The 142,130-nt window shown below is 46.7% G+C and overlaps 4 protein-coding genes and 1 long non-coding RNA gene across 13 annotated transcripts in view; 1 reads left to right on the forward strand and 4 right to left on the reverse strand.

Annotated features, from left to right (window-relative positions):
• The window catches only part of MARCKSL1 (MARCKS like 1), a 4,011-nt gene extending 475 nt beyond the window's left edge, over window positions 1-3,536 (reverse strand). The window contains exons 1-2 of the mRNA XM_083625335.1: window positions 3,132-3,536; window positions 1-1,089 (exon numbers count right to left, since the gene is read on the reverse strand). The exon at window positions 1-1,089 is cut by the window's left edge and continues 475 nt beyond it. Coding sequence (XP_083481461.1) covers window positions 430-1,089; window positions 3,132-3,224 — 753 coding nt within the window. The 5' untranslated portion in view covers window positions 3,225-3,536 and the 3' untranslated portion in view covers window positions 1-429. The remainder of the gene's footprint in view (window positions 1,090-3,131) is intronic.
• Window positions 3,537-15,981: 12,445 nt separating this feature from the next.
• LOC310767900 lies at window positions 15,982-48,248 on the forward strand. 2 transcript variants are annotated; one of them, XR_014551110.1, is made up of 3 exons: window positions 15,982-16,040; window positions 45,625-47,343; window positions 48,092-48,248. It is a non-coding gene; the product is annotated as an uncharacterized lncRNA (long non-coding RNA). The 2 variants fall into 2 exon arrangements; XR_014551111.1 differs by lacking the exon at window positions 15,982-16,040 and adding an exon at window positions 43,213-43,934.
• A 4,716-nt stretch (window positions 48,249-52,964) lies between these two features.
• Window positions 52,965-73,765, reverse strand: LOC310767864 (uncharacterized protein). Its single transcript, XM_083625404.1, has 4 exons — window positions 73,636-73,765; window positions 70,008-70,262; window positions 62,225-62,332; window positions 52,965-53,156 (listed from the first exon to the last, which is right to left on the reverse strand). Exons 1-3 carry the CDS (start codon window positions 73,683-73,685, stop codon window positions 62,266-62,268), a joined length of 372 nt encoding a protein of 123 aa, XP_083481530.1. The 5' UTR covers window positions 73,686-73,765; the 3' UTR covers window positions 52,965-53,156; window positions 62,225-62,265.
• Window positions 73,766-102,933: 29,168 nt separating this feature from the next.
• On the reverse strand, window positions 102,934-116,607 carry TMEM39B (transmembrane protein 39B). 5 transcript variants are annotated; one of them, XM_083625254.1, is made up of 9 exons: window positions 115,842-116,607; window positions 111,316-111,436; window positions 109,600-109,819; window positions 108,750-108,833; window positions 107,624-107,778; window positions 107,175-107,511; window positions 106,265-106,452; window positions 105,127-105,247; window positions 102,934-103,443 (listed from the first exon to the last, which is right to left on the reverse strand). In XM_083625254.1, exons 1-9 carry the CDS (start codon window positions 115,843-115,845, stop codon window positions 103,207-103,209), a joined length of 1,467 nt encoding a protein of 488 aa, XP_083481380.1. In that variant the 5' UTR covers window positions 115,846-116,607; the 3' UTR covers window positions 102,934-103,206. The 5 variants fall into 5 exon arrangements, with proteins under 5 accessions (XP_083481380.1, XP_083481379.1, XP_083481377.1 ...); XM_083625253.1 differs by having other exon boundaries at window positions 111,316-111,548; window positions 115,842-116,606; XM_083625251.1 differs by having other exon boundaries at window positions 108,741-108,833; window positions 111,316-111,548; window positions 115,842-116,605.
• Window positions 116,608-119,025: 2,418 nt separating this feature from the next.
• Window positions 119,026-142,130, reverse strand: part of KHDRBS1 (KH RNA binding domain containing, signal transduction associated 1) — a 24,977-nt gene continuing 1,872 nt past the window's right edge. Inside the window, exons 2-12 of one of the 4 annotated variants that reach the window (XM_083625284.1) lie at window positions 135,074-135,198; window positions 133,942-134,058; window positions 132,180-132,326; window positions 130,329-130,462; window positions 130,161-130,190; window positions 128,835-129,048; window positions 127,151-127,218; window positions 126,416-126,474; window positions 121,360-124,662; window positions 120,146-120,227; window positions 119,026-119,426 (exon numbers count right to left, since the gene is read on the reverse strand). In XM_083625284.1, the coding sequence (XP_083481410.1) occupies window positions 124,565-124,662; window positions 126,416-126,474; window positions 127,151-127,218; window positions 128,835-129,048; window positions 130,161-130,190; window positions 130,329-130,462; window positions 132,180-132,326; window positions 133,942-134,058; window positions 135,074-135,198 (992 nt within the window). In that variant the 3' untranslated portion in view covers window positions 119,026-119,426; window positions 120,146-120,227; window positions 121,360-124,564. Of the gene's footprint in view, window positions 120,228-121,359; window positions 124,663-126,415; window positions 126,475-127,150; window positions 127,219-128,834; window positions 129,049-130,160; window positions 130,191-130,328; window positions 130,463-132,179; window positions 132,327-133,941; window positions 134,059-135,073; window positions 135,199-142,130 lie in introns of all 4 variants that reach the window. The other 3 variants (XM_083625282.1, XM_083625283.1, XM_083625285.1) reach the window with 3 other exon arrangements.

The raw sequence follows: 142,130 nt of genomic DNA on the forward strand, positions 1-142,130 counted from the left end.
CTTTGAGGATTAGTAGAAACAGAAGATCAGAGAGAGACCAGAACCCGGTGTTAATATCTGGAGTCTCATTAAACTGAGCAAATTTCCAGTTGCATCCAGGAACAGTATTTCCTCCATAAGAGTTTCAGAAGGATCTTAAGAACGCCTACTCCTGAGTGGTAGCGGTGGCTGTGCTGGGCACCAAGGATCCAAGTTGGTTTTTTGCTTAACTGTGTTGGATGAAGAGTGAGAAAAGGGGGGGGGGACACTGGAGTGAAAGCTTGTCAGTTCTACGCCGAGAGACTTGTGTTTGTGGCATTGTGTGTGGTGTGTGTGTGTTGTGTGAACAAGGCAGCAGTTCCAAAGGGGTTACTGGGGATGAGAAGGATGGCACAAATAAGTCTCTTTTTTTCTTTTTTTTTAAGTTAGGTGGACATCGTTAAGCTGCCTCTACTCTTCCTTCTGCTCAGCAGGTGCAGGACTGGGCTCCGCCTCTGCTGGTTTTGAGGTCTCTCCTGGCTTCATGTCCTCCTGGCTCTCGCTGGGTGGCGGCTGCTGCTGCTGCTTCTCCTCCTCCTCCTCCTCTGGTCCTTCACTTGCCACTTCTCTCTTGCTCTCCGCTTCCTGCTGGCCCTCAGGGGCAGCCGCCGTAGCAGCCGGCTCAACTGGGGCGGCCGGCTTCTCTTCGGGGCTCTCCTCTTTGGTGGCGGCCTCCTGCTCCGACTCCCCTGCAGCACACGCCAGGTTCTCCTCCCCCTTGGCCTCCGCCTTGCCTTGCTCCTCGCTGGGGGAGGACACGGCTGAAGCGTCTCCGGCTTCCTTCTTGGTCTTCCGGAAGGAGATGCCGCTCAGCTTGAAGGACTTCTTAAAAGAGAACTTCTTCTTCTTCTTGGGGGTCTCTTTGGGAGCTGCGGCCGAATCCGTGGCCCCGTCTGCTGGCTTGGCTTCGGCCCCTTCGGTGACGGGGGCCGGCTCAATGGCATCACCGCTGCCCGCTTCTAGCTTGGCTTCCTCCTTGACCGGCTCCGCGGATCCGTTGCCGTTGAGTGGAGTGGCTTCTCCATCAGCTTTGGGAGACACGTCCCCGTTGATCTTCACGTGGCCGTTCTCCTGATGGGAGAAGAGAGAACTCGCTGTTTTTACAGGTCTCAAGCCAGGTTTCAAAAGGCATTTTATTCAAGGAAGCTAAACCACTAAACTTCAATGAGAATTGCAGGAAAACCAACCAACCACCACCGCAGTACTGCCAGGCAAGGCAATCCTAAGGTGACACAGCCCCCCTCCCACTTTTTGGCTTTTCTTGCACATGTTTCAGGGACACACCCAAGTTGCAGGTAACCAGAGTGCCCCTGATGCAGAGAATGTAGGACAGAGCCTTGTAGGACAGAGTAAGCCCTATTAGGTCACCCATTACAGGAGACCCCCAAAATACTAGTCGCTGAAGGAGAGCAGGAGAGGGGGATTGTGCTGCTTGTGGGCTTCCTACAAGCCACAGTGGTTGCTGTCAAGGTGGGACCCTTGCCTGATCCAGGAGGGGCTCTTCTATTCTTACCGGCAAGAATAAAAATGCTTTGGATCTGTCTGCTAAAAGCCTAGTGGTCTCTGCTGTTGGCATGCCCAAAAGCAGCCTTCTATAAACTGAATTCCGTTCCTCTGCAGCCCCCCTCCAGCAATTTCTCCATAAACACGGGGTAGGGTACATTTCAAGGTGTCCCCCCCCCATGCTCTCTACGATTTGTTAGGATCCAGCCGCCTATTTGAATGGCAGTGCAGAGAAGCAGGAGGGGGGGCACAGAATAGAAAGAACCCCATTCTACGCTACCACAAGGTGGCGCCCGCGCTCCAACAGCTTCTCGGGGCGCCCCGTGCGCGGTTGCAGAGGAGGGTGGGGGGAAGAGACGAGCGCCCGCGGGAAGCTCGCCTCGACGCAGGCAGCCAAACGCGCTCAGGGCGGCGGACGGACTACGAATCGGGAATTCCCACCCCATTCGGGAAATTGGCCCGTTGCAGTTTTGCTTTCCAGGCATGTTGTTATAAAAAGCCCCTTGGATATCTCCCTCTGACGGTGTTTGGGGAGAGACCGAGGGGCGCGTCGGCGAAGCCCATTTCGGGGCTCGCCCGCGCCCCACGATTGCACAGAGCAGTTCCTACCCCCTCGTAGAAAAAGGCTCCTCTGTGCACGTTCTACTCCAAAATCTGGGTCCCACTCGAGTCCAAAGGTGGGGCGGCGACGCCTTTTTCCAGATTTCAGCTTTGCACTAAGAGCGCGCGAGCACGTCTATGTGCACCCTAGTCCGGCCTTTATTTTGCAAAATGCAAAAAAGGCTAGCAACCGCTTTGCTTTGCAAAATGCATACAGATTCACCGCTTTTTTTTTACACCCCCCCCAAATATGGCACGTGCTAAGCACCATATATTAAGCAAGCGATCTTCTCTGCTCTGCACCCCACCCCTGCTACAAAATGAAGCTCCTCATCGGCGAGGGGTTTTCTGCCCCTCGATCCGAGTTATGCGGCGCGGCACAGCGCAGCCCCCTCCCCTCCCCCTGCCGCGGGTCGAGCCAGCCGGGTCCTTCCTTTGTTTCCTCTGCAAACAGCCCAGCCGCAGCCGAGCGAGCGAAGGAGGGAGGAGGGGAGGGTCTCCGCTCCTTTCGCCGAGGAGGGAGCGCCGAACAAAGGCGGACCACGGCGCCACTGTCTCCAACGGATTGGGGGGGGGGAGAAAGCGCAAAGAGGGGCGCTGCTACGCGGATCAGAACAGAGCTATATATATATATATTTAAATCTCCTTTTAAGCGAGGCGGTCGCAACTGAGCCCATTCAACGAGCGTGGCGGTTCAACGAGTTAAAGGCTGCTCGGAAATTCAAAACGCGCGTCCGGGGAAAGCGCACGGCAGCCAGCGCGAAAATAGAAGCGTCCACGAGAACGTGGCGCGGGCGGCCGTTCCTTCGAAGCCCAAAATCCGGATCGGTGCGATTGGGGAATGGGGGCGCAGGGAAGAGATCGAGGGTGACTATCTCTTCCCCTCTCCCCCGAGTTTCAGCCTAGACAATGGCATGGCGCGCGGGGGGGGGGATCTCTAAGGAGGCTGTTGGCCCCGTCCAGGGCGCGTAAGCTGAGGATCCAGCGCAGGGGCGAGGAAGGAGACCCACCTGGCCGTTGGCCTTGGAGGGCGAGGCGTCCGCGGCGGCGGCATCCTGGGCCATCACGTCCCCCTTGGCGGCTTTCGAGCTGTGGCTCCCCATGGCTGCTGCGGAGCGAGGCGAGTCACACCCGAAGACGGCTCCGAAGTAACAATAATCCCAGGACGGAAGGGCGGGCGCTGGGCAGGAGCCCCGGGCGCGCCTTTGGCCAAGGCTCCCCCCGAGAGGAAAGAGCGCCCCCGGGAGGAGGAGGAGGAGGAGGAGGAGCTGGGATCGGGTCCGACGGCTGCGGCGCACCCCCCTCGCTGTGCCCACTCCGGCTGTGCGCGACGAGCCACCACCTCCACCGCCCGCCTCGTCGAAGCTGCGCTGCTTGAACTGCCGAGGCTGCGCCAAAGCGGCGGCTAATAAGAGCGCCCGGGCGGGGGGAGGCGGGGCCGGGCCTTTAAACCCCCGCCCAATGGGAGGCAGAGCCAGGCCTGGGGAGGGGTCTCTCCCGCCGGTGGGGAAGCGCTGGCGAGCGGCAGGGAGTGGCACGGCTGGGCAAGGGGGGACCCTGGCCTGGGGGAGCGTAAGCCAAAGGGGATCGCCGCCAGGGGAGGTGGGGACGGCCGTCTGGCACGTGGAGGGCGGTGGTCGGGGTGGGGCAGGCGGGGAGTTTTTACTGGCCAGCCTCTGGATGTTGGATGGATGTCTTGGTAACCTTGGGAGTCGTGGCGAATAAGAGTGCGCCTGAGCGAGTGCAGAGCGCACCTCGCTCCTCACAGCAGGTGGACAAGAAGTGCTCTCCAGGTGTTTCTGAACTGCAGCTAGGGCTGGTGGGAATGATTGCAGCCTGAAACGTCTGGATGCTTCTGGATCGCCTGAGCTGGAGGAGTCAGTTCCAAAGGGCTGCACTGGATCACTGCTGCTGCTCTGTCCCTTGGGTTTTGGCTCCGTCTAAAATGAAGCCAAAAGCCCATTGAGTACAGCATTGTATCCCCACAGCGGCTGCAGGACAAGAGTGCAGGAGCAGCACTTCCCACTTGTGATGTCCAGCAACTGGGGTATTCAGAGGCCAGTAAAGTTGGCCATCCAACCTCTGCTAAAAAGCCTCCAAGGAAGAAGAGTCCACCTCCCTCTGGAGAATCCCTCTGGAGCAGAAGGAAACGAGCTTGGTCCACCTTCCACATGACAGCCCGATAGATATTTGAAGATGGCTCTCATATCGCCTCTCACTCTTCTCTTTTCCAGGATTAACATACTCATTTCCCTCATCTGTTCCTCATAAAGCTTGGTTTCCAAGACGCTTTATGTTCTTGGTCACCCTTTGCACACGTTCTAGTTTGTCAATATCCTCCTTAAATTGTGGTGCCCAGAACTGTGGGAGATATTTATATTATTATTTATTTATACATACCCCACCTTTCTCCCTGACAGGACTCAAGGTGCTTACAGATAAAAACAAGAATTGCTAAAAACATAGAAAAATCAAATAATGAAAAAACAACAAAACACTGATAGAATTAAAAACTATATACATATGCAAAATAGGTTTAAACCATACAAATAGTTGAAAACAGCATGGCACCAGCCCTTTAACTAAAGCAGTCAATTCCCCAAAACCTGTTGGAACAACAAAGTTTTCACCTGCTGGCAGAAGGACAACAAGGAGGGAGGTGGCCTATTTTTTCTAGGAAGGGAGTTCCAAAGTCCGGCAGCAGAAACTGAGAAGGCCCTCTCCCGTGTCCCTACCAAGAGAAGGGCCTCCCCTGAAGATCTCAAAACCTGGACAGGTTTGGATGAGGGAGTGTAGTCTTTCCGATAGCTTGGACCTAAACTGTGTAGGGCTTTATAAGCCATAACCAGCACTTTGAATTGTGCCCAGAAACAGACCCGTAGCCAGTGGAGCTGCTCTATTAAGAGAGTCCTATACTTCCCATAACTAGCCCCAGGCAACAATATGGCTGCAGCTAATTGAGTTGAAGTTTCTGAGTTCATTTCGAAGGCAGCCTTGTGTAGCGCGTGCTACAGTAATCCAAGCAGGATGTAGCTAAGGCATGTCTCACTGTGGCCAAATCAGACATCTCAAGGAACGGGGGCAGCTGGGGCACTAGCTTTAATTGTGCAAATGCACTGCTGGCCACCACAGGGACCCGGGCATCCATGCTCAGGGCTGAGTCCAGGAACATCCCCAAACTGCAAGGCTGTGTTTTCAGAGGAAGCGGTACCGCATCCAGCGCAAGCTGAATCCCTGTTCCCTCTGTCTTGTCTGCGTTAAGTTTCAATCTGTTCAGCCTCATCCAGTCCATTCCTGAGGATAGACACCGGTTTAGAACCGAGATGGCTTCCTTGAATTTTCACAGAAAGGAAAAATAGAACTGAGTGTCATCAGTGTACTGGTGGCATCCAACCCTGAAACTCCAGACAGCCTCTCCCAGTGGTTTCATGTAAACGTTAAACAGCATGGGGGACAGAACCAAACCCTGAGGGACCCCACGGGCCAATGGCTAAGGCATTGAACAGGAGCCCCCCAGCATCACCACCTGGGTTCAGCGCTCCAGGAAGGAACAGAGCCACTGTAGAACAATGGTTCTAAGTCCCATCTCAGCAAGGTGACCACAGCAGAACCAATAGGGACACCCCCCCCGTCCAGTTCTCAGCGTAAGTCATTCACCGAGGCGACCCAAGTCGTCTCTGGGTTCATCATAGGAGCCAACTCCTAGGGGCCGAGGGGTCTTCAGCCCCCCAATAAAATTTTTGAAGGGGCAGGGGGGCCTCAAGTTGAAGGGCTTTCCCATTCAAATGGTGTGCATGCACTGTGTCATGCGATTGATTATGCAGGGCAGCGCTTAACCTCAATATTTTATTCAAGTTAGCACCCCTGGGGCTCATCTTGTCCCACTGCTTTCCCCTGGTTGTGGGGGGCAGGGAGAGAACCACTCTTTAGCACTCACATGGCAATTCAGGTTTTCGATTTACATCTGGAAGAACTCGTGGGTTTTCCCTGGGAAAGGAGCGGGGTAAGGGGAGAACCGCTCAGACCCCTGTTTTCTAGGCACGGGACATGCAGAAGTGTGGATGATCCCTCAGTCCCATAGCCAGGCCTGAAACCTAATTGAAATGGGTCGAGATAATCAGTCTCCTCTGGAAACCCCGGGGCTGAGATGTTTCATGCAGTTTTGGGCTTAAGTGAGTCCCATGGTGAGTGGTCATTGCAGCACAGTAAGACAGGCCATCTTCAGGGGCCCATTTCATCAGGTGTCCCTGGCTTCCCACACTCTGAAGTTCAATGGGAGGGGGGATGTCTGTGAAAAGCTCTTCCCCATCAAGTGTTACCTGGCAGCAGCCTAAATGTGCCTTTCATCTTTACATTTATACCCTGCCTTTCTTTCCAGGATCTCAGGGCAGCGGACATTGCTTTCCTCTATTTTATCTTTGCAACCACCCTGTGAAAGAGACAATTGCACAATGGACTCCCTCAGAAGGTGACAAACTCTCCTTTAAGCAGGATTTTAAGCAGAGATTGGATGGCCATCTGTCATGGATGCTTTAGTTGAGATTCCTGTATTGCAGGGGGTTGGACTAGATGACCCTTGGGTCCCTTCCAACTCTACAATTCTAAGATGAAAATGAAAGAGCTGGGTGTCACCTGAAAACATGGAAGATGGTGCCACATGCTAAAGTTGCACGAGGTGACCTTTTCCAACTCTGCAATTCTGTGATTCTATGATTCTATATCAATTTATGGATGTAAGAACATCTATTCCAGTATCCTGTTCTCACAGTAGCCACCCAGATGCCCCACATGTGGAGCCCAGAAGCAGGTCCTGAGTCTAACAGTCCCCTCCCCTCCTGTGGTATGTTAATGGTGCCGAGAGTTGTTAGGAGACCCCTATTCCTCTCCCAGAGCTACATTCATTATTCACAGAGAGCTATGAGGACTCTAGCTCTGTGCTACAATTCTCAGTACCCTTAACAAGCTACCCTTCCCAGAATTCTTTGAGGGGAGCCATGTTTGATTAAAGTGAATCATAGAATCATAGAATCATAGAATAGAATCATAGAATCATAGAGTTGGAAGAGACCACAAGGGCCATCGAGTCTAACCCCCTGCCAAGCAGGAAACACCATCAGAGCACTCCTGACATATGGTTGTCAAGCCTCTGCTTAAAGACCTCCAAAGAAGGAGACTCCACCACACTCCTTGGCAGCAAATTCCACTGTCGAACAGCTCTTACTGTCAGGAAGTTCTTCCTAATGTTTAGGTGGAATCTTCTTTCTTGTAGTTTGGATCCATTGCTCCGTGTCCGCTTCTCTGGAGCAGCAGAAAACAACCTTTCTCCCTCCTCTATGTGACATCCTTTTATATATTTGAACATGGCTATCATATCACCCCTTAACCTCCTCTTCTCCAGGCTAAACATGCCCAGCTCCCTTAGCCGTTCCTCATAAGGCATTGTTTCCAGGCCTTTGACCATTTTGGTTGCCCTCCTCTGGACACGTTCCAGTTTGTCAGTGTCCTTCTTGAACTGTGGTGCCCAGAACTGGACACAGTACTCCAGGTGAGGTCTGACCAGAGCAGAATACAGTGGCACTATTACTTCCCTTGATCTAGATGCTATACTCCTATTGATGCAGCCCAGAATTGCATTGGCTTTTTTAGCTGCCGCGTCACACTGTTGGCTCATGTCAAGTTTGTGGTCAACCAAGACTCCTAGATCCTTTTCACATGTACACAGGTGTCACCGGGGACACAGGTGTCACCCATCTTGTATTTGTGCCTCTCAATTTTTTTGCCCAAGTGCAATACTTTACATTTCTCCCTGTTAAAATTCATCTTGTTTGTTTTGGCCCAGTTCTCTAATCTGTCAAGGTCGTTTTGAAGTGTGATCCTGTCCTCTGGGGTGTTAGCCACCCCTCCCAGTTTGGTGTCATCTGCAAATTTGATCAGGATGCCCTTGAGTCCATCATCCAAGTCGTTGATAAAGATGTTGAATAAGACCGGGCCCAAGACAGAACCCTGTGGCACCTCACTAGTCACTCTTCTCCAGGATGAAGAGGAACCATTGATGAGCACCCTTTGGGTTCGGTCAGTCAGCCAGTTACAAATCCACTGAGTGGTAGCATAGTCAAGACCGCATTTTACCAGCTTCTTTACAAGAATATCATGGGGCACCTTGTCAAATGCCTTGCTGAAATCAAGGTAGGCTACATCCACTGCGTTCCCTTCATCTACCAGGCTTGTAATTCTGTCAAAAAACGAGATCAGGTTCGTCTGACATGACTTGTTTTTCAGAAATCCATGCTGACTATTGGTGATCACAGCATTCCTTTCTAGGTGCTCACAGACTGTTTGCTTAATGATCTGCTCCAGAATCTTCCCTGGTATTGATGTCAGACTGACTGGGCGGTAATTATTTGGGTCCTCTCTTTCCCCCTTTTTGAAAATAGGGACAACATTTGCCCTCCTCCAGTCTGCCGGGACTTCGCCTGTTCTCCAGGAATTCTCAAAGATGACTGCCAGTGGTTCTGAAATCACATCTGCCAGTTCTTTTAATACTCTTGGATGCAGTTCATCTGGCCCTGGAGACTTGAATACATCTAGACTAGCCAAGTATTCTTGTACTATCTCCTTAGTTATTCTGGGCTGTGTTTCCTCTGCTGAATCATTTGCTCCAAATTCTTCAGGTCGGGCATTGTTTTCTTTATCGGAGAAGACTGAGGCAAAGAAGGCATTGAGGAGTTCAGCCCTTTCTGTGTCCCCTGTTTGCATTTCACCATCTTCTCCTCTGAGTGATCCCACTGTTTCTTTGTTCTTCCTTTTGCTACGAACATACCCATAAAAGCCTTTTTTGTTGCTTTTAACCTCTCTAGCAAGCCTGAGTTCATTCTGTGCTTTAGCTTTTTTGACTTTGTGTCTACACGTGCTGGCTATTTGTTTGAATTCCTCTTTGGTGGTTTCCCCCCTTTTCCATTTTTTGTACACATCCTTTTTAAATCTTAACTCAGTTAAAAGTTCTTTAGATAGCCACCCTGGCTTCTTTAGGCACCTTCCATGTTTCTGTCTCATTGGTATTGCCTGAAGTTGTGCTTTTACTATCTCCCTCTTAACAAACTCTCAGCCATCATGAACTCCCTTTCCTTTTAGTATTACTGTCCATGGGATCTCACCCAGCACTTCCCTTCCTTTCTCCTAACACTAGAACTCATGGACCTCCAAGGAAGATTTGGGGCAGATAAAAGAACTGACTTATTCATGCAGCACATGGTACCTAGTGGTACCATAGTCCTTAAATGTATGGTGTGAACATAGCCATAGTGTGAGACATCGAGATAATTCCTCTTTTTTTTTTACCCTGGAATGTGTGAGAAGCATAGACCCTCACAAAAGTTTTAGGCTTGGCACATATCTGCACTTGGAGAAGATGGAGAACGTGACCTAATGCATGGTTCGGCTGATTAATTCACTAGTGGAAATTGATTAAAGGCCAAGGACTACCTGATACATTGCAACATCCCTGCCTCTTCCCTTTGGTGAGTGAGAATGACAACATTCTCTCCCCTCCTGATAGAGCTCTGCAGGCATCTCTTAGGTCCTCAGTGCCATGTGTGAATCTTCTCAGGGATCAAGGGAAGCCCCTGAAACCGCGGTCAATAGCTGTTGTGCTTGATTCAGCCACATGACCATGTTTTGTGTTTCTTTCTGAAGCAGAACTATCTCTCTTGATTTAATTAAGAACCTAAGAAGGTTCTTCAGGCCAGTGACCCATCTAGTTCAGCATCCTGTTCCCAGTGGCCAACCAAATGCCTGTGGAGAACCAGCAAGCAAGACCTGAACACAAGAGCACTCTCCCCTCTTGTGGTTTCCAGCAAACAAGCAGCACATGGCTAGCAGTTCCTGATAGCCTCATCCTCCATGAATCTGTCCATTTCCCTTTTAAAGCCATCTAAGTTGGCGGCCATCGCTGCCTCCTGCAGGAGTGAGTTCCATAGTTTAACCATGTGCTGCATGAATAAGTCAGTTCTTTTATCTGCCCCAAATCTTCCTTGGAGGTCCATGAGTTCTAGTGTTAGGAGAAAGGAAGGGAACCTCTTCCATACCCACTTTCTCCAGCTCCGTACAGGAGAGGGGCAAGGCTGCAGCATCGCTGCCACCACCGCCTCTCCTCCACCCCTGGGTCAGACCTGGCTCAGGAACAGAGCTGCAGCTAGGTGTGAGGAAGCTTGCGCTCCAGATCCAGGCACTAATGAGGGAGCTGGGGGGGGGGGCAACCTGGTCACACCCCCTCTCAAAAATGTGCCCGGGGCCACAGCCCCCCCACTCCCTCCCCCCAACACTACATCCCTGCTGCAGCCAGATCTTCAGGAATTCCTGTTCTTTGTCTTGCCTCTCCAAACTCTTGAAGAACCAGGAGTCCCATTTTGTTCTCTGGAGGGAAACCCTTTTGAACCATCTCTCTCTATCCCCATGCACTGCACTTTGTTTGAATTTGATATAAATTATTGTGGTAGCTGACAGACCTCCCACATGTAACCCTGAGTTATCATGTGCGTATTCCATCTTCACGGCCACTTCATGGCCTGGAGAGCTAATGGAAGAACCAGATATTGCCCTTTGCTATCAATTTTTCCATGCTCCCCACCTCCTTCAAAGGCCTTGTGGAAAAGGCTGGCGTGGCCTGGCGTGTTTTTTACCCGGTGGAAATTTGTTCTGGATTCTTGCATGCGGAGATCGTTCAGGACACACAATCCAGACAGCCTTCTCCATCTAAAGAGCTTAGAGAAATTGAAATGGATGGGCAATGCAATCAAAAGCCGGGAATCCCACTCCGCTGCCAACCTTTGTTAATTGATTGAGTTGGCTATTAACATTTTTAAAAAAAACACCTCCCAATGCAATTGATTTATCCATTGAGCTCAAACTGTTCCCAAGTGTCTGGGCTCTTAACTGAGTTAAGGCAAGGAGAGGAATGGCGCTGCACGAAATGCTGACACTCAGGATAAAGGAGGGAAAAGTGAGGAGAGTGCGGTGCCTTCCATTTAGATTTAAAAATAGCAACGGAATTAGCTAATTAGATCTCTCCAGGGAGCAAATTCCAACAGGGAGAAAGCCAAGCTGAAGCTGCAGGAGACCAAAGCCACAAATGTGCAGGGGGAGAGACTGCAGCAAACCGGGTGGGGCTGGGGGAGTGGGGGGTGGGAGCACCAGCTACTCCTCCCAACCAATCACTCCATCTTTTGTATTCCTCTTACACCCTGCAGCCCCCTCATATTTGCAAAATTTTGATTGCAAGTTCTTTGGAGAAGGGGCATCTCCCTAGCCATTTACATTGTATTGCAAAGTGACACATGTCAACACTGTGTGCTAGCCAGTGTTAGTCCTCCTCAGAATTGTTGTTGTTGTTTAGTCGTGTCCGACTCTTCGTGACCCCATGGACCAGAGCACGCCAGGCACTCCTGTCTTCCACTGCCTCCTGCAGTTTGGTCAAACTCATGCTGGTAGCTTCGAGAACACTGTCCAACCATCTCATCCTCTGTCGTCCCCTTCTCCTTGTGCCCTCCATCTTTCCCAACATCAGGGTCATTTCCAGGGAGTCTTCTCTTCTCATGAGGTGGCCAAAGTATTGGCGTCTCAGCTTCAGGATCTGTCCTTCCAGTGAGCACTCAGCGCTGATTTCCTTAAGAATGGAGAGGTTTGATCTTCTTGCAGTCCATGGGACTCTCAAGAGTCTCCTCCAGCACCATAATTCAAAAGCATCAATTCTTTGGCGATCAGCCTTCTTTATGGTCCAGCTCTCACTTCCATACATCACTACTGGGAAAACCATAGCTTTAACTATACGGACCTTTGTTGGCAAGGTGATGTCTCTGCTTTTTAAGATGCTGTCTAGGTTTGTCATTGCTTTTCTCCAAAGAAGCAGGTGTAGACCTGTGGAAATCAGTGGACTTCAGTAACATGAGCTGATTGATTCCAGTGAGAGTTGTCAGGAGACCCATTTTTACTCCTCAGAGCTACAATTCTCAGAGTGTTTTAACAGTCAAGCCCCTTTCCCTGGGAAATCTGAGAATTGTAGCTCTGAGAGCAGAGTAGGGGTCTCCTAAGCTCCCGGCCCCCTTAATAAACTACAGCTCCCATAATTCTTTGGGGGAAGCCATGACTCTTTGAAGTGGTATCATGCTGCTTTTTTGCAATCTGTATTCTTTTTTTTTTATTAAAGATTTTCTTGATTTACAAAAGTGTGTGCAATGTCTCTCGTATCATGCTGTTTTAAATGTATGGTGTCAGTATAGGGTTGCCATATTTGACTTGTCAATTGACTTGTCTAAGAGCTGCCTTTGGGAAATTCCCCCCAGACTTCAATGGCACCTTTGAAATCTTGTTAATGTCCAGGAATTGTGGTCTGACGCTGGCCATTGATCCATCTAGCTCAGTAGATACTACACTGACTGGCAGAAGCTCTTCAGGGGTCCCCTCAGGATGTATTTCAAGAGAATTTGGCAGTGCTGCAAGTTGTGCGATTTCGACACTGGCGGCAGGCACACCCCTCCCCACCGCCACCCGCCTACATCCCTCCTAGAAATTAGCCCAGGGCTACTAAGAATGGCTGTGGCATTGAAGGAAACAGCTGCTGAAATGTAAAGTTTGCATGCCTCAGGTTGCTCTAACGCAAGAGACCATTAGCGAGGGTGAAATGTTGTATGTACTTTTGTAACCCAATAAAATCTTTAATAAAAACATTTTAAAAAACAAAACAAAACTGTGCTTCCACACAACTCTTGACATAGCACCATGTGATCCAGCCATGCTGGGCTCCACCAACAAGATCTATAGTCTTTATTTGCTGATAAGTCCTGTCCAGCAGACAGTCCTTTGCAACATTAATTAGTAGCTTCTGTCTTGCTGGTTTTGCCTCTTGTATTCCTTCCTTCCTGTTAAGGAAGGAAGGAAAACTGGTGAATTGCTGCAATTGTGTGACTCAGGGTTGCCTAGCTGGCCCAACAGTCTGGCACGATGGAAGGCGGCTTCCCATATTTGATTATTTACAAAACTAGTCACGGCAGAGCTGGAAAAGGGCCAATAGATACTAGAAGAGTGAGAGGGAAAATCTAACCACCTTTTTTCTCTCCAGTCTCTCTGGAAGGCAAAAGTGACCTTTCCATCCAGTATCAAAGCCAAAGGATTTAATCAGTTAAGAAGAGGCAGTTGGTGACTTGGTGGTATGTATGAGAGAAAAACAGACAGCCTCTTTACATGGTGGAATCAAGGGGCGTGCTCTCTCTCTCCTCCTTTGTGTCATGCTGTTAAAGGTTGCACTGAGAACAACAAAGGAGTAGATTGTCCAGCACACCTGGGCAATGCAGCAAGGGCGGGGGCAGGGGGAACCAATGCCCATGACAACCCATGTTGCTCTTGGGTGGTGGCTTCCCTTCCCTTCAGTAATGCCAAGGTTGATGAGTCGTTTCAAAGCAGCCTTGAACACCCAACCAATCATTTCCTGGTTGACGCAAGTGCCGGGGCCTTTGATTAGCAAGATGGTCAGGACTCCTGGCTGGGCACTGGGTTGCTCTTCTTGTGATGAAGCATTTATAGAGTGTCCTGGTGTTTTTAAAGAACTCTGCAAACATTATCTCTGTAACCCTTACAGATCCCAAGCAAAACCAACTAGTATTATGATTCCCAAGTGGCAAATTTTAGGAAGCGGAGCAAATTCTTAGCCGAATCTAGGTTTTATTTGTTGAAAAAGATGTAGGCACTGTCTCCTGGCAGAACCCCTAAAGGTAAAGGGACCCCTGACCATTAGGTCCAGTCGTGACTGACTCTGGGGTTGCGGTGCTCATCTTGCTTTATTGGCCAAGGGAGCCAGCGTACAGCTTCTGGGTCATGTGGCCAGCATGACTAAGCCACTTCTGGCGAAACCAGAGCAGCGCACGGAAACGCCGTTTACCTTCCCGATGGAGCGGTACCTATTTATCTACTTGCACTTTGATGTGCTTTCAAACTGCTAGGTTGGCAGGAGCAGGGACCGAGCAACGGGATCTCACCCCGTCGCGGGGATTTGAACCGTCAACCTTCTGATTGGCAAGTCCTAGGCTATGTGGTTTAACCCACAGTGCCACCCATGTCCCGTAAACCCCTAGGGCACTGCAAAATAAAACAATGCCAAATGTGATTTTTTGAAAATGGGGAATAAAGAAATAAATGCACGTTGCAACCTGGATAAGGAAGGTATAATGTTGTACCAGGCAGACCTTTATGGGAAAATTTTCACACTTCAAGGGATGTTTTCACATTGATTTGCCAGATAAACTGTTGTCCAGGCATAGGCAAACTCGGTCCTCCAGATTTTTGGGACTACAACTCCTATCATCCCTGACCACTGGTCCTGTTAGCTAGGGATGATGGGAGTTGTAGTCCTAAAACATCTGGAGGGCTGAGTTTGCCTATGCCTGCTCTTGCCTGTACGGCAGAAGGGTTCAAGGGCATGTTCTCAGGCAGCCTTTCCCAACCTAGTGTCCTCCAACTGTTTTGGACTACAACTCCCATCATTCCCAGGCAGCATGTCCATATGATGCTAAGGTTGCTTTAAGGCAAGCAGTGCCTGACAGTACAGTTTGACATAAACTGGTAGCATTTAATGATGTGATGAACATTATAAAAAGAAGGGAACTGTTAACAAGGCTTATTAATACAGTCATTAGCTCTTTATGCATTTTGTAAGGGTTGCATTCAGCTAAGTCCTACTCAAGGCAGCACCACTTGTCCATTAACTTAAGTGGGTCTGCTCTAAGTAGGACTTGCATTGAATGCTACCCTAAACTGAGAGAGAGAGAAATTCACCTGCACAACAAAGTTCTATTAAACATAGAGTGTCCACCTGTTACTGCACTTTTGTCATATTCTATGCAGCAAAGAAATCACGGGTTTATTTCACTCTTGTCTCCCAGGAGGTCAGCTCACCCTCCCCCACGCCCCTTATCTCTCTCCCCCTGCTGCAAGGCTGCGCTTGAGACAGACCTCGGCCCGCCCCGCATTCGCCTGTGTGTTGCCAGTGGAGTTGCATTATGGCAACAGGCTGAGTGCCAGCATTTGTCAGGAGAGAGAGAGGAAGAGAATGGGGATGAGGACGCGGCTTCCAACTGGTAGGCGATGGATGGCAGGTCAGCCTCCGAGGGCGGGCTGGGCTCTCTTGGCCTTTGGCCACTCGCTCCCCTGCCCCTCGCTGCTGCCCAGTCAGCTTTTGGCAGAAGCTGCACAGAAGATAGAGTTGGTTTTCAGGGCCTCCTTCCTCATTAAAAGAGGAGTTTATAATGAAAACAAAAGCACGTTTCAGGCCAAACAGAGCTTTCCCCCCCTGCTTTCTGCCAGAGACTTGGCAGGCAGTTGCAAGGGCTCTCTCCCTCTCTCGGTTCCTTGGTCGCTGCCCTCTCAGGGCTCTGGTTATAATGAGAGGAGGCCTCCAGCCCCCGCCATACCCCACACCGGAAATCTTCCCCCTATGTTGACGTGACACCCCAACCTTGGAAGAAGAAGAGGAGGAGGAGGAGTTTGCATTTGATATCCCGCTTTATCACTACCCGAAGGAGTCTCAAAGCGGCTAACGTTCTCCTTTCCCTTCCTCCCCCACAACAAACACTCTGTGAGGTGAGTGGGGCTGAGAGACTTCAAAGAAGTGTGACTAGCCCAAGGTCACCCAGCAGCTGCATGTGGAGGAGCGGGGAATCAAACCCGGTTCACCAGATTACGAGTCTATCGCTCTTAACCACTACACCACACTGGCTGGAGAAGTGAGATGTGCAATCCCAGAAATTACAACCTCTGACGTTCCATGCAAAGTGAACATGGTGGTGATGTTGTCAAAGTGAGCCATTTGCTGGCCTCAGCACCCCATCAAATGGCCACCCTCTGGAGAAGGTCCTGGTGGCTTCATATACCAGGTCTGTCTCATTCCCATATATAGTTTCAAACCCAATGTATAAGCGAGCAAATATAGGCAACTCCCCATTGAGGGCTTATGTTCCGAGGCACCACGGGTTTAAGTGAAACACAGTCGAAAAAGCCCGCAAACACCCTCAAAACCTCATGGGGAAAAACCCAAACCACCAAACTCCACCGCAATTGCTCCCACCTAACCTCCTTGGTGAAACTCTAATTCTCCGCAGGCCTCAAAGGTCAATGCAAAGGCTCCTGGGATTGCACTTGCAAAGGGCTGTGGGATTGCTAGGTGCCGTTTTCACACCGTGTTTGCCTGTTTTGTGCTCTTTTAGGGCTGTTTGTGCCGTTTCTTGTGCCATTTCCAGGTTTGCGGCGATGCGCGTGTGCACAGTTGTGCTAGCATGTTACTGAGGATTCTGGGATGTGATATAGGAAAGGCAAGTTCAGGCGTAGCCTTGCTGGGCTTCAGTGCTACCGAGTGTGAACCAGGACTGTGTACTGGAACAGCCATGGGCAGGCTTTCTTTTTTACTAGGTTGCCCAAAATGAGAACATAAAATGCATAACAATCAAACAATCAATCAAACAAACAAACAAACCAATAATCCATACCGTATGTCTTCTGCTCCTGGCTCTATCTGATAGACCTTCCTTTTAAAGCATAATGAAGATAGGTTGACTGTGGTACGATAAAGGCACTCTGCACATGTTCAGAGGCACACCCTGTTCTTGTAAAAACCACTTCATGCGTTCCAGATCCAAACCCTGGCACAGAAATGACCTTACGAGGCCAAGCTCAAATTAAGCCATGCTACAGGTCCCCTTCAACCCCAGCCTGGGGACTTTTTATCCTGGAGGAGAGTTCCCAGCATGACCACAGAGAGTCTGTGGCTGTGGTGGTTGGGAAGAGTAATTCTATGATGTCCCCTTTGGCACACCAGGCGGTTCTCTGCCCCCCCCCAAAAGGAGAATGCAATCTATGGGACCCTTTCTCCTCCTGAGTCAATGTGTCTTTTTGTTTGTGCTGGTGGGGTTCGAAGCCTGTCAGCCAGCAGGGACAATACTTCCCATTGTTCCTTTTCAGCAACATCTGACGGCCCCAAGTTGGGGGGGGGGAGAGAGAGACTAGAGATGGTCTGTGCAGAGAATGGAGGATTGGGGGGAGAGGGGAGGCAAGGCAGTGACACAGGGACAAAGGCCCTTATCCACGGAGAGGGCAAGGTGAGGTGGCCGGACTCTGGGTTGCTGGAAGGGCTACAGGGCAGGTCTGGTTCTTCCGGGCAAACCTCCTAAAATGGCTGCCAGCACCTAAAGGTCCATTTTCAGCACTGTGGCACCAGTTTATTCCTGATATGAATCTTAACGGCCCATTGCTTTTACTGCCACCTTTCTTTTTGGAGGAATTCTTTGACTTCAGTTAATTCTTTTGATGCAGCTTAATCCATGGTGCTTCACACATATTCTGCTTTTACTCTCATTCCCAGGTAAAGTTTACCATGTTCTGTATTACTTAGTGCAAGCACGGCGGCGGCGGGGGGAGGGTTGTTGTTGCGTTTTCTTTCCCCCCCACAATTTGTTGTTTTTAATCCTGTCCTGTTGAAAATTCCAACGAAGACAGGAGGAGCTTTGCATGCTGCCCTTCCTTCCTTCCTTCTGTTGTGGAGCTTTATTCTGAAACTCAATTCAACCCAAAGAGGAGGGAGGGCTGCATTGCAAGAGCATTAATGAAGGGGGCAAGGGAGCTGACTCATCACAGGGCTCAGTAGGATGTCATGGGTCAGCTGGTGAACATCTATCTTTGATTTAGGGTGACCACCATGGGCCCTGCTTCACTGCCCTGTAGTCTGATACGGCTGTCAGAGGACAGCAGTCCTCTGTTTGAAGAGATGTCTGTTCCAAAGGTAAAGAAGCCTAAGGCGGGAGGGCAGTGGCCTTGGAGCTGGTGCTAAGCAACAGTAAACAGCACCTGAACAGCAAGGCCACAGGCCTTTTCCCTGCTAGGGAAAGATGTATTCTTTCTTTGCAGGATAGCAGGAGACAGCATGAGACTCTTAATCTCAGCATTGCAGGTTCGAGCCCTGTGTTGGGCAAAAATACAGTATTCCTATTTTGCAAGGGGTTGGACTAGATGACCCTCGTGGTCCCTTCCAGCTCTACAATTCTATTTCTAAGTTTGCATCTACACATGTAAATTGCCGTACGCAATTTTAATCCTGATAGGTAGCCTCTTTTGTCCTTTTTGGTTACATGTTGCTTTTGGCAATGCACAATTGGCTGCTCTAATTTAATTGCATCTAAATATATTTATTTTATTTATGTTTTATTTCAAAAATGTTTTATTTCAAAAATGTGTGCACTGCCAAAACCTCAAGGTGGTTTACAAAATTTGACAGGGACATACCGTATTTTTCGCCCTATAGGACGCACTTTTTCCCCCTCCAAAAATGAAGGGGAAATGTGTGTGCGTCCTATGGGGCGAATGCAGGCTTTCGCTGAAGCCTGGAGAGCGAGAGGAGTCGGTGCGCACCGACCCCTCTCGCTCTCCAGGCTTCAGGAAGCTATCCGCAAGCCTTGTGCGCCTGGCGGGAGTTCCCGCAAGCTCGCAAGGCTTGCCGGCGGCAGCCTGCAGCCCGGAGCACGAGGCGCCCTCTGGAGGTAGCCCTGTGCTTCGGGCAGGTGTCCGCAAGCCTTGCGTGCCCGGGGGGAGTTCCCGCGGGTGCGCAAGGCTTGTGGGCGGCAGCCTGTTCTGGGGGCTGGGGTCCGGGGAAGCTTGGGCATCCCCCGCCCCAGCCCCGCAGCTGGGGGGGGGAAATTTTTTTTATTCATTTCCCCCCCCCCCTCATAAACATGTTGCGTCCTATGGGCCGGTGCGCCCTATAGGGCGAAAAATACGGTAATCAGACCTACTAGATTTCCGCCTGTCAGCGGGACATCCCAACGGACCCGAAATACAGGGCTCTGACCTGCTCTGTCACCTTTAATCACAGCTTGATCTGCACAAATCAGGGTGGAGAGAAGCCCTCTTTAAGTGAGACCACATTTGAAGCAAGTTGCCTTGCCCCCATCTGCAGCATGAGATGTGGGCACTGTGGTGATGTGTTGACGTTACAGGAGGCGGGCACATCCTTTTGCTTCACCGGGCTTCATATTTATATCAGGCCACTTCTGGCTTCCCATTCCACCAGCATGCAGAAGAGGGAGAGATGGGAAGAGAGACCAGCAGCTCCAGCAGGCTCCTCCATTTTGAGAACTCTTTCCATCCCAGCTAGTCTTGAGAACATAGGAGATAGGAAACCCGAGGCCTGCGGGCAAAATGCAGTCTCAGGCCTCTTTATCTGACTCTTGGAACTCCCACCAGGCCACACCGCTCATGAATCCTGCTCTGTAGTATGCATGGCTGGAATGTGTCCTTACTCTCTGATAATGCCTGTTGCTTGCCTTGAGGAGGATGGAGCAGGGTGGGCAAAAACATCCGGCTTCTGCATGTTGAGAAGGTAGTCTAATGTAGTAAGAGGCAGATCCCTTTGCTCTGCCCACTTTTCCTTCAGGACCCACCCACCAGTGACATGTGGCCTCTGGAAGGTTACCTATGAGGGAATGTGGCCCTTGGGCTTTTCCAGCCTCATCTCTCCCCTCCCCTTTCTGTGTGTCTCTTTTTCTTTCAGAGTGTAAGCCAATGGGCACAGAGGGCCTTGTCTTTATTGATTGTATATCAACCATTTTGAATAAATAGCACTTTTAAGTACATACGTTTTTCTCAACAACAAATGTTTTTACTAAGAGTCTGGAAAAGGAGCTAGTTGACATTTATTGTAACGATAGATTTGGGGGAAAAGAAACAGATTTTGAAACAGTTTTAGCAGTTGACTACAAAGGAGACAGAGATATGAAAGTAACATGGAAAAACACATCTGTTTAAACCTCATCTAGAGTGATTCCCTGCTTCTCCAAGGCCTTGCAATAAAGTCACTTCATCTCACGCACTCTAGCCCATTGCCAGGAGAGCTTCCAGCCTGCTTTAAATACAGTGGTACCTCAGGTTACATACGCTTCAGGTGACATACTCTTCAGGTTACAGACTCCACTAACCCAGAAATAATACCTCGGGTTAAGAACTTTGCTTCAGGATGAGAACAGAAATCGTGCAGCCGCGGTGCAGCAGTAGCGGGAGGCCCCATTAGCTAAAGTGGTGCTTCAGGTTAAGAACAGTTTCAGGTTAAGAACGGACCTCCAGAACGAATTAAGTTCTTAACCCGAGGTACCACTGTGCATACATACACCTGCACATCAGCCAGGTGCTGAAAGCACAGGGGTCTGTCGAAAGTTGGCAGTCCCAGCAAGGGATTCCTATAGATTTTTTTTTTCATATAATATTTATTGGAATTTTACAAAAACATCAGTTTACAAAATACAAAAAAGAACATATGAAAAAACAAAATGAAAAAGAGAACCTAAAAAAATACATAAAAAAGAAGAAATACAAATAAAAATACAATATACAAAAAACGAATAGGTAAAAGAGAATTAAAAACAAATCCATTTTTTATAACTTTATGCTCATTAACTTGTTTCCTTGACCTCCTCACACCTCCCCTTTTTGTATTCCCATTTAGATAATCAAATCAGCAAATCCTTACCCTCTTTCATTTATCTTAACTCTATATCTTAACATATTATAACTCTATATTTTCATCCATTATCAATTCATTTTGCATATTCTTATTAACTTTGTTGCTAATACCCCCTATTCAATCCAATCATCATTTTAACATTCATTAATTTTACAATATTTCTGTAGATAGTCTTTAAATTTCTTCCAATCTTCTTCCACCAACTCTTCTCCCTGGTCTCGGATTCTGCCAGTCATTTCCGCCAGTTCCATATAGTCCATCACTTTCATCTGCCACTCTTTCAGGGTGGGTAAATCTTGTGTCTTCCAATACTTTGCAATCAGTATTCTTGCTCCTGTTGTTGCGTACATAAAGAAAGTTCTGTCCTTCTTTGGCACCAATTGGCCGACTATGCCCAGGAGAAAGGCCTCTGGTTTCTTCAGGAAGGTATATTTAAATACCTTTTTCATTTCATTATAGATCATCTCCCAGAAAGCCTTAATCTTTGGGCACGTCCACCAAAGGTGAAAGAATGTACCTTCATTTTCTTTACATTTCCAACATTTGTTATCAGGCAAATGATATATTTTTGCAAGCTTGACTGGTGTCATGTACCACCTATATATCATTTTCATAATATTCTCTCTTAAGGCATTACATGCCGTAAATTTCATACCGGTGGTCCATAACTGCTCCCAGTCAGCAAACATAATGTTATGACCAATATCTTGTGCCCATTTAATCATTGCAGATTTAACCGTTTCATCCTGCGTATTCCATTTTAACAGCAAGTTATACATTCTTGAAAGTATCTTAGTTTTGGGATCTAACAGTTCTGTTTCCAATTTTGATTTTTCCACATGGAAGCCAATTTTTTTGTCCAAATTATAGGCCTCTCTTATTTGATAATAATGAAGCCAGTCTCGCACTTTGTCTTTTAATTTCTCAAAACTCTGCAATTTCAATTTCTCTCCTTCTTGTTCCAATATATCCCAATATTTCGGCCATTTGGCCTCCATATTGAGCTTTTTCTGAGCCTTCGCTTCCATTGGTGACAACCACCTTGGGGTTTTATTTTCCAATAAGTCTTTGTATCTTATCCAGACATTGAACAATGCTTTCCTGACAATATGGTTTTTAAATGCTTTATGTGCTTTAACTTTGTCTTACCACAAATATGCATGCTACCCAAAAACATTATTAAAACCTTCCAAATCCAAAATGTCTGTGTTCTCAAGAAGCAGCCAGTCTTTCAACCAGCAGAATGCTGCTGATTCATAGTAAAGTTAAAGGTCTGGCAGGGCAAATCCGCCTCTTTCCATTGCATCAGTTAATATTTTAAATTTTATTCTGGGCTTCTTGCCCTGCCAGACAAATCTAGAAATGTCTCTCTGCCACTTCTTGAAACAGTCCATCTTGTCCAAAATTTGCAATGATTGAAACAGAAATAACATTTTTGGCAATACATTCATCTTTATAGCTGCAATTCGACCCAACAAGGAAAGCTTCAAATTTGACCATATTTCTAAGTCTTTTTTCACTTCTGTCCAACATTTCTCATAGTTATCTTTAAATAAATTTAAGTTCTTAGCAGTCATATTAACTCCCAGATATTTTACTTTCTTAACTAATGTTAAACCTGTCTCCTTCTGAAACCTCTCTTTCTCAATCGGTGTTAAATTTTTCTCAAGAACTTTAGTTTTTGACTTGTTCAGCTTAAATCCTGCCACATGACCAAATTCTTGAATCAGTTCTAATACTCTTTTCGTACTAGATTCTGGCTCCTGTAACGGGGATTCCTATAGATTTTAGTGCCTGAAGGCTAGGATGCAGATCTAGTTCAGAGTCCTCTTGCTCTGAGTGTTTGTTTTCTCCCTTTCACTTCTGGCAGAGAAAACCCAAAGGCCACAAGGCAGACCTCACCAGCGCTTGTCTTTTTCTGGCCCTTAGCCAAACCAGCTGAAACAACACTCCCAGACCCTCCCCTTGCCCCCCCAACACACTTGTAATGGGCTGTTAACTTTAAAGCCCAATTAGCAGGCCTTAAGTGTCAAAGCTGTTAACCTTCCCACTGTTGCTTCTCAGACCAGAAAAATCTCAACCACCTCTCTTAATCCCAGCAGGTTTTACTTTTGGCTACCCAGTAACTGGTGTCCAAGCTACACTGCAGGTCTTTTGATTGTGAGGGCTTAGCTGTGGAACATGTAAATTATAATTTTTATTTGAAATGAGAGATGAGTGCCACTGAGCACGTGCAGAGTGTATTCTTCTCTCACTCAAGAGCCTATGCAGAGTACATTCTCCTCACTCAAGAATAACCCCTGTTTGCTACCTGGGTTCAAAGAGAAAGAGGTGGGACTTGAACTCCAGAATCTCTTCTAAAAATTACGTAAAAACAAACCATTGGATTAATGCTGTTTTTACATGCTCAGAGAAATAAAAAAAAGTAAGAGAGCTTGGGTTGTTCATAACTTTCCAACAGAAACGCCTTTTCCCAGAGTCTCATTGCTTTCAAGGAAATAAAAAAATCCCCTATTTAAAAGTAAAACCGAAAGGCTCATTGCCAGGGCATGAGAGGTCTACGGCTGCCAGATTAAACTCTGAAAATGAAGGGACTTGGGGGGCCTATGATACACAGTCTGCTCTCATGAACAGTGTCACGTGGGAGCCATGGTTAGCAGCAAACACTCCTTTCCCAACCACCGGGGACCAATCCCAGTCCTCGTGAGCCCCATTCTCCCACATTAGCTATTTTTGCAGGTAAGACAGCAGCACCAACACCTGCTTGGAGATAATAACTTGCTCACTCACACCCAGCCTCTCCAAACAAATTTTACTGCCTGAGCCAAAGAACAAGATGGTCCCCCCCCCCCCCGCATTCCATATGCAGAAGCCAACTGGAGTGGCAGTTAAATCTTATCTCAACCCTGGCAATGGGATTGGGTTCTCCACTGCAGGCTGCTTATGGGGGAATCAGGACAGGACAGGTACCACACAGGGATCAGCCCTCCAACAGTAGCCACAGGGCTGCCTCCACTGTCCCTCAGCACCTGCCCCCTGGGGAAGTTGCCCCACTCTGCCCAACGACAGGGCCAACCCTCCTCTCTCTATCCAGTGGGAGGGGAGGGAAATGGGGGTACAAATAGGAAGAATGTGCAGTGGGTTTCTTTGCAGCTGGGTATCTGGCAAACCAGGGGGTCATGCCAAAGTCTTTGTAGAAAAGGTGGGGCTTTGGCAGTGATTGGCAGGAAGGTGACACAATGGAGGTTAAGAGATCCAGAAGGGTGATCTGTGCGCAGAACTTCCTTTTTGAGTGCAGATCATCCTGGATAAGACATTAGGTGCAACCTCCCACCCATGGCAGGAAATCCACTATCACAGTCCTGAGTGTTGTGGGTATATTTATGCAAGACATAGAAAGCCCTTTTGAACGGCTCTTTCTTCCACTGTTTGCATCTAAACAATGCAGAAGGCACATGCAAGTGTTGGGCTACATACATACAATATCCCCCTCAATAAATTCTGGGAACTGTAGTTTATCACTCGCAAAGCTACAATTCCCAGCATCTTTATGACAGTTCCCACGGTTCTTTGAGGAGGGGGTTGCATGCTTTAAATGTACGTACTGTGTGTTGTGTCCTACTATCATTTATTATTATATTTATTTATACAGTGACAGTCAACAACCATTTCACATGGGGTTTCTGTTTTTGGCCCCCATGCGTGTCGGCGGAGCATGTATAAGTGTGCCCCACCCTGTTACACCCCACTCTCATTCCATCCATGTTACACCCTTTTAGTGGCATATTTTGTGACTTTTTTGATCACTTCTGGGTCGGATGCTGTGTCTGCATGCACATCTTTTGGATGTGCAATAATCAATCATTGCCTGCATTTTGCCTTTTTCCAAGACCAGGACTCAAGGCAGCTTAGAGAGAAAAATAGAAAAACACAGATAAAATAGAAAAAGCCAAAGACATAGAAATGATAACCATTGCAAAGTAATTGAACACTAACAGAATTAAAATCATATGTAAAATAGAATTAAAACAATAAATAATATTAGCATTCAAGCCAATATCAGTTGCTGCAGTTACCATTGCAGGAAGTGCCATTCCTCCAGGGGCAGGAAGACTTCAGGCTTTGTGGGATCTACTTTGCTTTTTCCTAGAGTCACCAAGTGGAGACTGGTGTAAAAGACTTAGAATTAAATAATCTGAGCCCAGGGATTTGTTTTGAATCTCAGAACTGAATGGAGCACAAAATCCTTCCACACAGAAATCCTCCCAAGACTCCTTCATTTCAGCAGGATGAAAGTGGGTCTCATTTTGCTGTTGCCACTGTTAAACAAACGGGAGTCAGAAATCCTTGCTGATCTCCTGGAAATCACACAGACCCCAGTCTGCCTTCTTCCCATCCGTGGCCTACACTAGGCTGTTCTTCTCACTATTCTACTCATCTCCCTTTGCCATTGTAAATCTTCTGCTATTTCGGTATCTTTTCAAAATTTATTTCTTTAGTATGTGTGTCACTGACCAGTGTACAGTGGTACCTCAGGTTACATACGCTTCAGGTTACATACACTTCAGGTTACATACTCCACTAACCCAGAAATAGTGCTTCAGGTTAAGAACTTTGCTTCAGGATGAGAACAGAAATCATGCGGCGGCAGCAGAAGGCCCCATTAGCTAAAGTGGTGCTTCAGGTTAAGAACAGTTTCAGGTTAAGAACGGACCTCCGGAACGAATTAAGTACTTAACCTGAGGTACCACTGTATATGTGAAACTGACTAGTTTCTGTCTATGCACAATGCGCTTGGCACTGTAACCCAAATGTAGCAGTCCATTTCCAGCAGCAAAACACAACTTCGTGACACAAGACCAACAGATCTTTCAGAGCCGCCACCCCCCCCCGGCAACCCTACTTCCCCACCCCCCAAAGTGGGACAATGCAGCCTGCGATTAGGGACAAATCGGTGGCACAAAAGCCTTCTCCTTTTAAAACAAATCTGAGACTAATGTGGCCATTGTGCAGGTCTCCATGGAAACACGGCCTGCAAACACACGTAGTAGCTCATGCCCACAGGAGACCCAAATTCTCACTTCTGTGGCTTTGCCCCCCTTTGGGATGAATCAAGGGAACCTCTGGGGAATTGGGACAGCTCCTCTGTGCCTGGCCAGGTGCTCAAGATCATCCAGATCTGCAGCTTGGTTCATGAAGGGGTTCAACTCTGAGACGAGATGTCCACGGTTCAAATCTCACTCTGAATGGACTCGGAGAACAGAGGAAGCTGCCTTAGTCAGACCAACTGGAGACAACAGAATCCACACTATGCCACTGAATACCAGAATACCATGAACTGGGGGACGAGTGCTGGTGCACTCAGGTCCTGCTTGTGAGCTTCCCACTGGGGCATCTGGTTGGCAACTGGGAGAATAGGATACCGGACAAGATGGGCCACTGGCCAGATTCACCCATAGGGCTCTTTTTATGTTCTTACAGAAGACACTCTTCCTTGCCCCTGTCTCGGCCCCATTTGCAGTGTGTGATGATGATAAACTCTTTTAAACAGGTTAGAAAGTGAGCCAGCTTTACTACCACAGAGCACTGTGAAATGCAAACTTGAGCTAAGCTGGTTTTAAAATGGCCTGTTTTAGGAATGTGGGGCAAGTAGAATAGTAGATCATTGTTGAACTGATTCACTTACAAACCCTCTGTTCCGAAACACATAATGAGGTTGTGATGTCCAATTTAATTTGTTAAGACTCACCTTCAGGTGATGTATTTAAGGTTGGGGAGTTGAACTCATTGTTTTCTACTGCTGAAGGCATGATGAGGTTAGATTTTCTTCTGGCGATAACAAAGGTACTCTTTCTCAACACAGTCCTTGCCCTTCTATGGGTGCCTCCTCCCACCCATTCATCTTGAAAATAACATTAACTCTGCTCTTTTTGGGGCGATGGAAATGTCTGATGTCATTACTCTTTTCACTAAAGATAACTTTCTGAAGGGCAAAAGGAACCTTTCACAAGGAACTGAAAACAGCAACAACCCACTGTGGCATAGACAGGGGAAAGAAGACTTCAGGCTTGTGGGATCTAATCTGTGGAATCTACCGGTAATCTGTTACTCAGAATCTACTTCTGGTTGAGATAACCCAAACAGAGCCAGATAGTGGTCTGGGGCAGATGGATAATAATAAAAATATTTATTTATACCCCGCCCTCCCCAGTCAAGACCGGGCTCAGGGCGGCTAATATCGGGTATAAAAACAATTGATTAAAGTACAACTTAAAAACAGGATTAAAATACAATTTAAAATGCAGCCTCATTTCAGTGGAAGCCCAGATCAAAAACTGTTTGGGGGGAGAAAACGTCAAATCTTCACCAAGGCCAACTATCCAGACTGGTCCTACGTGGGCCAGAAGAAAGCCAGGGAAGTCCCCAAATAGGGGTTCCATCACAGAAGGAAAAGGAAAGTGGGGGAGGGGATCAGGCTGATTCCAAGCCAAAGGCCAAGCGGAACAACTCTGGCTTACAGGCCCTGCGGAAAGAAATCAGATCCCGCAGGGCCCTAGTCACATGAGACAGAGCGTTCCACCAGGCCAGAGCCAGTGCTGAAAAGGCCCTGGCCCTGGTTGGGGTTAATCTGACTTCCTTAGGGCCCGGGACCTTTAGAGTGTTGCTATTTATGGACCTTAAGGTCCTCTGCTGGGCATACCAGGAGAGGCGGTCCTATAGATACGAGGGTCCTAGGCTGCAAAGGACGAGGATGGTGCAGATGGGGCTAAAGTTTCATACAGAAACCCTACCATAGGGCCTTTTGGTAAATCTCAAGGCCAAAGTCATCCTAGAAAGCACAAATTCCCCTCTTTTTGCTTACACACACTCTCCTGCCATCCCCAGTCCACTGTGCAAACTTGAGTGACGGAGGCATCTTTGCCCAGACAACGTGCATGTATGTAGCCATGGCAACAGCTGCTGATCATGGATGCCAAAAGGAAGAAGAGGATCAGGAAGGGAAAAGACAGGGAGAGAGAGAGAGAGAGAGAGAGAGAGAGAGAGAGAGAGAGAGAACGAGAACGTTGATAGGGTGTTGTCGATTGAAGCTTTGGGCACCATTAAGGCTGTCAGAACAGAAGCTTATGATCAAGAATGATCAAGATGGGGCGCAACCCACCAGCCTTAAACAAACAGCTGGTTTCCTTAGAGCTGTTGGTGGAGGTCCTTCTTTTGATTAAAGACCACATTTCCTTAGAGGTGATCTATTTGGGTTCACAGGACTGCAGTGGATGGGGTTCAAGCCAATGGTGGGTGGGCCACCCTCTTTCTCCTCTTTCCGTCACCCCTGGAGATATGAATTGATCACCTGCAAAGGGCTTTTTCTCACCCTCCTCCCCACTCCTGTGCCAGAGCAAGGACACTGAGAAGATTTCCAGGTTATTTTCTAGGAAGTCTCACTGGGAACAGGTATTATTGCTGGGTTCTGCTATCTACTTTCTCCTTGTTGCACACTTCCTCGGAGTATGAAGACAGGGCCAAAGGAATACCATCTAAATGAGCCGTACAACAGTCTGATAAGGCAGGCCAGTGTTATCGTCCCCATATTGCAGGTGAGAAATGGAGGTAATGCTAATGGCCTGCCTTAAGGCCACCCCATGATTTCGTAGTTCCAAACCAAAGATTGTCCACTCACACCTTCACATTGTAAGGCTGCTTTAAACCTGCATCTGCCCTAGATGACAGCTGAAGCATCAACAGAGCATCTTCCCACGGAAATGGATATTGCCGCACACGAGCACAGAATTCTGCTTCACCGCATCCGTTCTGCACGCAGTGTGGACAGAAACCCAGTCCTGTGTCTGACCAGCGAGGACCACAGAAGGGATTGCAGGAGCAGCAACCCGCATACGAGAAGGCTGCAATAATCCCCCACCAATCTCATGAGCCCGAGCATATGCGTCCCCTGTTTGTATAGTTTGACATGCATGGCTGCTTCGGCTGTTGACGTGCTTTGCAGAAGCACATGCCAGAAATATGTGTACGTGCTGGTTGTAGCGGAGCTGAAGAATGCGCAGGAAGACGGCTGAGCAGAAGCAGCGGTGCTTCTGTGCCAGCGGGAGACAGAGGCTCGCTGGCCCTCTTTGCTCCAAATGGTGCAGAAAGGAGGACTACTGTGTAGCCAGGAGGAGGAGGAGGAAGATAGGGATAAAGGCCTTCAGGGCCACTCCGACTGCTTGCTGAGCAGGGCTGTTTGTTCCTTTTATCAGAAACGTAAAGGTCTGGTTTGTTTGCTCAAATGTTCGGGGAGCACAGGCTGCCAGGCCAGCGCCACATTGTCTGCTGAGCTAACTTTTAACCTGCGGCCCTCTTTCATCTGCTGCTGCGGCTCCTCCTCCACCACCACCTAAGGCCTTTGCCGAGGAAAGGCTGCCTGACTGAGCCAAGAGCAGAAGGGTGGAGACAGGGCTGGCAAGGCTGGTGCCTGAGCCACACAACTCTCAGGACCAGCTGCTTCGGTCTAGGTTTGAAAACCTCCCAAACCTGTTTGGTCAGAGACCACATCCTGACCGTCGGATGAAAGAGTGTGCACACTCTCACTAAGATAAAGGGCCAACTAAGTCCATTGAAATGAATGGACTTACGCCATTCATGCTCCTTAATTTCATTTAAAAAAGAAAACCACATTTAAATACCATTTACTCAGCAGAAAACGTCTTAAGCAGCGCACAAAAAACCATCTAGAAACACTCATTTAAAAATACCAATAAAAACAAACATTAAAAGCGAGTTGACATAAAACGTTATCCATGCATAAATAAAACCAGCAATTCCAAAACTATTCTACGTGCTAAAACTGCATGTTACAAGCTACATGCTTGGCGAAGCAAGAAAGTGTGTCTACTCTTGAGTAGGACTAATATTGGACACAGCTCAGAGGTGACATCCCAGGGCACTTCCAGGTGAGAGGCAGTTTGAGCATGCATCATGATTGGTCGACTACAGTGGCCATTTAATGGGCATTTGTGTTGCATCATCTCCCAATCAATTACAATTGTGAAACTTGAATTTTGCAGCGTGTGATTGAATCCCACTTCCAAGTTGTGATAGTTTGGGAGAAGCGCCCACAGGGTTTTAATACTTCCTACTTCCATGGAAAAGACCCTGATGTTGGGAAAGATGGAGGGCACAAGGAGAAGGGGACGACAGAGGACAAGATGGTTGGACAGTGTTCTAGATGCTACCAGCATGTGTTTGACCAAACTGCGGGAGGCAGTGGAAGACAGAAGTGCCTGGCGTGCTCTGGTCCATGGGGTCACGAAGAGTCGGACATGACTAAACGACTAAACAACAACAACTTCCATGGCACTCCCATTGAGTTGCTGAGCCATGGAGCTGTCCATTGCCAAGGACTTGGAGGTGGGTTCTGGGGTACACAGCCAGTTCCCACAGGCGCTGGCTAAGCCTCTGGAGATGGAGTGAACCCTCTATTTTAACTGAAAGAGATTGGTAGTAATGGGTCAGCTGTCTTCCAGGAAGGTTTGTTTTTCATCGAGGATCACCCTACTGAACAATAGATTCTCAGCTTCAGAGAAGCTCAGGGGTTTTCTGGAAATCATTTGAAAATCATATCTATCTTGTTGTCTTTGGGTCTCTGAAAAACTATCATCTGGATCTAAGATAAAGCTGCTTCCAGTTGGCTCCTTTTGGGGGGGAGGGGGTGTTGCACTGATTCAGGGTGCTCAGGAGTGTAGCAGAGTGGGGACTTAGGAGTTTGCACCTTTGAGACTTTTTCTGAGCAGGAGCAATGATGTAATCTGCTAGAGGACCATGGCAATGGACAGGCCCTCATTGGTCTGAGAAGTGAATGAGGTGATAACAAAGCTTTCAAGCTCTACTATTGTTTGTGACAGATTTACACAGAGGAAGCTGGAGAATGAGGAAAAGAATCAAGCAGAGGCTGGAGATTTCTTTCTTTTCCTTTGAGGGGGTTCCTGCTTCAGGCTAGCAGTTTAAAATGGTAACACTTCTCTGCATGATTGTTTGCATTTCTAATGAAAAAGCGAAAAGTTGTGTTTCAGTTGGTTGAAAATTATGTAAAAGCTCATCTAAGTTGGCTGAAGCTCTTTTGTTAAAGCTTGGTGGGAAAATTAATATTCCCACTTTGGATGAGTCTGAGTTTTTGCACCACAGCTACACATTAGCTGCAATCCTTCCCCAGCCTGTTCCCACCCCCTCCGCCCCAGATGCTTTGGACTGAGACTATCATCAGCTGCACTCGCTGGAGCTGATGAGTGATGTGGTTCAAAACATCTGGAGGGCACTAGGTTGGGGAAAGCCTGCACTAGTTTAAAGATCAGAAAAAATAACCACCGGGATGAAATTTACGGCATGTAATGCTCTAAGAGAAAACATTATGAAAATGATATATAGGTGGTACATAACCCCAGTCAAGCTTGCAAAGATTTACCACTTGCCTGATAATAAATGTTGGAAATGTAAAGAAAAGGAGGGTACATTCTTTCACCTTTGGTGGACGTGCCCGAAGATTAAGGCATTCTGGGAAATGATCTATAATGAACTTAAAAAGGTATTTAAATATACTTTCCCTAAGAAACCAGAGGCCTTTCTCTTGGGTATTGTCGGACAGGGGGTGTTAAAGATGGACATAACTTTCTTTTTGTACGCTACAACAGCAGCTAGAATACTTATTGCGAAGTACTGGAAGACACAAGAACTACCCACACTGGAAGAATGGCAGATGAAGGTGATAGACTACATGGGCCTGGCAGAAATGACGAGCAGAATCCGAAACCAGGGAAGAGAAGCAGCGCAAGAAGAATGGAAAAAGTTCAAGGACTATTTAAAGAAATATTATAAAATTAACGAAAGTTAGAATGATGTTGGACTGGAAAGTAAACGGTTACTATTAGCAAGGGTTAAGACAAGGAGAATAAGGAAGATTAGATTAAATTCAAATTAAAATAAGGGAAGATTTGCTGAGTAATTGATAAGAATTTGGAATACAGAAAAGGGAGGCATGAGGAAGTCGGGGAAGAAAGGTATAAGAAATTAAGATATGAAATGGTACATGTTTTTTGTTTTGTTTTTGTTTTTGTCTGTTTATGTATTTGTTATATGTTTGTTGTTGTTATAAAAACCTTTAATAAAAAATTATTTAAAAAAAAAAAAAAAGATCAGAAAAAATAAAATCCTTGCAGGATGAGACCAAGCACCCATCTTGTCCCGCAGTATGTTTTCATCAGTAGCCAATCAGATGTCACTGAGAAACCCAAAAGCTGAACAGGAATGTAATAACATAAGAAGAGCCTGTTGGATCAGGCCAGTGACCCACCTAAGAAGGAAACAGCCTTCTCTTCTTGTCTAGCATCAGTCACTCAGAGGAAGACTTCCTCTGAACACAGAGATTCAATTTACCAAATTTACACTGCCTGTAGAACTTTCTGCCATTCATTTCCTTCTGGCCTCACTGTTTACAATGCCTGTCTGCTCTTGTGTGTGTATCTTTATATGTTCATACAGATCTACCTGTAACTCCTGTCATGTGATGTAGACCATTACTGTATGCTATAATAACTCTGTTGGGTCTTTAAGCTATTACACTTTCCTGTTTAGCAAATGTTTTGAATCTGTCACATGTGGTCTACACACTGTATCCCTTGACTGAAAGCATGATGGAAAATATGACACCTTTCCCAGGTTGTGCATCCAGTCCATTTTTCATTGTGACTGCTCTGCACCTGCGTGCCTCAGGTGTAAAATCTAAGCAGCACCCTCTCCCCGGAGTCCTGCACACTAATTAACGTAATGAATATGCAAGCCCAACGTTTCTGTCCGCATATGTCCCTGTCTACCTTTTCTGCCCTCAGGAAAACATGTGAAATGGTCATGCACTTATGCATGCAGGACACTCGACTTGACTTAACTCACACATCACTTCCGTTCGCTGGGATTGGCGGGTGCTCACAGCCGGGCCCCAAGATCTGGGTCTGCATCCCATCAGTTTTGTGACCTTATTGAAAGGCTAAATGCATGAGCTGGCTCCTGGCCACCCATATTTACTGCTTTGGTTGTAACGTTCAAGACCTATGATCAGTCAGCCATTAATTTTACAAATGTGAGGGTAGAGGGATAGGCTTGGACAGGAAGCTGTTCCCCCTAATCCCGGATTTGTGAAGGCTGGCAGCTCCAAGGAGAGGACACTCTGCATTTGCCCAGAGGCACCCTTCTATATAATTTTCACTCCTTCCCATGGTGCAGGCCTGTAATTGAAAAGAGGCTCCAAGCCCCAGCTGACACCAAGGCCTGGTCAGCTGGGTGAGGAGAGAAATGCAGGAGTTTTTCTGCAGCTAACCGGACTGTGTCTGTGTGAGGACAATGCCAGCTGGCATTCCTGTCGCCCTGGCTGTGTGGGTGATGCCAGCCCCCCTTACCCCTCTCTTCCTCCATGCCTCCATCCATATACTGGTGGAAGAGGAGCCTGCGGCTTCCGGCAGCTTTGGCAGCGAAGCAGCTGAGCTGGAGAAAACCCTCCAGCGCTTGAGTGACCCACTGACCTTGTTCTTCTGAAAAATGCATGAAATGCAGGCTTCAGCCTAGGAGGGTCACTCACCCACGCAGCCTCTCTTGCACACCCACTCACACACTGGGGCACAGTCCCTCTCTGCTTGCCTGGGCTCGCACACAGTCACACATGTGTCCAGTTGCAAATTCCTTCCCTCCTGTGTGGACATGTGAGCCAAACTCTTCCTCTCTTCTCTATAACCCATCCCTTCTGCACACTCTTTCTCTCTTTAGACAAACCAGTTTTTCTCAATCCAGTGTTCTCCAGATGTTTTGGACTGGGGTTGATGGGATTTGTAGTCCAATACATCTTGAGAGCACCAAGTTAAGAAAAGCTGGTTTACTTAAAGACAGATAGAAGCAACACCGCAGAGGAACCCCAACCATTTCTCTTTTTCGAGGGGTCTGGTGTCTTAATTCTAGGCAGATTGCCTCCAGTGTGCTTTCCTTAATATAATAGATCTTTGAATGTGGATTGTATTTATCCTAGGTCATTGCAGAGCATACAGGCAACGTCCTATAGTTTTGCATGTTGTTTCACTGAGTGGTGACATGTTTCTTGATTTCCCTTTCCCTTTTCTTCACGTTATTGATGTCTGATTTGTATTGTGTGTAATGTACTATAGTTTGTTGATTTGTTTGATTGCATTAAAAAAAGAAGAAGAAGAAGAAGAAAGGCAGGCTGGGGCGAAGTTTGACCTTCAGGTTTACTGGTTTTAAGCAGAACTTGTTACCTACTAGAAGATCAGATGTACGAACTATTGGATAAGACATATGGACATATGGCCAGTACTTACAGACGGAGCAGTATACTGGAGGGAACACAGGGAGGCCTGGTCTCAAATGTGTAGTATACAAGAAAATCACATCCTCCCTCCCCCCCCTCTCTCTCTCAGCTTCACCCGACCTCAAAGCGCTTTTGGTGCCCACTGGGAGGTGGATCTAGAGCCCAATCATGGGCCGAGTCAGAACCAAGAAGAGGCGGAGCCAACAAATTCTAGTTTTGTCCCCATCCTCCTCCCTGCTGAGTTCTCCAAAGGCAACACTGAGGCTAAGGAGGGGGAAGCTGACAGGCAGGACCACCCCCATGGACAGGCTGTAGGCAAGAAGGCAAGCAGGTTGCAGCTGGATGAGAGCAGACTGAGGTTGACGAGGCAGGACTCCAATCACCCTAACAGAGCAGCCTCCATCGGAGGAGGCTGTACAAGAGGATAACCTACCCTGAACATCCTGGCAAGACTGAAATGAGTTAAATAAATGCATTCGGTCTACCTCTCTCTCCTTCCTCCTTCGCAGGCACTTGCTCACATATCCTGGCACAAAACTATCTTTGCAGTCTCCTTCTGCCCCCATTCTGTCACATACACGCATCCCTGCTTGCATGCACAACCTCCTTCTTCTGACTTGTCTGGTATCTCTTCCTCCCTCCCTCGCTCCTCGGGGGTGGGGGGTGTCCATAGACCTAGCCTGCATGGCACCCCCTTCTGTGCTAGCAGTGGCTGAACACCAGTTGCATGGCCTGCCTTGGCTATTGCTGTGGCGGCTGCTGTTTTAGCTAGGATTGTTCTGCCCCTATTAAGTCGAGGCATGGAGTGGCCTGGCGTGGCAACCCTCACAGACAGCAAGCCTGCTCCAGCCAAGCTTGCAAAGTGACCTCATTTCTCTCCAGTGTGTCTTCATGAACTGGACAGCCAGTCACTTGGAACGGCTCTGCATGTAACAGGGCTGCAAGGGAATCTCGAGGGCTGCACTCCCTCCAGTGTCTGTGGGCTAGTGGTGGGCAGAGCCAGATGCAAAAGTGGGCAGAGTGGATGTGGATCTCACCCAAAAGCCAGAGATCGCTATGCAGTCCACCCATCCCATCTCTCTGTCCTCTCTCCAGGCAAGCGAGAGGCATGATTATCCAAGTTCAAGGGCAAATTCCAGCCAGGCAGAAGCATTGGAGGAGGGTGGTGTGGAGCAGGGCTGGTGAGAGGGAGTGTACTTCAGGCAGAGTCCCAAAGGCCAGAGAGAGTGGCCTTCTGTGCCAGTCATGGGAAATTGCTCCATGTCCGCTCTCCACCCTGGAGAGCATAAGAACAACCTGCTAGATCAGGCCAAGGGCCCATCTAGTCCAGGATCACAGGATCACAGAGTTGGAAAGGGATCCCAAGGGTCATCTAGTCCATCCCCCCGCAAATGCAAGAATCACAACTAAAGAATCTCCAATAGATTGCCATCCAACCTCAGTCCACCAGCTTCTGAGGGAGTCCACTGTAAAAAGTGCCCAACAGGGCCAGCCCAAGCTGTTTTGCTGCCTGAGGCAAAGGACAAGACGGTGCCCCCAGGTAATCAAACGGGTAATCAAACATTACTTCAACACTAGTGAAGGGTCAGCATCCTTCATCCTGCCCAAGGACAGCAGGCTAGGACTGGGAGTGCAGAGCAGTCTAGCTTAGGGGACTCAGGGAGTAGTGGCAACTGGTGCCCATTGGGACCAGTAGGGCAGAATATGGGGAGCTCAATGGTAGTAGATGGAGCCCCAGGGTTCATGGCAGGAAGAGCCACCCCTTGACTGGTTATAAGAAAGAAGCGAGGCGAGTGGGGCTGGTTGAGGGCAAACTGGGATTGGTGCGGCAGTGCCCCATTTCCTCTAATGGGCCAGCCTCCCTTGAGGGGGGGATGGCTAGGGGAGGCCTGCCACTCCCAGGATCTGGTAGTGCCCAACCAGATGCCTATGGGAAGCCTGTGGGAGTGCTCTCCCTCCTGTAGTTTCCAGCAACTGATCTTCAGAAAGATTACTTCTCCTGACCATGGAGGCAGAGAATGAGCATCATGTGTAGAAGCCATTGATAGCCTTCTCCTCCATGAATTTGTCCAGTTCTTTTTTGAAGACCTCCAAGTCGGTGGCCATCACTGCGTCCTGTGGCAGTGAGTTCCGTAGTTAAACTATGTGCTGCATGAAGGACTTTCTTGAGGTGATCCTGAATCTTTCAACATTCAGCTTCGCTGAATGTCCTCGAGTTCTAGTGTTCTGAGAGAGGGAGAAAAGTTTTCCTCTAGCCGCTTTCTCTGCACAGTGCATCATTTCACAAGCTTCTACTATGTTGCCTCTCACTACTTTTATATGAACTAAAAAAATCCAAAATGCTGCAGTCTTATAGAGGATTTGCTCCTCCTCTCCCCCTCCCCCTCCCCTCCAGGAATATCCCACATCTTTTTCAAAAGTCCTTTAAGGAAGCGGCTGTAATCACCCCCCTTCCAGGGCTCATAATAAGTGGACTTAAATGAGGCCACTGCCACCACCCCAGCCAGAATCTCACCCTTCCTCCCTGGAGCTCTGGGTAATATCAGGGCCAGCCCTGGCATTAGGCAGAGTGAGGCAGCTGCCTCAGGAGGCAGGAAGTGGCAAAGAGGATGGCATGCCTCCTTAGCTAGGGCGCTGCCCCATTGACAGTGCTGTGGTGAGATTTAGCGGCCAGGCAAGTCAGCTTCCGTGTGTGGAATGGAGGGGCTCCATCCTGTCTTTGCTTCAGGCAGCAAAATGTCTTGGGTGCCCTCCTTCCCCACACCTCAATGCAAGTTAGGTCAGGTTGGAAGAGAAAGGCTGGCTTGAGGTTGCCCCACAAGGTTGCATTTCTATCCCACCCCTCCTCCAAGGAGCTCACGGTAGCGTACAGGTTTTCTCTTCCTCTCCATTTTTATTCTCACGACAACCCTGGCAGGTAGGCTAGGCTGAGAGAGAGTGAGTGACCCGAGGTCACCCAGTGAGCTTCCTGGCAGAGTGGGGATTTGAACCCTGTTCTTTGCCAAGTCTTAATTCAACACTCTAACCAATATTCCACACTGGCTCTCTTGATGGCTGTGTGGGGATTTTGTCCAAGTCCTGCCCAGACTGCCACCTCTGAAGTATCTGGATTTGGCAGGGCACGGTTGCTTGGAGTCTCCTGCCCTTCTCCAAGCTGGCCCTCTAAGGGTTAAAGTCACAGTGCTTGGTGTTGTTCCTCTCCAGCCTACACCCTGTAGGGTCATTTTGCTGTTGTTCCTCTGGATACAACAATGTTATCTGTATTTTCTTTTGAGCTCGCAAATTGTCCTGTTGGTTAAACATTACAGAAGAGGAGGAGAGAGGAACAGCTCCAATCTTTTATTTCCTTGTTTGCCAAAGAAGCTACTTCTTCACTCCAGGCAGAATAATGAGCTTATGGAATTCACTGCCACAAGTCGGAGCTGCCGGGTCTGGAGATGAGAAAAGGCCTCGGAGGACTTTCACTAGAGCAGCCTTCACCAACCTGGTGCCCTCCAGATGTGTTGGACCTCAACTCCCATCAGTCTCAGCCGCCACAGCTGTGCCGATGGGGTGAGAGTTGGGACTCTCAGGACACATTCCTGCCAGGTGAAGAGCAGGGACGAGTCCCAAGGGCCAGGTAGGAAGGTTTGGAGGGCCACCCCGTTCCTGCTCCCGCACAAGACACCAGCAACATACAACGGAGGGAGTGACCATGTGACGTTCATGTTCTGTGCCTGGGGGTGGCCACACATCCTGTTACTGTGCACAGCAGCCACCCTGGCCCCCACCCTTGCATGTGTTCAGTAAGTATGGCAAGGGTGCATCTGCAGCACGTACCAATGTAGTTGAATGTTAAAACCTGGATGAAAACATGCTCCTTGTGCACTGACAAAACAGGCAGCTCTTCCCCAGGGCTGGGTTTTGCATATAATTTGCATTAATACATTAATAGTAGTCTCCAGTCGCACGTAGCTTTGCTCAAAAATCACCTCTCCCGTATAGGTTTCATTGGCAAAAAAGGAAGCTTTCTGCTTGGGTATGTTTCCACATACTTCACTGTGCTCGTTCTGCCTCTCCCTTCCCTCCCACCTCTGCTGTACTGTTACCCCTACCCCATCCTTTTCCTCCCCCGAAGATGGGCAGTTAGATTGTAATCTCCTTGGGGCAGGAACCTGTCAAAAAAACAGCCTCCCCCCAGATGTTTTGGAAAGCAACATCCATCAGCCCCGGACAGCGATTCATCATTTAATTGTTACGTAATTATCTATTTGGCAATCGCGAATTGCTAACCCCAAATGCGGAAGCAGCTCAAGTCCACCCTTCCATAAATCTCAAGAAAGATATTTCGATAACTGAATATAGTACTGGTAAATCTGAGCTCTCTTCTCCAGTCTTCCCTCTGTGTGTAACTGATGCTCTCCTGCATGCTCATACTCTTTGGCATTTCATAAATGAAAATAGGGACACATTTCTGGTCCCATTGCTTCCCTGATCCCTTTCATTACGCATTGCTGAAGGCCCTGTTGTCTGCTGCAGGCATTGTTCATTGCCTCTGCAACAGCCTCATCTCACACTGATTTTTAAAAAAACCAGGAAGTTTTTTCATCCATTCAGTTACTGATATGCAATCATTGTCTTACAATCTGTTATTGAAGAGATTCACAAACTTGTAAAATGGCAGCATCTAATGTCCACACATTCATTGTCCGTGCATGAGCATTTACGTTCATGCGTTCTAGAGATAAAAATATATCCTCCTCCATCACCCTCAGCAATTTCTATAGATCTGGGGGTAGGGCTGAAGAATGGCAAGTCTGGAAACAACTCACACCAACAACATTTTAATAATGTGTTTGTTTGCTTATAGCCCAAAAGGCTTATAGCCCAAAGGGCAGCTGACAAGATCAGTAGTGAGACAGTCTCTGCCTTCAGGTTCACCAGCAAAAGCACATGACACACAAAGAAAGGGGGAGGAGGTGGGAGGAGGAAAAAGCAAGCTCAGGCCCCAATTTTTAAAGTTAGTCTTCTGGCAACTACTGACTGGGATGGAACAGTTCCGATAGCCAGATGGAATCTGCCACTAACTAACAGTTGAGCGGGGAGCAAAGGCAGCTGCTTCTTTCCTCTCCCTCTTCTTTGCAGCCTGATGGAATGGCTGCTAGTGCCTTTAGGTGACAACAACCTTCACCTGCCTTTTGGCTTGCCCCCCAAAATAGAAATAGGATTTACCAGAGACAGAGGCCAGAAAAGAGGGATTGCCCCTGATAAATAGGGACAGTTGCCCCATGTGGACCCACCAGGAATGTTTTCTGCATACCCCCCAGCCCACTTTTAGCAGACAACCAGCCTTCTTCCTGCCTTCATGTGCAAAGGAGATGTTCCCAGAGGATATCAGAAGAGCCTGGCTATAGGATCAGACCAGAGGTCCACCTTGTCTAGCATCCTCTTCTCACAGTAGCCAGCCAGATGCTGACTGAAAGTCCCAAACCAGAACATGAGCTCTAGAAGGCTCTCTCCACAGATGGCCTGCTTAGGGTGCCTGTGTGTCCTATTGAGGAGAATCCTCAGTTTGAAGGCCAGCCTGTTCAAATTCAGTTTAAAGAGCCCTAAGAAGGGACAGCAGTTGAAGTCGCCCATCTACAATTTGTACCTGGACAGCAGACTGAGCAGCCACACATGTCTCATGAGGACACCACTAAGGTGAGATATACAGTAGTTAAATTAATGTGGGGAACTGTGGGCCATCTCTTCTCATGTGTGCAGGCTCCTGGGGTGCATGCCAGTTTAGGGGTAGGGGCCAGAGACAAACATGGGTGGAGCAATGGATAGGACGGTGACCTTTGAACAGTAGGTTCAATACATTTTGGCACCTGAGGTGAACCATAAAATGTGCTCTTCCTGGCCAGGAAAAAAGGGGTGAGTGAAGATCTGCATCTGGGAGGAGACCAGCAGCACCTCCTATTCGCCAAGAGGCTGGGGTGGGGGGTGCTGCTGGGAGACAACAAACCCAGCCTCCCAGGAGTGTGCCACAGGGGGGGCACAGCAACAACAATAGGCAATGCATTCTTTGGAGGCTGGATCTGCCGCCCTGTGGATCTTGCTGCCTGAGGTGGTCACCTCACTTTGCCTCATGGGTGGGCTGGTCCTGAGTAGGCTACATCCTTGCCACACAAAAGTCAACAGTTTTTACACTCACCCCCACCCCCTCTCCATTCTGCATCCACGCTTGCAAGAAGCCCTTATCACACTTCAAGGATACATTCCAGCCAGACAAGAGCTGGGTCAGTGAGAGGCATGTTATGGGGAGAGTTTTGAAGGCCAGAGAGAGAGAGAGAGAGAGAGAGAGAGAGAGAGAGAGAGAGAGAGAGAGAGACTCAGAGAACAGCATTTGGTCCCTGGGACGGATGTTGCTCACCGCTGACTGAAATTATAGTAATTTCTTCATTTCTACCTATACATATGAATTAGATTCTGTTAAGTAGCCACCCAATTCCTGTTATTCTGCATGGCTGTAATTTTCCAGTGCCAAAGCTCATGTTTTAAAATACAGTGGTACCTCGGGTTACAGACGCTTCAGGTTACAGACACTGCTGACCCAGAAATAGTACCTCGGGTTAAGAACTTTGCTTCAGGATGAGAACAGAAATCGCGCGGCGGCACAGTGGCAGCAGGAGGCCCCATTAGCTAAAGTGGTACCTCAGGTTAAGCACAGTTTCAGGTTAAGAACGGACCTCCGGAATGAATTAAGTTCTTAACCCGAGGTACCACTGTACAGGGAATCCTTCCTAGTGTAAGGCTATTACCACCCTGTACTTCATTCACCAGGCCTTCCATTCTCATGTGATCAGGCCTCTTCTCCTTCCGCCTCCTCTCCCTGCAATCTCACTCCCAGGGTCACAGCATGCAACGCTGCAGCCTCTGTATTTATAGCACTGGCTCTCCCTGCTGGAATAGAAGATACCAGATGGGGCCTCCCTTTAGCACATGCTCTGCGCCTAATGGAAGCAGCCACCCCCTGGGCTGCGGTGAGGTTGGTTCTGTCCGTGATGCTTGTTGCTGGCTTTTTTTTTATTTACTTTCTGTGTGCTGTTAGATGCCCAATAAACTCAGATTATCTGGGCATCATACAATGAATGCAACACAGGATAAAAGGAAAGGGCAAAAATACAATCGAATAGGGACACAAGAACAAATTAAAACGGCGCTGAAAATTAATGGCAAGTGGTAATTCTACCATCTGAAACATTTCCAGAGACTGTCCAGAAATCTTTGAGGAATGTGCTTCTGATGTGCTTTAAAGGTCTAGTGTGTACACAGCCTATAGGTATGTGTCCACACAAATAAAATAGCCACCCTGGCACCCCCAAAACACCATAAACCTCAGCTCTAAAATTAGTTAAATCTGGGTGCAGGAGTCTTAGTCTCATCAACCCAATACTAAGAATTTGTCAAGAATGTATAACTTGCTGTTGAAATGGAATACACAGGATGAGACGGTTAAATCAGCTATGATTAAATGGGCACAAGACATTGGTCATGACATCATGTTTGCTGACTGGGAACAGTTATGGACTACCGGTATAAAGTTCACGGCATGTAATGCCTTAAGAGAGAACATTATGAAAATGATGTATAGGTGGTACATGACCCCAGTCAAGCTTGCAAAAATTTATCATACGCCCAATAATAAATGCTGGAAATGTAAGGAAACTGAAGGTACTTTCTACCACCTTTGGTGGACGTGCCCAAGGATCAAGGCCTTCTGGGAAATGATCTACAATGAAATTAAGAAGGTACTTAAGTGTACCTTTCATAAGAAACCAGAGGCCTTCCTCCTGGGCATGGTAGGCCAATTGGTGTCAAGGAAAGATAAGACGTTCTTTATGTATGCTACAACAGCAGCAAGAGTTCTTTTAGCAAAGTATTGGAAGACACAAGAACTACCCACGCTGGAAGAGTGGCAGACGAAAGTGATTGATTATATGGGACTGGCTGAGATGACTAGCAGAATCCGTGACCAAGGGAAAGAGACGGTGGAAGAAGATTGGAAGAAATTTAAAGTTTATCTTAAGAACTGTTGTAAAATTAATGAGTGCTAAAATGTCATGGGTAATGTAAAACAGAATTGCAGTGATAAATAATTGGGTAAGAGGAAAAAGATTAGAAATTGAATTACAAGTATTGAAATTAGGGGTTGCTGGGAAAGTTTAAAACAGGGATGCAGAAAAGGGAGGTATGGGGAAGTCGTTGAAACAAGGTTCAAGAAAGAGAGGTTAAGAAATTATATGTGTTTACATGTTTGTTTGTTTATGTGTTATGTCGTTAATTGTTAGTTGTTTTGTGTTTTAATATATGTTGTAAAATCAATAAAAATCTATTATAAAAAAAGGAGTCTTAGTCTCATCAAACTGAGAGGCTGGCGAACAGCCTGTGGGGGACATGCTGCAGATGTGGCGCCACCACTCACCACTGGCCATTTCCCTGCTTCCGCGATGAACAGATTCAATTTTTCATTTTGTGGGGTTTCTTTTCTCCCCAGAAAATACTCCTTTGCCCACCTCTTGTGCAAATTCGTATTGGATTTTCCTGCATCACAGGGAATAATAATGAATCGAAGCGAGTTAAGGTTGGTGACGTAGTAGTGTGGTCTACACAGAAATAGGCATCATTTAAGGCAATATGTCAAAAGACAGGGAAGTGTCGTGGATCTATGCCTTTGTTCCTCAGGTTCAATCCCTGTGGCATCTCCGAGTAGGGATAGGGAAGGCTCAGATCCTGGAGAGTCACTGCCAAGGTGTCATTGGACAGCGCTAAATGGACCAATGGTCTGATCTCAGTATTCAGCTTTATAACACCAGTGCATGGCACCTGTCATTCATTTAAAACATACCCCTATCTACTCAAATGCCATTTCTTATCATAAAATTGGGGCGATGTCCCTGAATCCAATCCATGCAGTTCCTGAGCAGTTTCAGGGGGCAGTGTGTGTGTGTGTGTGTGTGATGATTCTGTTTATTACCATATATATATTCATTTAAACAACCTTAAATCAATTACTTCCCTTCTTCTCTTTCTGTGGTTCATACCATACATCCCTGCATATTTTACATTAACGAAACTATTCAGTAATCCATTGTTACATCCACCAAAATTTATTTTCACTGTTGGATTTATCTTAATGCTACCAGGGGGCACTTCTTGCGAAGCCAGTTTCCTTGTAAGTGTGAGTAATTGAGTCATAACAAAACTTAACTGAAAGAAAACAACACATAAATGTTGAGCAGCGTTTGTAATGTGTGGGCAGGCGGGCAGGCACACACAGAGGGCTAGTCTCTATAACCGCATCAATTCCCCCCAAAGCAAATTGTGTGCCCTTGAAGCCTCTCAGGGTTCCTTCTTCCCAGCCAGCTGGAAAAAACCCAGAGACTTCTATCTCTGCCAGGGCGCTTTCGTCAGATGCTTGTATCTAGTAGCCACCAGCCATTAACCACCATTTAAACAAGCACTGTGGCCCACTGAAGGAACATTGTTTACAATTTGCTGGACTCCCATAGCCAAAGACCAATTATTCTGTAGACAGGGCTCCCCTATATTGAACAATCTTTATAAATTATGACAGCTGTGGGGGGCTGTGGGGGGCTGGAGGGAAGAGGGCCCAGCCTTTCACCTCCATTTTTCTCCAGCCTGGCCTCGCAGTGCCCATGAGTTGTAGCCATCTGTCTGAATGGCAGTTGGCCGGCCGGCAGGGAAGTCTGAGCAGTTGGTTGCCATCCAGTTCCTAGTGGGCAAATGTCCACCTGACAGAATCTACCACCCTAATTGGCACTAATTGGCATTCCTTGTGACAGACTTGGCTTTGCGGAACAGACGCCTGAGGGCAGTGCCAGGCAGTCTCCATCCTCATGTGTGAACGCAAATTGGCCAAGCAAAAAGGTAAGGCAGCTGAGAGAGAGAGGGGGCTCATTCACACTTTTGCTTGACTCGTATTTTGATCATATTGTGCACCAATTAATCTTCACAGGTCTGAGAGCGCTTCTTGTTGTTCCATGGCTGTGCCTTGGGAAAATCTGATCTTACCTGCTGAATCAGAAGCTTTGGTTAAGCAAAAGCTCTTTTTGGATTTTCCGCACATCTGGTAAGATCTGATTTGGTGGGTAAGATCTGATTTTTGCAAGGAACAGCTGCAGAATCACAAGAAAAATTATTGGACCCTGGGGAATTAATCAGTATGCAATACAATTAAAATACGACTCCAGTAAAAGTGTGGATGAGACAACTGAGAGTTCTTAAGGGCTGCCCCCAAATCCGGGTTGCCCATGCAGAGACTGAAGCCTCTGACACTCGAGAAGCAAAGTCCCAATTGATAAGTTGCCGGTTCATGATAACCTTGCATCATAAACAGGTAGAACTCATTGTCACAAGATGCTGAAAAGGCCACTGCCCTTCTTTTAAAGTACAGAATATATAAAAATACATGGAGGCAATGTTTGTCGGTAGCTACCAGCCATAATAAGATGCACACTTGTAAATTCAGAGGCAATTGAGAAGGGGTGGGGAAGAAAGGCTATCATTCTTGTACTTGCTGTGTGCAAACAGCCTCCTCTATGGACAGTGTGGTTCTTAATAGCACCTTGTAATGCTTAGTCTCAAAAGTGCTTGGTATACATTTTCTCATAATTTCCTCATTCATGCAGTGGTAAGTATCTGCCTGTCACGTGAGAGACTTGGGCTTGATTCCCCAATGGGGATCCAGTGAATTTTGAGAGCCGGTGTAGTGTAGGGGTTAGAGTGCTGGACTAGGACTTGGGAGACCAGAGTTCAAATCCTGACTCAGCTGTAAAACTCACTGGGTGACCTTGGGCCAGTCACAGTCTCTCAGCCTAACCTACCTTGCAGATTGTTGTAACTTACAACCATTTGTAAGGATAAAAAATAGAGATGAGTAGAACCGTCTAAGTCACCTTGAGCATCTTGGGGAAAAGGTGGGGTATAAATGTAACAATATATATATAATATAAATAATTCCTTACATCAGTCCTGCCAGGCAGGCCGGTGTTGTGATCCCTGCCTTACAGAAAGAGCAGGGGTGCTGTGGTGGAAGAGAGCGGCTTGCTTTTGTGAGTTAGTAGTTGGTAGGTGAGATTCAAATCTGGGATGTCTGGCTCAAGCTCTGCACTACTATCTTAAAGGTAAAGGTAAAGGGACCCCTGACCATTAGGTCCAGTTGTGGCCAACTCTGGGGTTGCGGCGCTCATCTCGCTTTATTGGCTGACGGAGCCGGCATACAGCTTCCGGATCATGTGGCCAGCATGACTAAGCCGCTTCTGGCGAACCAGAGCAGTGCACAGAAACGCCGTTTACCTTCCTGCCGGAGTGGTACCTATTTATCTACTTGCACTTCGTGCTTTTGAACTGCTAGGTTAGCAGGAGCAGGGACCGAGCAACAGGAGCTCACCCCGTCGTGGGGATTCAAACCGCCGACCTTCTGATTGGTAAGCCCTAGGCTCTGTGGTTTTACCCACAGCGCCACCCTCGCTATCTTACTACTATCTTACATTGACTCTTTTCTCTCTTCACTAGAGTTCACCACAGAAATGACTTCATATTTATTTTCTCTCCCAAGGATATGAGGAGGATATGAGGAGTGGACTTGGTGTTGGAACCTGTTGGGCAACTTTCTTTTGCCTCCCCAGCAGAAGATGAAGAAAGGAGCAAAGGGGGAGGAAGAAAACAAGCCCAGAGACACCTACCAAGAGTGCAGGCCTCTTACAGCCCTGGCCTGTTCCTTTGCTACCCTCATCTTCATTTTCCTCCCCCTCCCCATTCTTAATCCACCTTCCAAATTTGAGGCCAAGAAAAAGGAAAAAACACCCTAAGCAAAAACAGGCAGCTTCCTTTGTACTGTATTCAGGGACAATGTCAGGAATTTGTCTAGCTATAACAACTAGAGCATGGATCATGAGGTCCAGAAACTTGTTCTTTAAGAGAAATGAAAGCTGCAATTCTCACTCCCTATTCCTTTTAGGTTTATGCTCCTAGTGTTACTGTGTTTTGTTCTCTTGCAAATCTCCCTGGAAATGGTTACTAATGATGCTTTATTTGTAGAGTTTGGAATGTCTATTTTGTATAATTTTTGTTTGTAATGCTTTTTTTGTTTTGTTTTTTGTTTCAGATCATAATTTGTTTTTCCTGTTAATGTTGCTGCTTTAAGCGTGGATATTTCTTGCAGTTTGTGTTTGACCTTTTTCTGTAATGTTTTATTTTGATATTTTGTAATGTTCTATTTGACATTGCGAGTTACGTTGTAAAGGATTTGGAGATTTGTTTATTTTGTTATTTAAACATGAAGTGGTCTAGAAATGATTTCAAGAAAGAAAGAAATGTACACTGGAGGGAAATCTGTAAAATAAGTCAATGACTGCTTCTGCCGTGCGCTGCGACTGCTGGGAAATGTCTTCTTTGGTTATTTTGAGACAGCAAGCTCTGCTTTCCCCTTCTGTTTCCTTTCTCCAGGCGACTGTTAAAGGCCAGACCTGTACTGTGTCTCCTTGCCCTCTGCATCTCAAAAAGTAGCAAAGGCGCGACTCCTCCGGTGCATCTGGGGCTCAGCTCTGGTGCTCAGCTCAACAGGCCACAGTGGCTTAGGGCTGCCAATTATTTCACCAGCTTCTGCTCTTTCGTTGCCTCTAATATATTCAAACAGCAGGCCAGGCTGTTTCTTTCGGCCTGGTCAGTTGGCAACTCAAGTCGCAGCACACACCTTCTCCTCCTGCTCCTCACCAAACCCCTAGACTTAGAAGGACCCCCTTGGCTTGGCATGGTGTGCATGTGTGAAATCAGATCTACACCCAACTTCCCAAATCCGGTTAATCTGCCTCCTCCTGGCCTGGCGAGGGTGGCTTGTTTTGGAAGGCAAGTGCTGCAGTCTGAAGAACCGCTGCTGGCTGAAGGCCCCCCGCCCCTATTTGCATAGCTCCTAGACAGGCGTGCGCCTCTGTTTTTGCACCGCGTTGTGACCTTCCCCCCTCCCCATTTTTCAAGGCAATACCCAGGGGACCCGCCAAGGCCACACAAAGGCCCTTCCTTCCTCTCAGCTGAGCTCCTTGCTTCAGCGCAGTTGCCATAGCAACCCAGGAGGGAACAGGCCTGCTCATCTCCAAGGCCCTGCAATCTCAAACTGTGTTTAGAGAGAGGGGGATATTTCAGAGGCCTTGGCCACAGGGAGATGCTGACCTTGGCCAATTCACGCATTATTTTCTGAAATTGGAGGCAACATAGCAAAGTATAAACAGTTCATCGTTTGTGTACGGCAGCTTGGTTGTCGACACCTCCAGCGGTGGAGGTAGAACATAGCTGTCATATAGCTGATGAAAGCCTTATTTTCCATGAATTTGTCTAAATCTCTTTTAAAGCTATCCAAGTTGGTAGCCATCACAAGAATAGCGTTCTTCTGCCATTGCTACATCTTGTAGGAATGAATTCCATGATTTAACTATTTGCTGTGTGAAAGGTACTTTGTTTTTGTCCGTCTTGAACCTTCCAGGTGACTACCTGCAGCCATTAGGAGATGATAATCTTCCTGTTTTGATTTGTGTGGCTCAAGCTGCTGTTACAAGCACAAGAGCTGGTCAGAATGATTCTTCCCCTGGTTAGTTGGCAACTCTGGAAGCCACATGCTTAATCAGATGGCTACCCTGCAATAAACCAGTGGAGCCCTGAGCCTTTCCCCCAGAGAGCTGCCACTTTTAAACTTGGCAAATTATGGGCTGCCTCTCCACCCTCCAACTTGAGAGAGCAAAACAAATAGGACGTCAAGGGGCCTATATAGTGACCACAGTACTGTATAATCATTGGTGTCTGGTTGCATTGTTTTAATTATTTTAATTAGGGAAATGTAGAGTTGGTTAAACAGGCCACAAATGTGCAGCAGCCATTATAATCTTTTATTATACCACAGAGCAATTGCATTTTCCAAAGTGGCGACTTAGGAACATAATTGTTTGTGTAAACTCCTTATAATACAGCGACACTTCCTTTTGTTGCTAATACGTATGTTCTGGTTAAAGGATCTTCCTTTTGGTTTATTTCAGTGCATTCCGCTCTGCACTAGATCATCATCAGATGTTGTCAAATTGCTCTTCACAACCTCAGTTCCTCTACAACCATTAATCTATCATCAAGAGGCAGCCTCCTTAATGGCATGCCATTCGAAGGACATTGAAGTTAGTTGACCCACATGAAAGTGCCCTCAGGTACATTATACAGGTTGGGCATGTATCCTAGTTTACAGAGGATAGTCCTCTATTTGAAGACTCATGGTATCGTTGAGTTGGAATAAAGCCCTCTTGTAGCATCCAGCCTCTTCTGAAGAAGAATCCACCATTTCCCAAGGCACCATCACTATTCCACTCTCAAAGACCTCATAATCACATACCAACATGTCTCATGTCTAGTCTACGTTGCTTTTCTTGTAATTTAAACCCATTGGTTCAGGTCCTACCCTCCGGAACAAAAGAAAACATATTTGCATCTTCTTGTACACGGCAGCCCATCAAGCAGATTGAGGTGGCACAAAAGTCATACGCACACAGTCTTCCTTACTATGCTGAGAGGCACTGGACACATTTCTATTTAAATTATAGCAATGGCTTCTACATATACATATATCTTAGCATATGCAATGTTCATTAAGGGGAAGGGTCGTAGCTCAGTGGAAGAGCCTCACATTTGTCTGCAGAAGGTTCCAGGTTCAATCTGTGGTACCTGCAGGCAGGGCTGGGAATATCCTGTCTGAAGTCCTGGAGAACTACCAGTCAGTGTGGGTGAATGATTCCATGTGGTTGGTGTTGACAGGGATTAGAAAGAAGGGCATAAACTCTGGGCAAGTGGTTCAAACCCCCGTCAGACCCCAAAGACTGGCACTGCCAGGAAGCATTGGCAGACTCACCATGTGATGGACCCAGGCACAGAGTGGCCATGTGTCCTATTTTACAGAGGGAAGTTGTCAATTTAGAGATGTCCTCTATTTAATAGGCTATCCAGTCCGTGCCTGAGATTAAGGGCTCATCCAACCTTCCTTTTGTGCTATATTTCTAGGCACAGGTCTGCATCTTAAAGTCTGAGTGGAAACTCACTCTTTAATGCTGAATCAGAGCAAACGGCAATCCGTTAAAGGCTGAGTTTTCACGGGGAAAGTGCCGGGGGTGGGGGAGCACTCAGACACAGCACTTTAAAGCATGGACCTGTCCCTAGAAAGCACAGGGGAAAAGGTAAGTGTGGATGAGCCCTAAGATAAAGAACACAAAACACAAGGGCACCACCTTCCCTCCTAGGGTGATGCAGGAACATAGAAACTCCCTTATCCTGAGTCAGACCAATGATATTGGCCGTTCAGTACACTGAGTAGCAATGGCTCTCCAGAAGATTTTCCCAGCCCTACCAGGAGATGGTGGGGATTGAACTTGGGAGTCTTCTGTTGCCCTACCACTGAAATCTGGCACAGTATTTCTATTTAAATTACAACATTTATTTAGAAATTAGGACATGCACATATAAATTAGTTTATGTAAACTTTATCAGTGTCCATGATTGCCCTCCCTTTTGGTGATGCACAAGGGGTCACCCTTTGCGTGGTTGTGATCTGTAACAAGGCAGATGCAGAGATGTCAATTTATTTTAATGCTAAGGAAAGGGAGGAGCTGTTCATGTGCTGCAGCCCTTTTAAATGTGCTAAAAAGGTTTCATGCTGAGATGTATAGAGACAGTACCAGCCTGTCAGTTAATGGAAGCAAAATACGAAGAAGCGCCCTAACGGGCAGGACTTTTCTGACTGCAGTTGCGAAGAGTACTGGCCCCATGCCCCCAGCCCACTGCCCACCCTGCTTACCTTTGCCCTAGCTGGGTGGGATTGGTATGTGAGGAGCCAGATGAGCAGAAGAGATGTCTCAGCAGCAGGGATAGCCACTATGTGTGCATTCCGCCATGCGCTAATGCCCACACAATAGGAGAGTGTTAATGTAGCTCTCGTCATTTGCCAGTTCACTGGACACCACTCAGTCACTGTCTGGGCTCGCTATCAGATCTGGATACCTGCCAAAAGCTAGGTTTGTGGGAGGGGGAGATTCAGAATTTTTTTGGGGGGGGGGGAGATGGCCAGGGTTTAAGGAGACTGGGTCATAAGCACAGTTAAAACCACATGGACACCTTCCTTTGTGATGGACTTCCTGGACTGAGGGATGCGGAGGGGAGTCAGAGAGAAAAGTCAATCACTTCCAGTTCCCCATCCCTAAGTCCTGATGGTAAGGCCAAGCAAACATATTGGCAAAAATCACATCTGTGAAATGGGGCTACCAATGACCTGCTTTCTAGGATTGCTGTGAGACTGCAAAAGTATTTTGCAAATGATTACGGGTTTATGCTAAAAAAACCACCCACAGATTGCTAGTGAGAGATCTTCACGTGGGACTCAATGGCATGTTAAAAACTATCATGTTTACTGTGGCATGAGGCCACTTGAGGGGCCTCCTCTGCTGCCACTTCATCATCACGTTTGCTTCCTGTCTGACGTGAGGAAAGAAGTGACATGGTTTGCCACAGGGAGTCGTGGAGGTCACAGGCAGCAAAATGGGAAGCAAAGAAAACACCTGCAGCAGGCAAGGTGGGGTCAAAGTGATGCATCTTGGCCCAGACAGAGGAGATTCCTAGGAAATGGAGGCCTGCTCTAGGCTGCTCCAGGGAGTAACTCAGGGATTCATTAGGCTATTCATTTATTGCACCTTCACTGTGTAATTCTTTTGTATTAGGAAGTGTTGCTGTTATTTCTTAACACTCTGCTATTGCTGTGAGCCACTTTGAGCTCAGCTTGGCTGAAAAAGCAGCATACAAATATTAAACTACTAGTGTTGCTTGCCAATCGCACCTACTCTTGGCTTCATGCAAATTAAGGATTCTAATATGGCACTACAAATTCTCCAATGGGGGCTGTATGATGATAGCATTATTTTTTATGTATATAAGAAGAAATTAAATAGCAAAAAAGGCCAATTATGGGTCCCCCTCAACTCCTCACAAGATTACCTTTAGCCATTGTCAGTGGAAAACAGATAACGTATTTACAAAAAGATATCACATGTACAAAACCTGGTTGTGTCCTCACAACCACAACTGTGCAAGCCCTGCAAGTCAGCACACAAAACCCACTGGCCTGTAGAAATTTTCACCAGTCTGTACCACGGATGTTGTTACAGGACGGAGTAGGGGATCTGAGCATCAGGTCTTTGTTATGGGCCCTCCCCACATTAAAGGGCTCCTTCAGGTGTCCTTTTTATGGTGCATTCATGATTATTTGTGCTCATGATGCTATTGAAACAGTCTTGTGTGATCCCACTTTTAAAACTCTGCAAAAGATTTGGGCAGTTATAGTGCTTCATTTCCAATCAGTGCATATCCTTGAATTCCCTGCCAAAATCCCACACCTTTGCATAGCACATGTGTTCTGGTGTGGTGCTGTGGGTTTTTTTTGTTCCACCTCTGGACCCATCTGGACCTCAAAAATGTGGTAGCATTGGGGAAGCATCACCAAACAACTAATAAAGCAGAATAAGTCCACCACTAACTCACTAGTATCGTCTCAAGCACATGCTGTAGAATACACTCACCACCAAAGACCAGTCTGCAGGGGCCCTTAAAACAGTTTAGAAACATACACACACACCTGTGCTTATAGGGTGTCTGGGTGCATCGCGAGACCCTAGTCACCCAAAATCTTAATTTTCCAGAGACATCTATTCATAAAAAAACAGCTAATGCCCATTTTATGAAAATATGTGCCAGGTAAAATGTGCCAGGAAAGTATCCTTTAAGAAATTAGCCATGCCATTGTTTTATACTGGCTGTTTGTGGCCCATCAATACAGCATGGAGGGTGGGGAGAGGGGGGGGAAGCCTGCTGAAGTGCACTGCAGTCCATGAAAGCTTAAGCGATCATCTTCAAGGTGCCACAAGACTCTCTTGTTCTTTTCTCTTTACAATGCTTCCTCCACCTGGAAGCCTGGAGGAGATTCTTACTCACTGCAGGTACCCAGGCAAACTGCCCAATGTTCATTTAAATGATGCCTGCACAGGAGAATGTCCAGGTCAGGTGGACCATCCCGCTTGGGATTGGAGTGCCAGTTCAATTGCCCATCCCAGGTGTTAAAATGGCTTGAAGAGCTGGGAGAACTGGGGGAACGTTTGGTCACTTGGTTGTTTTGAGCTAGCTTCACAGAGTTTTAGGAGCAGAGGTTTGGGAGGTGTCAAGTAGACTGCTGTGCTTTGTCTCGCTGGACTCTGGCATTGCGCTGACTCTGCCTTGAGACTAGGACCACTCATGGACATATGCTGGGAGATGTAGTTTGCAAAGAACTCTCTAACACCTATCTGCACCCTTTAAAAACTACAGTTCCCAGGATTCTTTGGGGGAAGCCCCAACTGCTAAAGTGGTAGTAAAGGTAAAGGGGTAAAGGGACCCCTGACCATTAGGTCCAGTCGTGACCGACTCTGGGGTTGCGGCGCTCATCTCGCTTTACTGGCCGAGGGAGCCGGCGTACAGCTTCTGGGTCATGTGGCCATCATGACTAAGCCGCTTCTGGCGAACCAGAGCAGCGCATGGAAACACCGTTTACCTTCCCACCGGAGCGGTACCTATTTATCTACTTGCACTTTGACATGCTTTCGAACTGCTAGGTTGGCAGGAGCAGGGACCGAGCAACGGGAGCTCATCCCGTCGCGGGGATTCGAACCGCCAACCTTCTGATCGGCAAGCACTAGGCTCTGTGGTTTAACCCACAGCGCCACCCGTGTCCCTGCTAAAGTGGTATAAGAGTGCTTTAAATGTACAGTCAGCACAAGGCTCTAGCAGTTGGCTCTTGTTTAACTGCATAGGCTGCTCCCAGGTAGGAAAGAAGAAGCAAAGGGGAAAAGCAAAGATGTTCCAATCATTTTATTAGAGCTACAAATAACACAGAGCCAGGCAGGGCCCAGGGAGAAAGAACAGCATCAAATGAGAAGCATCATTCGTAGCAGAAAAGGCTGAAGCATGAAATCCAAGGAATTACCAAAGAATCCAGGCAAGCAAATTAGGTGGGTACTGCAGGCTCCTTTGGAGTCCACCTTGAAGCTGAAACAGGAAAAAGAAGGGAAAAGCCAAGTCAGTTCCAACTGTTGCCAACTGTGCCAGTATTTCCCCCCCATATCCGCCCCGGTTTGGCATAAAGTTGAAGCCTTTAAACGACAACGGTTGCTTTGAAAATCATGACACACACACAAAAAAAGGAACAAAACTCTGGAGCTTCTATTTGTCTTGCCAGCTGAAATTTTAACTTCACTCAAAGAGAATTTGAAGGTATGAACAGTACTTCCTTCACAAAATAGCTTGAATCTGTATTAAGTGCACTTTAGTGGCGACACGGTCCTATCTTCAGCCCCTCCCTCCTCCATCCCTGGGAGAATCTCCTTTAAAGTGGGCTTCATGGTCTGATCCATTGCTGCCAAGCCCTTCCTCAAGCTCTCTTGTACCTGGCCCAATCCGGATCAGGGAGAGACCTGAATGCAAAGATGGTTCCTCCAGGCAGAGAGAGCAGGCTTGCAAAAGAAACGGCTCACTGTCCCTTTAAGCCCCCATCCTCTGTCTGATGGGGCTCGGATGAATGGGGAATTGAGTGAGCCAGTGGCAGCTGTTCTGCTTGGAACGGCCTGAGACATTTCCTTTGTGCTGCGGACATGTGGTCCGGCAGTGCTGAGCGGGAGGGAGGGGCTCCACTAGGAGAGCACTGGGGTTATGGGGCCTTTCGTGTGTAGATGCGCCTACGTGTTTTAAATGCGCAGGCACTGCTGCCCTTTTTAAATTTTGCACTTTTCTGGAAATAGGTGCCATTGCAAATGCCCACTGGTGCATTTGTATGTATGCGGCTTTGTATGTAAGCAACATGTGTATCTTGAGGGGTTTCAGGAATGCATTTGCAGCTGCATCAATGCAGACACCGATGCGCACAAATACACCCAGCGGCTGGTTCCTATTAACAGAAGTGTTGTGTTTGGAAAGAGACCAGGAGTCCTTAACAAGCTCCAATCCCGGGATACGATGCTGATTAATAACTATCATCATTACAGGGCTTCTTGTTGGTAGCACAGGAGATGCTGGGGCTCAAAGGTCTCTGCTGTTCCTCATTATTATGGCTGGCCCCACACATCTCCTCTTCTCTCGCTTGTGGCAGTGGTCAGTGCCCTAATCCTCCTGGATGTGATGATTCCTTTGGAAATCCTTAGGCAGCGTTCAAAAGTACTGTGGCAGGCATAAGGACTAGAAACTTGATTCTCCTGAAGCTGGATTCTACACACAAGGCCACCTTTAGTACTTTGTTGTTGTTGCTCTCTGGCAGCAGTGTAGCAGACATCCAGCTCTGCTTGTTTATGCTGATAGGGATCAATGCATATAATCCCCTCCCAGCTTTCTCATGCACTCCTCCACTTTTCAGTGCATCCTTGGCTCTTTTCAAGGCTTGGTCTCCCAGGCACAGCTAGGAATGTCAGTCTCTGGAGTCACACTGCAGCTGCCAGTGCCCCAGAGGCAGGGTAGAATTTCAGGCTGGGGACAAGCTACATGAGCCTCGCCTTCTCCTCAAGTGCCTGATCCAGGATTTTACAGCATTTCTCACAGATGAGGAGGAAGGACATTACGTCAGCGGCTGTGCACTCTCACACACGCTAAACGTAGCAGTTCCTGCTGGAAGGGCAGTTCACAACCCTTGCGATCACAGCATTTAACCCTGCCTTAGTCCAAGCCAGATTCTGGCTGTTATGAATGGCAAAATATATACATGCCCCACTTCTAAGACTGAACTCACAATTCAGTTCGTACTGGCTAAAATGAGAGGTGCTGAAGCCTGAAGCTGCCAAGTTCCCAATTTCTAAAAATGTGAAAAAGGAAGGTGCACTCTGTACATGCTCAGAGGCTTTCAAATGGGGCTTGCACAAAATAATTTCTCAATCAGTTGTGCTGCAGGTTCACAAGCGGTGGCAATGGGGAAGTGTTTGGGTGTTCCACCTTAGGCAGCAAAATTACTTGCACCAGCCCTGCTTGAAAATGCAGAAAGCGCAACAAGAAGACTCAAAGTTAAACTGAAATCGGCTTGCAATCTCATGATTTCCCAAACTTCTTCTCTGGATTTTATAAGGTATCCTAAAGGTGGATTCATTAACACTTTTCACATGTCCTGAATAATGCTGTTCACTCCATACTGCTGTGTACTTTGCCAGGGTGTCAGCAAGCAGGCTTTGGGGGGGGGGATGCTTATCACCTAGGATTTGAGCAAATATTTGCTTCTCTGCAGGAGCCAGGATATGCAGCTCCTGTCTGCAGCCTCTGCATGAGCAACCAGTGGCACAGAGAGCATGCTATTATTTGAGAGACCAGAATAGAGCAGAATACAGACTAAATAGAGAGCCTAGGAGTCCCCGTTTCATAGAACCATAAAATCATAGAATCATAGCGTTGGAAGGATACCAATGGATCATCTAGTTCACCCCCTGCAATGCAGGAATCACAGGTGTCACTGCTTATGTTTTTTTTTTAAGGCATTGGCTGCTGAGCTTGGAAGCTTCATTTACGGTGTTCCAGCCCTGGGACTTGAGGAAAACAGCACAAATGATACCTCTGAGCATGTGTAGAGTACCTTTCCTTTATTGCTAGTTCCCATAAGGCAGGAAATTGACAAAAAAGAGCCTACCTGTACTAGGTTTGAAGGAATTGCTGTTAAGATCCTGATCCACAGACTGTGAGGTCTCTGGCCTGAATCTCACATCTGCCCCAAACACAGCAGGTGATCTTTCACCCAGTTCTTTCTTAGCTGCACTTCTGCAATATGGGGGTAATACTGACCTACCTTGCAGTTCATGATGAATGAAACCATGCATGCAAAGCCTTCTGAACTTTCTTATGTTGCTCTAGACAACATTTGTGTCACTATTATGAAGTGGCCTTGTGGCCCCTCTGCTTCAGCATTCAGCCTCCCTTTAGGGGGGTCACAGCCCACTTCAACTTCCTTTCATTCATTTGTGGTCTTGAGGCCACAGCTGCTGTTGGGTGGAGAAGGGGGCACAGGAAAGCTCTCTCCCAGCAGTCAAGGAAGAGGGGCCTGGCTGGTTGGTGGCTTCCGACGGGGGCGGAGGAAGCCGAGGAAGGAAACGGAAGCTGCTTTCCTCGGGGCTGACGCGCTTTGGCATGGCTGAGCCAGAAATGCGCTCACAGCTCAGTTGCGCCAAGCATTGCAGCCCCGTGAGTCCCCCTTCCTGACCGGAAGCCAGAAACAGAGCTGGGCTGGCCTCTGCTTCTGAGGGGCATGTCTGCACTGGCTGCATTTTGCCATCCCAAGCTTGTGGGGTGAGTCACCCTCTGAGTCACCAAGCCATCTCACCCAGTCCCTGCTTAGGGGGGGGGGCAGAAACTGTTGACACAGTAAATAAAACAAGATTGGCACACTCTGAACTGGCGGACAACCGTCAGGAAAGACGGGGTCAAAACAAGGAGTGGGTTCCTGAGCAGAGAAGCTGGACTCTTTGTTCACATGCACTATGGGCCACAAGGGTCTCTAACACAGGCAGTGCTGTCTCCCGCTCAGTGTGGTTGTGGAAGCTGCTGCCCAGAGCGAGGGGGGAGGTGAGGCAGTGGCTGCTCCTTCCTGGATCCATCCTGCTTGGTGCTGTGCCAGGCTGCACTGAGGATGCCTCCCCGCTTCCATCCTCACCCTGATAGAGAAACAGGCTAAGCAGTGCCCCCCTTTACTTCTAACGCTTCCCTCCTGCCCAGCGGGCAACTTGGTGATGCCCAGAGGGAGGGAGGATGCACAGCGCTGCTGCTCCTTGCCATTGCAGATCACTTGCTGGCCTGAGCGGGCAAGCGGAAGATGCCAGCTGGGATAACTTCCACCGCCGCCACTGCTCTCTCCTGCTTAAGAGGATTATGTACTTTGAACTTAGGAAAAACACAGGCATGGTGTAAAGTGCCTGATGAAGCCACTCTCTGTACACATCAGAAAAACACTCGGGAAGTCCCCAGCTGAGTCATAATAAGCATCCTGGATGATCTTAGGCAAGCAACCATCTCTGTTCCACAAACTGTTCCGCTTTGGGTATGTTCTCTTGGCACCAACTGGTCATCCTTTGGTGTCAGGCAAATACAACTGTGGGGGGGGGGCGGGCATTTGGGCAGCACATGATATTATTAAATCTGCTTTTAATATGCTTTGGTACTTGCATTATTGTTTACTGGCTTGTAAATCACTCTAGAACTTTTCCGTGGGAAGTAATATACAGTGGTACCTTGGGTTACAGACGCTTCAGGTTACAGACGCTTCAGGTTACAGACTCCGCTAACCCAGAAATAGTACCTTGGGTTAAGAACTTTGCTTCAGGATGAGAACAGAAATCGCGCAGAAGTGGCGCGGCAGCAGTGGGAGGCCCTATTAGCTAAAGTGGTACCTCAGGTTAAGAACAGTTTCAGGTTAAGAACGGACCTCCAGAACGAATTAAGTTCTTAACCCGAGGTACCACTGTACAGTATACATGGAATAACCCTAGCCCTAACCCTGGTTTCATTCCTCATGTCTATAACAAAATAGCAATGACCAAGTTTGTTCAGAGGAGTTGTGACTGAGGCAGCCTTCCTCAATGTGGTGCCTTTCAAGTGTCTTGGGACTAATTCCCATCAGCCTCAGCCAGCATGGCCAATGAGCAGAGATGGTTGGAGCTGTAGTTCAGCAGCATCTGCAGGACCACAGGCCTCCCACCCTGGCTGCATACACACTACTGCCTTTTAAAGACCATTTGAAGCATATCCTTTTCCTCTAAGAAATCTGGGCACTGTCGTTTCTTAAGGCTGCTGAGAGTTGGAACTCTGTGAGGAGTAAATGACAGTACCCAGAATTCTTTGAGGGTAAGAATGTGCTTCAAAGGTGCTTTAAAGATATGGGTGTATCTAGTCTTACTATTCTAAGCAGGACAGAATCACAACTGCTGGGGTGGGTGGAAGTTGGGAGTCCAACAGCACCTGAGGGTCCTCATGGGCTCCTCATCCCTGCATTAGATTTTTTAAAATAGGCTACTTAAACAAGTAAACATGGAGTTAATATGTAGTTTATTAGCAGCTGTAAAATTATCACCTCCTGACTCCTGCCCTGAGAATTCTCCATTAGAGCTCAGTGTGCTCACCAAGCTACAATCTTTGGGGAAGCTTTGGGGAAGTCACAGCATTAAATTAAATTGACAGAAGTGTGCAGTGGTCTGAAAGGTATAGGGCGATGTGGCAAAAGCAACAGAGGGAAGTTAACTGGGTGATGGGATGTGAAGAGTGGAGGCCCAGTTTCCTCCTAGCAAGTTCCCTCACTGCTGTTGTTTACACTGCGGAGCCTATCCCCCACACCAGATGTAACCAGTTTGCTAGAGCCATTCCTTACTCTCTCCCAAAATCGGGAGGACCAAACAAGCGAGAGAGGGCAGGGCAGAGAGAGGATACCCACCAAAGGCGCTGGCGGTGTGTAATGATTTTAGGATGAGGACAGCAGCAAAGGAAGTGGGGAATAAATCAAAGCGCTGCATTGGCACAGGACCCTCACAGGCAGGAAACTGACGAGAGGGGAAGGAAGAGGGACAGATTGAGGTCAGGAAAGCAGCTTGAAACATTCCAAGGTCAGCAGGAAGGCCTGGGAATCCAAGCGGAGATGGGGAAGAGGAAGTAATGAGGAGGAATGGGCCAAGGGGGCCAGCAGGCCCTTATCTCTCTGAGCCACGCATGTGCTCCAGGTTAGCGGGGGTGGGGGGATGAAGCTGGAGGTCTGGCAGTGGACCAAGGCAAGTTCCACAAGGGCAGACAGGAGGCTGTCACTTAATATAAGGTGTGGGTAATGAAAGCCATTTAAGAGCATATATAATAACATAAGATGAGCCTGCTGGATCAGGCCAAGGGCCCATCTAGTCCAACATCCTGTTCTCACAGGGGCCAACTAAGTGCTTATGGGATGCCGGCAAGCAAGACATGAGCACAGCAGCCACTCTGCCCATCTGTGATCCCCTTCAACTAGTAGTCAGAGGCACAGAGGCAGACTTGCTTTGGGCCTTTCCCAACTAGCGACCAGGTCATGGGTTCTTGCCCATAAGCCTACAAGGATGTTCTGTTCACAACAGTCAAAAGAGCATAGATGCATGGACAGGAAAAGAAAAACTCTGAGCGAACCACTTTTTAATATCAATTTTAAATATGTGCTCATGTGCCTTTTTATTTAGGCACTATTTCACCCCAAAAATCATGGTTTGTTTGTTTGTTTTTTAAAAGTAGGCGCAGAAGTATTAGCAGATATTTTTAAAAGTGGGGGAGGGACATGCTTCAAAAATAGTGCCAGCCTTGGGGCACTGTTTTAAGAATATTTTTTAATTTTTATGTTTCTTTTAAGTGCTGTTGCATGGATATTTGAATACTTAATGTGTGTGCATGCAGAACAGATGCTTTAGGGCAAACTAAACAATCCATTTTAAAATTAAACTAAAATAAATTATCACGCTGACAAAATGGTGCTGAATGGAACCTTATGAGTCAGGGGTTGTGGAAGTGGTATGTGGGTTTTCCTGGATTTGGAAAATCTAAGTAACTGCCAGCCAGTTGCCAGTCTCCCTTTCTTGGGCAAGGTTCTTGAGCAGGTGGTCTGATTGGAGGAAACTGATTTTCTAGATCCATTTCAATCAGGGTTTAGGCCTGGTTTGGGCACAGAAACTGATTTGATTGCCCTTACGACGACCTCTGTCAGAAAGAGAGAGACGAAATGTGTCCCTGTTAATTCTTCTCAACTTCTCAGAGGCTTTCTGTACCATCGACCATGGTATCCTGGAGCGGCTGTTTGAATTAGGGGTTGGTGGCACCAGTGAGGGGTGTGGCCTAGGGAAAGGAGGTACGGCCTTTGCAGTCTCCTGAGGGCAAGGAGGAGAGAACATGGGATCATAGCAAGCTTTCTCAAACCGAGTTCCTGGGATATCTCAGCTGGTAGACCATGAGACTCTTAATCTCAGGGTTGTGGGTTTGAGCCCCACTTTGGGTGAAAGACTCCTGCAATGCAGGGGGTTGGATGAGATGATCCCTGTGGTAGCTTCCAACTCTTCTGGGATTCTGTTCTACCGAGCTCTGTTCTGCCTACACGGACTGGCAGCAGCTCTTCAGGATTTCAGGTAGAGGTCTCTCCCAGCCCTACCTGGGACCTTCTGTATGCAAAGCCGATGCTCTGCTACTGAGATGTGGCCCATCCCTGGCCGGGGGGGGGGGTGATGTTCCCTGCCTGTGTCCCTATCTCCATCAGGCCTGAGGTAACCCACTCCTGCAGTAGGCCGATACTTTCATGCACTGCTTTGCAGGGCTTCTTGAGGGGGGCATGTGATTGACAGCTGCTAGCACATGGGGTGTCTCGGTGGCTGTTTAGATCTGGCAGGGCTCTGCTTCTGCGTCATGGACCTCTCCCACCAGCCACGGTGAGGGCAAACACGCCTTTCAGCCTGCTGTCTGTTAGCCAGCGTGGAAGCTGAGGCCCAGGCCTCTCTCTCCCCTCCGCCAGGCCTGTGCATCTGTGTGAGAGAGCGGCAAAGCCCGCCGCACCTGCTCTGCCTTTGCTCCCTCCCTCCACCAGCTCCCAGCAGGTGCAGCTGCAAGGGAGGAACGATCAAACATAGCGATGGTGGGTGGCACAAGTGTAAAATAACAGTGTGGCAAAAGTGGTGTTGGTGGGGAGAGAGGAGGGGAGGAGGGGAGGGGAAGGAGGTCCGGCTGAGCATAATGCAGCCATTCATAAGCTGCGATAGTAAGCATGCAGGGCCTAACAGCTGCTGGCGCATGGCGCATGGCATGGTGATGACCTGTGAGGGACTCCCTGGATTGCTCCAGGGTTGCTTAAGAAGGAGGAGACTGGGGGCAGGGGATGGGGCTGGACGGTGATGTTTGTGCTCCTGTTTTAGTTTATTTATTTATTTTATGTATAGGTGTTTGTTTTTGTATTCTGAAACTATTATGAGCTGCCTTGAAAGGGCTTTTTGGCCCTGAAAGAGGGCATTAAAAAGAAAAGGGAAAAAAGAAAGTATACTCTCTCTCTCTGGGAGTGTTTTAGAATATGCACAGAATTGCAGGGAAAGGTTTAAGGAACTGCAGGTTTGGTCTGAGAACAAAAGAGATTGAAAGAGAAGAGGAAAGAAGGTTTTTTAGAAATGTTTCTGAATGTTTTAATTAGCTGATTTTAACTGTTTTATTATTTTCGTAAACCACTTTGAGTTGTGTTTGTTTTAAAAAACCAAGTGGTGTGTAAGTTTTGTTTAAAAAGTAAATAGAAAACCCTGCCAATTTTTGTTGCCAAATCTTCTGAAATATGAACCAATAGTGGAGCGGATGTGCATAATTTGGGGTTGGATACCAGGAAGGGTGTGTGTGTGTGACAAATATCTGGCCTGTTACAAAGCATGCCTTCCCTGAAGGGTCCCGGAAGAGACTCACCCTGCAAACTCCAGAATGCCCCCTTGTGTTTCATACAACTTAGCCTGGGGAAGCTCTCCTCACCAGATGCTTTGCTCAGCATCACAAAGACAGAATAAATCCAATCTTCTTGTCAGTGCTTGATTATGGCCAAAAAGGTAGAGGAACTTTAAAAAGGAAATGTGCAAAACTCATCCTTCATACCGTTCTATAAACCACAGCTGGGGGGGTGGGACGTGATTTCACAAAAGGTAAGAGGGCTCTTTGCCCTGGCAGATTCACAAAAGTTACAAATGCCAGCTCTCTCTCTCTCTCTCTCTCTCTCTCTCTCTCTCTCTCTATATATATATAATGTTTGTGTGGGTTGTTTTCTTTGAGGTTGTTTTAATGGTTTGAATTGAGATGCTATTGTGGTTTTACATCTTCTCTCTGTTATCTGCCTCATTAATTCCTGTAATTATGGAGCAGAACGTGAATGTTCTAAGTAGTTAGGTAGGTCTGTGCATATTCTTGAATGTTCATATCCAAAGGAAGGGCCCCTTTCCACCTTCACAGCAGCCAGCAGGTGGAAGAGGTGGCTCTGTCCCCTTTGACCTCCTAGTTCTCCCAGGCAATTTACACCAGAGATTTCTCTGGCACCATCTGTTCCCTGGTGTGTGTTATAATTGAATTTGGAGGCCTTCGCTACTTACCTCTGAGTGCATGGCCCTGGGGCCAGAGTTCAGAAGTTCAGCTACAGGAAGTGGCGTTCTCTCTTGCCCAGGTAATAATGGTTCAGGTGCTGCCAGCGCTTTGTCCATCTGCAAAAGGGATATCATCCTAGATCAGGCCTAGGCTGCCAAATGACGGGGAGAGACTGTCCTGTCCTGCTCCTAGTGCCTTTGCCAGGGCTTGTATCCATGCTGTGCAAAACTCCAGCGACTGTAAAAGGTCCAGGAGCAGAGTCCAGTAGAAATGTTGACAACCTTATCCCCATAAGGATGAGGTAATTAAACAGAAATTTGAGGGTAAGAGGGACTATGCATGGTGTACGTGGTGAACGATCCTGATTTGGGACATATTTTTTTTTGCCCATATAAGCTTTGGATACCTTCTAGGAACAGAAATCAGGTGAATTAAACCAGTCCCAAGCAGTGCTGATAAGCTGGACCAGGCTTCCTCAACCTCGGCCCTCCAGATGTTTTTGGCTTACAACTCCCATGATCCCTAGCTAGCAGGACCAGTGGTCAGGTATGATGGGAACTGTAGTCTCAAAACATTTGAAGGGCTGAGGTTGAGGAAGCCTAAGCTGGGCCATGGGTAGGCAAACTAAGGCCTGGGATCCGGCCCAATTGCCTTCTAAATCCAACCTGGAATCAGCGTGTTTTTACATGAGTAGAATGTGTCCTTTTATTTAAAATGCATCTCTGGGTTATTTGTGGGGCATAGAAATTCATTCATTCTTTTTTTTCAAAATATAGTCCGGCCCCACACAAGGTCTGAGGGACAGTGGACCGGCCCCCTGCTGAAAAAGTTTGCTGACCCCTGGCTATGGGCACCTGACAGCCGAGTATGTTTGGCAAAGTGAAACAGCATTGTAGGATGAATAGAATGTGTTATAATATTGCAATCCGATGTGTGAGAGAGGAGATGGTGGAAAGGAAGGTGTCCGTGGTGCAGGAGGGAAATGGGAAAAGAAAAAATAGCCTCAAATTATTCTGTTAAGGAATAAAGCTGAACCAGTTATTCTCCCACACCCCGCTGGTTGAGCACCAGAGCTGCTATATGAGCTCCGCTTATTTTCTGCCTGTCCTTTTGAGGGTGTTTTGATATTCAAAGTCAGTGGTGTGCCTGAGTAATTTAATTATTTGAGTGAAAACTGAGTAATCACGTATTCTGGAGAAAGTGACTAGTAATGTAGGTTACAAGGTTCAGTCCTCAGCCAGGAATAGAATGGATTACGCAAGCGCAAGAGAAGAGGAGTGAGGCCCAAGCAATTAACACCGAGACCTGCAAGTGGTGAGAATGAAGCCACCTTTGAATGGCTGTTGCTGGGAATCCAGAACTGGACAGAGCGGCACAAAGGCTGCCTTTTCAGGACACGCTGATGGTCTCTTAATTCGGTTTGTGCTTAAACCGACACACAGTTAAGTCCCACCTACCCAAATGAGCACTTAGAGATTTTTCTTCCCAAACCTGCTTGGAATCACTGCCATGGCTGCAGCTGTCTGTAGATAAGTGGTCAGTTCACACAAGAATTTCTTCATGTGGTTGTATTCCTCAAGGACACTGATCACATGGAGATAATGTGTGTCCTTAAAATTATTTGTGTGCATGAACTGCCCCTTAGATCCAAAATGGACTTTGGACTGGGGTACCCCTTTGTGCTCATCCCTTGAAATAACTGCAGGGTTAAATGGTTGCTTGCATGAATTGGCCATCACACAGGTCACCCCAGATAGGATTGCCTGGGGCTTGGCTCTTACAATTTTAACTGAGTATGTCCATGAGTCTGCCTTTCCCACAGAAACGGGGAACCTGAGGACCAAATTTCCTGAGGGTCACGTGACAGTGGTGAGCAGGGCCAGAGGGAAACATTGGCAGGATAACGGATGTGACTCTTAACTTTTGTACAGTACTGCATTCCAGCCATGCAAAAGCAAGTGGATTGTACACTGACGCCGCCGCTATATCTAGGCAAGCAAAGGGCATGATCAGAGTTGAAGGACACATTCCAGCCAGGCAAAGCTACTTGAGGAGAGTGCAGAGCAGGGCCTGGGAAGAGTGCCAAGGACCAGATAGAGAAGCCTGGAGGGTCACATTTGATCCCCAGTCCTGCATTTCTCCATCCCTGCCTTAAAGATATGGCTTGTTGTGAAACTATCTCCCACCCATCTTGAAATCTCTTTGCTTCCTTTCCTACTGAAATGGTGCCCCCAAAATTGCAAGCAGGTGCTTTTAAACTAATGGGTTTTGGTCTCGGACCAGGATGAATCACAGAGCCGTTCACCCGAGGAAGAAACAGAAGAGCTGCTTCTTGGTTGCTGGATGGGCTTCCCTCCCTTTCTCTCACGGGAGCTGAAGGCAGTTTAACGAATTCAGTTTCATAACAGGAGAAAGCTTGGAGGTTGTTAAGTATTTATAGGAAGCGTCAGGAGCTGGCTTAGCGAAGTTCCCTCTCTGTTTATGAGTCTCCCCCTCAAGTCCATCTGCTCTCCTTGAGCCACGCCTGGTGCGGTAATTCGGTAAAGAGCCATCTGCTCTCGCAGGCGATCTGTTTGCTCTTGCGTCGCTTTGTGGTGGAAATGGCAGCGGCTGCTGTGGCTACGCCTGTTCCCTTCCCAGGCTGAAGAGTCCGGTGTCCCTTCCCTGTGTGCTCCGTGTCCCAAGGCACACGGCACTGCACGGCTTGCCGAGTTTGATGGAGCGAAGCAGGTGCGCATGGGCCTGGCGCTGAAGGACCAGGCTAAAAATATGCAGGCGGCTTTTATTGCAGTCCAGCGCTGCCAGGCAAGCTCCAAATCTTAGCGTACAAATGCACATCTCCCCACAACCTGCAAAGCCCATTTTCACCTTTAGATGTCAGGCCTTTTGCACATTTTTCAGGGGCTCCCAGGGCCTCTTTTTAAAGTGTACACCTAGAAATGCCGAGTGTGAATTTCATTGGATGTCTGTGAATTCTGGTGTTATGTGGAAGGGAGAAAAACTTTTCTCTCTGTGTGACATGCATAATTTTATAAATTTCTACCATGCCACCTCTTGCTTGCATTTTCTCTAAACTAAAAAGTCCCAAATGCTGCCACTCTTCCAAGTGTCAAGCAGTACTTTTGGGCAGCATGAATGGCAGAAGTAGGAGAGACAGATGAATCGGATCCCCTGAGGGAAGTTCCCCCTCGATCACCGGCCAGGCAAGAGACTCTCTGCCTGTGGAATGCTGAAAAGAAGGAGCAGCTCTCCCTTCTCAGCCCTGGCTGTGCTATGTGGTCTCCCCTCCCAGTGCCCCCCTCCTCACTGCCTGCTGCTGCTATTTCAAAGGGCAGGTGGCTGTTCACATCTCCCGCTTTGATCTGTTCCCTTCCTTCTAACCTGGAGGGACCACCTGCCTCGCTCCTTCATAAAGCTGCTGTTAGTCTTCCTGCTGGCCCAGACTTGGGGGCCTCCCCATCAAGAAAGAGAAAATTCTCCAATTAATGTCATTTTACCTGCCTCAGGAGCTTGACTCCACATGCTCTGTCTGCATCCTGCTGAATCGGCAGGGAGCTAGCACCTCCGGTTGGCTAGCAGGAGCCCCCTGAGGCCTATTTGGCCCTGAAAAGGGATTTTCGGCATCCTCGTGAGATTTACCATCAGCCATAGCAATTAAGTGGTACCTCCAAGTGCTGCAGCACTATACCTTTGAGGACTAGATGCTGGAGAAAAGCCATAGACTCTTCCCTGCTTGCGAGCTTCCACAGGGCTCACCTGGCCAGCCACTGTTATTGGTAAACCTTCCTAGATAGCTCAGTTGGTTAGAGTGTGGTGCTGACAGCGCCAAGGTTACAGGTTCAATCCCCGTATGGGACAGCTGCATATTCCTGCATTGCAGGGGTTTGGACTAGATGATCCTCAGGGTCCCTTCCAACCCTACAATTCTATGATGATTCCTTTGTGCTGCAGCTGCCTAACCACAAGCTTAACATGAGTCAACAGTGTAATGCAGCAGTAAAAAAAGTTAATGCTATTTGTAGGCTGTATCAAGACGTATAGTGTCCAGATCAAGGGAAGTAATAGTTCCACTCTATTCTGCCTTGGTTAGACCACACGTAGAGTACTGTGACCAGTTCTGGGCATCAGAATTTAAGAAGTATATTGACAAGTTGGAAGGTGTGCAGAGGAGGGTGACCAAGATGATCAAGGGTCTGGAAAGCTAGCCTTATGAGGAACGGTTGAAGGAGCTGGGTATGTTTAGGATGGAAAAGAGGAGACTGAGGCGAGATACGACAGCCATCTTCAAATATCTAAAGGGCTGTCACATGGAAGATGGAGCAAGCTTGTTTTCTCCTGCTCTGGATGGCAGGACACGAACCAGAGGCTTCATGTTACAAGAAAGAAGATTCTGACTGAACATATGGAAAAACTTCCTGAAAGTAAGAGCTGTTTGACATTGGAATGGATTCCCTTGGAAGGCGGTGGGCTCTCTTTTCTTGGAGGTTTTTAGGCAGAGGTTGGATGGCCATCTGATCAAGCTGAAACTCCTACACTGCAGGGGTTGAACTCGATGATCCACTGAGTCCCTTCCAACTCTACAATTCTGTGATTCCATGATTTTACAAGGCAGCAAGCCCACATGGCACCCCTTCCCCAGGTTGCTATACTCCTAGGATCAGTGCCTTTTTTTCTGGGGGGGACGCAGAGGTACGCATATCCCTAAGTCTCCAGGTTTGCCTCCCAACCACCTGGTGGCAAAGGGAGGTCTTTAATCTCCAGGTGGGCAAGAACACCTTCCTTACCTAGCCTCCCTAAGTAGGTGAGAAGGAATGATCCCTTCACTTCAGCTGAACTTGAGAACACCCCTTAATTTCCATATTTGCTCATTTGTGACATATTTGCTCATTTGTCACATTTTGTATTTTTTGTTTGCTTTGATGTGTCATGTTTAATGCCATCCATGCCCCCAGGTCTCAGGTATGGGCCCTAACAGCTCAGGATCTAGGATGCTCCTGATGTGACAATCTTAACCCCACTGCCACCACCTCCACGGTGGCTACTTTGAGGCACAGCCTCGTGGGGGTGTTCTCTTGTGGCAGAGCATGCGACTAAACCTGAGGGTCATGGGTTCGAGCCCCACAATGGACAAAACATTCCTGCCTTGCAGGGGTGGACTAATGACTCTGGTGGTTCCTTCCAACTCCACAATTCTACGGCTCTGTGAATGGGGAGCCAGTTTTTTTGCAAGCAGTGTTAGGAAGAGGCACCCAGGAGAAAATCCCGGCAGTGGCATGCCTTGGGTCAGGTTGTTCCTTCCACCCAGAGGCTCTTGCCCTGCCCCTGCCTCCTCTGGGCTGCCAGTGGGGTGCTCCACAGCGACTGGGCCACCAGGCTCTCTGGGTACCTCTCTTCAGCTTTCTCTCTCTCCTCCTCTACCCCATCCTCTATCTGGACCTGGCAGCTTCTCAAGTCTCCATGAAAGGCGGGACAGATGGAGACAGCAGAGGAGCTCATCTGGGACCAGGAAGCATGAAAGCAGCAGCAGGAAGAGGCCAAGGCTCCTGTTATGGGGGGCGGGAAGACAGAGGAGAGTAGGAAAAAGCGGAGAAAAGGGGGAGACCCAAAAAATAAGAGAGCAGCAAATGAGTGGGGCAAGGGAGGGTGTGGTAGTATGGACTGAAGGCCAGAGCAAGAAGGGGCAGAAAAGCACTTAGAAAGACCAGAGGAGAGGGCTGAGAAGGTCGTGGGGGCCCACCTGGCTTTTCCCTTGGGCTCCACAGCCCTGCCAGCCAGCAGTCGGGCTGGCCACCTGTCAATGGGGGCTTTCTCACTAGCTCATTTTCTTTCCAGCCATTTTTGAGTTCTGGTGGCAAAGGGTTCAGGAATGATCAAACAGACCCCAATACCTCCTCACACTGGCCCTCATACTCATCTAAGGGGACAAGTCCCTCTCAGTCTCTTGGGTGAAAAAATGAAAAACATTAAATGAAAGAAAGGAGAGGATAAGAATGGGGGAATAAGGGGGAGGGAATTAGGTGGGATGGGAACAGACACGCCAGGCAGACTTTGAAGGCAAGGTGCAAACTCATTTCGATATATTCTGACAGGCTGGTTAAAAAAGCATTTCCTGTTGATTAAGCATCAGGTTTCTAATTGTTTGATCAATCAATTTAAAGGTCAGTTTGCACATGATCAACACATCATGTCTTTTTTGAAATGCGGAAAGAATGTTGAATAAAGTCATGGCTGATTGTTCTAGAAGAAAAGGCCATTCTGAATACTTTTGGATGGTGAACAAGAGTGCCTATAACCCTCAGTGCTACCTATTGAAATTGGCTCCCAGAGACCAGTGGATTCAGACTTTCATTGCTTGATCTGCCAGTTAAGCTTGGCTCCCACTTCTATTTACCTGAAATACAGATCTGTCAATCCATAATTAGAGGAGCCCTTCTGAGCCCTGGGAGTGACATTTCTGTTTGCTTGTTTGTAAAATGCTAAATCTCTGGATGACCGATATGCTAAGATGAAATGTGAGACGCACATTTACAGCAAAGTTCAATGTTTTAATTCCTTGTTTTCTCCTGCACACATTTTCATGGGAAGAGAGTAGGAGAATACATCTGATCCTCCAGAATGATCTCTGATTATCTCCTCTCCACAGTGAAACACCCCCATGAAAGATAGAGTCCATTCAGCACTTCAGGCTGAAACCTCAGCCAGGGGCCAGGAAATGTACAAAGCACAGTGCAATGCAATCTCTCCTTTGAAGACTGGCTGTGCTTTACTAATATCTCTATTTGCTTGTGGGCACGTATGTCTGGACTGACTCCTATATGTGCTCTTCTTTCAGGAGGTTTCAGTTCTTTCCCATGGGAGGACACAGAGATGCAACATCTCCTCCTCCAATCTGGAGGCAACAGGATCAGTCCAGCAAAGGCAAAACTTCTCCCAGGTAACCATCCTGGCAGAATATTAAAAGGCAAGCCTTGCTCTGGCCAATGACACACGAGCTAAGAGCATGACATCACCAGGACAAACGTTCATTGGCTTAAAGACCATGGAAGGCAGGATGCGGTTACCCAGCAACTGCTAAGAGCTAATTAACACTTTAGTGGGGTGGCTGGCATTAAAACAGGCAAGGAGAGAGGGATGGGTTTATTTCTTGCAATGGAGCGATTGCCAGGAGTCTGAACCCCACAAAAACGGTGTGTTGGAGTGGGGGTGGGGAGCATATCTGTCTTTTTCCTGTGGCACTGCTTGTATCTGAAGGAGCCTTCCCTCAAGTCCTGTCCACCTTGGCTTTTAAATACTCAGAAACGATCGTTTTTTGTACCCCTTCCCTGCTCTGTCACAAATACAACCTCTCATCCTGCTTGTTGCATTCCATCTCTAAAGGGGTAGCATTTTGGGGGGTGGGATGTGTGCGCACGTTTATCGCTCTTGTGTGTTGATAGCCAGGAGACCACAGTACTAAACAGGATTGGAAGGGAATTATTTGACCAGCACAGACTTCCCTAACCTGGCGCCCTCCAGATGTTTTGGACCACAACACCCAACTGCAATTGCTGGCTGGGGCTGGTGGGAGTTGTAGTCCTAAATATTTGGAGGGCGCCAGGTTATGGAGCGCTGGGCTAGCTGCTTGCCCCCTTTGACTGTTTCCCATAGCAAGTGATACAGGAGGAGTCATTCAACAAGTGGGCAGCTTGAAAGCCACCAAACTCATCCCGGAAGAAATCTAACCCCGATGGGAATGAATGATGAACTGAGCCAAGTGCTCAGTTACGATGCTCCCCTGTGCTCCATACTCACATGAGCTTGTGCCTGTATTGGCCTGCATTTGGCGTGTGGACGGACTCCACTTCTGAAACGCCAGTGTTCCCAGGGAGGATCAAGAGCCGCTTGGTGGGGGTGTGCCACGCGCTGCCAGCTGGGTAGCGCCTCTGGGGGCTGATCCAGTAATCCTGCAGGCCGCGGTGGCTGGAGTAGTGAGCTGGGTGCAGGCTGACCAGCCTCTTCCAGGGCATCTCCACTATGACCCGGCGAGGAGAAGGCGCCCGTGGCCTCCTGCAGCAACAAGAGCGGGAGAGAGACTCAGAAGAGCCCAAATGCTTTCTTCAGTTAGACGTTGCCGAGAGGCATTAATTAAATTGCTATCACTTACATAGAATACAGGGTTGCATCTGGCTTAGCTTTACTCTGAGTACTCTTGTTGAAATGAATGGGCCAGGGTTGGTCCTGTTCATTAATTTCAATGAACAGCACCAAGCCTGAAGACTGTGGCCAAGTGAGCTGTGTGCTCAGCCTGCTGCCCAGGTGTGGCTCCCTGGGGATGGGCAGTCCTCCTCCTTCTCTCATTTCTTAAGCTTCTCTCTCTCTCTCTCTCTCTCTCTCTCTCATTTTTATACATAATTTTTATTACGTTTTCTGTTTTACACTTTATAATATTCATTTAAACAACCTTAAAATGTCAGTGCCTTCCCTTCTTCTCTTTCCATGGTTCATTTTGCATATCATAAATCCCTGCATATTTTACATAAACCAAACCATTCAGTATTCCATTATTACATCCAACAAAACTTGTTTACACTGTTGAATTTATCTTAATGCTGACAACGTTTTCAAGTGTACACAATTTTCCCCCATATATTCGATAAACATTTCCCAATCTTCTTTAAATGTATGTTTTTCTTGTTCTCTTATTCTATATGTTAGGTCTGCAAGCTGCACATATTCTGTCAGTTTAAGATGCCATTCTTCTTTAATTGGGACCTCGCTCGTTTTCCATTTTTGGGCTAACAAAACATGGGCCGCAGTGGTGGCATACATAAATAACCTTTTTTGATACCTGGGAATTTGCGTCTGAATTATCCCCAACAAAAAGGACTCTGGGTTTTTTTGGGGTTGTTTTTTTTAAAGCACTCCATTTTAAAGTACTTCATTCTCTCTCATTAAACCAGACAGCCCATCAAACACGGAACTCTTTCAAATACAGAGGACTAGATAGTTCACTCAAACGCATCCATTCTTAAGGAAATTAGCCCTGAGTGCTCACTGGAAGGACAGATCGTGAAGCTGAGGCTCCAATACTTTGGCCACCTCATGAGAAGAGAAGACTCCCTGGAAAAGACCCTGATGTTGGGAAAGATGGAGGGCACAAGGAGAAGGGGATGACAGAGGACAAGATGGTTGGACAGTGTTCTTGAAGCTACCAGCATGAGTTTGACCAAACTGCGGGAGGCAGTGGAAGACAGGAGTGCCTGGCGTGCTCTGGTCCATGGGGTCACGAAGAGTCGGACACGACTAAACAACTAAACAACAACAACAACAGATAGTTCACTTGGTTAAAGCATGGTGCTGATAATGTCAACATTGCAAGTTTGATCCCCATATGAGACGGCTGCATATTCCTGCTCTTGCCGGGGTTGGATTAGATGATCCTCCGGGTCCCTTCCAACTCTATGATTCTATGACTGTTCTCTGTAAAGTAGGGCGCTTGGCCACCAGACTTCATATACAATGAAACTGTCACAGAGGCATCATGTACAACGACCACAATGCTCCAAGGACCGATCTCATATGTAAGGGAGGATAGGGTGGTGGCAGCAGCAGCAGCAATGGGGAAATGTGGTCCCTCTGACTATACCCCGGTCTCATTGCTAGAAATATTTTTGTCAAAAGAATATTGTACTTGCCCAAGGTGGCAAATACACATCAGTTTAAGGGAGGAAATGAAATAATGTCATTTAAACAAGAATAGTATACATCTCCCCAAAGTGGGGAAGGCTGTGCCTGGGTGACCTTCAAGGCCTCTCCTGCTCTCCCTTCTTATAGGTCTTTCTCTTTAAACTGGACTTCATTCATCCTTCAAACAGGGGAGACTTTAAAATAGCAGACTGACCTCTGTAAAACTGCAACCTTGCCAACAGTCCCTACTTATACACAGACTGCCTGGCCCACTAAATTACTACAGCCAACCCAGAACAAGGGGGAAAGGCCAGCGGTAGAGCAAGCTGATTGGGCACTTGGGGTGGCGTGCGTGCCCTGCACCCAGGGGCTGGGCCAGCTGTCCGTGGGGGCAGGGCCAGCTGGGGCAGCACACTCTGTGGGGCCTCTGAGGAGTCTGCCTGCCTCCTCCCACTCAGCCGCCACACAGCTGAGGGGGAGATGGTGGGCGTACTGTTTGGGGCAGTGTAGAGCCTGCGGGCGCTCAAGCCACCGTGTCACTCCCAGGAGAGACGTGTGGCTCGGGCATGCTGCAGGCCCCGCGGTGAGTGCCGCCTGACATTTTGTCACCCCCTCAGTGGTGACACCCTGGGCGCACTGCTCCCACCACACACCCCTTCCTCCACCCGTGGGAAAGGCTTCTCTCCAAAGATGCCCTGGTACCTCTCATTTTAGAAATTCGCTACAATGCTCCGGATTCTGTAACTTATTTGTTTCTATCCTTGGAAATGTATAAAGACAACTTTGTGGGGGCAGGTGGATGGTAGTGGCTGGAAGAGCCCCCAAGGTGGTGGGTCAGCAAAGATGCTAGAAATACAGGTTTTAAAACAATGGCAATAATTTAAAATCAAAGTAGCGCAGTTGTAAAGATGCACTGTCAGCCACAAGTCCAAGGGAGAGTTTGACAAGAGTGGAACTGGTTCCACATACCCTGAAGGCCAATTGGAATAAGATGTTAAACATAAGAACCTAAGAAGAGATGGCTGGATCAGACCAATGACCCATCTAGCCTTGCATCCTGCTCTCACAGTGGCCAACCAGATGCCTGTGGGAATTCAGGCACTAAAGTATTCACCCTTCCTGTGGTTTCCAGCAACTAGTATTCAGAAGCATTGCTGCCTCCAGTTGTGAAGGCAGAGCACAGCCATCACGGCCAGTAACCATCCATGTTCGTTATCATCTGTTTTTCTTTCTTTCTTTCTTTCTTTTTTAAGCTAACAGGGAAGGGTGTGCTTCCCAAGCAAGGCTGGGCCAAAATATTTGGCTGCTGGTAACTCTTCTCAAACAGTCTGAATATTCAGCTTCTGACTGAATATGGCTGTTCTACTAAGCAAAGGCACTTCTGCCTTCTGTATTCTCAGCTTACCCTCCCATGTTTTGCTGTGTCTGCAGCAGGGACCTTGTTTATTTTCTCCACCTAAGACCTCCCTAACCTGGCTCCCCTCAGAAGCTTTGGGCTACATACAACTCCCACCACCCCTAAGCAAAACAGTAGTCCAAAACAACTGGTGGTGGTTGTAGGTGCAGCTAAAAATTCAAAATAGGCTTAGGAGAAAGAAAAATGCTGGCCAGGGACTTTTTCTGGCAATTAGGTCCAAGGCAAAAGACTCCAGCGAGGGTGTTTTGTGGAGTCTGCCCCTCCCCTTCTGATTAGTGGGTGTTTGTCCAGCCACCCTCCCTCTGCCCCAATGATAAGTATAGCAAAGATACATACCGGGCAAGGATATAATTCACCACAAAGAGGGCTGTTTCAGGAAACATCATTTTCCTGCTTATCTGCTGGTGGTTCTTGAGATACAACCAAACCTCCTATCCTTCAATGACTCCCAAGTCCAGGTTGTAACCTATCTTTAAATGCACTGGATAGGACTTCAAGAATAGCCGCTGCCTCTGGGGTCTGGCCTCGTGTTGTTTGAAAGGCTATACTCCCTCAGGTCTCAGGCCCCACAGCCAGGAGAGAGGAATCTACCCAGCTCTGAAGGCAGAGGAGCCCTGAGAAGTGGATGGTGTGTATCACCATCAGGTGCGGATACAGCTAAGTTCACTCTGTTTCTCTGAGCAAGGAGAAGTTCCAGGGGACACAGCCCTCCTCTGCTGTTGCTCCAGACCTCAGCAACCCGTGTTCAGGCACCTAGGGTTGCCTGATCCCCAGGTCTGACTTGCAGTCTCCAGGTTTGCCTGGCCTGTCCAGGTGGCAGGTTGAGGGCTTGAATGGTGGGTGAGACTGCCTTTAATCATTTTTTTTAAATAAAAAAAATACTAATAAGGCCCAGGCATGCAGCTTGCAAGCTTCAGCTCAGCATGACCTGGCTGCAAATTGTTCCATACAGTGAGTGCATAGTGGGGGGAGGTCTTCTCTCCCCCACTCCTCTCTTCCAGTTAAACTCCTTCTCCAGGTCCTGCCACATGACTTCACCAGGAGATGCCCTAATGACATCACCAGGGACTGCCCCTGGGTGTCAGGTCAGATCTGGGCCCTGAAATCTTTGGATCTGGAATGCTCTTGACCTGGTAACACTATCTCTACCTGAAGATTCCAAAGGGCCACTGTGACTAGTAGCCGCTGATAATTCTCCCCACTAAACTGACACAGCTGATTCATTCATCCCCAGATTCTATTCCTCTGAACCAAGAAGTTTGTGGCTGAAATCTCACAGCTATGAATTCAATGGGTATCCTTAGGCCAGGCCCTGATTTTTCAACCTCAGCCTCCCAGCAGCAATATGATGATGATTAATTCAGTAGTAGTAGTAGTAGTAGTAGTAATGACTACCTTATAGGGCTGTTGTGAGATAATGTAGGCTAAGTGCTTTGAACACTCAAAGTGTGCTATAATGCCAAGTATTATTACTTTTCTGCCCCAAGTGGCTGCAAGATGAGACTTGAGAAGTATGCTCCAGATTCCTTTTCCAAGGTCACTTCAAGCTTGTGGGATCTACTGTGTTTTTTACTTAGAACTTAGAAGATACACCAACTGGATCCTTGGTGCAATACATGTAACACACTCAGCATTAAAGAATTCTGAGCCCAGAAATCATCCCAGAACTGAATGGAGTTCAAAGCCCACTCCTGGTTCTGCTTTCTTGATTTCAGCAGCTTTGGCACGCAGTGGAGGGGGGATTTTGTTCCTGCCAGAAATTCTTACCAATCTATTTCAAATCGCCCAGAGATTTCCCAGAAGATCCATGCTCTGCCTAAAGCATTGCTTGGGTTGCTTGTGCAGCTGAGAAAACTGACCTTGCCGGACCACCCCAACACCTTTCCCACTGCTCAAAGAACGTGCGAGGGGGTCCCTCCTGGTCCCTCCTCCCCTGCTGTCCCCTCCTTCCACAGCCAGGTGCCTGTCTCTCCCTACTCTCAGATGCATGCAGGCTGGCTCCTAGCCACCCCAGGTTGGGCACAGGTGCAGGATTAGCAGTAATTGGCTGCACTTTGAGGTCCATAACCTCCCTCTGATTACCTGCAGCAAACTTGCACCTGCCATTCAGCCACTAATCCACAGGATTAGAGGGATCCCAGCAGATGGCTGGCAGCCAAAGATGCCCCGTTTACTTCTCCAGCAGTGCCCTCTCCATGGGAAGATGATGACGCCCAGTCTTTATTGAGCATTTATTCTGATTCGTTTGCAGGATGACAATGAGCATCCATCTTGCAGTCACCCTGAATTGTTTGGATTCAGGTGGGGCTGATGGGAGTCAAGCAAATGACTGGAGGGACATGGGTTGTCCCCATCCCTGCTGTAGGTCCAGGGAGATGAGGGGGTGGGGTGGAGAGAGAGTCCCTTGCACAACTACTGTTCTAGAAATGGAGAATAAAAGGCAACGGCCGCATCTCTCCGGAGTCACCATCTCAAATTGGCTTAAAATATTTTGATGACTTGCTGAAATCTTAATATGGAACGTGGAGAGGGTTGGGCTAAGAATAACAATACATCTGCAAATGAAAGTGTGCCACTGCTGTTCACATTATTATTGGACAGATAGATAAGTATAAACATGAAGCTATGTTTACTGCACTCCTGAGAAAATATGTTGACTAGCGAGCTAAAAGGCAGTAGATGGCTTCTTTTTTTTGATAAGTTACAGTATAAAAAGAAGCGAGGGGAGTCTTGGGTGGTGGCTCCTCCAGACAACCTGCTTATTGAGTGCTTGTTCTGATTGGCATTGCCCAAAGTTTAAATGCCCAGTCTCTATTGAGCATCCATTCTGATTTGTTTCTGGGGCAGTTACCTATATGACAATGAGTATTCATCTTGATTTGCCTGTGGGGAGTTTACACTTCTCCCCATTCAATGGATGTGACACAATGGGTCATTGCATCTGGCTGTTAACAGAAGGTTGGTGGTTCGAGGCCCCCGAAGGACCGCTGCGAGCAGGATTCCAGCATTGTAGGTGATTGGACGAGATGACCCTTGGGGTCCCTTCCAACTCTACAATTCTATGATTTGTTCATCCCACGTGTTTCCCCATCACTTTCCAAACTGCAAAAAGTCTTTTGTGTGTCTATGTGCCAGGTCGACAGGATGTTTTAACTCATCCTAATTGCACAAACCTAAATGTTCCAGTATGGACAAAATATTGAGTCTGGTGGCACTGTGGGCCTGTGCTTGGCCCTGTATCTCATAATGAGCACTCAACACCTAATTATTTGCCCTCTGCTGGGGTCCCCGCCATCCCAATGCTCTGCAACCACCACCCCAACCTTCCCCAACTTGGTGCCCTGCAGATGTTTGTGACAACAACCCAGCAATGCTGGATGGGGCTGATGGGAGTTGTAGTCTGAAACATCTGGAGGGCACCAGGTTGGGGGAAGGTTACACTTGAACTCCTTGGCTGCCCTTTCCAGCTCCTCACACTGGGACTCCTTTCATCTTCCCCAACACTTGCTCAGCTTTCCCTTTGGCCCCTGACTGGATTGGTGCACTGCTAAGAAAGTGGAAGACTCCTCCTTTCCTCGGCAGCAGCTGCCCTGAACGCCCCCTCCTAGCACCAAAAGTGCAGTTCCAGGCCGCTATGCAGGGAGCCTGACGCTGCAGATCCTTCTTCCTTTGGCATTTACACAATTTGGGACCCTCTGAAGTTATCTGGTAATGAAAATTAAACTGGGGGGGGGGGAATTCCCCAAAGGGAGCCCCCCCAACCCCCCATCTGGAGGGAACCGCAAAAACTGGAACTGGGGCAGTTTTCAGTAAAACAGCTGAGCAACTGAAGGGAAAACCCAGTAAAAGGAAACTGGAGCCCAAGAAGAGGAAGGGGAAAACCCCTTTTTTCGGAAATCCAGCGATCAAGTTGCATTTCCTCTTCTGGGTTGCAGGGAATCCTCTTGCGCAGCGCAGCCTCCAAGGGCAGGACCACCTTGGCCAGGCTTTGTTCATGCCAGCCAGGTCTCAATCCCATCGTCCATTTTCAGGAATAACAGTTCTGCTTACTCCATCCATGCTAGGCCTCAGCCCTGGCATTGGCAGGGGATGCTGGGTCTGAGTTCTGGGCATAGCTTGGCCGCCGCTGAAACAGCCTTGAAGTCTGTGATAATGGACCCTGATATCCTAGTTTTCACATGTGTAGGAATCTTCTTTTGTGAGGGAACATTTCATTAGATGATCCTGTAACTTGCAGAACTGCCTGTCACACTGACTCCGTTAGTCCAGGTATCAAACTCTCGCTTGCAGTTTGAAGTGGGGCAGTCAAGGGCTTTGCCACATTTGAGGATTGTTTTGCTCTTAATCCACTTTTTTACTATTCGCAAAAAAGATATTGTACAGTTTGCGCAGTTTTCAGGTTTTGTACAAATCTGAGGGAAGAAATACACACACACACACACACACACACACACACACACACACACACAAGCTCTTGGCATGCCTTGACTAGCACACTTGGAAAAGAAGTGAAAGCAATGATAAATTCTCAGCATACTCTTGTCTGATTGTGTCCCAATATATCTGGTGTAGATATTTTTATCTGGTTTGCTTGTGTCGTTTTCTGATTTTGTGCGATTCGGAGGGAATTGACCCACCCACCCCAAAATTGAAACAAATTGTCTGTGACCCTGAGTGGTGTGGTTTGGAGCCCAATTTCCCTCAAGTTAGTGGATTATTTCCATATCCCCAAATTCACAGAGGGAAAGAATAAAGACTGGTGTTGTTTGAAGATAACGTCATCCATACCTGCTTCAAAAATTCAGGTTGGCCTCACACTGTCCTTAATTGAGCATTTTGTGTATGGACTGTTTTGAAAATTCAGTTTTTCCATGGCTGTCTCCCCTTTATTTATCAGGAATATCTCTGCCTCTAACTCCACCTCTAACCCCGTCTCCATGGAAACCGCTCCTACCTGATAAACTGAGCATGTGCAATGGAACCATTGCACAGATGAAGATATGTTAAAAATTTGTACTTTTCTGTTTAAAATGAGGATTTAAAATGACGGTCACCTCCAGACTGGATTATTGTAACTCGCTCTACGTGGGGCTGCCCTTGAGACTGACCCAGAAACTCCAGCGGGTGCAGAATGCCGCAGCGAGACTCCTTACGGGGTCTTCGCTGCGAGATCACATTCATCCGGTGCTATACCAGCTGCACTGGCTCCCGGTGGAGTACAGGATCAGGTTTAAGGTGCTGGTTTTAACCTTTAAAGCCCTATACGGCCTAGGACCCTCGTACCTACGGGACCGCCTCTCCTGGTATGCCCCACAGAGGAACTTACGGTCTTCAAATAAAAACATCTTGAAGGTCCCAGGCCACAGAGAGGTTAGGCTGGCCTCAACTAGAGCCAGGGCTTTTTCGGCTGCGGCTCCAACCTGGTGGAACGCTCTGTCACAAGAGACAAGGGCCCTGCAGGTCTTGACATCTTTCCGCAGGGCCTGCAAGACAGAGCTGTTCCACCAGGCCTTTGGTCAGGGCGCAGCCTGACTCCCTCCTTTGGCAATCTTTACAAAACTTTAGTTTATGGTTGCCATCAATTTTGATTTTAATTAATTTTTATAATGTCTTTATAATGTTGCACTGTTTTAGTGTTGTTAGCCGCCCTGAGCCCGGCTTCGGCTGGGGAGGGTGGGATATAAATAAAATTTATTATTATTATTATTATTATTATTATTATTATTATTATTATTATTATTATATAAATCATATACATTTTAACAAGATAACACTCCAGTGGAAGTGGCAGGGGTTTACTATTTTTTTGTGAGTGTTTCTTAACAAAAAAGGACAAGTGCAAAGATGGAAATGTGCCGTGCCCACACTACAATAAGGCAGACATGGCGGAGAAAAACCAGTGACTAGGGGCTAGCAGAAGGCAAACTGGAAGGAGTTGGAGTGAAAATGCCTGCACTGGGAAAACCAATGCAAGGGTGATGTGTTTTACAATGTGGACTACATCTATGGGTTGGAACAGGCCACGGTTGGAAAAAGGTTGGGAAACACTGGTTTAAACAGAAGTTGGGTGGCCACCTGTCATGCATGATCTAGTTGAGATTCCTACATTGCAGGAGGTTGAACTAGATGACCTTTGTGGTCCCTGCCAACTCTATGATTCTATGAGTCTATGAAAAAAACAGAGCCATGGTGGCTGGGGGAGAGTGTTCAAAGGCTCACTTCAACTTGGGGATTTTACCTCCTGTCAAGCCACAGACCTTTGAGGAGAGGCCTTTCCTTTGTGCGGCTGGCTCTTCTGATCCATCTGTCTCCAGGAGAAGCTGTCCATTCCTGTCCTTGATGTTGTGAGATTCCTGTCCTGAGGGGTGTGACAGCCACATGCCTGGTGTTCTCACCTCGTGCTGGCTGTATAGGGGATGTGCCTTTGAGCTGAACACCGCAGGGACTGGGAACGCCACGTCCATGAGCCCAGAAAGAGGCCGAAACCTCAGAGAAGGAGAATGTGCCCGGCCGAAGAGCGAGCCTCGAGTTCCTTGGAGCAGCTGCCCTGTCTCAGTTTCCCCCTCCATCCCCTGGGAGCCAAGGAGGTCCAAGGCCCTGAGTAAGAAGGCCATCTTTGCATTGTGAGCTTAGCTTTATTTCTAGGTTTGAACCAAAGAAGCTGGCCTGGAGACAGAAGAGACTTGGATGCCAGCGGCTCAGCTGAATTCAGAGGATGATCTGTGCAGGAGCCAGTCGAAAGGGGTGGAGAGAACAGCAAGAGGCAGGCTGGTGCAAGGCAGCCTTCTCCAACCTCGCGCCCTCCAGATGTTTTGGACTACAATGTCCATCAACCTCAGCCAAGTGCCTGATGCTCTTTGGCCCTCAGGTGTCAGGATTGGGAAAGACATTTCCTGTCAGCTGGGGTTATAAAGTGTTGACACTAGGCTAGGCAGACCAGGATAAAGAAGCTTCTGGTGGTCCTTATATCCCTGCCCGATTACTGGGATCTTCCAGGGATCCTGTTAATGGTCCGCCTTGGCTCAGATACAGAGTTTGTAACCAGTCCATATTGGGGGCCTGATGCTGTGGAACTCCCTCCCAGCTGACATAAGACAGACCCCGTCCTGGCATTGACAAAGTACTTTCTATGCTGGTAGGAATTTTAAGTGAGTTGCGCTAAGCTTTTACCTGTGATTTTGTTTGTTGGTTCCAGACAAAATATTATCTGACTGGGGAATTATTTCAGTAATCGTTCTGCAAACCTCTTTGTGATCTATAGGGGAAAGCATTTGATAAATATTGGCAGAACCTTGTTTGTTTGTTTGTAAATATATTTATATACCACTGCATCTTAAAAGATATATCACAGCAATAGGAAAACATGCACCAAACCGTAATGAGTTAAAAGCAAAGCAAAGCAAAACAAATTAAGAACAAACATCAACAGACCATTTGGAAGGCATTGTTAGTACCAGTAACAGCAGCAGTAATATATCAGGGTATTTGCACATTTCGGCAGCCCACCCTTGGTGTGGCACCGAAACAAGTGAGCGAGCAACTGTCTTCCTGAAAAAGTGCCACATTATACAGGTGCCTGCTGTGTTGTGCAAAGGATGGTCTACTTCCCTCTGTGTGGCCCAGAATGGCATGTGTTGTGCAAGAGAGAAAGAGAGAGATGGAGAGTTGTGAATGGAGCTCCTGGCCCACTCTGCCCCCCCCTCTCATGCAGAGAAGCCACATCCCCAGCCTCGTATAACCATGGTTTCCGCAGCTAGAGAAGTTCCTGCCCGGAATATCAACAAGGCTGCTGGGTGTGTGTGTACGCGCTGGGTCTGGGGAGGAGAATATCTCCTCCGGCGGCTCATGCTGTGAGCTGCCTGCTCTTCCAATACTTCTCCACATCCTCCATGCCCCCCCGCCCTGCCGCCCATTTCAGACATTTTTCTCTCTGCTCTGCTGCACAGGAAGATGTGCCCAGCCTGACAAATGAGACGGCCCCCCCCCCCTACACACATACCCAAAGCCGGAGAATGAATACGAGGCAGGCAGGATTCCTGCAGTCAATGGGTCTGCAAACTGCCAATCACCGCTTGCGGCCAGCCAGGGACAGACACCTCATGGCAGCCTCTGGGCCTGTGTGCGGGTTGTGTGTGTGTGGCAATTGTCATGTGTGGTGATCAGAAGGCAAAGGGGCCAGGCAGACTCTGAACGTATCGCACCCAGGACCTCTTCTGTACAAAAATGGGTGCAGGATCCAAAAACAGAATCTGCTCCCATCTTCTGAGAGGCCTCCATACAGCCAGCCCTGGCTTGCGATGCCAATATCTGTCCACAGGTGCATTTCGTTTTCTTCAAGCTTTGTGAAATTGCCTGAATATGACTATTGTTAGGATCAGCATGGCTGCCTGGCTCTTCATTTCTGCCTTTTGTGTGAGGAGAGAGAGAGAGAGAGAGAGAGAGAGAGAGAGAGATGCTAGTTATTTTGGAGCGTTGAAAAGAGGCGTGGAAGAAGCATCCTGGCCCATGGGGTGCCCCCTTTGCCCCACTGCACCCTGTGGCCAAACAGGTTTGGCAGGTTCCTGTTGTGCCCTGCAAACTGTGCAGAAAAACAGCCAAGTCATTTGCTTTCATCTTCCCTTTTCATCTTGTTTCAACTATTGTCATCCGTGCCAGGTGACCCAGCTGTATTCTACTTCCTTACTCGGGCTTACATGCACATGGAAACAACAGGCCCTGCACATACAGACAGGGTGCCGAGTCATGATGACACAACAGTTCACAGCAACACCGCTGTGAGAGACCCCAACACCCTGAGCCTGCTCAAGCTGCCTGCCTGCCCCAGCGCAGGTACGCTGTTAAGTCAAGGTGATTGAAATCGCCGAGAGAGAATAGAAACAGTGTTTAAATCATTAATTTAAACCAAGTTTCCCCTTTTGTAATTCATACATTTCCAGAATGTATGTAAGCGGACATAATAAATGGTCGATAAAACAATGAAACCTTTGTGGAGTGTGCTCCTAAATACCAGGACACATTGAGTTTTTGCAAATTTTCCATGAATCCTTTGGCAACAAACCACCACTCTCAGAATTCTGGAAACTGTATCTTACCCTTCACAGAGCTACAATACCCAACACACTTAACCAACTTCAATTCCCAGAATTCTTGGGGGAAATGTATGGTGTGTGCGCAGAGTACCTGAAAATAACAGCATATTCTTCCCTTATTTGTGTCTGGCACTGTTTCCCTTCTTTTTTTCTGACGTCAAATTTTAGATTGTAAGGACCTTGGAGCAGAGACCTACCACGCCTGTTCATGTAAAGCATGATGCACGCAGCTGGGGTAATACGACTACTGCCAGCCAAACAGAGCCTAGAATTCAGGAACACACTCCAGAACCATTGGTTACACAACGACAACCCCTGTGTCTTCTGCACAACAGTTTTATAGCTGCTTGGCCAGCATTTCTCAAATTAACTTGTTTCTGTTTAGTTCTGCGTACTCTTCTCAACAAGTACACCAAGCAAAGTGCTTCCTTGTAGAGTGGCTGGCCACTTATGCGTTGCTTAAAAAAAGAGGGAGAGCATCACAAAAAGAGAGAGACATTTGCATAACACACACACACACACACACACACACACACACCAGATTTGGACTGGATAGTCCTTCAGACAGAGGATGCCTTTGCCAGGCCAATATCAGGGAGCCCAAGAATACCGTAAGTGCAGGAGGTGAGATGGTTAGGTGCAAGAACAATGTGTGAGTAAGTGGGAGCATGTAGCGTCTGCTTCCACGACAAGAAAAAAACCACACAACCTTTGCGCAGATAAAGCCATTTGCAGGAGTATTATCCACACTGGTGGATTGCAGGAATGGTTGCAGGAAATGGCTAACGTGATACAACATTTTAGGGAGTCAAGCAAAACCAGAAGCTTCCTGAATCTTCCTGAACCCAAACAGAACATGAAGCCATTATTTGAATGTTTCTGTTGAACTGGAACACTAGAACAAAAAACCCCACAAACTTGTAAATAATAAGAACTTTAAAACTGTCAGTTTGTTTATTTAAAATAAAGGTGCAGATCAAATAAACTGGTGTGATGGTATACTCACTCACCCAAGCAGAATGAATCACAGGCCATTGTCTGAAAGGATCTTTACTCTGCCAGGGTTGGTCCTGGCATCTGTTCAACGTCCTTTTAAAGAGCTGAGAAGGAGGCAGCAGTCAAAACGATGGCTGGTTGTGTTTAGGGTGAAATCCACTGTTATTATACAGAAGGCACTAAAAACACATTTGCTAGTCAGTGGTCTAGTTATTTTTACTTAATGCACGCCTTATAATGCTTATAGATTATGGCTGACACGTAGTTCTATCCAGTTACACCCATTAGGTTTCTCCACTCCATTTTGCCAATCTGCACTGCGGTGTGAATCATATTTCAAGATTTCTCACACAAACCAGAACTCTGCAAATGCTCTTCCCAGCTCACCACTATCAAGCACCTTCTAAAATCTATCAAGAGCCTCCAGCTTCGTCTGGAGCTCGGAGAGGAGTGAAGCCTTTCCATCAGGGCCACCTCAGGACATTTTTGCTGCCTGAGGCAAAGGCCAAAATGGCACCTCTCAACCTAAATACAGTAGCTAGTGTGGTGTAGCGGTTAGAGAACTTGGGAGACTATGGTTCTAAGCCCCACTCAGCCATGTAGCTCACTGGGTGACCTTCAGCCAATCACCACCTCTCAGACTAGCTTACCTCACAGGGTTGTCGTGTGGATTAAATGAGGAGTGGAAGAGCCATATATGCCACCTTGAGCTTCTCGGAGGAAAAGGTAGGATTTAAATGCAATAAATAATAGCAACAACAATAACAGCATCATTTAAAAAAACACATTTTCAACGACACTACGACTATCTGTGACTTTTCACCCCGAAGGTAAAAATTGCTTTGATGACAATGGCGGTTGTAGATTACTTGCTGCCAGGTTAGGTCTGCTTTCCTTTGGAACAGTGTAAAAAGAAAAAGAAAACTAGTGGCTTAACTGTGCCAACTGCACATTTGTTATACCAGCCTTCCTGGTGCTTCCCAGATGTTTTGGACTAAAAACTCCCATCATCCCTAGCCACTGGCTGTGCTGGCAGGGGCTGATGGGAGCTGTAGTCCAACAACATTTCAGTGGGTCACAGATTCCCCATCCCCCTTGCATCAGCCCCAGCCAGCACAGCTCTCTAGTACAATGGTACCTCAGGTTACATACGCTTCAGGTTACATACGCTTCAGGTTACAGACTCAGCTAACCCAGAAATATTACCTCAGGTTAAGAACTTTGCTTCAGGATGAGAACAGAAATTGGGCTCTGGCGGCGCGTCGGCAGCAGGAGGCCCCATTAGCTAAAGTGGTGCTTCAGGTTAAGAACAGTTTCAGGTTAAGAACAGACCTCCAGAATGAATTAAGTTCTTAACCCGAGGTACCACTGTATCTGGAAAGCTTGGAAAAAATGTGCAAATTCAGACATCAGCAGTGCATGCAGAGTGCAACAGTGACAGCACTGAGCAGGGTTGGCCACTGGTAGAACACTGATCCTTGCCAGATCCAAGCCAGGCTCACTTACTCCAGCAAGGCAATTCCTCTTTGCCAAGAAAAGAAAAAGGTGTCTTGAGTTTGGACTGCCAGCTCTCAGGAAGATGGAAATATTGGTAGAAGTCCACTTAAAGTGCCCACACATCCTTACCCATGGGGGTGATAAGTAGGTTCCCCATGTCAGGAGCATCCCAGACCCTGAGATTTCAGGGCTCAAACCTGATCCCTAAGGGCAGCAGTCCCTGGTGAAGTCACTGGGGGACAAGCCCTAATGATTCTTCCTCTGTTCTTCCTCTCACCACTGAACCTTAGAGATGGGGGTTAATTGGGGAAGGGGAGAGCAGAGAAGAACAGCGATCCCTTCACCAGAAAGTCTATGCAATCATTTGCAGCTGGCTTCTTAATGTTGTTAAAGGCACTCTCACCCACATGGAGATTCAAGGCCTCATCTTGCCACCTGGAGTGGGGCAGGCAAACCTGGAGACTTCAGGTCAGCCCTGGAGGTCTGGCAACCCGAGTTTTGAGGGAACATTTCCCACAGGGGTTCCTCTGTGAGAATCGTTCCAAAAAGCCCTTCCAATACGTGGGCATCACACAGAGAGGGGTGAATAGATTTCTTGAGAAATCGCACAGCCTCTGCCTGCGACCCAAACGTTTGCTTGGAGGAAACTTCTTAAGGAGAGGCAAAGGGCAGAGTTCCCCACAGGAGCTGCCGGTGGCCATGGTGACTCTGAAAGGGATTTGCTTCGCAGAGGAAGCTGAAGTATCGCTCAGATGGGGCAGCCCCCCCGCCCTCGCACCCTGCAAGTGCCAAGACAGTGGGCCCAGCCAGGAGTCACTTTCGGTCAACTCCCAGGGTGAAGCGGGTCGTATGTGGAAAAGGGTTTTCCCAGCCAAGGAGGAAATGGAGCAGAGGATAGGAAGCCCCCTTGCTTTGCGGGATTGTGGGGTTTTCTGAGCATTCAGAAGAGAAGAAAGAGGAAATGTGAAAGGTTGACTTGGTGGCGGGGATGGTGGGGGTGGGCAAGCTAATGCCTGGCATCCAAGCTTTGACAAAGGCATCGGGAAGTCCAGCATGCTGACTGTTCCCACCCCGTCCTACCACTCAGCTCAGGGAAAGAGGCAAATGCAACCCAGGGAGCCAGCTTAGCGGGGTCAGCTGCCAGCTTCTTCAGAGGGCAGAGGACGTTGCCAGTGGGAAAACTCTGATGCTCTGAGTTGAGGACAGAATTTCTCAAAGGGCAGCAGCACATTCAAGATACACAAGTTTGCTATTACGGCCTAATCCCGGGATCCCCAGTATAGCACCACAACACACTTGGTGCCCACCAAGCCTCCCTGCCCCTCCCAATTGTATAGTTTTATTTTAAATGAGAGGTTTTGTGGGGGGTGCACAGTAGGGTTTGAACCTTTGAACTGTGCCTGAGAATGAACCAGGGCCATGTTCTCATAACAGGGGTTTGGCAGCTGCAGCCCGTTGAATGTTGTTGGACTACAACTCCCATTCTCCTTGACCACTGGCCATGCTGATGGGAGCTGGAGTCCAACAGCATTTGGAGGACCACAGGGGTTCCCCAGCCCCGGTTTAAGGGGGCCCCGCTGAGATGTCCTGTACATTTTGTGCATGTAATATACATAGAAGATTCTGTCACGGCTGCCTTTAAAGTAGACCAAGCACAGTTGACACTGGGTGGGAGGAGGGGGTCTCTTAGTTCAACTCACACAGATTCTCTAGCAGCCAAACCATTATTTTCTCAGCCTCCCATCTTCATTTGTCCCAGTGGTGGCTGATGCCCATTGGGACTGGAAGGGAGGGAGGCCAAATTCTACTTTTGCCCCCTTCCTCCTCCCTGCTGACTTCTACAAGGGCAATGCTGAGAGTGAGGAGGAGGAAGTGGATAGCCAGTGGCTCTCTGACAAGCGGGGAGGACCATGGGTCAGGGGCAGAGCATACCAAAGGTCCCAGGTTCAATCTGTGGCACAATTTCCAGGTGGGGGTTGGGAATGTTCTCCACTTGAAATCTTGGAGAGCTGCTGCCTGCCAGTGTAGCCTATACTGAGCTACATGGACCAAGGGTCTGACTCCTGTGTCCCTATGCCCACCCAGGCATCAAATATATGGACAAGGGTTTCAGGAAAGGGTTCCTAGCCAGTCCAAAGACCAGGCTGATTTGGCATCCAATCAGGGGCTGAGGAATCCTTGAAAGACAAGCGACAAGATCCTGCCCTTGCCCAGTTCCCTTTGGATGGCTGAGCTCTGGGAGGAGCTGGCTTGGCCCTGCTTTGCTCCACGTGGGCCCTGCCCTTTTGCCCCAAACATGACCCATGCTGAAGGCTCCCTCCGTCTTTCTTTGCAAGCTGCCAGTGAGACTGTGGGCTCCCCACCCCTCCATGATGACACCTGAGGTGAAAGGAAGCCATGGCGCCTGCCCTATAATCTCCCGAGAGAGGATCAGTGGCTCAGATTATGCTGGCTGGGAAATGGTGTTGATTGAGACGGAGAGAAGAGAGGTGCGTTAGTCACTTTTGAGTCAACTCCACTTGGTTGGATTCCCAGGCCATGAGTCGGATCTGGCCTTCTCCAGGGTGGGGGATAAGTCTCAGGGATCACCTGCAGTTTGCCCTGCATTTCATAACAAAAGCAGAAAAGGAGAATGTGTGTCTGGGAACCAAGGAGGAAGGAAGGGAAATTGAATTCCAGGGCAGCCTTGTGCAACCTGGTGCCCTCCAGGCATTCTAAACTACAACTCCCATCAGCCCCAGTCAGCACTGTGAAAGTATGTGGAATGGCAGGGGTTGCCTCAGAACCAGATTAGATGGTATACTGTGGGTGCAGTTGCTGGAAAGACAGACTGTCCACCCAATTTGCCCTCCCTCCCTCTGTTATACTGTATCACAATAGCCAACTTTTGACTGCTGCCCCCCATCTCCTGCCTTTCAGCCTCGCTGTTTGTCAGTGATGGGGTTGCAGGGTCAGGGGAATGCACAATGCCGTTACATTGCACCACTGCATTAAGTCAGCCTTTGCCAACCTGGTCTCTTCCAGGTGTTCTTGCACAAAGTAAGTGTCGCTCCACCTGCTTTTGTCTCTGGCCCCGCCCACCAGTGGCATCTGGCCCTCGGAAGGTTGCTCAGGAGGGAATGTGACCCTTAGGCCAAAATGAGTTCCCCACCCCTGTTGTGTAAGGCTACTGCCTAGATTGTGGTTGGGAATGTATGGACTGGGAGAAGAAAGGCTTTGAAAGCTGTTTCGTTTCTCCTAGGCTGTGTTGTGTTTTTCCCTATATTTCCCGGGGAAAATCAGTCTGGTTAAACTTTCGTCACCCTGTTGCCCTTCCCCTTTAGCAGGTTGGGCAATGCGAAGAAGGGAAATGAGTCAGCAGCCTGCGTCCCACAGACCGGGCTGCTGCTGAGTCAGCTTGCATGCCTTCTTGGTGAAAGCTGAAGAAGAAAAGGAGAGACCTCCTGATCTGGGCAGGCAGGGTGAGAAAAACCCAAGGTGAGCAAAGCTCAGTTGCTTGCTGTGATGATGTTCTCAGTCTTCTACCTAAGAGATAGACTGCAACTGAATAGGAGGGCTCCATTTAGCAAGCATAGCTAACAGCTGTCAACTCCAGGGAGCCCTGGTTGTGTGGACACCCACAACATTTTTTGATGTGAGTGCCTGACCTCCGCCGCTGCCACTGCTACCCATCACTCACCTGGTCTTACCTCAGGTGCTCCGGTTCTGTGGCAGCGACTGGACTAGGGCCTGTGCCTCCAGTGAGGGGCCTCTATTGAGCCCCATTGCAGCTGCATATGTGCTTCCGGCATGTATCTGTGGCCACAGTAGGCCTCAACAGAGGCCCCGCAATGGAAGTGCAGGCCACGGCCCAGGGCATGTGCAACATGATGTCACGTCACACCAATGTCGTGATGGGTGGTGTGGCATAGCATGCACACACTGGCCACCCACAGTCTGGGGCCCAAGGCGGTGTGCCTGGCTGTCGATGGACCACCACTTCTCCCATTGATTTTTTAAAGCTACCTAAGCTTTGTGACCAAGGGACGCGGGTGGCACTGTGGGTTAAACCACAGAGCCTAGGACTTGCTGATCAGAAGGTCGGCGGTTCAAATCCCCATGACGGAGTGAGCTCCTGTTGCTCGGTCCCTGCTCCTGCCAACCTAGCAGTTCAAAAGCACGTCAAAGTGCAAGTAGATAAATAGGTACCGCTCTGGCGGGAAGGTAAACGGCGTTTCCGTGCACTGCTCTGGTTCGCCAGAAGCGGCTTAGTCATGCTGGTCACATGACCCAGAAGCTGTACGCCGGCTCCCTTGGCCAATAAAGCGAGATGAGCGCCGCAACCCCAGAGTCGGTCACAACTGGACCTAATGGTCAGGGGTCCCTTTACCTTTATAAGCTTTGTGGCCAGGACCCCATACAAGAGGGAACTCCACAGGCCAGCTTGCTGTGATGGCCATACATGACCTCTAGTATCAGAGGAAATAGGCCTCTGAATACCAGCTGCTGGGGAAGAGGAGTTTGAGAGAGAAGTGCTGCTGCACTCAGGTCCTGCTTGCAGCTTCCCAGAAGCATCTGGTTTGGCTACAGTGAAAACAGGATGCTGGGCCAGATGAGCCCCCTTTGCCTCTTCCAGCTGCCAGACGCTTCCAATGTTCTTATAGTGCCCTCTGGATGCTTTGGACTACAACTCCCATCATGGGATTTGTAATCCAAAGCATCTGGAGGACACCAGGTTGGGGAAAGTTCTCCTGAGTTAATTCCCTGTGGTGTGAGGAAGTCTTTTCCTTCTTGAACCTGCTGCCCATCAAATTCATTGGGTGACCCCAAAGCCTAGAACCACGAGGGAAAACAAGGTCCCATTCTCCGCGCCAGTCATAATCTGTATTAATGTCCATCATGTTTCCCTTGAGTCACCTTCTCCCCTTCCATTAAAAGCCCCAGACGTTTTCATTGCAGAAAGGTGCTTGGTCACTGTAATTTCATTCTAAATATTCCATTATAATTTGTCTCTCTCCCCAGCCCCATTATTTCATGCAACGCAGCCCCTAGAGAGATCGCCGCCCTGTCCCTGGCTGCGCTTCTGTCTGGAGCGGATGCCGCTGGTGATATATAATATTTCCTAGAGCTTTGTGTCTGAGAGCCTTGTTGAGCATCACGCCGCTAAGCCCTTTCCCTTGTTGAGTCCTGTTGCATTTAGACAAAAGAAAATTAACTGGGAGCAACAGAGACTGCTTGGATCAAGGGCTTTTCTGGGTCAGAGGACTAGAAGAGCAAAAGCAGGCAGGAGGGAAAGAACTGTGTGTGTGTGTGTGTGTGTGTTTTGTCAGGCAAGCAGGGAGGAGAATGTGCAAATGTCTCCTCCAAAGGAGAGCCTAAAGGTGGGCGGATTCTCCAGTGTAAAGTGGGAGGGAAACAGGGATCTGAATTAAAGGCTTAGGGCCTGTTTGTTTAACTGAGAATCGCGATTTATTCACAGGGGATAATAAGCAGCATCGGGCTCAGATCACAAGTCCCCTGAGCTGGGTTCAACAACCAGAGAATGCGCACAGACCAGATGAGCCAGTCGAGGGCGTGGAGCAGGACCCAGAAGGCAGGATGCACCTGGTCTCCTCTCCAATGGACTGGGTGGACGCGGAGCCTGTTTAAGGAAGGCAGACAGCACTGGGCAGCCCATCCCTGCCGCTTCACAAACGCTTGAACCCGTTTTTCTAAAACGGAACTTCCACACCAAACCAAGGCTCTCTCTAAGTCAGCCTCAGGCAACTTGGTGCCCTCCAGATGTTCTAGGCTGCAACTTCCATCAGCCCCAGCCAGTGTGGTTGGTGGGAGTTCAAGTCCATAGCACCTCGTAGGGTTGCCACCTGTCCTGTATGATTCAGGATTGTCTTGTATTTCAATGTAAAATGCTATGTCCTGTATTGATACAGTTCTGTCCAGGATACTGCTGGTGTTTTTACAGTTGCTGTGATTCCTGAGGTTGTTATTGTTTTCAACTCTCCACTTTATTCCGCAAGTTGCCTAGAGGCAAATAATAATAATAATAATAATAATAATAATAATAATAATAATGGCAATCACAACTGCCCTGCGTGATAAGTTGTACATGCTATAATTCCCGTCTTTCCTACGCAGCTTTGAAAGACCCAGGAGCCAACTGCCCTCCCTCCAGGTAATTTCACTGCCCTCCTGCTCCCCATTCCTCATCCCATGATGTGCAGGAGCTAGCTCTGGCACTCTGTGCAAGCTCAAGGACACTGTCATTCTCTGCACAGGCCTGGATGTATTATTATTCATCTTGTATTGCTGCGCAGCCATTCCCTGGTTCAAAGGAAGCACTGAGATCTAGGGTCACACTTCTGCCCCAGCGCTGCGCATCCTCTGCCACGCCAGGCCTCGTCTGAAATCGCAAGTGTTCCACTCCCCACCCCCTCCTCTTCATGAGGGAATCTTTCTCCTCTCTGTCTCTCTCGTTGACTCCCCCCTCCCCTATTTGCATGATGGAGGAAGAGGGGTGGGATATTGGCGGCCATGGTAGGGTGTGTGTGTCTGACGACAGTCGTTCCCATGGGGACTGCGGTAACCTTTTTTCCTCCGGTTTCCATGGCAACCATTCAGGGGCTTAGAAAGCTCGGTTGTCCGCTATCCCCCTACCCTCCCTAACAAACAGGGCATCAATACGCTGATGCAGAAATGGCGGCTGCGTTTGGGAGCAGGGCCTCGTCTGGCGCAGATGTTTGGGCCTTGTAGCCAGAATCAGATTCCGAATGGAAATCAGAGAGGGAGACCATCTCTGCTTGGCGGGGCAGGAAGGTTTGTGAGGCTTGGTGCATGCAAAAAAAATGAATCATGTTCAAAAACAGCCCATCGGTCGATCTCTGCTCCCCCACTCATTTGATCATTCTGGGAATTTTGCAAGCAATGCAGCACAGATGGATGCCATTTTTGCAGTTGCATTCTTGCGATATCGTGCTACAATAATGCTTTCTTACATGTTCATAAGCTGTGCGCTATAGTGAGAGTGAGCTTCTACTGATATATTATTCTATAATTTGTTAAAAGCAAGAAAGAGTGCTCATGGCACTTGAAAGATCTGTTTAATCTTTCAGGCGCCACAACCTTCTTTTTAACATATGTACTGAAAATATTTTCAACCTGCCCTTCATAGCAGGCAATCTCAGGGTGGGCTACAAAAGAACCCCATTAAAAAATAAAACATCCAGTTGCGTAATCGTGGCAAATGAGAGCAGATAAAGATGGAAGGCAGAACGGCAGTGCCAAGACAGCCTGTTGGTTTCACTGCAACAGGGCGATGTGGCTCCACCTCCACAAATTATATGTTGCTCTTCATCTTCTTAACGAGTTAGTCGCCAGCCAGCCACAGTCTCATACCCGCCCCCAACATTTCAAGAGGGCAATTTGGGGCACCTCCACATCCCACTGACCCCATCATTTGCCCATTTGCCTCATCCCACTCCTACCTTTGTCCGCTAATCTCTGCCTCTGTCTCAGCCGCCTTGGGAGATGCTGCGCTGGTTGGTGCAGCCTAGGGCAAGGCTACCCTGTTCATGTATGCAGCAACAGTGGCTCGGATCTGGTTAGCCCCAGAATGGAAAGTGAGATAGGTCCCTAGTAAGGAAGACTGTCAACTTTAGATGATAGAATATGCAGAATTAGAGGTCTAACAAGTAGAATAAGAGAACAAGAAGAGCAGGTATTTAAAGAGGTATTTTTGTCAAGTATATTGAAAATAATTGTGCAGTTAAAAACGCTGCTCTGGATAGCTCACTGCAGAGGGCATTTAATGGTCAGGGAATTATAATTTGACTAGGGTAGCAAAGAACTCTGGCAAACTCGCCCTCATTTTCAAGGATGCGTGTTCAGGATTGCACACCCCTAACCCTAATAAACACAAGCCAAGAGCCAGCTGCTCTGTCACTGAAATGTCAATACAAAGCCCAAAAGCCTCTCCATGAAACCCAAAGAGAAACTTCTGGTGTGCTCATGTCTGCCATGCCGAGCAAGGCAGGATCCACTTGCAGGCTGGTGGCTCCAGTAGCTGCAGCTGGGCTCTCTTGCTGACTGAGTGACAGGAAAGCAACATTTAGACTGCACCTGAACTGCTTTCCCCGTTGCTCCTGTGAGCTATATTTAGCTGGCTGGCAGGAAGGTGGGAGGAGAGAGGCTAGACTGCGAGATGCCTGCGCTGTTGTGCCACTCTGTGACGCTTGGAGCAACACTGCAGTGCCACCTCCATGCCTCTGTTCCAAGAGAAGGGAAGGGCTGGGAACCCAACAATTGTACAGACGTGGCAGAAAGAGGGTTGCCAACATCTCAACCTGCTACTGTGCCACTCTCTCTGCAATTCTTATCAAGCAATAAAAGTTGCATGCTGTGCAAAGCTTCAGCTGTTGATTTCGACATATTGCCCACCCTCCACACACCCCGTCTAGTGAGTTTGCAATCTGAGGTGGAAAGGGCCCACTCACTTGTTGGCTGCTGAGTTCCTCTCCCACCGACTGTCTTTGCTCATTGAGAGCCTGTTTTGGCTGGCAGTTTGTGAACTGCACTTGGCATGACCGGCTGTAATAGGTCAGGCTCCCCTAAGGGGGCCACACCACAAAGACACACACTAGAGAATGGTGTGGGGAGGTGGCCTATCTGCCTCTGATTTGCCCCCTACTACCTTAGTGGTTGACAAACCTAGACAGCATCTTAAAAAGTAGAGATGCCACCTTGCCAACAAAGGTCCGTATAGTTAAAGCTATGGTTTTCCCAGTAGTGATGTATGGAAGTGAGAGCTGGACCATAAAGAAGGCTGATCGCCGAAGAATTGATGCTTTTGAATTATGGTGCTGGAGGAGACTCTTGAGAGTCCCGTGGACTGCAAGAAGATCAGACCTATCCATTCTTAAGGAAATTAGTCCTGAGTGCTCACTGGAAGGACAGATCGTGAAGCTGAGGCTCCAATACTTTGGCCACCTCATGAGAAGAGAAGACTCCCTGGAAAAGACCCTGATGTTGGGATAGATGAAGGGCACAAAGAGAAGGGGACGACAGAGGACGAGATGGTTGGATAGTGTTCTCGAAGCTACCAGCATGAGTTTGACCAAACTGTGGGAGGCAGTGGAAGACAGAAGTGCCTGGCGTGCTCTGGTCCATGGGGTCAAGAAGAGTCGGACACGACTAAACGACAACAACCTTAGTGGTTAGCTTAATCTGCAGTGATGGCGCAGGATATTCACAAATATTCTAGTCAATTTAATAGGCAGTGCAGTTCTCTGAGAGAAGAAAACCGGGGTGGTAGGGATGGAGAATCAGGAGGGATGGGAACAGGAATGCGTGTTGGCAAGAAAGTAGGGAACTGGCAAGAAAGGCTGGAAGGTCATGGCCCAGAAAGCCCAGGGAGGAATGGAGTCAAAGGTGCTGTCCACATCAACTCTAGAACCCAAATCTCCCATCCCATGGCCTTTAGCTGGGGGCGGGGGTATGGTGGCTGGATGGAGAGCTTGTCCCTGGCCTCTGTGTATGGAGCTAGGGCTTTTCAGCTGGGAAAGCTCAGCTGGTAGGACATAATCTCAGGGTTGTGGGTTTGAGCCCCAACATTGGGGGAAAGATTCAGGATCGCAGCAGGTTGGACTAGGCGACCCCTTCCAACTCTACAATTCTATGATTCCAGGAACAGATGTGGATCCCAAAGCAAGTGTCCCCCCTCCCCAATCTCTTGATGGAAACAAAGCCCTGTCAGCAAAGAGCCAGTTGGTGATAGTCTTGGAACAGAAATGAATTCTGCCTTGGGAGGGCGCCTTTGGCATAGGTGTTTTATGAATGGATGGATTGATGATCTAGCACAAGCTATAGGGCAAGCACTGAACTGATGCAGCCCCAGTGTTTGAGGAGCACAGGCTGCCCTCCTCAAAAGCTTCTCCTTACAGCAGCCCCCACCCCACAACCAAGTACCCTCCAGATGTTTTGGACGACAACTCCCATCAACCCCTTTTGATGCCATCAAGGCACAAGTTGGATGATTTTGCTGCATCAGGTCAGGCAGGCAGGCAGGCAGGCAGTTAGTCATGTAGCAGACGGAGCTACATCACCCTGGTTACAGCACCTTCGACTGGTCTCGTCAAAATTATATTAGATCATCCTATAAAGATACGGAATGTTTTGGGGGTTTTTTGCGAGGTGTGATTGTGTGTCTAAGGCTTGCAATTAATTTCCAGCCCAGCTCACAGTTCAATACAGCTGATATTAAACCTTCTTCCCCCAAGCAGAGACTATAAAATAACTCTCCCCTCTGGGTTTTCCCACAGCCTGTCCCTACGCTGCAAATCCAAGCATGTGGGGCCACGTTCAGGAAAAAAGAAAAAAATCCCAGATGTGGCGAGCACGGAGTTGAAGAACAAGTCTGCTCACTCGAATGGAGAGGAGACAAGGAACTTTTCTCCTCCAAAGCTTGGCCCAGCACCAGGGATCCTGATAAAAGCTTTAATTACAAATTCAGAAGCTCTCTCTCTCTCTCTCTCTCTCTCTTGTCTGGGAAAAGATGCCCGCAGCAAGAGGGGAAATCCTTGTACAGAAACTGGCAGCCAGCTCCTGTGAGTGCCTGTGGGGTTTGCCGCCATCATGAGGCCGACATGCCAGATCAAGCGCAAGGTGGGCTGACAAGTCCCTCTGGAAATGAGGCGCAGCAAGCAGCCACCAAGAGAGGCTGCTCCCATCCAGACACAGGTGGCATCACAAGTCCAGAGGGTGAGTGGGCAACCAGAGGGCACAGCCCTCCCAGAAGTGGGCAGTGAATTCATTTTTTTTAAAAGATATTTATTGAAATTTTACAAAAACATAAGTTTACAAAATAGAAAAAAGTCACATAGAAAGAAAAAGATACAAAAAAGAAGACATAGAAAAATACATAAAAAAGAAAAAAGAAGAATAAAAATACAAAATACAAAAAACAAATAAATAACAAAGAATTAAAAACAAATCCGTTTTTAACAACTTTAAACTCATTAGCTTGTTTCCTTGACCTCCTCACACCTCCCCTTTTTGTATTCCCATTTAAATAATCAAATCAGCAAATCCTTACCCTCTTTCGTTTATCTTAACTCTATATTTTAACATATTATAACTCTATATTTTCATCCATTTATCAATTCATTTTTGCATATTCTTATTAACTTTGTTGCTAATGCCACTTATTTTCAATCCAACATCATTTTAACATTCATTAATTTTACAGTGTTTCTGAAGATAGTCTTTAAATTTCTTCCAGTCTTCTTCCCAGAAGTGGGCAGTGAATTCAGCACTGAATCCACATCTTGTTACCCGGAGGCTCAGCCCCCTAGTGTTGCTGGGTGGGGAACTTCAGGAGCTGGATGCAGCCCTCCAGGCCTTTCAATCTGTTCCAATCTCAATCTTTCCAGGTCGCACCCCTAACTACCCCTGCTTCACAGGCCTGGCTTGAAAGTGTCCTCAAACCCCTGCATTTTACAGAGGTCTGACTCGCCTCCTCTTGAAGCCAGGCACAGTTCTGCTGGTCCCATGGTGTAGAACGCTCTCCCAGCAGATTCAGCAGGCAGCCTCACTTTTGACTTCAAGGTGTCTCTCAAATTCCATTTTATGCCAACAGGTCTATGCAGTTGTTTATTTTATTTAGCCAATCACTTTAATAAATATTTGCATTGCTTTTAATGACATTTTATAGAATTTTGTAGCATTGAGAGGGACCACAAGGGTTATTTAGTCCAACCCCTGCATTGCAGGAATATTTTGTCCAATGTGGGACTCGAACCCATGACTCTGGTGTTAAGAGTCTCATGCTCTACCAATGGAGCTATTTGTAGGCTGCCCTGAATTTTTATGACATAGCAGCATGGAAATAGTTGTATCAATGCATAATCAATAGAGGTAGGTGTGTGTGTGTGTGTAAATTAGTCTTTTGTCCAGCACACTGTATATACTCATAGACACCCTCTTCCCCACATATCCATCTGCTCAGTTCTGAGCATTGAAAACAAATCAGGGGAGCTCAGTTCTGATGAGCTGAGCACCAGTGGAAGCCAACTGCTTTGCCTTCCCTGCTGGATTGCTTGATGATGAGGGAAAGGAAGTGATGACACCTTTCGCCTGCCTGCCACCTGTCACTTCTAAACCCAGCCTTAGCCCTCGGCTGGTCTGGAATGATACATTCACAAATATTTAACTGCTCTGTAGCAAACTGTCAGCAGTAGCATGTGGACATGCAGCGCAGGTTCTGTTGGCTCAATAGGGAGAAGGGAATAATGCAGGATGGATGGAACTAGGATCACAGGAATTCCCCCTGCGTTCACTGCATTTCCCTGGGCTCTGTGTGCAGAGGGGGCTTTCCTCCAGGGTCAGCCAAAGTCATTTTAATGCCAGAGGCAGCATAGCAAGTGATGCCTGCTCTCCCCCCTTCTCCTTCCCCACTGCAAAGTCAATGTGCACCGTACCAAAGGGAAGTTGTTTTGGCATTTGAGGCAGAAAATTCCACAAGCACCCCTTACTGGCAGTAAGAAAACAACAATAATACGATCAATAACAATCAATCAGCTGTCTAATAGCAGAGGTGGTTGTGGCTTCTCACATGGTGAAGTATTGCCCGTATCTCCTTCCTCCAACCTCACCTTTTCCCACTGCCATTCTGCCCGCACTGCCCAACTATTCCTTCTCTGCTCTTCATTGCCTTTGGGGAACACACCCCATTTCTCTGCGCTGTCGCAGGTTTGACAGAATGATGCCACCTTCATGACTCTGTCTCCTAGCAGAGGCAGGAGCAGTGCTCTGGTGCCCACTAGTGCCTGCATCCAGGAGCAACTTCCAACTGGCAGGAATAGCTGGGCTAGTCCGGGCACCTCTGTCTGCCCATAACTCTTCCCCACCATCTGCCTGTGTGCAAGGAGAACATCCCAGGGGATTGGGACCCTGTGTCAGAATTGTGGGACAACACCCCCAAGGTTCCAGTGACAAAGATCCCTTTTCCTTTTGTTAAGTAGGGGTATGTCATTTTTAAATGCTCATATCAGACCAAGCTTCCTGAAGCTGGTGCCCCCCCCCAATATTTCAAACTACAGTCCCCATCAGCCACAGTTTTGGGAAGCCGGGACTAGATATTGCTGTGGTTCCACACATACACACTGCCTGGTTTTCTCCTGAAAACACATACACCCATACAGAATAGTAGACGGCTTTTGCCTTCATGCCCTAGCTGCCTCAAAAATAATGCACCAAAAGAATATTGAAACAATCCTATATATAACCACATCAAAGTTGCTTTTCTTTTTCTTTTTCTGGCAGATGTTTATCCATGTTCCCGTGAGCAAAGGGGAGATGCCTATGAACTGAGAGCAAGGGGAAACTCCATGTGCTCCAAATCCAGAATTAATTCTATGAACTCTTTTAGTTAAACCAGAACTGAAGAAGAGTGAGATGTTCAGAATAAACTTCTGGAATGATAAAAGGAGCCAAACTGGGCAGAGTGGGCGAGATCTGATTCACACGTACGTGGATATTACACAAGTTCTCTACACTTCGTGTTATGCTGTGCCACACTGCACCCAACCACAAGCAAAATGTCCATGATTGAAATAATTATCTCTTGAGGTACTAAATCTGGGACTGACTATCCATGCGTGTGAGTCCATGCTTGGTCAAGAGATGGACCCAGGTGTGCAAATCAAGCCCACCCATAAGAAACTTCTTTCCAAAATAACACTGTCCTCAAAAAACCACCACCCTGTACACAGGCATTAGCTTTTTCTCTTGGTGAAGGATTGCTGCTAGTTCAGGAATTGGCTTTCCGTGTCAGGATCCAGTCCTCAAGTGTTTTGAAGTAAGAACAGAGATGAGCATGGCTCTGGGTGCATGGCATCTCAGCCATCACCAAGAAACCCAAGCATGCCTCACAATCCATCTGGATGCGGGAAAAGGTCTTCCACACAGAGCGGGCAGTTTCTGGGTAGTAACGTTTATTTTGGCCCCGGCTGGTGGAGGGCATGAAGAACTTGAAGCAGCTGAAACTGATGAAGGGCCTCAGTGTTGGATCTTAAGTGTGTCTGCCACAAGCTGTTTGTTTTAAAAGCAAAAACAGGACACTGCTAAATGTTCAGGACACTTTTGGGAAGGTACGTATCTCTTACCACACTTTTAAACTGGCAATCTTCCCAGCAAAGTTGTGTAGACTTTTCACCTGCAAATTTTCAGTGGACCAGGCTTGCCTCCATCCTCATTAGTAGGTGGCAAGGTTCAGCCTCAAAAACGCTGTCACCAGCAGGCTGCAAGCTGAGCAATGAGTGTGGCAATTCAGTTGCTTCTGAGCATGCATGGAGTCCAGTTCCCTTGCCAAAGAGGCTAACCAGCTGTGCCTGCCCATTCGCACCTGGGACTGGAGGACAGCATTTCCCCACAGGCTTGAGCCCAGCACCTCTTATGAGAGAAGTGAACCATTTGCGATGGTAGAGCAGAGGAACTAGGCTGGCATCATTATGGAAAAACAGTGTGCCCAACGTTTGAGAGCCCCAATCCTCTGCACTACAGGCATTTCCTTCCTGGCCTGGCATAGCAGCAAAGCTTAAAAGCTGCAATAAGAAGCTACCAACAAGTCCATCTACCTCAGTACTGCTTATACTGACTGGCAGCTGCTCTCCAAGGAACTCCCCAAAATTAATTTTGCCTGTAGATTTATATACATCGCACCATCACCTGAGACAGCTGATGTTGCGGGGAGAGTAACAAAGTGTAATCCTATGCACATTTACACAGAAGCAAGCTTCACTGGGTTCAATGGCACCCACTCCCAAGTGAATACAGCATGGGTAGGCAAACTAAGGCCCGGGGGCCGGATCCGGCCCGATCACCTTCTAAATGTGGCCCACGGACAGGAATCAGCATGTTTTTACATAAGTAGAATGTGTTCTTTTATTTAAAATGCATCTCTGCGTTATTTGTGGGGCATAGGAATTCGTTCATCCCGCCCCCCAAAAAATAGTCTGGCCCCCCACAAGGTCTGAGGGACAGTGGACCGGCCCCCTGCTGAAAAAGTTTGCTGACCCCTGGAATACAGGAAGCTGCCTTATACAGACTCAGACCGTTGGGTCCATCTAGCTTGGTATTATGTACACAGAAAGGCAGCAGCTCTTGGTCCAGGATTTCAGGTAGTGAATTTCTCCCAGCTCTGGAGATGCTGGGGACTGAACCAGCGGATGCTCTGTCACTGAGCTCTGGCTCTTTCTCCAGTCTCCTGCTTGCCCTTCTGGGGCAAGTGTGAAAGGCCAGCTCAAGGAAAGTGCTGAGGGCAACCAGCCAGCTCCCTTCTTGTAAGGGCAGTCTTCTCTGTGGAACAAACATGTCTATTAAATATTTTAATCTCTGGGCTAAGACTTTTCTTATTTCATTTGCAATAATCTTGCTAGGGACAGATGGTGCCCTGGTGGCCTAGATAGCCAGCGGGAGTCCTCTGAGCTGCAGTGGGAAAGGGGCTTTGTGAAGCAGCAGCAGCAGCACCAAGTCTTCCTCCTCCTCCTCCTCCCATCCCTTGGGACAAGGCGGGGACTCGTGCAAGCCTGAGGTGGGGCTGAAAATAACTTGTCTGGTGAGATTTTCCACGAAGCAGGAGCAGGCGACGACAGGAACGGATGGGACAATGGCCGAGCAGCTGGATCTATACGGAAACCAGGTTGAAGATCCAGGCACAGCAAGGAAGAGGCTCCAGTTCTATTTGCATCGGCTGAAAGCATCACCCACCAGCTGCTGGCCTGATAACTTTTCGCATCCACAGTGGGTAAAGCCAAGAGGGCACCAGCCAAGCAGCAGCCTCCAGGCCAAAGACAGCCGGATGGGAAGCATCAAAGGACACAAAGTGGTGGTGGTGGGGACAGAGAGAGGAAAGGGGGGGGGAGGATGTTCCTTCACCAGCTCTTCACAGCATTGGTCAGTTATCCCCAGTCCTCGGCTTAACAAGCAAGTTGTTAACCAACTATTGTCCAGTGGTGAATATCCCTTTTTTGGGGAAGATGCTCAAAAAGGTGAAGGCAGTTCAGCTTCAGACATGCCTGGAGGGAACGGATGACTTGGAGCTATTCCAGTTTGGCTTCAAGCCTGGCCATAGCATTGAAATTGCCTTGGTCACCCTAACTGATGACATTTAATTAATTTGTTGGGAGAGAGATGGGGGAATACAGCCCTGCTGGTTCTCCTTGATCTCTTGGTGGCTTTTGATACTGACCGCAGTATCCTTTGGAAGCATCACAGGGAGGTGGGGGCACTGTGCTTTGGTAACTCCACTCCTACCTACAGAGCCACTTTCAGAAAGAAGTTAAATGACGCTTCTGGGAGTTGACCTGGGGTGTCCCACAGGGTTCCTTCTTGCCCCTCATGTCCTTTGACATCTATATGAAGCCTTTGGGAGCTCTCATCAGGAGATCTGAAATACCATCAACATGCAGATGACACCCATCTCTCTCTCTCTGTTCTAGCTGAATCAGGAGAGGTGATTGAGGTGTTATAACAATGCTTGGAGGTGGCGAGGAGCTGGATTTGGGGCAATACAATAAAGCTGAATCCTGGAAAGACAGAGGTGTTACGTGTCCCAGGTTCTCACATCCAGGAGGTAGGGAGATGGCCCAGTCTGGAAAGATCTACCTCTCCATTCCTGCACAATGACTAACCGCAACTGCCTTCTAGTCCCTCTATTGCTCTTGAATGCGGTGCCTCAAGAATGAAGGTAATTATGTATGAAGGCCATGCAACACCCCGCTCCCCTGCTTTTTAGAAAGTAAGCATCAGACAGGAGCCCCAGGGAGTGGAGGTGTAACTGCTGTTTAAAGAAGGGCTGCTTGCCACTTCAGTTGGCAAAATATGCAGCGAAAACAACAGGCCCCTTGCTTCTGGGATAGAAAATGGTGAGAGCCCTAGCAACAAGTCACCAGAGAGAGATCTGGAACGAGACATTGCCGCAACTGCCACCTGGTGGCCATTTGCTTCTGCTGTGCAAGCCACGCTCTGTACGGAAAGCACCAATCGAATCAGACGGGAGGGTCATGGCAGCCTTCACTTGCTCTGTGCACCTGCTGCTGGCAGACGCAGCTCCCTCTGGAACTGCAAAATGTGTGCCACTGCAAACAAAAACAATGAGAGGGAGTTTGGCCTACCCTGTGGGTAACAGAGAAAGGCGATGGAATAAGGGTGGGGGGAAGAGGCTGTAGCTCTGAGGATGGAGAGGCAAAGTATGCCGACTGATGGGGCCCCCTTGAGCTGTCCAGCTTGTTTGTGCCCAGCAGCTGTTAAGAGCAGGCTTCCCATCGGTGCTAGCTGGCCCAAAACAGCTGGAGTGTTCATCTCCATGTGCTGCCTACACATTCAGGAACTTACCACTGAGAATGTGCACACACCATTTTTCTCCATTCATTTGCTTTGCACCAATTGCAGGGGGTTGGACTAGATGACCCCGGGTGTGCCTTCCAACTCTACAATTCTATGATTCGAGTTGTAATCCTACAAACCTGCTTCAGTTCTCACTGCAGTAATCTTTTATTAGCTCCACATGCCCTGCCCTTTCTAATTGCTCTCTTTCTTCTTAAAGATCATCTTAACGCCCCTGCCCCCATAAAATCCTGAATCACTTTAGTGATCCATTTCTCTAGCTCCTCAAGTTTCATTATGTTTGGGCAGGCAACTGTCATGCTTGCTAATATTACTCCACAAAGTGCCACAAATGTTCATATAAGGGAGAAAAACTCCCAAGCATTAAGAGAGTATATCTCAACAATTTCAAACTGCTTCAACTTCCATTGATTCAGTAATCCTCACAACTGCCTTGCAAGGCGGGCCAGCAGGACTTCATGCTGCAGACTGGGGCCCATGGAGGGTGGGGAGCGGAGGAAATAAGAGTGGCCTAAGGCCACCTACCGAGTTTGTAACAGAGGCAAGATTTGAACAGGGGACTTTTGCTTGGATAACAGGTCAGGACTCTCTGCCACTTCTCTAAACCAGCTCTGAGATTTAAACCAAGGACCTGCTGCTTTGCTCTTGCTACTGGACAAACCAGGCTGACAACAGCTGGGAGTATAAAAATAAGATATTTACCTCATTGTATCAGTTATCAAAGAAAAACAAAACAAAACAAAGACAAAAAGCAGTGTAAAAAAACGAACATACAAAGCTCAGGGCCGGCCTGACTGCTGCACACTGCCGTCCAAGCACCGCCCTCCTGCACCATTGGGATGGCAGCCTCCTTCTCAAGCAGGGAGGAGCAGCTGCCCGGGGCGGCAGAAGCATCTCCGGCTGCCCCCGACAAAGTGTCAGAGTTGGTTTGCCTGCTTTAGCGAGGCTTTCAGTTGAGCTTCTGATCAGTGTCTCTGGTGGCGGAGTACGAGTAAGCTTTGCCCAGCACCAGCCGGTCCCGCAGGAGCTTGAAGAAGGCATAGTAGTTGCTGAAGAGGATCAGGGCCAGCGAGATGGTCTGGTGCCACTTCTCTGACACGATCAACGAGTAGAGCTGATAGAAGATGATGGCTCCTTCGAGGAGAATCAGGATGTTTAAGATCCGCAGGGGTTTGCTGAAAAAGAACTGGACGGCCCAGAGATGGGTGAGGCATCGGCGATTTCCTGGGAACTGCCTGGGCCGGCCTTCCCCAACCTGGTGCCCTTCCAGACTCCCAAGTTCCCATAATCCTTTTGGACTCCAAGCTCCCATAATCTTGACCGCTGGCTGTGCTGACTGGGCCTGATGGGAGCTGTAGCCCAAAATATCTGGAGGACACCAAGTTGATGAAGGCTGGCCTAGACTTTTGTCTGCAAGGAGACTGGAACCTTGCTCTTTTGTTAAAACGATTAAATCTACTTAAGTGCATTCTAAAGTAAATGCAGGTGTGCCATTTGAATCTGGAGACTACCTTCCAACCTTTATTGCAGTGATTCTCAAACAGTTCATCAGGGGTGCAGCAATGGCGGACAAATGTCCTTGAACTCCAGCCACTACTGATCATTCCCTGCAACCTGCAGCTATAGAAGAGTGTTGGGTGTTTTCTAGGGTGCACCCTCTATCCACGGGAGACAAATTGTGCTGATATTAACTTTTGAAGCCCTAAAGGGGATGTGAACAGGCTGTCTTCACCTTATTCACTTGCCTGAGCATTAGTACTGGCCTCAGAGGCCCTTCTGTCTCCCTTCTTTGGTGCCTGGGCAACTGGCAGGGGCTACAGACACAGCCTTCCTTGGTTGAGGTTAAGACAAACTCCTCCTCTCTCTCTCCATCTTGAATTCTCCATGCTGAATTTTCTGTTCTTTTAATTAAACAGGCATCAATTTAATTTCAGGGCATCAGTTCTTCTATGCTAGCTGTTGAACTGCTATGATTTCACCTGGGTATAGTAACATTTTATTCTTATTCTTCCATTCTTCCTTCCTACCTACCCACCTACCTACCGACTCCTCTTCAGACATTCTTCCTTCCGTGTTACGTGAGAAGGTTGGGGCAGGGGAAACAGGGGGAAATGTGCCAGTTCCTCCACCACCCCAGTATCTGTGCTCTTGCCATGAGGCTGGACAGCAAACTATACTCAGAGAGGCTTCCTGGGTATTTCAAAACTCTGGAAAAACAAAAGGTTTTGAAAGCAAAGGGAGTCTCCATGTGCACTGGGGACCTGTTGATTCACAGAGGGTGGCAGGAATGGCCATGAGAGCACAGCTTAGCACCCTCATCCCTGCAGCCCCCTTCACATGCTTACTTAGGCCAGAAAGAAATGCCTGAAGAGCCATGGTGGCTATGTTCTATGTCGGAGGTGGCATGACTCTGAATACCAGTTGCTGGGAATCACAGGCGAGGAAAAGTGCTGTTGTGCTCAAGTTCTGCTGGTGGGTTTCTCACAGGCATCTGGTTGGCCTTGGGTCTGATCTAGCAGCAAGGTCCTTCATATGTTCTTAAAAGTACCGATCTGGCAACCAGGCAAATTTAAGCATTTGTGCCTGCTCCCTAAAGATCTGGCTGCAGAATGTGGCTCCTTTAGGTAGCCCACCAGACAGAATGCATAAGAGTGCCAACACAGCATAGCGATTAGTGTGTCTATGCTCAAAACTCTTTGACCCAATCACTCTCTCTGTCTCAGATTAGCCTACCTCACATAGGGGTTGCTGTGAGGATAAACGGGAAAAGGTTCTATCTTGAACCTCACACCACTGGGCTCCTTAGAAGGATGTCAGCTCATTCAGTCATGCATTCATCATTCTGTATTGGAAAAGAGCAAAAGCTTACATGAAACCGGAAGTGGGAGACATCTGAAGGCACAGCCACGTTGTAGTGGCCGACGGCTTTGTACACATTTTTGCTGTGTTTCACTAGCACCCCCTGGGGCCACATGCATTCCTCAGTCCACCTGAAAAATAAATAAAGAGGCACCTGAGATGGGAGGAGAGAGAAAACTTCATAGACTCAGTACCACTGTGTGTAATGGTGAATAGTCCCAAGGAAGCACTCAGAGAACTGCAGAGCAAGTCACTGATATTTTGGACTATAATTCCCACTAGTCAATAAACAAGGGCACCAGCTTAGAGAAGGCTGTTCTAATCCATCTACCCATACATGAAATTGCAGACATGAGCTACTCCTGATAGTACTATTTCAGGTGTGGGCGTGCACGTTGTGTGTGGAGAACATCTTCCTAGGGCTGCCAGCTATTTACTTTTATGCAGAAGGTGTTGAAATCTCTTATCATCATCCTCCCTTTTAAAGCCTTTGAAGCCAGAATCCAACAAGGGCTATGCCTGCCATAAAAGCTCCCCATGCTAAGGAATGGCAGGCTTTGAGTACCAGAGCCGGGGGGGTCAATGAACAGCGGAGATCTGCTGCCTTCATACACTGCTGGTTGGGCTCAAAGTAATATCTGGTAGCTTGACAAAAACAGGAAGAAAGGACCCATATGCACAGCATTTGGGCCACATCAAATGTTGGCAACCCAATATTTTCACCCTACCTGCTTCTGCTATTGCTTTTGACCAGGTATGCCAGGGTGAAAAGGGAAGCACTCATTTTTACAGGTGTGTGTATGTTTCTCACTTTTGATCTGATTCGGCTTCTGATACACACCTTAAAGAAGGCATGGATGGAAGAGCAAAGGGGTAGTTGTCCAAGGATACCCAATGGTGTCAACCGGTGCTTTTCAAGCGGTGTTCTTTAGAAACCGATTAAGGCTCAGTGAGAGCAGGAACTTACACAAGAGGCAGCTTGCTCATCACACCCTGTGTGTCCCAGGACACCCTCTCAGTTTACTCAGACCAATGTTGAGGTTGTACATAAGCTACCTGCATCCTGCCCCAGGATGCAGGTAGCTACCTACCAGCCCCAGAAATGTTTTTAGAAAGAGTATAGGAGCCATGATCAGAGATCTACTTACTGATGCTGTAGCACGTTGGAGCAGAGTGCTGGGTCAACCTTCTGCCAGCATCCCAGGTGGGCTGCAGCCTTGTGGAGGAGGTCACAGTAGCGGGCAGGCAGCAAATGCTGCATGAGGATGACAGAAGTGCTTATGGAAACCAAGAGGAACAGCTCACATGACCATCGCTTGTCGTAATACTGGGTATTCTGTAGGAAAGCAAGGTGGGAGAGAGAGCATGCAGATGTTGGACAGGCATGGCATCTTTAGAGCTGGCCTTTCGCCTCCACAAAGTAAACCAATCCAATCTGCATCTACCAAGAGAACTTGTAGGTGCAAGGCAGTGAGATTGTGAGAACTTTCTACAGCAGGGATGGCCAACTCCTGGACCACTCTATTTCATGGGTGGTGGCAGAGAAGGCCAGAATGTGCAAAATTTCAAAGAGTTGCTAGCTATTGACACCATTTGCTGCCTTTGCATACACAAAACACACTCATGCAAATCATCTGTGGCCCAACAGGAACGAAGACCACACATGTACAAAAACAAAAACCCCAAGTTCTGAAAAGCTGCCAAGCCTGACTACCTGCTTTAAAGAGCAAGTAAATAATGGGAAATTCAAAGGCAACAATATCCACTTTTGTTTCCTTCCAGGTTGCCACCCACAAAAGAAATGTTTGTGCTAATTTGTTTCAGTTTATGTGTTTGTTTCTTACATTATCTGTTTTGTCAGCACTTCATTGTGTGTAGAAACTAGCTTGCTGTACAATGGTAAAATTTGCATTTATCGCTTGCCCACTTTTGGCCCACCCACCACTGGCATGAAACTTCTGAAAGGTTCCTCAGAAGGAAGTGCGGTCCCTGGGTCAACAAAGTCCCCCCTCAATTAGATTTTGTGCTGCATAGGCAACTCACCCATTGTTCACATACCTTCACAAACCAGACGGGCACAAAGGCCACATAGTATGCGCTGAGCATGGAGCTCACCAGCACCTCCTTCATGCGCCAGTTGAAGTCCATCTTCAAGTACTCCACCTCGTTGCGGATCAGGTCCGGGGAGAGACAGCAGGCGTGGGTGGGCATGGCTTCCATGCCGTACAACTGCCGGGTGTGCTGCTTCCAGGTCTCCTTCAGAACAGATAGGTAGTCCTTGCCCCTTGAGCTGACCTCACCTGTGTCACGGGGGCCAATGTTGGCCACTTGGGAGAAGAGGCCAGTCTTGCGGAAGTCGCAGTTTAGCTGCAGGAAGGGGACGTACATGCCAAACCTAGGAAGGACAGAAAGAGAGGGGCTCTGAAATTTCTCACTGTTATTACTTATTTGCCCAAGGCAACCCAAAGCAACTTATAATCATATGAGAAGGGTTTTCCGGTACTTACGGATAGCACAAGAACAAGAGGTTGAGGAGTGAGTATGTCCTGAAGAGGTGGATTATGGATCGGCACAAACTCCAACCTGCCCCAGTAAGGACAGCAAAACGAGTGATCACCAGGAAAACAGAGCGCGGAAGAGAGACTTTGCCAGTGTGAGAAGCCTGGGAGGAGGAAGAGGAAGACAAGACAAGTCTGGCTTGCTGGATCAGGCCAAAGACCCATGTAGTCCAGCATTATGTTTCAACAGTGGCCAGCCAGATGCCTGTGAGAAGCCCACAAGCAGGACACAAGCTCAGCAGCACTCTCATGTTCCCCAGTTGTTGGAATTCCAAGGCATCCCATCTCCAATACATGAAGGCCATTGTCATGACTAGCAGCCACAGATAGCCTTATTCTCAATGAATTTGTCCAATTCTTTTTTAAAGTTTCCCAAAGTGGCAATCATCACCCCATCTTGTGGGCTAATAATAGTAATAATAAATTATTATTTATACCCCGCCCTCCCCGGCTAGAGCTGGGCTCAGGGCGGCTAACACCAATAAAATTATAATAAAACATAATGTGGGGGGGGGAACCCAGTTTATTAAAATACGGGTTAAAATACAATTTAAAATGCAGCCTCATTTTAATAGTAGCCCATAAATCATATATTCCCTCTCCCTTTGGGGAAAAATCAGCAGTGCGTCAGAATTCCTAGTTCTAGGGTTGCAGACTCTAAGCATATTCACTAAGTCCCAATGAATTCAAAGGGACTTAGTTCTGAATAAACATGCTTGGTATTGCACTGTTATGTGCCTTAAGCCAAACATCCGCTAAGGGCTGCTTTACTCCATCTGTGGTCTCTCTGCACCCATTAAGACAGGTGAGGAAGGCCATGCTTTACAGGCTGGGGTGAAAGGACAAAGGGTCATGTTTTTTGGAACTCCCTCCCTACAGAAGCTCACCAGTGCTAATCCCTGCTTGCTTATGGGAAGCCAGTAATAGACATATCCACTGGAATGAATGGAGGCTGCCATAGAGCACAGCTGCTCTTTACATAATAAAGAAAAGCTGAAACAAGTACAGGCTTAAATACAGGAAGCGAGTAACCCCCCAGACAGGGTGGGGGGCTCCAGGCCTCTACCTCCTTCACCTCCTTCACGATAGCACCAATCAACCTCCTTGCCAGAACAATGGTTGTCACTGCCAGGACGTTGAAGTCGATGAGATGAAAATTCTGTAGAAAGAAGCAGAAACAGAAAAAGAGGACTTGATTGGTCCACAAGCTTATAGAAAAATGAAAACGAAGAGGCTTCCATGGGCCACTGGGAAACATATGAGAAGTTATAGCAGAAAAAAAGAACCCACCAAAGATCCAACTTGATGAAGACTAAGGGAAGGTTCACTCACTCCAAGACTTACTGCTTTTTTGAGCTGAATCCCACCTGGTTTTTTTTTTGCCTTAATTCTAACTCATATGGATGAATGTTCTATGACCACAGAACTGGAGAGGTTTGCCTCACCATACCCACAGCATTAGGATACTGCCCGCCACCACCCGCAGGCAAGGAACCTTTGTGGACCTGCCTAATCTGAAAGAGGTTGGGAGTGCAATCCTAGAATTCACAGAATGAACCTGACCTTCTTGGCTATTCCATGCAAAGTGTGCACCATTATGCTTCTGGGCACTGGCAAATGCCTGATCAGATCTCTGAAGCCAGCTTTGCTACTAGCCATCAATATGAAATGAAGCAGCTGTTTTCACTTTCTGATTATGTAATGCACATCTTTTGCAGCAAAACTTGTCCTGTTATAACATGTTCTGTCAATAGGTGTCACTGTAGAGCCCTGTTCAAGGAAGCAGTGCAAGGTCTTCCTCTTTAAGAAAGCTTTTAGAGAATAATAAAAAAGCTTCAGTGTTATTTTGTGTGTATATGTCTATAGTTTTCTTGACCTTATCAATGTGATTTTGTAATCTTGCAGCAAGATATCTAGATACTCACCAACGAGGTATGGGATGGAGGGTGTGATGGTGGGTACCACCACACTGTTTTGTAGATGTTGATGTAGTGGACAAAGAGGGCGATAAGATGGCAGAAGAAGAGCTGGAGTTCAAACAAGATGCTCCTCTCAATGGGAAGCTCTGGGATCTTGCAGTGCTGGAGGGGAACCACTGTCTGGGTTGCCAGAGGAGGACTGGAAAGGCCCGTTCCTGAGCCACTCCTACAGGGGAAGAGGGGCGGAAGGAAAAAAGACAGCTCAGAAAAACTTCTGAATGCATCCACCCACCTAAGAATTAGGCCTGAAATTGCTAACATGAATGTGCTACTTTTTGTACCAATGTATTGCGTTCTCCCAATTTCCCCTCCTCTGTGTCATAAGCAGCCCCCCACTCCATGCCCCCTACTCTACCTGTCTTGCCCTCCCTTCAGTGCCACTATGGTGCACTTTCCCAAGGCAAGAAAGGGTGATGTGCGTGCATTGCCAAGGTCTTACAGCAATAATAATAATAATAATAATAATAATAATAATTATTATTATTATTATTATTTCTGTAAATCATTTGCAGCGCCTTTTTGAAATTCATGGCAGCTCAAGACAAAAATAATTAAAAACAACAGAATCAGTCATGGCAGCATACAGTATCCCAGACTGGACTACTGTAATGCTTTCTGGAAAGGGATACTTCTAAAGGGAGCCTGAAACTTTCAGAAATTCGGCCACCAGATTGCTTGTGGGCCTAGGTGGTGTCTGTAGTAGTTACACATTCAACACTGAATTTAGAGCATCAGTAGCCGCTAAAGACCTAAATGGTTTAGGGCAGGGATGGAGAACCTGTGATCCTCCGTAAATTGCTGGACTGTAACTACCACCATCCCTGAGCACTGGCCACACACACAGAGGCTGGGGTTGATAGGAGTCTAACAACATCTCAAGCACCACAGAAAGATGCCTCAGCCCTGGCTTAGATGCACAGCATTAGAAGGCTGCCCTACAGCTATATAAGCATGACCAGGCTCTTAAAAAGGCATCAGCCTCCTCACACTCTAGCCTCCCATTAAGGTCAGTCAGGCTAGTGGGTGCCATGTAGACCTCCAGTTTCATGTGGCAAAAATTCTCATATTGCACAGCAAAGGGATTTAGAGTAGGGCCTGACCTAAATGGGACACAGTGAAAGTGCTCTCATTGGGAACTGCAGTCTCTATGAAATCCCAAGCATTTGCAGTGCTTTTTCAAAGCTGAGAGTGTTTCATGCTTGAAAAACCCTAACAGTCCTGCAAGTTAGGTCAGTATTGCTACCACCATACTGCAGGTGGAGGCAGTGGTTGATGGATACAGCTAGTGTGTTTGTGGCTGGGGTGAAATTTGAATCAGCATTTCCCTTTTAGAGAAAGGGTCATAGCTCAGCGCTAGAGCATCTGCTTTGTTGTACAGAGGGTCCCAGGGTTTGATCCCTGGCATCTCCAGGTAGCGCTGGGAGAGACCTGTCTGAAATTCTGGAGACACCACTGAGCTGATTGGACCAATGCTCTTACTTGGTGTATGGCAGTTTCCTATCAACTTTTCTAAGCCACTGTATACAGGAGAAAAGATGTAGCTAAGCTTGATGAGCTGTACTGGGTCAACTTTGGGTGCTGGAGGAGCAAGAGAGAATTCAGATAGGACAGCACTCTGTATCAGACAGAATGATCCAACAGTCTCTGGGGGTTCATGCCCACCTGGTACGGGAGCGCACGCTGGTGACTGAAGAACTGGTGGAATGGCCAGCGCCCCCAGTGGCTCCAGTTTCACAGAGAGGATTGCGGCAGTAGGACGTCCGGTTAGGGCCCCTTCTTCCCCCTGCCATAACCACCGATAGTCAAAGAGGGTTGAGCTCTCTCATCAAACGATTACTTTGCTTTGAAGAACTGGAAATGTTAGGTCTGGGTAGTCATAGCAATTCCTTAGGTATCTGCAAAACATCACACAGTTCTAAAATTTCCAGAGGAATTTGGTACACACACTGACACCAACCCTTAGTGTGTGAACCCTTAGGCTTCACAGAGATTCTCTTAGTAATCATTACAACAGCCCTGAAAGGTGGATCAGTAACATTACTCATATATTGCGGATTCAGGGCTGAGAGTCAGAGGCACACCCAAAATTGCTTAGTGTCTTCATAATAGATGAAAGACTGGAACGAGGAGCTTGAGCTTTATGTTACACCAACACTCTTCACGTATAATCGTTTCAATAGCTAGTTCTAGTATAAGTAAGCCCTTTACAAGTATTAGGATGTCTTCACGTAAAATAGCGCATGCCATGGGGATCCACAGCGGCCAAACAGGTGCTCCACTGTAGTGTGTCCCCTTCTCACAGACGTGTCTGCCTGCCTGTCTACTAGAACACAAATATTTTTAGTGTGTACAATGCACTCCCTAGGAATGAGAAGCTGGTGTCTAGACATCAGAGCTGTGCCTAAAAATTCAATGTTGGCTCCTAAGAATATCACTTTCTTTTCCTAGCCCTAGTTATTAAGGAAGGGAAGAGGTTCAGCAAAAGCGGCAGTGGTGTAATGGAGGATGTTTCTTGATCCTGGGCTCAAATCCTCGCTCAGCCATGAAACAAACAGTGATCTTGAACCAGACCCTATTGGGTAACCTATTTCACAGAATGGTTGTGAGAATACAATGGGAGACAGGGTGGTGATGGTGGAGGAGGAAAAAGATGTATGCATGCTGCCTTGAGTTCCTTGAGTGGGGGAATGAGATATAAAAGTGGCAATAAATATGATCCATTTCCAAGTACCTTCCCATTTCCCATTTGTAAGAAAAATCACCAAAACAGCTTAGAATTTTAAAATAATTAGTGCAGTATAAAAATGTCCATGGCAATAAACATTTACAACAATTACAGTAATTTTAATGCTCAGCAGCGATACAATGAAACAAAATGTCCATGAAAAAAAGCTTTCTAGAAGCACAATAAGGTGAAACATATTTTTGCAGCTTGCCAAAAGGTAGGCACAGATAGAGCCAACCAAACCTCCTTTAAGAGAGCATTTGATACTCTTGTGTCATCGACCCACCTGCCATACTCTTAGTGACAGAAGGAGACCTCAGCAAAATACTCATCATTGTTTTCCGAGGGCACTCTACATGCCCACTTCCCCAAATCCACTTGGCATCTGGGCAGATTTCACCCCTACTACAAGCTAGCACCCAATGTTGTCATTCCATTCTTTGGGAGAAAGTTACAGAAGAGCACTCAGGGACACACTGGGAGAGGGGCTAACTCTACTTTCTAGTAACCCCTAGCCATTAAGAACCACGCCCTCTCCTACCTATGTAGCCCCACCCTGAACTCCACTTTTTGGTGACATCAAGAGTATGGAAATGCAGTAGGCACTGGTTTCTATTTATGGAAGGAATAAAAGGGGGAGGGTCACAGTTTTTGGTGGAAATGTGCTTTGCGTGCAGAAGTCCCAGTTTCAACCTCTGGCATCTCCAGAGAGAGCTTGGAACGGCCCCTGCCTGAAGTCCTAGAGAGCATCTGCCTGTCAGTGTACAGCAGTGTTTCCCAACCGGGGGCCACAGAGCCCCCTGGGGGCCCCCAGGATTTCCCAAGGGGGGCACAGGTGAAAATCGCATAAATTGGGGGCCACAGCATGAGGCTAGGAGGCCACAGAGGGATGTGAGAATCAAAAGGAAAAAATCCTGATTGGCTGGCTATCTGCTTGGACAATCACAAGTGGGTAAGAGGGAGACCCACCAGGGCTCGGAGCTCCTTTTTGAGATGTATGCTTTCCTGGAGCAGTTCTGGTTTGTTTCCAGCAGAAGAGGGCGATCGCTGAGGCTCCTGTTTTGACCAGTAGAGTCTGCGATCCAAAATCCCCAGGTCAGGTAAATGCGATGGTGGGGTGGCAATGGGTAGGGCTGGGAGAGCTGGAGCTGCTTGCTGATGCCATCAGTGCTGTGCCCAGTGGCAGCCTGAGCCTTACTCTGCAAGGTGCAAGCCACCCCAGCACCTAGCTGAGCGGGGTCGTCTGGTGCTGCTGACTTGCATCTTGTAAATAACTAAGTGTCTACTGAGTTCAGTTGGCCTTACTCCCAGGTAAGGGGGGGGGGCTATAGTGTTTTATCTAGGCAGCCAGAGCTCCTACAGATGATAAGGTACTTTTGCACCAGGTCAGTGAGGACCACTTGCTTTTTAAAATTCTCCCATATATACAGAACTCCCTGTGCACCTTTCCTACATTGCAGGGGGTTGCACTAGAAAGATGATCCTTGGGGTCACTTCCAGCTCCATGATTCTATGTTTTTCTGCTTCAACAATATTTCATTATGTTCCTATCATTTTATGTAATTGTATTTTGTATAAATTATAAAAACTACAAACAAAACATGTTCTATTTATAAACAAAACATTTAAATAGCTACCTTTCTACCAGTAGCGTGGGAGAGGAAGGGGCTAGCCAGGATTTTTGTTAGGGCATGGGCTTTTGTTGGGGGGGGCAGAACTTCAGATTTGCATTGATTTTTACTTATGGGGGGCAACTGCCCCCCTGCCCCCTCTTGGCTATGCCCATGAGGGGCCATAGGAAGGAGACAAGGTCAGAACGGGGCCATTGTTGGAAAAAGGTTGGGAAACACTGGTGTACACCACTGGGCTTCAACTGGTGCTTAAGGACCCACTGGTGGCTTATGGCCTGGCCTAAGGCATACTTATTCTAGTTATAGATGCATTTATATTCTATCTTTTATATGCTGAAACATCAGGGTGGGGTACAGCAATAAGACTTCATTAGAGCCATGGCAAAACAATCATTAAAATGACTGGTGAGTCAAAAAAAGCTTCCAATAGCTGCATTAAGACTAAATAGTCTTAAAGAGACACCTAAAAATCAAAAGAAAGGATGCTTGCTGAATCTCTGCTGGAAGAGTGTTCTGCAGCATGGGACCAGCAATGCAAAATGCCTGACTTCTAATGGAGGCCAATTGGGCCTCTGTAACATGGTGAATGGCAGCAGCAGCAGCAACACTATCCCTGTACATACTGGTAGCATAAAATGAAAATGTGGGTTCTCAAACACAGGGACTGAAGAGGTTGAGAACTAATGGTGTCAATATAACAGAGCTGGATGGACCAACAGAATCAAAGACGTAGAACTGGATGGTACCCCAAAGGTCACCTAGCCCCCTGCAATGCAGAAATCACAATGAAAGAATCCCTGACAGATGGCTATCCAACCTGGAGAGTCCACCATCCTCTGAGGTTGCCCATTTAACAGTAGTTTGAGACTCAGAACTAGGTAGCTATAGTGTGTTCCTAACATTATACATCAGGTCTGTGCAACCAGCAATTCTCCAAGCCAAACACAGCCCACAAGCCATGTATTGTGGCCTGCCAGGAGATCACATTCACCAGGAATCCCCACATGCACCCCAGACAGGCATCAAACCCTCAAGGTTTTATCACACGCCTTATTTGGCAGCTGCACACAGCTCAGGAGCTGGGTTTGGCTTGGTGGGCCAAAGCTTGTGTGCAGGCCTGTCGGTTAGTGCAGACAACACTGAGTTAGGCGAACCAGCTTCTGGCTCTGCCTAAGGCATCTTCGTGTGACAATAGCAATAAACTAACAGCTGCTGCTGACAAGCAGGGATAGTTTGGCAGTTACACTGAACAGCACCTGGCTCGTGCTGGCAACACGGGACAAATGCAAAGAGCAGCAGGTCCAAAATGATAAAGAATCAGAGGAGTATACAAAGAAAAAGTAAAATGTTGGAGAGGTGGGGGGGGGAGCAATGGGAGCCCCTGCCATAAAGGGACAGACCTCCTGGTCCCTGTAAACACACAAGACCAAAACTTCGAGCAACCACTGTAAATGAGAGAGAAAGCAGGGGAAATACTTGAGTGTGTCTTTTTCCTTCTCCCTCCTTCTCCTATTTTCCTTTTGTGCCAGGCCATTTAATTCTTAAAAGACCGAGGACTGGGACAGGTGACAGGTCTTATCTGGAACACTTGTAAGTCACAAGTGGGAACCGCCCCCGTTTCCCCACCCAGCTAAACAGCGAGCGTAAAAAACTAAGAAACACAGATTCTGTGGGTGGGGCGGGGAAGTTCAGGCCATGTGGGGGGTGGGCACCTAGGGGGCGCGGATGGGCCGGGCGTCAAGGGGGAGAAAGGGGGCCGCACGCGGCGGGAGGGGCCAGCGACGGCGGAGGGAAGCCTGCAGACATCCCCCTCCTTCTCCCCGCCGCCTTACCCATCTCCCGCAGGCGGAGCTCGGTCGGAACCGGGTGGTGGCGGCGGCGGGAGCAGCACCACAAGCAGCGAGGAAGAAGATGGCGGGCGGAGCCTCGCGTTCTCTGCTAGGGAAGACGACGGTATCCGACGAAGGACAAAAGGGGCGGTGGGGAAAAAGCATTGGCGGAGGGGGCGGAGTCAGTCACGTGGCTCGTTGGGCGGGAAGAGCGGCGGGGGCCTCAGGCCGCGTCTTCCTTGGGCGGCGGATAGCGCGCGAGTTGATGGAGGGAGGCGGCCCTTCAAGCGCGCGAAGAGCCGCTGTCAGTTCAGGGGATAGTTAAATGTCCGTCTCTAAGACCCGGCGCCAGCCACGTGGGGGCCTTCAGGCAGTTACTGGACTACAACTCCCATCATGCCTCATCGCGGGTGAACCACTTCTGATGAAGCCCGGAGACCTCTTCGTCTCTGCGGGAATCCTAACAGGCGACTGCTGGAAGCCCTCAAGTACCAGGCACACGCACGCGCGCACCCCGCTTTCCCCCGCGGCTGTTGTGTACTCGCCACATGCTACGTGAGAGGCAAGGATGCGCATGTGGACCTCTAGCTGCCGCCGGCCAACATGGACAAGAGCCACTTATGATGGGAGTTGAAGCCCAGTATCGAGAGCCACCGGTCCTGGCTTACGGCCACCGACTGCGGGATCTCCTCAGCCGAACCTACATACCAGAGCTATTGTGGGGCTTAACTGTGGAGAGGGAGAATAACGGACACCACCTTGATCTCCTTTGTGGAATACTGATGCAACAGTCAACCTGGTCCCTACTGCCCACTAGTGGGTGTTTCAGGATTCCATGTGGGCGGTAGGGGGTTCTAGGACGCGTTACTGCAGCACTGGTGGGCGGTAAGGAAATTTTACCCTCAAGTAAGATGCATTAGTGGGTGGTACATATAAAAAGGTTGATTACCCCTGGTCTAAAGAGTACTTCACACTTGTATTTTTCTAAGACCTTAAAAAACCCTAGTGCTGACAATTAAGATTGTGCACTCCACTGACTCAACTCTTCCCCTTATGTCATATAAGCACACACACAGTGGGTTTTTTTGGGGGGGCGGTTTACAAAATAATGCCCCCCTTTTTTGCTGCTCGATCACGACATTGCAATACAGTGCTGTTGCACGACAATTTATGGAGGGGCCTTTGCTTGCTTACCACAACCACCAACTGCAGCATGACAATACATAGATACACGAGAGGCCAGCATAGGACTGCTGGAGGGGAAGGCTCAGCTAGAGAGAAGGCAGTCATTTGATAAAGCATGCCTAAGAAACGGGTTTCTTTTGGCTGAGGGCCATTCTAGTAGACTTCATAGGCTCCACCACTCCAGAACTTGGAAGGATAACTGCCTTAATGAGCTATGTTCTTCTAAAATGAGAACAGCCTGCAAGGCAATTAACACACACACCACTGAGCTCTTACACCTTTTTGTAGACGCGGGTGGCACTATGGTCTAAACCACCAAACCTCTTAGGCTTGTTGATCGGAAGGTCACCAGTTTGAATCCCCAAGACGAAGTGAGCTCCTGTTGCTCTGTCCCAGCTCCTGCCAACCTAGCAGTTCGAAAGCACACCAGTGCAAGTAGATAAACAGGTACCGCTGCAGTGGGCAGGTAAACGGCGTTTCCGTGTGCTCTGGCTTCTGTCATGGTGTTCTGTTGTACCAGCAGTTTATTCATGCTGGCCACATGACCCGGAAAGCTGTCTGTGGACAAACGCCAGCTCCCTCGGCCAGAAGTGAGTTGAGTGCTGCAACCCCCCAGTTGCCTTTGACTAGATTTAACCATCCAGGGGTCCTTTACTTTTCTTATACCTTTAATCAACTAAAGAGCTGTCAGTGCCATCAACAGGTTGGTCTGAGGGCCTTTTGTATTCACCTCAAATTTTACCACTTGCATAATCTGTTACCTTACTTTGCACCCTTCCATTGTTTCACTTAACACATCTGATGAAGTAGGCATCTGTGGATAGGTCACACTGCAGCAGCAGACACAAAATGGTACCAAAGCAATGTTTCCACCCAGAACACATACAACTTGTGTACAATGTCCACCAAAGGGCATACCCTTTCCTCAATTTCTAAACTGAGATGCTGAAGCTCCAGATCCTGTCACCATGCCTTCCACACCAAAGCACACTCCTGATTTAGATATATACACCAGGAAATGCATTGTGTGTGTAGTCAGAAGCACTGTATTGCATGCTACAGGGCTGAGCACTCCTATACCTTATGGTTGCTGACTGGAACAAAATAAATCCTGCTTTGCCTTCTCTCGTTACCCTTCACCCTCCAGATGTTTTGTACCGTAACACCAATAACCCCCGACTACTGGCAATGCTGGCTGAAACTAATTATAGAGTTGTAGTCCAGTAAATAAGTAAGTAAATAAAAAAATCAATCAATCTGGTGGGCTCCAGGCTGGAGAAGGCTGCTGTATGTTAACCCTCTCTTTGGAAGACTCCTCCCTTGACATATTGTTTTGGTAAATAATTTCAAAGTAAGGTTAAATCAAAGTTGAGATTAATCTAGGGTTTAGGTGGTAACCAGTTATGATGTGACTGCTTCTGTTTTCCCAAAAATACGCTTGTCACTTTTGTATTTTTAAAGAAGCTCATTTTTTAAAGAGTAGATTCCCCCCCCCAGGGTGTAAACTGCACTTTCAAGATTAAGACAAGGATTTTTAAATTATCGTGTGTGTTTTTTTTAAAAAAAGCATACGTAAAAAGAGTCATAGAATCAAGAATACACTTACATTAGAACCAGATGTTTATAGTCTGGCAACTATTGTAACACCCAGTTGTGGTAGTGTGGGGAAGAAAAACAGGAGAAAATAAGAAGCTCATTTCTAGCCTTGAAGGTTGCAGAGAAAAGCAGGGATTACTCCAGCTAATCAGTGCCAGAAGGCTTCCATGAAAAAATTAATTTCAGACAAGAAAATTAAAGACCACACATTTCTGTAACACACCATATATAGTCATTTTCCCAAACCCCAAAACTTCAGTGTTTGAGTATATTAAAAATTTCAACCGAATTACCTGTACAATTACAATTCAACCTTGGTCTGGATCAAAAGAGGCAGGAAGCCTTTCTAGTGTTGGGAAATTAAGAAATAATACAAATTTACTAAAATGATTTAACATGAAATCGCTTTTTTAAAAAAATGGAGTACCTTTATTAAAATGTACTCAATACCACAGCACACTCAAATAATGTATCTGGGGCTCATCTACTTCATGGTCCAGCAATAAACCGATGTACACTGCCATGTTTGCCTGCAATGAATGTTGTAGTGAACTTGTGCCAGCACAAAATGTACCCTGTATTCTACATGTTCTTTCACAAGCACTTCCAAGTTTTAGGATTAGTGTGAGGATTATTTAAACTGAACTTAAAGGATCCCAGACTCAAAACTGAACCAACTGAAAACAGGTCTTTGAAGCCCCAGTACACATATAGTTTACAGAGATTAGAAATTCTCCAAACAGCACTTCTTGGTAAAATGTGCCTCATAATAATGTTGCCGCCTCTTCTTGTATTTGATGATTCCATCTATTAGAGAAAAATAGGAGAGAATTACTGAAACTCAGGATGTAACCAGTAAATTATGCTGCAAAAGTTATGTCAATGCTTCCCATATTGTAGTTCCTTTAGGTCAGGGTTTCCAGGGCCCCTAAATTCACAGCAAATATGGAGGGCAGTGCTGAAGACCTATAGGTTTGTAATACACCTACATGGTGAAGAGACAACTCTTCTAGCTACATATTCTTCCCATGCACACTTATAGTCTTGCTGGGTTGCAACCTCAAGAGAAGAACTGCAACAGAGTTAATTTGGAAATCTTTCAAGAATCATGCTGTGTCTCAAAAAAAGTACCCAATCAATGTGATGTAATGGTCAGAGCTTCCAACTGCGGAGACTCAGCTTCAAATCTATGCTCAGCAATGGGTGATTTTGGGTCACACACTATCCCACAGTGCAAAGTCTTCCCAAACCTGGGGCCATGGACTACATCTCTGATCGTCCCCACGGCCATGCTGGCTTGGGATGATGAGAGTTGTGATCCAAAACATCTGAGGGACACTAGGTTGGAGAAGGCAGATTCAAGCATTCTGTTTGCCCAGTTTATTGTAATGGAAAAGTTAGGTTTTCTGGCTCATATTTTTTTCCCCTTCCCATGATAAACCCTGGCCTGATTTGGGGTCAGCATCCTAGGTTTGGGGAGCTCGTCTTTTGGGCACATTGCTCAGAAAGGTCCAGAATCGACTCACTGTGGTCCTGCCTGTTAAATAGTTTCACTCAGTTGTTTTATCAATAATTTCTTCCCAGCTTGCAGTGTTGTTTTCTTTGGATCTGAGCGGGAAGAAACAAGCTAGATAGTTAAGTGATCATTCTGAAGCCACTAGAGGGAGCTCTTCCATTAGTCAATGGTTCACACCCTAACATAATGAACCACACATATGTGCTTTCAACTACAACTCTATGAAAACAGTATAATTTATATAATTTTTGTAGCATGTAAAATGCTTTACTAGCTTAAGTTCTCTGCTAGGTCATTATTGGTCACTGTGGTTGAATGACTTATTCATAAGATCATCTAGCTTAGCTGGGAAGTGTGGGCTCTCGGCCAAGCTCAAGATGCTAATTAATCAGCTGAGAAGATGCAGAGGTTCGGCAGTAGGTAATTGGTGACCTCACAGCTGTATACTTTGGCAATTTCTCTCCTATTTTCTTTTCCGGCACTTTCCTTTGGCCAGCAAAGGCTTCATTTCCTAACTGCCACAACTTTTTCAGATAAGGGAGACCCACTGGTGCCCCCGCCCCCAAGCACTGCAGGATTACAAATATCACTCTTGATTGTTAGGCATGGAAGCTGGGGCTGACACACCTGGTGAGTCAACAAATTCCCCACACCTGTCTTAGGAGAACCTGCCAATTGCTTTAAAGGCAAAGGGAGAAGGAATCAAGTGTCAACTGGGGTTGGCAACATTCACATGAACAAACAGCTCCAAAATAGTTCCTGAAGGGCAGGATGTATTCGTGTTCTGTGTGGCACAATCCCACAGGCACTTAGAAAACAAGCAGAAGGTGCAAATATTTTAGCTTCCTGAAGATTTCAAAGTATGCTTGAAATGCCTGCTACAGTTTCAGAAGCCAGAGAGGTGAATAATATGTCCGATATTTGGGGCTGGGGCTTCAGTGACTGACCCTCCCCAGACTAGAGTGAACTATGCAAAATATGCAATGTTTATGCATTTTGACACTTCCCATAGTGTCAAAACTGAATATATGTTTTTAAACCATTGCGTACACAGCCTTGCCCATCCTTCTGTCTTGATTTTTGGCCTGTTTTGGCTAAATGACGAGTTAAGCGCCAGCACAGCCTTATTGAACCAAAGTGACTGGTCATGCAAATGTAGCTTATATGAGATACAGAAGTTCTTTGTTCCAAAACCAGAAAAGTAGAAACAGCCGAATAGCATACCCAACTCGTCCTCAGCAAAAGTCATTTTCACCCCAAAGCAGAGCACCTCCTGCAAACAGAGAAGAGTAGTAAGCATCTTCATAACGACTCACAAATCAAAACAAATGTTGATACACTCTTGGCATGCAATTTAAAAACTCTAGGGCAGTGGTTCCCAATTAGCTAAGTACTGCGGATCCCCTGTTTTTCAAAAGCTAAGCCATGGATCCCTTACTTTTGAATTTTTTGTTATCTCCAGGGTAGTTTTATTGTGAACGGTGCCATGGACCCCCTGGGTGGGTTACGCAGACCCCGGGGTCCACAGACCACCAATTAGGACCCACTGCTCTAGGGGAAAAAAACCAACACATGCAACTTAATACCTAAGTACTAAATGTTTTAATATAGTGAACAGCAATACTGGGTCAATAAGGGCCAGAGTTTTACTTGAATAACTGAGTAGATTTTGTTGGTAAACACAGAGGACTAGCTACATCCATTTTTGATATTAAAGGTTCGATTCTGTTTGCTTTTTTTGCTTTTTTTTTTTTGCCCAAGGTTACGGTCCATTGCAAATGACAAAGGGCACAAGTATTAAAACATTATTGCTAATTTATGCATAAGCAAGTGGATGTATTTTAAGTATCTATTTTTAAACCATCTTTTTTAAACAAGATTTTACATTTAAAATTAACATTTGAAGAACTTCTTCAGTAATAAAAGTTTATGCAAGTTGCCGTCACATTTTATGTAAAAGAAATGTGCCATTAAAATCAGACATTTAGGTTACCTTTTGAGTTTTTCGGTGCATGTTAGCTTTAAGACATCCTGAATTCTCCTGCGATAATTTTCCTTTAAAAGGGGGGTTTTGGGCGTTCTTTTCATCAAGCAAGACATTAAGCCCTGAAAGCTGACTCCAAACCATTGTGGAAAATTCAGTTATTTACATTTTTTTAAAATAACAATCTACAAATACAACTCTTTTTGGCTTTTAAAAGTAGCTTCCCTCAATCATGCACTGCTATGAGCAATTTGACAGTAACAGTGGACTTTTTTTTCACCCCCAAGCAGTTCTTTCCCAGTGAATACTCGATTTTAAATTTTGCCAAGAAGGGAGAGTAAGTACAAGCCACCAGCTCTTCACAGCAGTCAGTTCTGCTATCATGCCAGACTTGTCAACAGCTGTTTAACCTGGTCATCTGCAGTGAGTGAGACTTTCCTCCAGACAACCAGGCAGGGAAGCTGATTTTCTTTGAAGGCAGCAAATCACTAACGTGGGGATGTGTGGACAGGTGGGCAGTTAGCAAAGCTGCATTATGTGCCTTTCCTAATGGGCTATTGAGAACAATCTGCCTGCTCCCTACATAAGCCACCACTTTGTAATTGCTTTGGAACCCAAGGAATGCTGCCCTGAAAAGCAGGCAGTCTGAGGAGAGGGAAATCTGTGGATGCAGCAAAAGGAAGAAGTCTTCTTTTCTATCTGTGAAAAAGGCTTTTGGAGTCACACAGTTTTGATGAAAGTTACTTTTGGATCAACAATTTCCGCCTCTCTGCAGAGGGCACAATCCCCTGGGGACATTCCTTGCACAGGTGTCACCAAAATGAATGGGGCTTGCGCAAGAAGGCCACTCTGCCCTTTTGAAATCAATAGCAGCTACAAAGGGGCTGGTGCAGAAGCAGCTGTCCGCAGACTCAAGATAAAAAGCCAGCAGATGTCTCAACCCTTCAGTGAAACAGAACACTGATGCTGCCACTTGAAGCCCCGTTTCTGGCACAACTGCTCAACTTCCAGGGGGTGAAAAACAATTTTGTTTTAAAATTAAGCTTACTCAGCTTGGTAAAGTTTTAAAACTTTCAGAACATACCATTTTAAAAACGTCTTCGGATTTTAAGAGAACTTCTTTTTAAAAAACAGACCAAGTACTTTAGCATTAATTTAAATTAATTGAAAGAGGACAATCTATTTTACTGCTTGACCAAAATTAAAAAAAAATGACAATTCATCACATTTACTTTGATTAAAAAAGGACTAAACTTTATTGACAAACTGCTGCAGACATCTTGACAAATTTTAGCTACCTATTTAGGCAGGCTTACACAAGTAGTAGCATTTAATCTTCCAAGAACAAAATGGGAGAACAGTGTACAAATCTATGTACAAAATGAAGCTCCTTGCTTTTTTTCAGCTGCAATGTCCCTTTTTAACATAAAGCTAGTGTTGAGACGCACTTGAACATGTCATTGGAATGGCTAAAAGCTTTACAGTTTTGCCAATTTTAAGCCTGAGCTGTATTATGTACTGCAAACACTCAAGTGTTCAGCTTTTCCTTTAAGAAAAAAGAAAAGAAAAAAGAGAGAGACACAATGCACAGCTATTCATTTAATACTTCCTAATATCAAAACACTGGGCAGTTAGAGCAATATAAAAATTACAGAGCAGCTAGATGTCCACTTCTCTTAAAAATTCTTCATGCAGAATTAAGCCAAGAACACCTTTTGCTGGAGAACGTCCGTCACTAGCATCTCAACACTGGGGCTAGATTTCAAAACCCACATGGTCAATGTTACAAACCTAATTTTTTTTAAAAGTTAAACTGATTGAGAAAAAAAATTACTGTTTTATCTGTTAAGGAGAATTCTTTCTATTAACATTTAAACTTAAGATTAATCAAGCAATCTGCTTTTAAGGGCAAAGTGTTGACATTTGAGCTTACTTTTTAAACTGCGGCAGTTGCTACCATTACATTATGATTTTAAGTCATTAAAAGCCAACCCTGAATTTTGAAATGTAGCCTACTTTTGGGATTCTGCAACTACAACTTTTATGGGTTGCCTAAAAAACAAAAAATACTTAAAGATTAACAAACTTTAATTTCATAACTGTTAAGCAAGCATGTCACTTTGGAAACTAACATTTTTTACCTCAACTTTTTCTTTTTAAAGGTACAGTTGTGTTTATATATCTAAACAGAGAAAAAAAAGCCATCTACACACTTAAAAATTGAATTCAGTCTTCTAAATCTAAATTATTTTAAAATACTACATACAGAAGCCAGAATGCAAGGTCAGTGGTGGGGGAGGATGGAGGTGGGAGAAAAAGGGAGCCAGAGAAAAATCAGGGAGACAATTACTTGTCTGTTGTGGGTAAAGCAACAGGAATCCTGGGAGATACAAGAATCAGAAACAACTGTTTGCTCAAAAGTGATATTTCCCCCTCATGTATGCTTTAATAGCGTCCGTATGGGTGCTCTCTGTATGCTCCCTTCACTGGCCTAGTCGGAGGGGCCTTGAGCGAGGGCCTTGTTCCATTCCAATCATCTTGACCTGCAGGAAAGAAAACAGCGCATGTAGGCAGCAGGAAAAGGACAGCTGTTTTGCTTTTTATGAATCATGGTGTTAGCAAATAACCCTGAAAAGAGACCTAGGCATAGATTTCAGTGTGCTACCAAATGGTGCTTTGGAAGGAACTGGAGTGTATGTGAAGTGCTATTCAGAGCTGGCAAGACACAGAAGTCTTGCACAAATCATCAAGAGTCCAAATGGCTCATTGCAGGTAATCAAAACACAGAATTAGCCAAAGTTTTGCTGCACACAACTCCACTCCTAGTAGTTTTAATGGAACATATATTTTTAAAGGACGCATGCTTCTCTACAAGTGGACAGCTTCAACTGAGGGGTTTAGTTGTCTGCTCTCATGTGTTACCACCATAGCCTTTGTTGCCCTGAGAAAATACTTTAAAAATGTAGTACAAGCTCTATCTCGCCTCTGTTTCATCACAGAGCTCAAGGTGGCATCAGGGTTTCCAAGATGTCTTCCTATCCAAAGGGCTGACCAGACCAGACTTCAGCAAGCTGCATCATGTGCCATCCAAACATACCCTCCTTGCACATGCCCAACAGGAGACAATACAGTCCTCAGGTGCAGTAGGAAACTATTATTTTCACCAAACATAGAAGGCATAATAAGGAGGAATATTAACAGTTTTGGGGGAAATGAAACATCAGAAAAGTACCACGTTCCTTTCAAAAACAAGACAAAATTAGTTTTGTTGAAATACATACTCTTCTCACTAGCTAAAACTTCACACTTCTAATTCAACATGGCTGGCTCACACAAGTTATTTTTCTCATTTTATCCACAGGAAAGCAGGCACATACACTAAAATTAGTTACAACTGAACTAATTAAGAGAAGCATTGTTGTGCCCAGTGGCCCAGAGGAAGTTTGGTCCCTTTAGTCAGGAAAATCAGAGGATACAACAGTAATACTGAAGAGGCAGAAAAATAATGCTTAGGGTCAACCCAAAGGAAGAGGACAGATAAATGGAAACACTGACAATCTTTCACAAAGATTGTCACGACCAGAAAGCTGTTTCCATAGTTGCCAATATCTCAGTGTAGAAGGGGACAAACCTTCTTAGAGTTGCAAGGAGCTCTCATTTTTATCTTCCTCATACTCATCCGAGAATTCTTTGGCAGCTAAATACTTCTTGTCTCATACTGGTGATATTTAAAGCTTCATGGATTTCATGACTGTACTGTGCCAATGTGGAATGGAATTATTGGCAAAGAATTCAGCATCCTGAGAAATGTAACCTTTCCTTTACAAAGATACACACACATAGTCCTTAGCTTTAAGCATTTAAAAATGGTCTAGAATGTGTGGCAAGATGTCAGCTGAAATCTTGCAAGTTAAGAATGAAAGAGAGAAGACCACAGGGCTTTATTATTCCCTGCTGAGTGTCTGGCACTTTCTAGTGGTTAGCAGAACAAGAACAGCTCTGCTTTTTGGTGCAGAATGAAAACTTGGGATAAAACTCACTGGTAATTAGACTTTCTAGTAAACCTTTTCAATGCACTAATATAGCCAGTATATTCTTAAGATTATTGGACACTTTCAGAGTAACATCAGCTAAAGGCAAGATCTCCAGATTTGTCCTCAGCTGAAAAGACTCATACTGCCTCTCAAAAAACTTAGATCATGATAATCTTTTGCATTCAAGGCAAAAAATAACTGACTAAAATACATCGAACACAGAGTTCTGCTTCTGCCATGGCAACAGAGCATGCAGACGTACCATACGCTTCATAAGATTCCTGTGCTTCACCGTGTCCATAATCATAATATTCTGTTTCCCTGCAATAACAAGACAGAGTATTATTATTATTATTATTATTATTATTATTATTATTATTATTATTATCCCTTGAGGTGGTGTATCTTTCTAATCATCATGCTGTTATTATTTAGGATGGTTCAAATGACCATCTATCTCACAGAGAGGGTAATATGGACGTGCTTCTTGCAATAGTTAGGGACTCCCTAGACCAGATACTATGCTTCCTTGCAATACTGTCCATTAGCTAAAGTTGTAAGGGAAGAAGGAGCCCAGGCCCAGCTATCTTCACAAACAGTAAAGGAAAAGTCCATGCCAATGAGGCCAAGGCTTAGTGGATGTGATGGGGCCCTTTACCTGACTTTTGGGGATCACAGTGCTTTGTTAAGGCTGTAGTTACCCAATCACTCAAGGCCCAGGGAATGCTGGACAGTGCTGATCCTTGTAACACAGATACTCATGGTATAGATGTAGAAGCGCACACAAGCACAATATGCTTGTGTTCTGCTGAAGACACAGGGCAATTAAGTACTAATGTGGCTCAGTTGGTTAGAACGTGATGCTAATAATGCCAAGGGTGTGGATTGGATCCCTGTATGAGCCAACTGCATATTTCTGCATTGTAGGGGGTTGGACAAAATTACCCACCAAGTCCTCTTCCAACTTGATTCTAAGTAATCAAAAGGAAGCACTTACTGTTGACCCTGGCTGTAGTAGCCTTCATATCCTTCGTAACTTTGCTCTGCATAAGCATCGTCATAGCCCTGGAATAGACAAAGAGGCAAGGGTGGAGTCAGCTATTGTAAAAAAATTAAAAATTAAATACCAAGCAAAGTACCATCTATAAAAGTCCAAATCACAAAAGTGATACACAGGTACCCCCTTCAAACACACATTACTTTACCTTGCAGTTATCCAAACAATGTCCTTGGAAATATTTCACGCACTAAAAAAATACAATTGCCCAGTGTAGATATAACAATCTTGGTCTAATAAATGGAATAGACCAGACTTCCCCAACCTGTTGTCTTCCAGATATTTTGGACTACATCACCCCAGTCAGCATGGCAAAACCTGGTTTGCTACTACAAAGTTTGTGAAATTTCTTTAAAAACTGGTACAATCACCCTCCCTCCATACTTCCAAGCAACCAGGGTCACCTAGACTATGCAAGCAGTCCTTTGCCGAGCAGTCCTTCACCGGGATCTATGATCAAGTCTTATTTCTGTGAATCAGAAAGCATTAAAGATGCAGTGTAAGGAGGATGGGGCTAGCAGGGAGGAAAACCTCAAGAAAACAACTGCCAAGCAGACACAATTTCTGTCTCTGCTTGGTGCTATTTTCTCCACTGAAGACAAGGCTTATTCATTCTTAAGGGCCATTACTTTTTAAAGTAGCCAGGTCCAAAGGCCCATGCTATTATCAAACTCTCCTGTACAGTACCAAGCAAGCATGCCTTTCCCCTGTCAAATGACAGGGGGCATCTGTTATATTCTTTCAAAGTTGTGTGTGTGCACAAGAGAGGAAGACCCCACCATATACAGTGGTATCTCAGGTTACAGACGCTTCAGGTTACAGATTCCGCTAACCCAGAAATAGTACCTCAGGTTAAGAACTTTGCTTAAGGATGAGAACAGAAATCTCGTGGCGACGGCGTGGCAGCAGCAGCGGGAGGCCCCATTAGCTAAAGTGGTACCTCAGGTTAAGAACAGTTTCAGGTTAAGAACAGACCTCCAGAACGAATTAAGTTCTTAACCCGAGGTACCACTGTATTTAAAACAGTATGATTTTACTTTAAATAGTCATAGCTTTTCTCAGGCTTCTGGGAGATGTAGTCTGTTAAAGAGTGCTGAGAGCTGTTAGGAGACCCATATTCAGGAAGCTACAATTCTCAGAATTCTCTGGGAAGAGGGACTGACTGTTAACCCTCTGAAGATTGCAGCTCTGTGAGGTGAATGGGTGGGGGCTCTTAACACCTCTCAGCACCCTTAACAAACAGTAGCTCCCATAATTCTTTGGGAGAAGGCATTATAGTTTAAAGTCATATCATAGTGCTTGAAATGTAAGGTGTTAATGTGGTCAAAAAAGGTCTAGCTCTGGGGGAGGAGCAGGCTATTTGCTTGCACATCCCAGGTTCAATCCCCAGCATCTTTAGGCAGTGCTGGGAAAGACCCTGGTTTGAAATCCCATAGTGAATTGCAGTCAATCACTGCTGACAATACTGTGCTAGACAGACCAGTCATCTGATTCTGACAAAGGATGCTCTCTGTGTTCTTACGTATGTATAATCTTGGGTGTTGTGGATAAACCAAAGTTTTTAGGCACAAGTAACCTGTTATCAGACTTTCTCCCTCCTCTCAGAAAGTTAAAAACTGCTTACATAATCTTCATAGGTCTCTGGTGCAGGAGGGGGAGGAAGAGGTATTCTTTGAATGCCGGCTGCCCGAGCTCTTGGTGCAGGGGCACCTCTCACTGCTGGAAGAGGGGGAACACCCCGGGCCACAGCTGCTCCTCTTGCAATGGCACCTCTCACTGGGGCCCCCCGCACAAGAGCTCCACGTGGAGGTGGTGGTGGAGGTCCCACGCCACGTCCCCTATAAAAAGGGGACAGAAGAGTTAGAAGGCACACACAATCTGCACACAACCACGCTCTGGACACCCACTAAATCTAATCTGTTGTCTATACAGAAGCTCAATTTGCAGAGGCCTAGCAGCAGAGATGAATGACAAAATTAAATCTAGTAAAATTTGCTGTGTGATGTACGGAGACAGAGCTAAAAATGCCCAAATATGAAACTTGGATTGAGCAAGTAGCAAAGATTTAAGTACCTACCAGAATCACTTCAAAGATAAGCCAAACTAGTAGCATCAGCTGTCAATGCAAAAGGCCCAAGACATCTCAAAACATAAATGGGCCTTTATAGACTTCTAAGTTTAGCACAAAGTAGTTTTTGGAAGCGAAGGAGAGAGGAAGCATTATCACTTGATGTTCATACAGCCCAGTTTCTTTATAAAAAGATGTATATGGAAAAACCTACACAACTGAGGCTGCTTCTGATATTTGGATTAATAATAATAATAATAATAATAAATTTTTATTTATACACCACCCTCCCCAGCCAAGACCGGGCTCAGGGCAGCTAACAACCAATAATAAAAACAAGTGGAATAATTTGTGGGGGTTTTTAATGTTAAGGACAGGAGTCGCCAAAGGGAAACATAATAAAGGAAAGACATGAAGTAAGGGGCAGATGCACAGATGTAGGTAAGCAGATTAGCAATTTTATGGAGCAGTGATGTCTAGGTCAAGAAGGGTTAAGATAAAGTAGCAAAGAGCAGAGCAAAGGCAGCTGTGAAGGGCACTTAAAGCTATATCCACCTGGCCTGAGAGACTTAGAAAACATTCAACTGTCTCTCTGAAACAAGGGCTGGAAACTTTCTTAAATGAAAACCAAAGTTTCAAAAGTCTCATGTTATCCCTGCTTAGTGCAGAATGCATTGGCAGGACCGTGGAGTTTAGGAACAATTAAAGATGGTCTACAATTAATGGGCCACCACCCTATTGGACAATTCATGAACCCCCTCAAAGATCTGGTATTGTCAACATGCTGAACAAGAAAAAGCTTGCAACTGCGAGAGTAAACTAAGACTCAAAACCCACCACCTATGGGAAATATGACTGAGTGCCTTTTCTATTGCCTCTCACCTGTTCAGCAAGGCTGCCCCACTCCACACACTAAAAAAAAAATTGAAACAGCCATTAAGCCCATATCGCTTCCCCACCTCCCCAAACCATCAGAAGCACAATCTTACTGCTTAAAGATGCAACTGCAACCAGCAAGAGCTCATCTCCAGCAACATTTCCATTTGTTACCTAGGAACAGGTGGAGGTGGGGGCACAGCGCCCCTTCCTCGTACAGGAATCCCTCGACCTCGTGTTGGCTCTGGCACACCATTGAGATAAGACAGCTCCAGAAACTGCTCCTGGCAGATGTCATCCATCATATCCTAAGCAAAAACAGAGGGAATTAATTTCTAGGCCATGCAAAAAATAAAAATAAAAATCTCCCTCATTTTATTTGAAATGGGTTTTTGTGCTGCTAACAACAGCTCTGTTTGGAAAGGCATAGGTGAGTACTATGGGCAGGAGCTGCCTAAGTCACAACAGCTGCCACAAAACATCCTTTGCACCCTTGTAGAACAGCTGGCCTTCCTGCCTGTCAAATGCTCTGAGAAGTGGGCTCCCTTAGCAACCTAAATTTCTTGTTCCCATTCAGAGGAGGCAGGAAATGGTTTCAGTCCAAAGAGCAAATGCTCACCAGTAACTCTAAGCTGCCTCTTTCCACTTCTGTCCCTGCTCTGTGCATTCTGCACTCTCCAGGGGGTACAATTTCAGGCAATCTGTGGAGGGATTAGCAGCAGAGCAAAAGCATTTCACTCCCTAAATCCAGTAGGGAATCCAGTCACTGATGCCAATCTGTTGGAGTGGTGCAACAGTAACACAGTAAAGTGTTAAAAGATAGGAGGTGGTTTTGGCAAACCAAAAGGAACAGATGGCTTCAAAGAAGAGCGACCACTTTCGTATCCTTTTGGATATGTGGAAGCCTTCAAAGCTTCACATGCAGTGTCTATGTAGCTCTACCCCTTTGTGCACCATATTCAAAACTGAGACAGTCACAGCCATTTTGTGTTGTGTGCATTAGAACAAAAACAAATGTATCAGAAGTCCATTGTTATCCACAGCAGGGCAGACATGGAACTCTTGTTCTGCTTTAGCTGCACAGCAATGCCTGTCCAAGAGGCTTCTACAATTCCCTCCTAGAGTCTCAGCTCAACAGGGATAACTAAGACAACCCCCACCCCCAAATTCCTGTGTACTCTCCACAATGTGTGCACATACACACTCACACCTTTAGAACATGAGATCCAACAATTTCCTCTGCTGATGAATAATGAAAGCTAGTCATTTCTGAATATTTCTAGAAAGGTCTTTCTGCTTTTCAAGACAGATATTAAACCCGAGGTGAAAACCCCCCAGCTAGTCTTAAAATGGTGCATTAGAGCTAAAGTTCCCTTCTCTAGTTGAGTTGAAACCTCAGCAGGAGTTTCCGTTTCAGAGAGCTCAACTGCACCTTCAATTCATGTAACAAATTTCAGAAGGCAAAACCAAACCAGCAATCCAGATATTAGAATCCTTGGTTCTCTAAAATGAATAAAAGATCAGGTGGTCCCCCCGCCCCGCAAAAAAAAAACATTTGCAGGTGTTAGCAAATAAAATTCAGGTCCTGACAACTTTTGGAGCAGCCAATCTCTTGATAGCATCTTCCCTAGAGTCCAATCTTTTGACCCGTTAATAGCCTTTCTTAAGTAACTGTTGCAAAATCTCTAAGATTATAATTTTTAGAAGTCAACCCAACACTTTTTTCAAAATAGGACAAGGTCTTTCGTATCTATGTCTGCTTGGGAGTCATTTTTGCAGAAAGATATCCAACTGCACAGGTGGGTTGGCTGCAATTAAGTTTTGGAACGAAGCATTTGTTCAGCTCCAGTGATTGAATTGTCAATACTTAGTACTGCCTTATTCAAAACATTATCTCCTTTTTCTCTCTGACTGAGCTTATTCTGTGGAATATGCTTTGCCACAATCTGTTCTACTTGAACACACCTTGCCAAGGCCAAACATGTTATTATGCAGAACATTTTAGAAAAAGAAGGTGGTATGTACCGGAACAAGGAACTTTTTGACTTCTTCCATGGCATGGGCCATAAGAGCATAAGCCTCACAGGGTGGCCCAAAAACTTCAATGAAGACATGCAGGTCCATATTTAAATGAGCATACTTTGGGTCACCCCCCTTGCGCAGTTCTTCCTCCTGAAAAACAAACAACTGTTACAGTAGATGGCTAGAGGTTTTAAAAGAGAACACAAGCCTTCCTGTTGCTCACATAAAGAGACAAGTGTTGCTTTGCCACATCTGCAAATAGATGCCACCAACCTCTCAGAATTTTTCCCCAGGAAGCAGAGACAAATTCTAAGATGCTTAAAGGAATGAAGTGTTGGGATTATGTCTCACATCTTTCCCTTGTTCTCAAAGAAAAAATTGATCATTCTTACCTGCTCGCTGTAAGGCAGGCTTCCTCCAGATGTTTTTGGCCTACAACTCCCATGATCCCTAGCTAGCAGGACCAGTGGTCAGGGATGATGGGAATTGTAGTCTCAAAACATCTGGAGGGCTGAGCTTGAGGAAGCCTGCTGTAAGGTAATTTTACTATTGCTTCCAGTTTGCATGTGTGAAACTGGATTCAACACCTTATTGAAGGGCTCCATATGCTCGTGACAGAACTAACTACTAAGGCTTAGGAGGCTGTTGCTGCAGCTCTGGACCCTTCAATCCTTGAGTTATTTTATTGGGCTAATAATGACTTTCATGACTGTTTGACCTAGGTGAATTTTACTGCCATTTGGAGAGGCCCATGTAATTGTGGCAGCACTTGCTTTACTGGCCAGTGGTGCTAATATTTTGGTGCACAATTAACTACCCACCCATACTTTTAATCTGGAAACTTTTTTTTAAGCTGAGACTGCTCTGTGCTTGGACATGGACACACAAGTGGATTCCTCACACCCAATGACTGCAACAGCAACTGCTCACCTATTTGCAAATAAAGGTGGCAGGATAAAACACAAGTACAGGACTAGACATTTTGGTAGAAATCTCAGACCCCGACAACAGTCTTTCATTTATGCCTCCTAGTACATAATTCTAAGAACAGGAATCAAAACAAAGTCTAACATTAGTTTTACTAAAAAAATTATTTACCTGTGCCAACCCTAAACTAGTTATCCCCAGATGGTCCTGGCCCTAAACTTTTGCTTGCATATATTGACTCCAAACAATTTTGTCAACTGATATTCCAAAGAAATATGAAAAATGGGCTTCCAATAAGATTCATTTATTTCTCTTCTCACTTACTTGGCAATGAAAAATCCTGACTAGCATAAACTCAAGATTTACTTACTTGGCTTTAAACAATCTAGAGGCTTAACAGTAGCCTTCACAAGTACAATTTAAAAAAGTTAAGAAAACCAAGATTTCAGTTAGATGCCCTCTTCAAAGTCGCATGGAAACGTGAGAAGGAAGAGCTCAACTTTGATGTGATGCTCTATGAATCTCTTTTCTTTACATAGCCTAGATACAACAAACACTTGACATTGGTTGCATTAGAAAAGACTATTGAATTCGGTTAATCAGCTGCCTGCTCATTCTGTCATTAATGGCAAAGCAACAAGTACTCACTCCTGGGGATTTTGCAGTTCTAAGTCATCAATGCATTTTTAAAAGGTACATAACACAACACTTTTACTTAAAGGCAATGTGCTGTCAACAAACGGGGAGAGGATGCAACGGCCAACCCAACCATCTATGAAAAAAATCCAGAGTTCTAAAACACACAAAAGTACTTGTAATTTGAGCCCAGTGCCCCTACCTTTGCCTTGTCTCTCATTGACCCCTTCCCCAGTACAGATATCTTTGCTCCAGTTTCTTCCTGCAGTCGCTTGATGGTGTTGCCTTGGGGTCCCAGGATCTTCCCAACAAAGTTAAACTAAAAGGAGAGAAACAGATTCTTTCTTAGTTTCAAAAACTGAATTAAGTTACTTTAAAATTTATACTGCAATGACTAGGATCAGCAATTATAAGTTTCCCGAAATTTTAAACTGTACTCATTTTGGCCTTCTAGAAAAAAACCAAAGGGTGAATGATCCAAATTCTGGTAAGTTAGCAATCAAGCATATCAAAGTGTGCATAGTGAAAGTGTTTGCATTTTAAAAGAACACACTGGAGGAAAGGTGGCTTGGCGGCAAAAGACTTTTGGTATCACAGATTCACATCTGGGGGCTTGTGGGAATGCTCGGTAAACTTACATGTATAAGATATGTTGTTTAAAAAGTTGGACTAATTACGGGGCATTAGGGACAACCCCCCCCAAATTATTTTGACACCACAATGGGGAACCTAGAGAAACTGCTAGTAAAAAAATATCTAGAAATTGTTATTTTTAAAAAGTTGGTAACCCTAACAAAAGCCTTTTGACATCACAGCAGGATCAGTCAAGATGGTTTCCCTGTCTATTTTTAAAGAAAATGACAGACTTTAGGGGGGCACAAAAAGCCCTGATCTATGCAACGCCACTTCTGTGGCACAACTCTAGTTCTCATCTTACTACCTAACTGTAACTGAAATATGGCCCCTTTCCCCCATGTATATCACTGTCTCCCCTCCTCTCTTTTTTCTTGCTATGGCAAATTTAGACTGTAACGTCCTCAGGGCAGGGACCTGTCCTCTTATGTTTTGTGACGTGCCATATTGCACAAGGAATGAAATATTTTTTTGCCAATAATAAACATTTTCAAGTACAAGAAATATCCTTCATAAGCCTATGTTCTGGCCTGCTACAAACACACAAAGAAAATACAGCAGAAACGCCTTGGAAATATTTAACAACAGCAATAAATGCATTGGCATAAATCAGAACAGCTCAAAGCAAACAGCTGCTGTGAGCGGAACTTGTCATAAGCATCCCTTTACAGGACATTAATGAGGCATTTGCTGGCCTTCACCTTAGGGTATTGCTTGACTGGGATGAGAACTCGTTCTTTCAGCTTCATGTTCTTATGAGAAAACAGGTCCAGATAGGTCTCTTCCTCATCTTTCTTTGATTCACCTTTCTGAATTTTGTCGATTTCTAAACAAGACAAAGCATACAATTGAGACAGCACTTCAACCTTTTTTTAAAAAAAGAAAAACCCAACAGGATGCACATGTAAAAGCAGGTACAAGAGGCAACTTGTCTAGAATCACCCCCCCCCATTCAAGGTACATGACTGTGCAAGTGAGCCCCAAACTCAAGTTTTTCTGCAACCTAGCCAATAGGCCCACCAAACAAACAAACAAACAAACAAACAAACAAACAAACAAACAAACAAACATCATTGTCCTATATGCACTTATGTTAGCTAACTGTTTCTAAACCGAAGTGAAAGGGAGAGAGCTGCTTTTATACAGTTTTGCTACTTTGTAGCTTTTCTCATTTGCTCCCAGCAACATCTTACCTATTGCATTTTATTAAGGCAGTAGCCATGCAGGAGCCAGTTATTACCCAGTTCTCCCCCAAACATTTCTAAGAAAACTCTACAGACCCATGCCACACCAGAACACCCCCAATTCTGAGCCGACCACGTCTGCTGTAATGGAAAACATTCTGGTGTTCTTTCTTGCCTGTTCCCTTTCTTTCTTGCCTGACTGTCTTAACCAGGCAATTTTGTAACAGGACGATCCCTTTCTGCTCTGGTTGTGACATCAAATATTTGAAGATGTGTGTATTTGCGCTAAAAGGAAGTCCAAGAATGTAACTGGCAAGCTCTCAATTTGCAAGTGACACGACTGGGCTGCTTGCCAAGTTCCAAGGCCTTCCGTACGACAGGCTGAAGGAAATATAGGAATATCAAGAAGATAATACTACTTTTTGAGTAGGCCTTCTCTAAACAAAGCCCAAAGTTTTCCAAGGATGCAAGAAGGAAAACACCTAAGTCACAGAAGCTCTAAGACATGGGTAGGCAAGCTAAGGCCCAGGGGCCGCATCCAGCCCAATCACCTTCTAAATCCAGCCTGCGGACAGTCCAGGAATCAGCGTGTTTTTACATGAGTAGAATGTGTCCTTTTATTTAAAATGCACCTCTGGGTTATTTGTGGGGCATAGGGATTTGTTCATTCTTTTTTTTCAAAATATAGTCTGGGCCCCCCACAAGGTCTGAGGGACAGTGGACTGGCCCCCTGCTGAAAAAGTTTGCTGACCCCTGCTCTAAGAGTTTACTCAGCAACTATGGAACAAAAGTCAGTCCAACAGTCAAAATACTAGGACCAATAGGTATCTTCAGGTTGAATGCAAGATGCCCATCCAAAGTAAAACCCCCCCAAAAACTTTCAAGATAAAAAGACAGAAATTGATCAGTAGGTTTTACTTTTTTCCCTTTCATTTAAATGACCTTGAAGAGCCCTTCTAACCCATATTTCGGGCTCTTTGAATATTAAATTGATTTTCATAGAAGTCACCGAAGCATGCTAAAATTTCTTGATTTTTTTTGCATGAAGAATAAAGGTTTTAAACCACAAGCTGTTCAACATTGCTAAGAGAATTACTCAAGCACAGAAACCAATTTATTCTGTTAAGAACTACATTTTAGAAAAAGATTGCCTTCACCAGGAGAAACAGAGTTTTATGCATCAATGTGCACGAACAATATAAATTCTATTTTAAGGAATAACTAGCCTTGCTGTAACATTTTGACCTCAAACTCCATAATGAACTACGGGTGAGTTAGGTTATTTACCAAAAGGCTGATAATTGATTTGCCAAAAGCCTCCAGACCTGGTTGGGGGCTGCAGAAGACTGCAGCCACCATCTTACTCCCCCATAGACATGCATGTGCAGATGTGGACGAGTGTCTCACCAACGGAAACAAATTCCTTTTGTTTCCCAACAAACTTGCTTGGAAATAACCTATTCTGGAGTAACTCAAAAAGAAGCTTCCAGAAAGGTATAGATGGACATTCTCTGATGCTATTACTTTTCTAACGCAAAAAGCGACACTTTTAGATTTCCGGCTGCTGCTATTGCTATAAAAGCTATCCAGGCTGAAGCTGCCCTACAATGGCACTGCTGACCCTGCCAGGAAACAACCCAGAACTTCTCAGGGGTTCACGAGCCCATGAAACCAGGGTAACTAGCTCCACATGCTCAAAATATTATACTGGTACCTGAAACTGATACATTTCTTATGTTAACAAGGCTTTTGTATATGAAAGTGTTTACATACTCATAGGATCCTCATACACTCCTATTCTTCTGCATTTAACAGGAGTGGGAAACTTTTTGCCCTTCATATGTTGCTGAACTACATCAGCCTTAGCAAGCACAGCAAACAGTCAGGGATGGTGGGAGTTGTAGTTTAGCAACATCTGGAAGTCAAAAGGTTCCCAAACCTGGCATAAATGTTCACCAGTGCTGAAAGCCATGGCCAACTGCAGTGCAGCAGTGTGTGAGCACCTACCTTTTAGACAAAGTCCAAATGTAAAGGAAAATATGGCACCTCCATTTGTTTCAGGTAACTAAATACAAGGCCTAGTCTAGTCTTTAATGCACAAAACAATCAACACATTGCAGATACTTTGCCACCAGAACAAATGGATTTTTACTCCTACCTTTAAAAAAAAGCAAATATCTAGCCAGAAGGCTATTTGGCAGATGTAATAATATTTTATTTCAACTCCCACTCTCATACCCAGCACTCTGCTAAACAAGGTCAGAACACCATTCTCTGTGCATGAATTAGCAATGTTATACTTCACTCATATGGCTCCATCAAGAGGATTCTAAAAAGGCCCGGAATAAGGGACTGCCAGAGGGCAGTGCTGATGAAAGAATTAAAAGCTACAGTATATGCTAGACTGGACAAATTCTAAGAGCTAGTCTTGCATAGTTTCAAGGAAGCACAATCGGTTTAGGTAAATATATATCAGTACCATAATTTAACCAGAAATACTGTAGACCTATTGATCTATGACCTTTTTTATTGTTTTATAGAAAATTATAAATTTATATTCTCCAGTCTCTCAATGAACTTAAAATAACTGAATTATAGTATAACTTTTGCACAGAAAGTAAAAGCTGTAAACTTGGCTAGAATCAGAACTTCATTTAGGGAGAATAAGGAGTAAGCATACTCCCTTCGATATAGGGGAACTAAGAGACAAGGAAATCAGAAGCAAGTTGCTGATAAAAGAAAGAGCAGTCTATTTGGAAAGAATCCAATAGAAAAACAAGTGAAAGACAAGACATGAGAGGGCTGCAAAGAAACTTCACATTGTATACAGAAGGGGTTGGCTAAGAGGCAGGATGGCAAAAAGTAGGACAGAGCAGGTGGTAGGGATGGGATTTTTTGCTGCTTTATTCCCCGCCCCCCGAAATGGTTGGCTTTATAAGTTCATTAGTAAGAGTGAATGGAAGCCAACTGCAAATACAATATTATTAGGCAACCCTGGCTGTTTTAAAGTTTTTAACTTTGTTTACTAAATACAAGTAAACTAAACATGCTTAATTAGATCACCTTTAGGGCAACAGTTTTCTGATGCAAATTACTCACCAGAGGTACACTACTAACAGGAAGAAAGCATGTTGGTAAAAAGAGGCTAGGAAGTACAAGTCTAAAGCAGGGATTCCCAACTTCTCTAATCCCTGATCTTTTCAACTCCACTGACACACTGGGAACTTTAAAAGTGTGTGGTGGGGACCACCACAAAATGGCTGCCATGGGGGGGTGTCATCAAATCATAAAATGGCTGCCACAAAGGCATAGAGTCAGATCTAGTAAATAAAAAAAATGAATACTGAAACTACATGTTTCTTACATGGGAACTGGCCCACTCAACCACAATAAAATAAAATTTTACATAGGTGTTGTTACTGAGCAGTTCTATAAAAACCAGTCTGGTGTTTTCCAGTATTACCATGGCACAAGAACACTTATGCAAGTCATGGGTCCTCATGGAGTTACAATGGATGCAAACAATGCACCAATTTATTTAAGCTAGGGTAGCATTTGTCCTACTCATTGTGCTACTGGAAGAGCATTTTAAGACCTCCCCCCCCCCCGTCACTCTGCTCTCTTCCCTGCCTCCCATCCCAGGGCCCTGGATCTGTTGGCTGGGTCATTGCCCATGAAAGCTGTTTCTTGTGCCTGGGAGCCTGGCTTCAATCTCAGCCTTAAAAAGTACATACAGGCAAAGGAAGAAATGGGCAGAGCTTTGCTGTAAAGGCTGAGACTGGTGTAAGACAGGCTTCCTCAACCTCGGCCCTCCAGAAGTTTTGAGACTACAATTCCCATCATCCCTGACCACTGGTACAGCTACCTAGGGATCATGGGAGTTGTAGGCCAAAAAAAATATCTGGAGGGCCGAAGTTGAGGAAGCCTGGTGTAAGAGGAGGAAGGGACTGCAGGGATTTCATAGGTTCTTTGGAGGTCCCTCCATTGGTATTGCACCTGTGGCTGCCACATAGAGACTTATGGTCTAAAGCAGGAGTGGGCAACATGCTGGTTGGGAGTGGATGGAGCTAAAGCCAATGATGGGCAGAAGGAAATAAATAAGTATCCTGGTTTAATTAATCTGGAATAAAAAGCGCCTTGCATAAACTTTCACCATGTTCCCCTCAGTTTAGAAGTTCCAACCTTATCAGATCTATTCATAAGGAAGCCATAATATGTGTGATAGGGCTATTCTCTAGTACAGATTATTTTTATTTTACCAAATTCTTCAGTGTGTTATGGCTACACACATATAAGTCTACCAATCTGTTCTCAAATAGCTGAGGAAAATAACTTTTTCTCCCATCAGACAACCAGTAAAAAGAAAAAAAGCCCAATCAATTAATTCTAATCAAGAACTGCCCTTTCCAGTTTTTTTGAAACTACGTAGAAAGGGGGGAGGGAGCACTTTTAAAAAACAAACAGGAAGGAACTCAGAAGAGATGGAAGAATGAGGTAGCAAAAAATGAGGCTGAGGTGTCTCACACATCTCTTGGATTGCAGGTTATGGTCTAAACTTGAGACCCTGACAGCACTTTCTGCCATAATTGGGCATTGTGGCCAGGTGACCCAAGGGGACAGCAAGGGCCAAGAAACAGCAGGTGGTTGCAAAGCAACTTTCACATATTGATTTGAATTCTCCAACTGTGAGGCTTCTGCTGGCTCACATATAATTTGTCTAGGATTTTCTAAAATGTTTGGAACATAAAAATATAGGACAACTAGAACAATGACTCTTGCAATTAATAAATTAGTTATGTACTTAGAAGTTATTTGTGGAATAAAGGAAGAGTCTAGAAAGCTCTTCTGCCTGTGGTTACTGTAAAATATTTTTGCAACAGTAGAATTTACTGTTTGGGGTGTTTGACTTCAATCTCAAATTAAAATTCTTTACTGATACAATTTCTTTACTTTCATTGTTCTTGCGAGTGCTTTAAAAAAGAAAAAAGGGGGAAAATGTTGGTACTCACCACAAAGTTGTTACAGTAAGTGCAACACTTTTAACATTTGGGGTGCCAGTACTGAGTACCCACAGAAAAGCACTGCTTCTTGCATAGCAATACAACATGAAGCTTCTCATTCGTAGAGAAATAAAGCAATGAAACAGGCCTGTCATCCAGCAAGATTAAATCAAAGCACCTCTGAACTGTTTCAAAAAGCAAAGAAATCTGCCTTAATCACATGAACTCTGCTTTAAAAAGTTACCGTATTTTTTGCTCTATAAGACTCACTTTTTCCCTCCTAAAAAGTAAGGGGGAATGTGTGTGCGTCTTATGGAGCGAGTGCAGGCTGTGCAGCTATCCCAGAAGCCAGAACAGCAAGAGGGATTGCTGCTTTCACTGCGTAGCGATCCCTCTTGCTGTTCTGGCTTCTGAGATTCAGAATATTTTTTTCTTGTTTTCCTCCTCCAAAAACTAGGTGCGTCTTGTGGTCTGGTGCGTCTTATAGAGCGAAAAATACGGTAATTAGTTCTTAGATCAAGAATGTTCCTCACCTTACTCACAAGTCAAAAATCTAGCATTCCCCTTTGTTCTAAATTCTGACTGGTTATTTCCAAACAGTTGTTGTTCTCTTGATATAGTGAAAGCCTGAAAGCACAGCAGCTGCACTGTGGTGATACGGCTACAGCAGGCGATTAGACACTGTCAAGATGGGGAAGGAGGGTGCTAGCAAGACAAAGACTGCCATTTCCACTCTATTTAATAGTTTCACTGGAAACAAGGACAAATACAGATATGCATAGCAATGAGATTACAAAGCCCTCTGTCTCGGCAAGAGGAGTAGGGGGGAGATACACAGAATGCTCTGCTTGAAATCTCCTGGAATAAAAAAAGAAAAATCCCAATACTTGGGTGGAAATTCTAGGGTCCAATTCTCGAAGTCTACCTCTGACCACCAACTTAGATGACATTTCTGTACCCACTATCACATTATACAGGCTAATAGTGCCACTAGTACCGATCGTCATAACAGATACACTAGAGCCACTACAGACTTCACTGAGCAGAAAACCACTGTAATTTCTCCAGCTTGACCAGGGTAAGAGGTGACCAACACTACATGCAAATTAACTGGGTTTTTTTTTTTAACCATTACCGCCTGACTAGTAAGACACAGACACTAAGCAGAAGTGCTGGAGCTCAGTGGTAGAGCACATACTCAGAGTGGATGCCCACCATTTCCAGGTAAGGCTGGGAAAGTTTCATCTGAAGCCCTGGAGAGATGCTGCCAGTCAGTGTAGGCAATACTGAACGAGAGGGGCCAAAGATCTGACACGCGAGGCAGCTTCTCAAGTTCCCCTTCCTCGTCCACAACTTCCAGATCCAAGAGAGGATGGCAGAGAATTGACACAGCCTGCCAACTACCTAAATGAGCCTTTCCCAACAGATGTAAAGTAGTGTAGGATACTTTCAGCAGGTACAGCTTGAACTTGTTGTGTCAAGAAAAGCTGCACCTCTGCATCACTATTAGAATAACAGGAGCCCTGAACTCTACTTCTACCTTGGCGATCACTATTATAGTCCTCATCACCATT

Source organism: Podarcis filfolensis (assembly GCF_964270895.1).
Source record: "Podarcis filfolensis genome assembly, chromosome: 8".
In the NCBI taxonomy this organism is placed as follows: Eukaryota; Metazoa; Chordata; class Lepidosauria; order Squamata; family Lacertidae; genus Podarcis; species Podarcis filfolensis.

Excerpts from the sequence above, each read along its gene's own strand:
- TMEM39B (XM_083625251.1), bottom strand. The coding sequence starts at position 111,443 with ATGGCAGGGGGAAGAAGGGGCCCTAACCGGACGTCCTACTGCCGCAAT. Across the intron at positions 107,779-108,740 it reads TCGTGAAGGAGGTGAAGGAG|GCTTCTCACACTGGCAAAGT; the intron begins GTAGAGGCCTGG and ends TCCTCCTCCCAG. Across the intron at positions 107,512-107,623 it reads CTCTTGTTCTTGTGCTATCC|GTTTGGCATGTACGTCCCCT; the intron begins GTAAGTACCGGA and ends TGTCCTTCCTAG.
- LOC310767864 (XM_083625404.1), bottom strand. The coding sequence starts at position 73,685 with ATGATGTTTCCTGAAACAGCCCTCTTTGTGGTGAATTATATCCTTGCC. Across the intron at positions 70,263-73,635 it reads GTGAATTATATCCTTGCCCG|GAGGCCACGGGCGCCTTCTC; the intron begins GTATGTATCTTT and ends TTGTTGCTGCAG. Across the intron at positions 62,333-70,007 it reads CAATACAGGCACAAGCTCAT|ATGGACAAAGCGCTGGCAGC; the intron begins GTGAGTATGGAG and ends TCCCTTTTGCAG.